The sequence below is a fragment of the Euprymna scolopes genome, chromosome 40 (assembly GCF_053919585.1).
Source record: "Euprymna scolopes isolate OS-2025 chromosome 40, ASM5391958v1, whole genome shotgun sequence".
In the NCBI taxonomy this organism is placed as follows: domain Eukaryota; kingdom Metazoa; phylum Mollusca; class Cephalopoda; order Sepiida; family Sepiolidae; genus Euprymna; species Euprymna scolopes.
The window spans coordinates 1,981,768-2,101,767 of record NC_136521.1 but is presented as its reverse complement, the minus strand read 5'-3'; the positions used below and the strand labels follow the sequence as shown (position 1 = coordinate 2,101,767).

Here is a 120,000-nt window from a genome sequence, read left to right as displayed (position 1 = left end):
TACACTAATAAAAATTATGTAAACCTTCGGATCGTTGCTAAAACACAATTTCTTTCTCGCCCTAAAAATGAAAAATATTGTATTCCTTAAAAAATCAAACTAAAGTGTCCTCTAGACAGATACTTAAAGCATTGAAAAAATAAATATTTTTAAGAAATCTTAAGCCATAAATTAAAGTCAGAAAGTCCCCAGAAAGCAAGTTTTATCCAACTAGAGAAGAAACAAAAATCACGTGATCAATGGAAAGAATACAACTCAAGCGGCCTCCAGAGCGCTCATGAAAGCACTATTTAAAATGGAGGGGGTCTCAAGAGCTCGACTAAAAAGAAGTTTCTCTTATTTCTAAGACGTGTACTAGTTTTAAGAATATCGCAAACACTCGATTAATTAATCCCACCAAACCGGAAATAGATATAATTAGTGAACAATCTGCTTCTGTAGTACCATTTTCTAAGATTTCTAGCGAAAAAATCTGACGCATTTAATTATCGTACCATTATTCTTCGGACGCTTTTCCCCAAAATATTTGAGTCCCTAATTAATCCCGATCTAGTCCATCACCTTACAATTGTTAAACTCCTGACCGACCATTAATATGGATTTAGGCAAGACTGTTCCACAGCAGATATCTTAAGTGTAATCTCTGAACGTATATACCATTCACTGGACAAAGCAGGGGATGGTAGAGCGGAAAACCTGATATATTTAAATCCTCTAAGGAAAATCAGATCATATGGTATCAATGGAAGAATACATAACGTAATTAAATTCTTCTTAAGTAAGAGAAATATCTGGGTTGTCCTCGACACTCGTGCATCTAAACAATATGATATAAATGGGGTCTATCATTGGACCTTTGTTATTCTTATTCATAAATAACCTCCTCATAAAATTGTCTCTGAGATCAGTATATTTGCTGATGACACCACCCTCAATAACAAACACGAGGGGGGAACACATGACCACATATCTAAGGAAATGGCAGAAACAGTAGAGGAAGATATGCTGCCAACGGGTAAGCTTGTTTCTTTTCAATAATTACAAAAAACCCTCTACCACCAATAGCAATGGCCAAAAACACATCACCTGAAAGTAATTTCTATAAACTTCTTGGCCTAACGTTTATAGGGAACATGAGTTGGAACCAATACTTTGAGAGCATTGCTAAGAGTGATGCGAAGAAAGTGGGCTCTCTCTACCGTGTTAGAAGGCTACTTTCGCCTGAAATTATCCTGTACGCAATAAGGCCACAATTCGCCCATGTAGGGAGTACTGTTGTCGCATTTGGAATGGTGCATCTGCTACTAGAAAGGAATTCACGCTTATGACGATGTTTATTAATTTTTACATTTCGTCCTACAGCTGTTCAACCTTAGGATAACTAGTCATAGGAAAATCAGATTGCATGAAAAACATCTCATTATCCTGTCGCTGAAGAGAAAGCATAGCTAGTCTATGAGAAAAAAACCTTGCTATTCAGAAATAAATGCAGAAATAGAATTATTAACAAAGGAACCTACACCATTTGGGCAAGAAGTCTTACTCTTGAAATTGCAAAGACAATGGCCAGATGGAACCGATTCAATGAACGTGTCCTTAATTTGACTTGCAGACGAGCCAAGAATATCCCATTTTATGCGTGCACTTTCAACAAGCGTAAAATGAAAATCTTGGTTGAGGTCGCTTATATATTGGAAGCTTCAGGTGCACATACCAAGTTGTTTTGCGTTGACTTTTTCTGGGTGGCATTCCAGGCATATATATATATATATATATATATATATATATATATATATATATATATAAACACTAAATCTAAATACACTAATAAAAATGATGTAAACCTTCAGATAGTTGCTAAAACAAAATTTCTTTCTCACCTTAATAATTAAAAATATTGTTTTCCTGAGCAGTGAAAAAATAAAACTAAAGTGTCCTCTATGCCGCTACTTAAAGCATCGCAAAAAAATCTTTTTAAGAAATCTTAAGCCATAAATAAAAGTCAGAAAGTCCCCAGAAAGCAAGTTTTATTCAACTACAGAAGTAAAAAAAAATATTCACGTGATCAATGAAAACAATAGAACTCAAGCCGCCCTCAGAGCGCTCATGAGAGCACTAATTATAATTGGGGGGTCTCAAGAGCTCGACTTAAAAGACGTTTATGCTATTTCTTATATATATATATATATATATATACATTTATATACATATATACACACACACATATATATATAAAATATATAACGCAATTAAGCTTAATTGCCAGATATATTTTATAACTTACTACCTAGTTCTACCTACGTATTGAGCACTGTTTAATAAATACTTAAAGTGTTCGCGTAAATTTATACATCCGTATATTAATTTATATGATTAAATGAAGTAGCTATATATATATATATATATATATATATATATATATTTATATATGTGTGTGTGTATATGTATATAAATGTACATATATATACATATATATATATACATATATAAATATAACACGGAAATTACATAATTGTAATCGATAATTATGTAATTTCCGTGTTATATTTTTATGTTATTGCTCTGTTTACCACATTGAGCTCTCATACCCGGATTTCCTCCTGGAATTACTCCATTATAACACTATATATATATATATATATATATATATATATATATATATATATATATATATATATATACCCAAGTCTAGCTTAGCAAAAGGAAGGTAGCGATTAGACTACTTATCACAATATTCTGTGGATCTATATAAAAAACAACTTGTCAAACTTTGTGACATATTTCCATTCTATGGATGTTAGGCGCGAAAGAACACCCCATAATTTTATTATACCATATTGCTTCAAACTGAAACATAGATATCAGAGTATACTTACGCAGATAGATTTGGAAAGTCTTTATTAAAGTTTATGCCTATTTCCATTCTATGAAGGATAGCCGCGAACGCAGACCTCACAATTTTATTATACCATCCCTATTTAAGTTAAAACATACTTATCAAAGTATTATTATGTACATCTGCATAAAAAAACATTTGTAAACGTTTATTTTTAATTTTTTTGATTTTTTATTTCCATACTTTGTGGAGCAGGCGCGTATGCTGACCCCACAATTTTAATGAATCATCATTATGCCAGATCAAACATACCCATTCCTGTGTCTCTATATATCTTCTATCATTATATTTGATCAGGTTTCCATAATAGTCAACAATATGGGAACCTATTCGTGAAAGCTTAATATTATACTAGTAAAAGAACCCGTCATTGACTGGGTTCAAAAACAGCCTACAGAAAATGGACTCTGATTTATTAAAGTATGATAGGTTATGAAAATGAAGGGTTGTAAAGACATAGCTTCGAATTTGGGGGTACCAAAATCAAAGCAAAATATGATGAAAGTAAAAATAAAATAGATAAACCCCATAATTTATTATACCATACCTGTTTACACTGAAACACTTATCACAATATTCTGTGGATCTATATTATAAAACCTTGTTAAACTTTGTGGCATATTTCCATTCTATGAAGGTCAGGCGCGAACGAACACCCCATAATTATAGTATACCATATTTCTTCAAACTTAAACATAATAATCAAAGTATACTTACGCAGATAGATATGAAAAGTATTTATTAAAGTTTGTGCCTATTTCCATTCTATGGAGGCTAGGCGCAAACGTAGACCCCACAATTTTATTATACTATCCCTATTTAAGTAAAAACATACTTATCAAAGTATTCTCATATACATCTATATCAAAAACACTTGTAAACGTTTTTTTTAAATTTTTTAAAGATTTTATTTCCATACTTTGTGGACCAGGCGCGAACGCAGACCCCACAATTTCAATGAACCACCGTTCTGTCAGATCAAACATCCCCATTCCTGTGTCTCGATACGTCTATCATTATATGTAAGATATCTCACTACTGATGCAATTCTCTTTCTATATAAAAGCCAAGTACGTCCAAGGTTGAGATACTGCTGCCATATCTGGGCAGGAGCTGCTAAAACAGAATATCCTGCCTTGACTGAGTAGAAAATAGATTCATGGTTAAGTGGGGGATGCTCTTTTCTCTCCCACAGAAGAGACGCTGGGAGCCTATATTTGTTTTATCGTTATTTCCTTGGCAGGTCCTCCTCCGAGCTCTAATCTCTGGACCCCGCCCGCCAATCATTCACGAAAAACACCCGTCTAGCTGAAACCACTGTCAAAAATGTTCCCCACTCTTTATCTGTGCCTAAATCAAAACGTAGATTCCATGAAACAAAGCTTCTTTCTTAGAACTGCACATTTGTGGAACTCTGTTCCGTCTGCCTACTTCCCACCTGAATACAACTTGGATGTCTTCAAGTTCAAGGTAAACACATTCCTGATAAACCGCCTCCTTAAGTAGACACTTTTATTTAATCCCCACACTAACGTACTGTACATGCAATAACTCTTAACCCTGAGTGGTTTCCGGGCCTTGATAAGTGGTGACCACCTTGTAGAAAAAGAATTTATAACACACACACACACCCACACACACACACATATATATATATATATATATATATATATATATATATATATATATATAAAGTGATGTGTAGAAAGCGGCACAATGCATAGGTACCGGAAAGACACAAACTGAAACAGGTGAGAAAGTTTCATTAATACACCTTACAAATACAGGTGTACATATCCATACAACTCATATACACATTGTATTTATATTTGCACTGTGATCACCTGGGAAAGCCGGTCTGATGGTATATCCGTCTTATACAATATTTCGAGAAAGATCTCTTTGTCAGATATTTATTTGACTTTGGTTCAAAAGCGCTGCTGTAAACATAACAGTCTCGCAGCAAATAATGAAATGTATGCATATGTACACCTATATTTGTATATTGTATTAATAAAACGTTCTTACCTGTTTCCGCTTGTGTCTTTCTGTTACCTCTACATTCACCGGCTTCTACACATTTCATTTAACTACATACTATACAATGCTTCAAGCTAACTACATCCACCTCATATATATATATATATATATATATATATATATATATAAAAGATTATTATAAATATTATTATATTATTATAACACACACACGCACACACATACACACATATATATATATAATATAACACACACACACACACACACACATATATATATATATATGATAAAAAATATTCCACTGATTTCGGCTTTTGGATTATTTTGGACCATCTTCCAATTACGCGATCTCCTTGGATTTTACTTGTGCGAATGGACATGTAACAAACTTTCTCGGATTTACATTTTTGGATTTTACTTTCATTGGATAATTTACCTTTCACTAGACTATCCATTCACGTGAAATCACATTTTTCTTCACCCTATTCCCTATGCTTCTCTTTTTTTATCAAGTAAGGTATTTGACTGACTTGCAGTTTCATCCAATACTTTTGTATGCAAAATCCGATCCCGCATTTTGCTAATTCATACCAGGTGATTAGAAGGACAGTATTTCTTCGAAACTCCGCGGATTAAGGATTACCCAATAATTTACTGTTTCCTTTTCAAATTAAATATGTGTTTTACTCCTTTTGAAAGTGCTTTTAACATGTTTTATTACCTATTTGCTCTTATATATATATATATATATATATATATATATATATATATATGCATGCATGGGTCTCGTGTAGAGTGATTCTTAGAAAAGCGGAAATTTATCAACTGATATCACATTTTTTTTAAATAATAACTTTTATAATATTTTTGTGCAAAATAGTTATACGTTCAGAGATGCTAACTTTGATATTATTGCACGAGTAAAGATTTTTTAAACACGTTTTCTACAGTTACAAAAATATCTTGGTTGCTAAAACAATTATCCTCTCCATTTTTTTTTTCGTACATGTTTCGAATTGAGTAAATATAATTGCATTCACAATGACGGTGCGATTGTTCTTTTCGCCGGAAGTGAACTTCTCTTTTGTTTCATTAATGACAAGTTGTAAATAAAAGATTATCTCTAAATTGGAACAAAAAGTGGAAAAAGAACAGTTGGGAAAGTGCAAAGGTAATTAAGCCCAACGAGCAGTAAAGCTCAAATAAGCGTCCTTGAACAGGTGAGCGTCGTCTACCTGCTAATTAGTAAAGCAAATTGATTTATCTGAGAGTATATATACGAGGCTTCTTTGAGTCTTAAACGTCAGAAAAGACGTACAGTCACTCGAAGAACAACTACACGTTCTCTTTTTTGTAGTCATCAAGCCGAAAACAACTCCACCATGCCTAACTACACCCTGCATTATTTCAATGGCCGCGGACGTGCCGAAATCCTTCGTATGATGATGGCCATGGCTGGCGTCAAATACATGGACAAGAGATATGAATTCTCCGACTGGGATCGTTGCAGGAATGGTAAGGAATTTTATTCAACAGTTTTATTTAATTGTACAGATCGGTGACCAAATAGCAAGTACACGAACAATCCTGAATATTTTGGGGGATACAGTTTTACTTAGGTTTTATTTTCGGTAAATAATTTAGAGATATACTGTATAATAAATTAACTATTTTTACTGAATCAACACCTATCTTCAAAACTGGCGCAAAAAGCTATTTGTATTAGTAGTGCTGGAAAACAAAACAGCTGAATAAAACAAGCGACACGACAATATTAAAACTCTATCTACAATCATTAAGCTATTCATCTTAGTTTTCTATGAATATTTTTTATTGCATTTTCACCCATAACAAGACACATCGCGACTTTGATGTAGGGGGCTACAATCAGGGACATAAGCTACAGGGATACTATGTGGGGAGTTGAGAAGCAAGCATTTCTATGTATGTATATATGTATGTATGTATGTATCTCTCAATCTATCTGTCTGCCTCGACTATGATGTGAAAGGAACCTAATGTGTCTCTGTGCAAGGTCTTCTCCAAAACGGCTTGGCCAATTTTCATGAAATTTCACGCGAATTACTTATATGTCTGCCAGTGTTATTTGGTCGGTTCTGTATCGGAATGTCTTCGATAAGTATCGATAATAAAAAAAGCAGGCGATTCAAGCCAAAGTTAACACCTTACGCAATCTAACATCAGAAGTGCATTTGAAAAGTCTCATTATTAGACAGCTGAAAGGTTCGATATATAACATCAACAATACTTCTTTGATCTGACAGAGGAGCGCTCGAAGGGAATGTTTCTGTTTAAAGCACAATTACACCAGGATACTTGAGTTTTTATTTAAAAATTAAAATAAATCTATTATGACTCCACACCCCAAAAGGTCAGGCATATAACTTTTACAGGAGATTTTATATGACAGAAGCGCGTTCAAAACAAATGTTTGTGTTTAGAGAACAATAGAAGCATGATACTTCACTTTGCATTTAAATTTATTCTTAAATAAGAGAAGAATCCCGGTTGTCCTCGACGATCGTACATCTAAACAATATGATATAAATGCGGGTGTACCTCAGCGGTCTATCCTTGAACCTTAATTATTCCTAATATTCATAAATGTACTCCCTGATAAAATTGTCTCTGAGATCGGTATATTTGCTGATGACACCACGCTCTATAACATTCACGAGGGGAAAACGAATGGACACATATCTAAGTAAATAGCAGAAACACTAGAGAAATACTTCCCATCTCTGGTGGAATTCAGACAAAAATGAATTGTCACATTCAGTGCTGCAAGGACTTAGCTTTTTTCCTTCAATAATTTCAAGAACAACCACCAATAGCTATGGCTAAAGATACATTACCTGAAAGTATTTCTTTCAAATTTAACATTCACAGGAAATATGAGTAGAAACAAATATATTGTGAACATTGCTAGAGCCGCTGTAAGGTAGGCGGACTCTCTCTATACCGTGTGAAAAAGTTAATTACACCTGGAAGTATCATGTACCTCTAGAAAGGCCACCATTCGCCCATGTATAGAGTATTGTGGTCACATTTTGGCTGGTGCATCTGCTACTAGTCTCTTGCTCCTTGACAGAGTTTAAAAGAGACTCGCCAATCTGATAGGTTCTGAACTGTCATCTAGACTTAAACCTCCGTCTGATGGACGAAATGTTGCATTCTTCTTCCAGTTCTACGAGTATTTTAATAGTGGAGGCTCTGACGAACTACCCTCTTTTATACCCTTTCGACGTACCCCAACAAACCCGACAAGCAGCAAACTCCGACCCCATACACAGTAGAGATCCCTTGATATAAAAAGCCGTCTTCTCTTATAAATTTTCCCCAGATCTGCTAGACTTTGTAACTTCCTCTCGGGTTCCCGTTTTCCAAACTCTACAGACATGCAGAAGTTCAAGTTGATTGTGAACAGACATTTTGGTGCTCACACCTCTTTGTAGTTTCTTTGAAACTTATTGTCCCCGATGGTAGCCCGCTACATTAAATTGCACTTTGCTTTGTGTAGGGTTAAAAATGGAATAATAAAAAAAGACATAATAAATCACAACGTGTTTATATAATTAGTAGTAGGCTCTCTACAGTGCAATGTAAACTACAATGTATTATGGACAAGCTTCCTTGAGGTGCACTGTGATGGGCCCTTAATTAGAGTAGGCAACTAATTGATTTAATTGCAAATTGCCGATTTCACTGATTATGATGACAATAAAAAATGCGAGTGCTAAATATCCATTGATCATCATTCAATCCCTGACAACGTAAGGCACCCTGCTTGTATCTTAATAAATAAATTATTTAAAGAAACTCGCTTATTCTAAATTTAAACGACATCTTGGCATAGTGCAACCGTTTTTACCAAAATAATGTATTCATACGAATTAGTCAAACAGCACGTTAAGTACAAACGACATTAAATTCAAACAAATAAAGAATATTAAATAGGTGTCCTTCTCCGATTTGGCATGACTTATCCATTGGAACCAAACTCTGTGACTATAAATAAGAAGTTTCCTTACATCTTGTCGTCAGAGACTTAGAGACTTGAACCGAAACAGTTCGTTCTCGTTTTGGAAGTTCACAAACTGTATGATGTTGGCCAAAGCTGGTTTCGAATATATGAACAAAAGGATATGAATTCTCTGACTGGAACCGTTGCAGGAATGATGTGCCATTTTTTTTACACGGTGCTCACCGCTTATCAAAGCCCGGAAGCCACTCAGGGATAAGGGTTATTGCAAGTACAGTACGTTAGTGTGGAGATTTATTTAAGTGTTTACTTGAGGTGGCGGTTCATTAGGAATTTGTTACGTGGACTTGAAGACATCCAGGTTGTAGTCAGATGGGAAGCAGGCAGACGGAAGAGAGTTCCACAGGCGTGAAGTTCTAAGAAAGAAGCTTTGTTCATGGAATCTACGTTTTGATTTAGGCACAGATAAAGAGTGGGGGGAATTTTTGACAGTGGATTCAGCTAGACGGGTGTTTTTCGTGAAAGATTGGCGAGGGGGGACCAGAGATTGGAGTTCAAACGAGCACCTTCCATGTAAATAACGATAAAACAAGGATAGGCTCGCAACGTCTCTTCTGTGGGAGAGAGGTTGCAGGGAAGAGAAAAGGGCTTCCCCCACGAAGCCACGAAGTCTATTTTGTACTCTGTCAAGGCAGGATTAGCCATTGTTTATATCTTTCATCTCTTTATCCTATGTTGCATTTATTAATAGTTTATAAACATTCTTGAATGCGTGGCAGTGCCTCAGTAACAAAATATTCAGGTCGCATGCTTTTCATAAATTCAAATAATGAACTCAAATTTCAAAATCCAAAGATGATAAAACTAAAGTTCAGATTTTCATTACATCTTTTACATTATGTTTTACTGGTTGTCTTTTCTTCCTGTTTTGGATAGAGATAGGACAGTTTAACTCATGCGCAGTCGAATTGGCACGACCCCTTGCATGGTACACCTCACACCAAATAATCTGACTAGAATATATACATACAAAAGTTATAATTATCGGTTTAAATATCAGACTGTATTAAAGAAAGCTTTATATAAAATTACACTTGGAATTTCTGAACAAAAATGTGACCATGTTGCTAACCGTGTTTCCTAGAATATATCTGCTACATTTTCTTTTAACCCCTTCACTTGTCTTGAAGGTGATTGTGTTATTACACCCACGCATACACACACGCACACTCGCATAAGCACACATACACACAAACAGACACACACACTGACATATATATATATATATATATATATATATATATATATATACTAATACAAGCACACATATATGTAATAATTCTATAAACTGAATGTGTGTATACCTTTATTAAATAAATAAATATTAGATATTTTCCAATATCTAGTATTTGTGAATTCATTTTCCACCCTTATTGTCTCCTATAAAAGCTCCGTTGAAATTTGTTTATATATATATATATATATATATATATATATATATATATATATATATATATATAGAGAGAGAGAGAGAGAGAGAGAGAGAGATTTGGAATGACTTTTGGTAAATTAAAAATTGATGAAAAATTTATTATTGGACAAGCGATACAAAGGGAATAATTTATTTACTGAAGATCGTTTGCTTGTTTTGATTTTCGCTTTTAACTTTGCAGTCGGAGAAGAGTATTATTTTCTTTCCTGTTTTTCTATGTTTAGTATGGCTTTCTTCGCCGCATGAACATGTTTTCTTTACAACAGTATAGTAGCAGTAGGAACTGGAACCGAAAGAGGAGCCGATAATCTTGTCTATAACGGAATAAATATTGTAAAATGTAGAACTATTGTAAGCTGTGTTCCAACTGTGTTCCAAGGGAAATCGCCCGATATAATGTTATATCACGAGTGAGTGTAGAACATATACGAGTATGTATACATTTTACTTGGCGTCGTTTTTTTTTCATGTGTGCGAGTATATAGATTTAGCTATAGGTTTCTCTACCTTAGAGACACATATGCTCGCTAAAATATATGCCATGTTAAAATAACAAATACAAATTCAGTTTATTTTGTCAACCCGACTACTGGGTTGTGTGGATAGAGAGACGCAGTCGTTCCGTGCATTGGCGAGAACGACGGCGGAGGAATGCCATCACACGTTCCGAATTTGTTTTTAAAGCTAAGTCTGCGTTAATACAAGCTGTATGGCTTGAAGAAGTTTCTTGTGACTAGTAACTAGCTAAACGAAACATGCTAATGAATGTGTAGCAAAATATGACCGCTTATATAAAACAAAAAATGTATCTCTGTCTCTCTGTCTCTCTGTCTGTCTCTCTCTCTCTCTCTATGTGTGTGTGTGTGTGTGTGTTTATATTTATAATTTAAAGTTTCGTTTTATTGATTAACAACTTATGCAAATAATTTAATATTTTGAAATTTCGTCACAAACATCACGGCTATATGACCCGATTTTTATGAAAAGAGACACGACACAAGATGTAAGCACATATTTAGCCGATAATGTTTGTTTAAAAAAATATATTCTATATTATTATTATTATGTTACTTTCATTTAATTTTTTGTAGATTTCCCCTGTCAGTACCTGCCTTGTATGCAGATGGACAATGGTGACATGATGCCCGAAACAATGGCCATTTGCAGGTACTTGGCCCGTGAATACAGTAAGTACCTTATTTTATTTTATAAATCAAGTTTTATATGTCTTTTTCATAAAACTAGCGGAGAGAGGACACCCTGCAATCTCCGGTCGTAGAATACGCTTAAATATGATATTTTTCTTCATCCAGATATAGTATATATTATTATAGAGTCATGATTTCCAAAGTAGAAATAGTGTAATTGGGTGCCATCAGCTAGAATCGAAACCGAAAAGCTAATCTGTAGCAGTCAAAGCTGCTGCGTATACAACGCGACTCTCATGTGAACTTTATAAAAATTAAAAATTGAAATTAAACTAAGATGAATGTACAAAATTAATAACGATTATTTCTTCAATTGTGACCTCATTTTAACATCTAAAAACATTTTACTGGCTAAAAACAGACAGAAAAACGGCCCGTAAAAAATATAATCATTTGAGGTCCTTCGCGCCGCTTTTCAACTTTTAGTTTCGGGAGATAGACATTGAAAATCTGGAGGCAGGCAGACAGACAGACGGACGGATGGACGGACGGACCCACATATAGTCTTTTATATACTAGATAATATTATTTTTAAAAAATGTACCCCTTTTCTGTATGCATATTCAAAAGTTAACCATTTAAAAAAAAAAACGATAAAATGTTATCTCTAATTTTGCTTGTAACCGTATAACACCTTTTTTTTTGTTAAAAAAAGAACCAAAGTTTGGCCAGATTGGCAAACTTGAGTCCTTGTACCGAAAAAATATCCATTAAATAAAACTTTGGTTAGTAAGTCGTTATTTTTTTTGCAATTTTTTTCCTTTTTTTTTGCATTTCCATACACCAAACATGGATATAAATATCACTAAAACATCCGCTGGGTCATAAGTTTCATTTCGGTACCTTACTTGCCTGGGTGGGTTGCCTTTGGGCTTAGATAAACCACGTCATACACACACAGTAATTCAAGCTTGCTAAAGGAAATAATAACTTCCGGTGAATACTGGAAATTATCCAGTAAATAAAACGTCGTTTAGTAAATCGTTATTTATTTATTTATTTATTTATTTTATTTGCATTATTTGCATTTTTTGCGTTTCCCTACACCAAACATGGATATAAATATCACTAAAACATCCGCTGGGTCATACGCTTTATTTCAGTACCTTACTTGCCTGTGTGGGTTGCCTTTAGGCTTAGATAAACCACGTAACACACACACAGACAGACAGTAGGAAAATTTATAAGATATACTTTATTATGCAAAATGTAACTGAAATATAATGACGTCAGACAATTTCCACAAATTTATCGCGAACAATTAAACTACGTCGCATTATTTATTAATAGATTCGCCCTTATAGATATTCATATATTATATATATATTCGCGGTTCGTGTTTGAATTTATTTTAAGGTTAATTAAAATAAGTATATTGTTGTGGGATTTGAAAAACATAATCTTATCCAATAAACTGTTTTGCCATATTAATTTAAATGTTTGAATTGCAAAATTTTAAAAAAAGCTTTAATAATTGATTTTTCTTGTATATTTTTTTCACATTTTATTGCCATTTGAATTTGTTATGTATAGTTTTGTATACCAAGAAGCATATGGACATGTTCAGGTGAAATTTCATCAATGATTGCTTCTATGAAATCATACACAACTACATGGAATTTTTCGTTTGTTTTGCGGGATTTATCCTGAGTGAGAACAGCTTGTCCTGGCTGAATTTTTAACTGTATTCATTTTTGAAAAGCTCAACAAAACAAACGAAATGTTCAGCAGTAAGTCTTCCGCATCCATTTTTCCCCAATGAAAACGAATCTGATTTAAGCCGATGCGAAACAGACTACAGCAACAGAGAGTACATATGTACGCTGACTCTCCACAGGACAGAGTTAGACACCAGGGTCGCTTTTTAAACGTGGGGGAAAGGAACAAAAAAAATTGTCGCAATCGTGAAGAATTTCTCCTCCACTGACAGAAAGCAAGTTATTGAAGTGCAGCATCTGAAGAATAGATGACAATAGAAAATCTTCTGGCAGATAGGAAGACATAGACTGTAGCTGCTAGTTGGATGGAACTGTGGGTCACAATCCTATTAACTTAATCGATGCACATTTCGTGAATTTACTAGCAATGCAACATTGTGGCGATATAACAGAAGCTGGAGTTTGGAAAACAGGGCGATACATATTAGGTTAAATTTTAATTTTTTACATTGTGTCAATGCGAGGAATGCATATGGTTCGTACACCAACCATATATTAAAACAATACCTCACGCATGAGGGCGAGATGACTTTATAGCGACATAGAATACCAGTAGAGCTTTAATGATTCTAGCCGACTAAATGGAGCGTACCATCTTTTCAGCTAACTTCGTAACATCTTCTTCGAACATAAGTTGTTCTTAAAAATATATTTCTTCTTGGATTGCAACTATTCTAATTTCTTATTGCAGACTTCTATCCCAAGAGCCCCATGGACATGTTCAGGTGTGACTACATCAGCGATTGCTTCTATGAAATCATGCACGATTACATGAGGTACTTCCACTGGAGAAACGGACGTTTCAGGGTGAGTAAGATATATTCAATTATATTAACTGCTGATATTTTGAAGGTTATAAATTGCTTATGTACTCGTATCGGCTATCACACCGTGGCGTCATTGTCATCTCGATTAATTCACATGTACGACACATGTACGGCAGATGCAGCTTATTTTAAAGAGAGGTTTTATAGCTTGAAGATATTTAAGCTTGAGTTTTTTAACATTTGAATTAACTATACATATTTAACTTACACAAATGAATTTAAGTAACGACTTTTATTTTATCATATTCTATTTGAAACCACTGCCTCCCATTAGTTGATTATAATATTAGAAATGATTTACCCAGCAAGTTCTGAAGTAACCACTCAAATTTAATAGAAAATAATTCAGTTGAAAGGTGAATAACGTTATCTATTGTATTTGTTATCTATATCCATGTCTTCAATTTAATCCTATGATTTTTTTTTAAACTCTACATGATAATGTTTGAAATAACTTAAGGGATTAGTGTTGTGTGGCGGGGGGGAGTTCTATATGGGGTGATGTAAATCGTGTATATATTTCTGAAATCCTATTATGAAATCCTATTATGAAATCCTATTATCCTCTCGTGTATGATTTGATGCAACTTTATATACGTGTGTTCATCTACATCCGTCTGCCGTTGTGATTTTCTAATCTACAGTTCGTAGTTTGTGTGTTTGCTTTGGTTTCGTTATTTTGTTTTACAAAATATAAACGCTTTTCGGGTTATTTAATGCCGAATTCAGTTATTTTGGAAATAGTAATAATGTTGCATCCAGTTGTTTTGTAGAGGGTGTTTATTCTTCAAGCTCTTCGTATCTTCAATCGCTAGTTTTTCGTGTTTAGTTTTGTTGTTTTATGGTGGAATTTATCGTTTTTCTTCCCTCATCTGTAGAACATGAATGAGTTTTGCAATGCGAGAAAGAAAAAGGGTTACAGTATTAATGTTTGGTATATTTTGCGTTAGTCAGATAATTGGGGAAATAGAAAGAGAAATGACAAGAAAGAAAAAGGGGGGAAAAGTGGTTTGTTGTTTTTGTTTTTGGTTTTGCAGAACGTTGTGTTTGTTACGTGCATTTAAATACAGGTCATTAAAGGACACTAATATGCACAAAAAACCTTTACAACACAAAGGACCGATAACACGTATTTGGGGTTTCAACATCTGACTAATCGAAAACATATGTGATCCCACTTTGGTTTTGTTCGACAAAGAAGTTGCAAGGAAAATTCACCCCAATAACGACATAGCCTCGGGTTTAATGTTCGGCATCTTTTTTTTTTTTCAGAGTGTTTTTTTCCTTGAGAAGTTGCAACGCTGTTCTTAGATTTCCACATTTGATCGGTGTTAGACGTGTTCTGAGCCATCACAATCAGTCAACTTTTCACGTTCTCAACACTAACTTATTTCCACGCATCTCAAAAAGACCATCTCCCTCTCTAAATGACGCCATTAATATACGTTAATGATATACGTATCTGATGATTCTACTTATTATTTCTAAGCTGCCAACTAAATTGTTACAACATTTTTAAGTTAACATTCCTGGTAAGGAATATGCGAATAAATTTCTAAATATTTTTATTATTCTAAAACATGATTTTTGCTGACAAAATGTTGGGCTTAAAATAGTCAAAAAAATCGGCGTCAAGCAAGCTTTCAGTGTTTCCCAGTTAATCTCTAACATGGATTACACAATAATCATATTAAACAAATACAAAATAAGCTAATCGACAATTTCATAATGTAACTAGCAGAGGTGTCTGGCGTTGCCCGGTCGAAAAATACGCTAAAATATTATATTTTAATTTATTCACAGTGTCAATTTCCTATCGAATTTTATCTATTATATTTGACTCATTATATAATAGTGCTTACAAAAGTAAAAATATAAATATATACAAGACCTGAGTGAAATCAGTTAGAAACGAAACCGAAACCAAAACTTATGAAGAATTCTTGGTAAATATATTAATTACAAGATTCAAGCAAGCAAGCAAGGACGCATTGATGGCCAATAAATTTCTACGTTTTTCTTTTGTATTATATGGAGTGGTGTGCCCCGTGGTTTTGTGGATGAATATGCTATTTTTAATTAATTTCGTAAAGTGTTTTTCGCTTGTGTACGAGTGTGATCATTATGAATTTATTAATTACTAAATTTTTTCTTTTCTTGTCCACAGTACAACATGAATGACTACGGTTTCGGTGGTGAAGGCAACTGCAGCAACTACGATGTAAGTATTTTATTTATTTCCCAAGAAAAATATAAAATACTTAAAAGTTAAATTTATCGTTGAATACTGTACTTTGGGAGCAACACGAGTTGTCTGCCCTTTTTAAACGGCAAGTTAGAGAGCGAAGACAAAGTCGGGAGCAGGTGAAACGACTTAAGGTTTCTTTTCGCTCTTTCTCTAAGACTTCAGTGGATAGGTACGTGTTTATCGATAGCAGTTGTCTTCACCGATGCGGAACCTCGTTCTGCCTGGGGTACGTTCCAATTACTGTCTATTTTATTCCTTATCTTATTTGATTGGTTAACTTCGTTTTTTCCAATCTTACCTATTTTCTTCCTCTTTTTTCTTTTCGGACAACTTCTGTATTTCCTGCTAATCGATTAATAATTGAGATTTTTAGAGCCTTTTTAAAGAAACCATTATTCCTTGGATTCTGTTGACATTTTAACCTGAAAATCGTGTAGTCGATGTACAAAATCAAAATGCAGAAAGGCGTCCATACACATATCGTTTGCACATACATTATCCTAAATAATAAAAGAAATAATTATATTTTGGGCTAATCAGTAAACATTCTAATTCATTTGAAATGTGTATTTTTTCTTCTCTAAACTACCTAACCATTTTAAAAGACATATTTTCTCCGATACCCCAGTGGAACCCAGTTGATCCGAGTATATGGGCACTGTCGTGGAGTGCTGCACTCTGGGTGTTCATCTCTGCAACATTTCTCTCAACTCGCGCACAGAAACAGTAAAGAAAAAAATACAACTCATCGACGTTATCGTATGTCAATCTGTTTAACCTTATTAACTGAAATATTCTAAAATATCACTGAAAGAGTTTCTAATATGATAAACTAGGCACGGCCAAAAATAAAAGATAAACAAGTAGTTGTTTAAAAAAACGAATTAAAATACATTATTCCTCAGCACTTTTTTTCAGAAAGATAAAAGCTTGAGTTTTATCATATGAAAAGTGGAATATAGTAAAACGTTTTCTAATATTTTTAGTAGAATTTAAAATTTACAATTTTCTGAAAGAACACCATTCATCGCCATTTTTGTCTCGATCGATAAAACATTATATTATTTTCTTAAAAGGTTTTGGAACCAATTAATTGTTTTCATCTAAATAAGATTTAAGATCATTTTTCATCTCAATAAGATTTAATATAATTTTTCGTCTAAATAAGATTTAAGACAAGTTTTCGTCTAAATAAGATTTAAGGTAATTTTTCGTTTAAATAAGATTTAAGATAAATTTTCGTCTAAATAAGATTTAAGATAATTTTTCCTGTAAATAAGATTTAAGATAATTTTTCGTCTAAATAAGATTTAAGATAAATTTTCGTCTAAATAAGATTTAAGATAAATTTTCGTCTAAATAAGATTTAAGATAATGTTTCGTGTAAATAAGATTTAAGATAATGTTTCGTGTAAATAAGATTTAAGATAATTTTTCGTCTAAATAAGATTTAAGATAAATTTTCGTCTAAATAAGATTTAAGATAAATTTTCGTCTAAATAAGATTTAAGATAATTTTTCCTGTAAATAAGATTTAAGATAATTTTTCGTCTAAATAAGATTTAAGATAAATTTTTGTCTAAATAAGATTTAAGATAATTTTTCGTCTAAATAAGATTTAAGATAATTTTTGTCTAAATAAGATTTAAGATACGTATATGCAAAAACATAAGTACCTGAATTTCAAACAGTTCCAACTTTTTATATCACTCTAAAGATTTAGTCAGCGTAATTTGAACGCATTCAGGGGTGTTTTGCAGAGCTTATATTTCAGATAGATTGGTGGGGAGTAAAGCTTCTCCAATCTCAACCAGCCAATCAGGAGTCACCACAACACATTCCCCTCTCTTCTGATTGCCTCCGCTTATACTCGCGTATCAAAGTAAATTTCCATCAGATGTTTTCCCAGGCCGAGCGTTCTTGGGGGTTGACCAAAAGGTTAGTTACTGCTCCCGATTTTAGTCAAATTACTTTTAATACTATTCTACCTGAATTTATTATTTTCTTCGCAAAACAATATTATTATTAAATATTATTATCATCAATATTTTAAATTCGCAACTGAAGCTATATTTCCTCGATGTGGTGGCATTATTGACCAAATAAATCGAGTCAGAAAGGCTACTGGGATAGTTCACATAACAAAAGCTCTCATTTAAATCTATTATAACAGTTATTAACGTAAAATTCGACCACCACCTGTAATTGGGTCACATGAAACACTTCATGGATAAGGACTGTCGTGTGTTTATATAAACAATAAGTGGACAGTTTGATGCCAGTGTGGGAACTCTGCATTCAATTATTCGTGAGGAACTAAAGATTCGGAAGATTTGGAAGAATACACCAGCCCAAAACTCCATCCTTGTCACATAATATTTGACCAAGATAGGCATCAAAGCAGCTCCCCAGTCTTCCATTAGTTCATACTTTGTTCCCATGACTTTTTGTTATTCACTAACATCAAGGAAAACATTAGATGCTGTTGTTATGGGACAATTGAGGAGATAAAAGAAGCTATAACGTGTGTCACTAATACGCTCACACAAAAGGACTTCCATCTGGCCTTCCAGAGATTGTTGGAACAATGCAATAAGTGTATTGCAGCTGGAGAAGATTACTTCGGAAGGGACTAGAGTTTTATATGTGTACTATCAATAAAAGTGTTCATGCAGAAAAAAGTCTGGAGGGCTGCTCGTAGCTTATTACATTAGGGGAAAGGTTTTTAGCAAAGTAATGTTCATAGTCAATCATAAAGTTTGCTATTAAGAACAATGATTGAAAACCTAAAATGTTTACATTTATTTTAAAAGAAGCCACAATTAAAGAAAGATAATGTAGTAAGATTCAATGAAGCAAAATAGGATCGCAGTCCTAACATCCAAGGCAATTAAATAAAATTTATAACTACCTTTAAATATTATTTTCATTCTATATTTATTTTAACCGGACATTTTATGCTGATTGTATTTCATAGATTAATCATTAGACAACAGGAATAGATGACGGCAAATCAATACGTTTATGTATTACCTGATATTTATTTATGCTTCTATTTTTACCAGAACTATTTGGACTGGAATATTGAAATATTGAAGTATTTTTTTGTTTTTTGTGTGCATTTAATTCGGTTACAAATTATCAATAAAACTGTTCACACAGAAGAAAAGTCTGGAAGGCTCGTCGTAGCGTATTACATTAGAGGGAACGGTTTTCAGCAAAATAATATTCATAGTCAGTCTAAAATTTTCTAATAAGGACAGAGATTGAGGATCTAAAATGTTTGCAGCCACAATGCCACGACTCAAAACGATAATTTAGTTATATTCAATGAAAAAAAATAGAGGCACAGTCGTAAAATCCAAGGCAATTAAAGTAAATTTATTACTGTTTTTAAACATTATTTTTATTCTATCATTTTTTTAACCGGAGATTTTATGCTAATTATATTTCATAAATAAACCATAATATAGCAGGAGTGTGCCGAATGAATACGTTTTGTATTGCCTGATATTGTTTATGGTTCTATTTTTACCAGAACAATATGGACTGGAATATTGAAATATTGCTTTTTTGTGCATTTAATTCGGCTAGAAAAATATTTTGTTGAAAAAAAAAAAAGAGAACAGAATTGGGACATGCCAATATGTAATTAATTAAGATACTAACAATAACCTTTTATAATCATCGGCATAACGTTAACAGGGAACATGAGTTGGAACAAATATATTGTGAGCATTGCCAAGACCGCTGCAAAGAAGGTAGGCTATGTCCAGTGTACTAGAAAACTACTAACGCCTGAAAGTATCTTGTACCTCTATAACGCCACCATTCGCCCATGTATGAATTATTGTTGTCACATTTGGGCTGGTGCATCATCTACGAGTCTCTCACGCCTGGAGCGGGTTCGAAAGAGAGTCACCAACCTGATAGGTCCTTAAGTGTCATCTAGGCTTCAACCTCTGTTCCCTCGACGAAATATTGCATCTTTCTGTCTTGTTCACCAAGTATTTTAATTGTGAATGCTTTAATTGTGAATGCTTGTGCCCTCTCGACTTAAATTTCTCAGACAGACCCGACGAGCAACTAAACCCCACCCTTACACAGTAAAGATCCCTATATGTAAGTAAGCTTTCTACTCCAATTGTTTCTTCCACAGAACCGATAAACTTTGAGACGCCCATCTGAGTCCCTGCTTCCCCAACTGTACTGACTGCAAAAGTTCAACTGTAATATGAATACATCTTGCTGCCCAACTCCCTGCATAGTACCCCTGTAACTTATGCCCCTGATAGTAGCCCTACATCAAAGTGGCAATATGCCTTGCTTGGGGTGAAAATGTAATAAAATAAGAAATAAGAAATAATAGTTGTGGTTAAATTTAATGATTAAAGTACAACGAGTTACAATGAAAAAATAGAACTGAAATTTTTCATTATTTTTCTATGTTTTATCAGAACTACATGAACTGGAGATATATGAACACGTTCAACCGTGTCATGCCCTTCATGGAGAGAACCTTGTCCATGCGCGATGGTGGAAACAAATTCTTTATGGGTGACCAGGTAAGTTTGGATTGTTTGTACAGAATATATGTGATTAAGGATATAATTAACAAATAATGCGTAATAGTGGAAACCACATTTTTATGTATGGCCAGGTGAGTTTTAATAAACAAGCTTCAAAATAAGATTTTTTATTGAAAGCGCCCGAGACAAAGCGTATATCCACTTAATGTAATGATCTAACAAAAAATAACTATGATTATAAGAAATGGATGTTTTGTTTTGAAAAGATCACGGTTAAAATTGGGGTCAAAGCAATCAGTAAGAAAAACATACGGTTTTTGGAAAGATGCTACTGAAATAGGAAGCTGTATTATAATGAAGTATCACACCTGCGTATTGATGAAGACTACTAGACCAACTAGTCAACAAGCTGGAACAAAAGAAGCAGGACATATATCAGATAATTCTGAACAACATAATAGAATTTACAGAAAAACTAAAACTAGCAACATCACGTCTTTGAGAGAAAGTCTGCAGCAAATAATATACAGTTAAATTAAATTACAGACAGGCTTTCGGATTTTATCAGACACTTTCAGATGCGGACAGAGATGAAATAATTTCGGGAAATCATCCCCACGTAGTTAAATGGTACTCTATAAATCTATCATGAAGATTTATACGAATGTCGCAATCTTTAAGGAAAAAGAAAGCTGGATGATGAGAATGTACCTACTGACAATGGTTCAAGGACAATATGAAGTACTCCTTCAAACGGTTCGGTTTGTATTCTAAGTCATGGGAAAACTAAAACAAGACAGGTGTTCCTGGCGTGCCGCAACTCACAAATGGGCCACAATTGCTTAACTTGCACGCAATGAAGAATGCAAGAGAAAACGTGACATTTGAAAAGACAAAGCAGTCAATGATTTTGTTTTTACACAGTGATCACCACTTATCAAGGCCCGGAAGCCACTCAGGGATAAGGGTTATTGCAAGTACATTACGTTAGTGTGGAGATTTGATGAAGTGTTTACTTAAGGGGGCGGTTCATTAGGAATTTGTTAACATTGGACTTGAAGACATCCAAGTTGTAGTCCGGTGGGAAGCAGGCAGACGGAACAGAGTTCCACAGGCGTGCAGTTCTAAGAAAGAAGCTTTGTTCATGGAATCCGCGTTTTGATTTAGGCACAGATATAGAGTGGGGGAAATTTTTCACAGTGGATTCAGCTAGACGGGTGTTTTTCGTGAAAGATTGGCGAGTGGGGGGCCAGAGATTGGAGTTCAGACGAGCACCTGCCGTGGGAATAACGATAAAACAAGGATAGGCTCGCAACGTCTCTTCTGTGGGAGAGAGGTTGCAGGGTAGAGATTTAGCACCAGAATTATCGCACAGATGTCTAACATACGGGAAATACTTCAGAGCTGGAATCGGTCAAACAAGTCATGTTCCAACCCACAGAACAATGGCATGCGGTGGGCCATCATCATCATCATCATCATCATCATCATCATCATCATCATCATCATCCTTACTGACCCAAACATTTGGTAGGCTCAAGAGAGGTGATGTTGAACTAATATACATGCAAGCTTCGAGTCAATAACTAGTAAAAATGTGAAGGCCATACATGCGAAGGTTAAAATGATTATAGTTCATGAAGGAAACAAGTTAAACGATTAAAATTTAAATACATTTTGATTTGTCCAAATTTCATATACAGGGTGGTCAAAAAGTCAGGTAACATGTTAAAGGTAGAAAAAACAATATGATCCATTATAATATCTATTCGTTTAATATTATTTGTTTAAATATTTGAGTGTAATATATAAACTTACCCCTCCTGATTTCTGGCTTTGGGGCTATGTAAAGGATAGCGTTTATGGCAAGAAGCCTGATACACTAGCGTCTTTAAAGTTATTTATTGAAGAGGAGATTGCGCGGATATCAGCTGACATGATTACACGTGTTACACAATCAGTGGTTAATCGCTTCCAGCGATTGATAGAGAGAAATGGACGACAGTTAACAAGATAAACATATTTCATGTTTTTTTCATTTTATATTTCAATGTATGGTACTTAAATATACGTGTATTGCTAATATCGTTTTTCTTTAAAATGTTACCTGACTTTTTGACCACCCTGTATATTATTATACAATCGGGATTTCGAAAGTAAAAAAATATATATTTCGGTGCCATCAACTAGAATCGAAACCATGTATCATTGAAAACTGGTTACGTTACCACTGCCTCAACATAACACGAATATGGATTGATTAAAAATTAAAAATTAAAAACGAACTAAGATGAATGTACAAAATGTATTACAAGTTTTGACCCCTTAAACCAATTTTAACCGGCTAAATACCTATTAATCGGCTAAATGGCCATAAAAAAACGTTCCGTAAAAAAATCTAGTCATTTGACGCCCCTAGCGCCGCTCTGCGATATTTAGTTCCAGCGGAGATGGAGTTTGAAAATATGGAGAGAGACAGACGGACATATAGCCTTTTATATATTAAATCATTTTAACAAAGCCGCGTTTCTGTTTATTTGTTTACAATTTAATTAATATGTACAAAAGAAACACTGTTTATACAATTTGATCACAGCATAATTTCTCAATGTGGAAATTCTACAGCGGCATCTTTCAAAGGTAATATTATTGCTACTAGGAATTCTGTGGACGTTTAGCGTGAATGGAGACACCGTGATATCATTGCAGCCTTTTATTTTTTTAAACTGCAAAAGTATTTATCTAAGCAATTAATTAACGTAGTGTCAGAATATATTTGGTTATTATGGTTTATGTCCAATACCCTTATAGGAATCTGTGAAATATTGTCATTGTATGGACCACGGCGCAAACGGAAACCGCACGATATCATTATACCATCTTTAGACAGTACAGATACTGCCCTTGAACCATTGTCAGAAGACCATAAGGTGTATTTTAGTTACACGTACAGTCCAAAAGCGACATATTAAAAGAGAAATAAAAACTCACATTTTTCCAAACGTACCATTTAAAGGGGATATTATTTATTTATTTTTTTACATTGGGTCGTTGGTGATCGGGAAATCCTATTTATTAAAAAGGAAGGTAAAAGGGGATAACATTCTATGAAATTTAATTGTCTGATTTCCAGCTGACTACAATCTGATTGTCTTCAAGTCCAATGTAAACAAGTTCTTGATGAACCATCCCCATAAGTAATCCAATTTTAAAAATTCCTACTAATTGTGTTTACTGCGCTATAATAAAATTGACTAATGTATACCAATTAATCCTTATCCTCGACTTGCATACGGGCCTTGATAAGTAATGATTCCTGAGTAAAAAAATGTATCGATATACTAATAATTTAATAATACTAGTATGTTTGAACCTTCTACCCTTCTTTTTAATAAGTAGGATCTCCCTATCGAACAGTTTATAATATGGAAACCGTGACACACGTACTTACGTTAAATGTACTAACGTATTAATGTATATACTTTTTGTTAAAAAAAAAGAATCTGCATTCGCATTCATCTTTTTCGCTCTGTTATCCTCATCTTCATACTTGTTATTTCCCCACGTTTGACCCTTTGACCTTCTTTGGGCGATTTACTGCGATGGGATAGGATTGCTGAATCTTGTAACTGTATACTTCCGTAATTACTGTCTTCCTTAATTGTTCTCTCACCGCATTTTGGACCGATTATTCTTCGTGCTTCCTTGTGTAAGCTTGAAACACCTATCTTTAGTAGAGACTCAATGCCTCTATCCATTGCGCTATGAACTCCGAAGGCAGTAATACGTTGAGATACGGTTAAAAGATTCAACATTTCTATCTCTTGCGGTTAATTACATGGAGATGTCCAGAGGATGAGTTAGTCGAAACATGGTTAAAAAAAGTTATAAAAAAGGATTAATACAAAAATTATGAACACTCCTCTCTAAAGGTTTTAAAAGATAAAAATAAAAATAGTGCATTTAATATAACAATAAGTTAATCTATAGTCAATGAGCAACCACATTTGCATATTACATTTAAAAATCTATATTTTAATTGATTGTTTTAATAAAATCTATTTAATTGTTCTGTTTAGACATATTACTTAAACTTGGTTTATTTCATTTATTTTTAATCAGCATGTGTGGCCGGCGTTGCCCGGGTGTTTGGAGGTGTGTGTTAAGCAAAAAACAAAATTGGTAGTAGGCAGCAAGACTCAAACCCGTATCGTGAAGGGGTAAAAGAACGCGAAAAACCAACAATACTGGAAGTGGCGAAGATTTTAATTATAGCTAGTCAATTGAAAAGAGGGGATGATTTTCGAAAATATCGGCGAGAAAAACGACCCCTCCTTGTAGAAAATTTCAAAGTTGAGGATGAAGAAATTAATGTTGTTAGCGAATTGTTCTGTATTTGTAATCCGAAGGGTCAAGCTTCAAAACGATACTGATCTCGTAGAAAATCCGACGTCTCTGTCGAATATTTTAGGGAAACATACAAACATACATTTAAACAGACAGGTGAAAATTATATTATAAATGCAATTGCATTTGTATTATTAATAGTAGAATACAGTTGGTATAAAACCTTTAGTAAACTTATTTATTTAAGCTGTCAGAGTTATTTCCCCTTTAAGCTTTGAAAGTAAATTTCCGTTTTATGTTCATAGACGAAGATGGACGTTTTACGCTTTTCGAAATAAGTTCGGATATTTGGTGCATTGTCTAATCCCTCCACCGGGCAATCTGTTTCAATCGGGCAAAACCGTAAATGTACTCCTAGAATAAAGTATAAAACAGAAAAATTGGATGGAAAATAACTTATAGAGTAGAAAGGGATAATAAGTCAGATGTTAATGCATAGTTATAGATTCTTCTTCTAAAAAAATTCATTAAAATGCGAAATTCAATGATTCATTATTTTTTCTCTTGCAGATGATGTGGTGCGACATGATGTTCTATTGTTGCATGGAGAACATGTACAGGGAAATCCAGAGCATGTTCAGTAACTATCCCAAATTGATGGCTCTCTACAACCGATTTGCCAGCCACCCCAAGATCTGCAGTTACCTGAAGAGCCGTTGCAACACCAACTGGTAGACATCCATACAAAATAGTCGATGTAAGGAAATGCAATAATCACTCGTGGTTAAAATAATCGGTGTGTAACATACCCGTATTTTTTTCATTGAATAAATGTTCACATATATAAATATAATTGGTGTTTTGTTCGTTTACTTCATTATTTATGTATATATATATATATATATATATATATATATATATATATATATATATTCTTTTTATTATATTTTCACCCCAAACAAGGCACGTTGCCATTTCTGTGTAGGGGGCTACTATCAGGGTCAGCAACTACTGGGACACTATGTTGGGATTTGGGCAGCAAGATGTCGGTTCACGTTACACTTGAACTTCTGCATGTCAGTACAGTTAGGGAAGCAGGGACCTGGAATGGAATTACAGAGTCTAGCGGTTCTGGGGAAGAAACTACTGGAGTAGAAATATCTTTTGCATCTAGGGATCTCTACTGTGTGGGGGTGGGATTTAGCTGCCAGTCGGGTTTGTCGAGGATGTCTACGTCGTGGGGGCACAAGTTTCTGCAGTTCGTCACAGCATTCACCATAAAATACTTATAGAACAGACAGAGGGATGCAACGTTTCGTTGACGGAACAGAGGCTGAAACTTAGATGCCAGTTCAGGGCCTATCAGATGGGCGACTCTCTTTTGAACCTTGTCTAGCAGCAGATGAACCAGCCCAAATGTGACAACAATAATCCATACATGGGCGAATGGTGGCCTTATAGAGGTACAGGATACTTTCAGGTGTCAGTAGTTTTCTAGAACGGTAGAGAGAGCCTACCTTTTTCGCAGCGGCCCTGGCAATGTTTTCAATATAATTGTTCCAACTCATGAGTCCTGTGAACGTTAGGCCAAGCACTTTGAAAGATGTACTCTCAGACAGGGAGTAACTGGTCATTGCTTTTGGTGGCAGAGAAGGTTTCTTGTAATTATTTAAGGAAACCAGTTTAGTCTTGGCAGCATTGAATGTGACCATCCATTTATGTCGCCATTCCACTACAGATTGGATGCCATCCTCTAGTGTTTTTGCCATTTTTTTAGATATGTGTTTATTTGTTTTCCTGTCATGCCTGTTATAGAGTGTGGTGTTATCAGCATATTTACCCATCTCAGAGGCAGTTTTGTCGGGGAGGTCATTAATAAATATTAGGAACAATAGAGGTCCAAGGATAGACCCCTGAGGCACCCCCGCATTTATATCACACTGTTTATATGTGCGACCGTCGAGGACAACCTGGATTTTTCTCTTATCTAAGAAGGATTTAATTACGTTAAGTATTCTACATGTGATAGGGTATTATTTAATTTTCTTGAGGAGACCCTATATATATATATATATATATATATATATATATATATATACATATATATACATATATATATATACTTAAAACACAGTAGTGTTTTAATATATGGTTACGTGGCAGTTTTAGCCATTTAGAACTACTTTAAAGCTTCACCGCTTACTCATGTTTGGACCAAATTCCAAAAATTATTACAATTTATATATCACCTTCCTAGCTATATTGGGGGAAAAATGTTAAATTTTTGTTCAATAAAACCGAAGTTATGATGAATTTACTGGTGTCTAAAATCGTAAAAAAAAAGTAAGCACGTAGATTCAGCGAATACTGTTGCTACCAATTCACCGCTCTCGCGAAAAGAAAAGTAGCAAGTAAAACAGACAGAATTAAAAAATGAAAGGGACATAATTGGGGGGATTTTATTGAAAACAGATGAGTGTCTCACATTAGTATTACATATATGTTTGTTATATTTCTGGGAGCAAAAAAAATAAAAAATAAAAAAATAAGAGTGAAGTTAATCCAAGAAAAGTGAATTTACAGGAAGCATGAAAAAATTATGGATTAAAATAGAAAAATGTGAGCATGTAAAGTAATATGGTTAAGTTTAAACATGGAAAATAAAGGACTAGTTGTTAAAAATCGAAAAGAAAAAGGCGAGATATTCTAGACAAAAAATATAAGTTTGTAACTTAAAATATTGCAGCATTAAGAATTGACTATGTAATGTTATTAATCGAATTAAAAAAGATTCTTGATGCTAAGTTATGAATTTATTTATATTTTGGACTAGAATATCTCGTCCTTTTCTATTCCAGGTTCAACAACGATATTGTTCTCTTGTAATATATATATATATATATATATATATATATATATATATATATATATATATATGTGAATATATATATATATTATTATTTTTATTATAAATTATATTTTAAAAATAATATATATATATATATATATATATATATATATATATATATATATGCCGCTCCCCATTTAGGGGGTACCAAATTGGTCAAAGGGAAAATTATTCCCAACTCGCATTTAGGTAAAAATGCACTTTCGTATGAATAATTGAATTCGTTCAATGAGTATCGCTAACAAAAACAAATAAAAACATATATATATATATATATATATACATATATATATATATACTTATATATATGTGTACATATATATATATATAAATGACGATCAAAGGATATTCTCTGTTTATTTAGTAATTTCACTTCATTTTGCTTATTTTTTCCAACATTATACGTTTGTATATATCAATTAACGAAATCTACAGTAGCGTTTTAAAAAATAAATAAACGCGCGTGTGTGTGTGTGTGTGCGTGCGTGTGTGTGTGAGTGGGTGTAGGTGGGTGCGTCCGTGCAGACAATCCAGACAACCTAGACCCACAATAAATCTATAAGTCCAAGGTCTTCGAAAAGACATTCTACTTCGCACCCACTTAGCTTATCACCTACATCTGCTTTTTAATCGCCAGCTGTATATGTAAACACGTCCATAAACGTAAGTGCGCGTATCTTGTGTATATATGGGCACGTGAAGAAGCATATGCTGTAGTACGCTAGTGTATATACATGTATGTTCACATTTACGAGTATGTTCGTAGTAAGCGTGGGTGTCCAATTCAAAGTTTTATGAAAGACTTAGTTTTGAACAGAGGCCACACAAGTTGCTGACCATTCCAAATGCTTGAAGGGTCATATTCAAATAGATGTTAACCTTAATGGCTATACCGTACCCCCTCCCGCTGCAAGAAAATAGATTGAAATCCTTAATTTTAAATGAAGAATGAGAATGAACTACTTATAAAATAATGCTAAAATTTATTTACTGATTGAATAAGTTTTAAACAAAAACTTTTCTTAAATCACATAAATATGTTCGCCGATATTTTTGTAAATAAACAAAGCAAATTACAGATACGAAACAAACATAGAGTCGCAACGATTTAACTTGGTTAAGGGTGCGATGCAGACAAAACACTTTCGCCTGTTGTCTTTTCCTTATAAGGGAAAGTGTTTCCATAACGTTTTATTTTAACGTGCTTTTTATTCAATAAGTATGAGGAAAGGCTGTTCTTGAGAAAATTTTCAAGCCACATAAAGTTTGGATTTGTCCGAATAGTTTTGAAACAATTGTAACTAACGATGAAATACACTATTTGTTGCTATCAACCCATTCTTTGAGGTCTTGGTTTTTGTTAAAACAATATATATTGTTAAAACAATATATATATATATATATATATTATATTATATATATACATATATATTACACACATATATATATATACATATATATTACACACACACACACACATATATATAAATATATATATAATTATATACAATTGTCTTTACAGTACACTGTTCAATAATGTCCGACTCCAGTGAATCTATGTAGATTTTATTTCTCTATTCGATATAGCGGTGAGGTTGTCGTGGAAAGAGAGGGGTGTGTGGCGTATCTTTACAAGTTGTTCTGTCTCAAACTCTCAAGCTCAATTTTCTCGCTAATTGTCGTTTTTCGACTGTGCATTCCATTATAATATTCAGGGATGGGGTGAAACCGCGGTTGTTCTCTGGATGATTCATACCAAACAATGTCACCCCAGGGAAAAGTCCCCGCTAGGAGTGCACCTTTGGATCTGCAAACGTTCTTATGACCCTAAGCCGAAGCACTGCTGTATATGTAAACACGTCCATAAACGTTGGTGCGCATATCCTGTGTATGGATGGGTACGTGAAGAAGCATATGTTGTAGTGCGCGAGTGTATATACATGTATATTCGCATATACGTGTATGTTCGGTAGTAAGCGTGGGTGTCCAATTCAAAGTTTTATGAAATACTTAGTTTTGAATAGAGGCCACACAAGTTGCTGCCCATTCCAAGTCAAAAATACTGGAGGGTCATATTCAAATAGATGTTTACCTTAATGATTATACCCGTACCCTCTCCCGCTGCTAGAAAATAGATTGAGATCCTTAATTTTAAATGAAGAATGAGAGTGAACTACTTATAAAATAATGCTAAAATTTCTTTCCTAATTGAATAAGTTTTAAATAAAAACTTTTCTTAAATCACATAAATATGTTCGCCGATATTTTTGTAAATAAACAAGGCAAATTACAGATACGAAACTAACACAGACTCGCAACGATTTAAATTGTTTAAGTTGACTAGTCCGGATTAATAAATAATTAAAATTAAATAAAGAAATAAAGAAATTTAATTTAAGAAATCAATGAATATATTATTAAAACATATTAAATGAACATAGGTAATTGGTGGTAACATTGTATGGTATTTCGTTTGAAATTTTTTTTAATGGAAATACGAAAATAGCTAAATATACAAATGTTTAAAAAATACTTTGCAAGGGTGCGATACAGGCAAAATACTTTCGCCTGTTGTCTTTTCCTTATTAGGGAAATTGTTTCCATAACGTTTTATTTTAACGTGCTTTTTATTCAATAAGTATGAGGAAAGGCTGTTCTTGAGAAAATTTTCAAGCGACATAAAGTTTGGATTTGTCCGAATAGTCTTGAAACAATTGTAACTAACGATGAAATACACTATTTGTTGCTATCAACCCATTCTTTGAGGTCTTGGATTTTGTTAAAACAATATATATTGTTAAAACAATATATATTGTTAAAACAATATATATTGTTAAAACAATATATATATATTATATATATATACATCTATATTATTACACACACATATATATATATACATATATATTACACACACACACACATATATATATATATATATATATATATATAAATATATATTTATATATATATAATTACTCGGGTTTTTATATTCAAAAGTAATGGACTAATGAATTCAACGAGGTTGTTAGATAGTGCTCAATAAAAAGAGCTGATAATACTTGTTTATTGTTATATAAACATGCTCATATCCCGCTGCTACAAATAGCCACTTGTTTCAATCAAACAACAGATATCATCAGGCAGCGACTTGACTATTCAAAAGTTCAATGATTATTCATGATGATATCTGTTGTTTGATTGAAACAAGTGGCTATTTGTAGCAGCGGGATATGAGCATGTTTATATAACAATAAACAAGTATATATATAATTATATACAATTGTCTTTACAGTACAATGTTCAATAATGTCCGACTCTACTGAGTCTATGTAGATTTTATTTCTCTATTCGATATAGCGGTGAGGTTGTCGTGGAAAGAGAGGGGCGTGTGGCGTATCTCTACAACTTGTTCTGTCTCAAACTCTCAAGCTCAACTTTCTCGCTAATTGTCGTTTTTCGCCTGTGCAGTCCATTATAATATTCAGGGATGGGGTGAAACCGGGGTTGTTCTCTGGATAATTCATGCCAAACAATGTCACCTCAGGGAAAAGTCCCCGCTAGGAGTGCACCTTTGGATCTGCAAACGTTCTTATGACCTTAAGCCGAAGCACTGCACTTGAATTATAAACGTAATCTCTCCAGAACTCTCAGTAATTACAGGTTTCGAGTGCAAATTTCAAAAATGACATTGTTTGTCGACTTCCATTTACATTAGATATATAAATATTTTCCTATATTATTTATTTTCTTTTTTTTATATCTTATTGTCTATTGGTTTTTATAAATTTTTACTAACATTTGTATTCTTTCGTATTTTATTTGTAAATAAAATTTTACCGACGATTTACATAAAATGTTAAGATGTCAACTGTCATACCTCCATAATGTAACTCCAAATTGAAAAGTAAGGTCAAGATCGCGTGCAAATATAATAGATGAATAAGTTGGTCCACAATTATAGCTTAATGGTTCATTGTATCATATTAGCTTTTTAAATGGTTATCACGTGTTCCTTTTTACATCGTGTGCTACTCCGTAAAATATTGACTACAAACAATATATTTCTTCCCGAAGAAATCCGGCTGCATATAACTCTGAAAACAAAAATCTGTTGCAAATTTATAGCTAGATCATAAACATTCGCACAGAAATCTCTCTCTTTATATATATATATATATATATATATATATATATATATATATATATATATATATATATATATATATATATATATATATATATATATATATATGGTCATGGTTATCGGAGATGTATTGAAACTCAGTATATTACATACACATCTCTTTCCCTCTCTCTCTGTATATATATATATATATATATATATATATATATATACATATATATATATATATATATATATATATATATATATATATATATATATATATATCGAAGATCTATTGCAACATAAACAAGATGGTATTGTTTTTTATTGTTATCATCTCTATGATATTATGATTTCACAAATTCCGCTCTGGACCGCAAGTTTACAATAACAGAAGCTGCATACTAATTTATTATGTCTTGATCATTCGCCACTATCTTATATAACTTTATAACGTCATTTTAGACACATGCTACATTCTTTCCTAGGAGAAACATTATCACCATCGCTTCAACTACAGAGGAAGGAGCCCCTGCTTTCCTCTATAAATATTTAGTCCTCCCATTGCCGATACTTACATTGCACCTGTCGTAACTGATTATATACAAAAACACAATCTTACCTTCATCCGATTAAAAATAATAATTAATACTTCCTCCGTAATATCAGTCCCATCTGATTGGATTAAACCAGCCAATTCTACTCTTCCAGAAAACACTTCTATATACATAAACGAATAGCCAGGAAATTTTTCAAGATGGCGGCGACTTCTACATAATACTGATAAAATATTTCTAAGTATCAAATTTTAAACCGTTCGTCAACGGAAGATTAAATGATGTTAACCTTAAAATCAACTATGATTAATAAGGCTTCCACCGTGCTTCTTATCGTGTCAGCCGCTTCCAATTCTTAGATGGTGCAACTTTTTGTTGTTTATTGCATTTGTTTACAGTGAATGACATTTTATAAACTTTATCGTTGTACTTTATCCATAATCTTTTACCCACAAGTTTGAATTATATAAAAACCATCCTACTTTTTTATTTTTCCATCATCATATATTATAGATATAAACTATGTAGATATAGACTATATATATATATATAGTCTATATCTACGTAGTCTATATCTATGTAGTATATATCTACGTAGTTTATATCTATATAGTCTATATCTACGTAGTTTATATATAGAATATATAGATATAGACTACATAGATATAGACTACATATATATAGACTACGTAGATAAAGACTATATAGATATAGACCACATACAGACTATATACATATAGACTATATAGACATAGACTACATAGATATATACTACATAGATATAAACTACATAGATATAGACTATGTAGATATAGACTACATAGATATAGACTACATAGATATAGACTACATAGATATAGTCTACATAGATATAGACTACATAGATATAGACTACATAGATATAGACTACATATAGACTATATAGATATAGACTATATAGACATAAACTACGTAGATATAAACTACGTAGATAAAGACTACATAGATATAGACTACATAGATATAGACTACGTAGATATAGACTATATAGATACAGACTACATATAGACTATATAGATATAGACTATATAGACATACACTACGTAGATATAGACTACATAGATATAGACTACATAGATATAAACTACATAGATATAGACTACATAGATATAGACTATATAGATAGACTACATAGATATAGACTATATAGATATAAACTACGTAGATATAGACTATATAGACATAGACTACATAGATATAGACTACATAGATATAAACTACATAGATATAGACTGCATAGATATAGACTATATAGATATAGACTATATAGATATAAACTACATAGATATAGACTACATAGATATAGACTATATAGATATAGACTATATAGATATAGACTACATAGATATAGACTATATAGATATAGACCATATAGATATAAACTACATAGATATAGACCACAGAGATATAAACTACATAGATATAGACTACGTAGATATAGACTACATAGATATAGACTATATAGATATAGACTACATAGATATAGACTTCATAGATATAGACTATATAGATATAGACTACATAGATATAGACTACATAGATATAGACCACAGAGATATAAACTACATAGATATAGACTACGTAGATATAGACTACATAGATATAGACTATATAGATATAGACTACATAGATATAGACTACATAGATATAGACTATATAGATATAGACAATATAGATATAGACTACATAGATATAAACTACATAGATATAGACTACATAGATATAAACTACATAGATATAGACTGTATATAGACTATATAGATATAGACTACATAGATATAGACTACATAGATATAGACTATATAGATATAGACAATATAGATATAGACTACAGAGATATAAACTACATAGAAATAGACTACATAGATATAAACTACATAGATATAGACTGTATATAGACTATATAGATATAGACTACATAGATATAGACTATATAGATATAGACTACGTAGATATAGACTGCATAGATATAGACTATATAGATATAGACTACGTAGATATAGACTACATAGATATAGACTACATAGATATAGACTGCATAGATATAGACTATATAGATATAGACTACGTAGATATAGACTACATAGATATAGACGACATAGATATAGACTACATAGATATAGACTATATAGATATATACTACATAGATATAAACTACATAGATATAGGCTACATAGATATAGACTGCATAGATATAGACTGCATAGATATAGACTATATAGATATAGACTACACAGATATAAACTACGTAGAAATAGACTATATATAGACTATATAGATATAGACTACATAGATATAGACTACGTAGATATAGACTACATAGATATAGACTACATAGATATAGACTACGTAGATATAGGCTACATAGATATAGACTACATAGATTTAGACTACGTAAATATAGACTATATAGATATAGACTACATAGATATAGACTACGTAGATATAGATTATGTAGATATAGACAACATAGATATAGACTACATAGATATAGACTACGTAGATATAGATTATGTAGATATAGACTACATAGATATATACTACGTAGATATAGGCTACATAGATATAGACTACATAGATATAGACTACATAGATATAGACTATATAGATATAGACTACATGGATATAGACTACATAGATATAGATTATTTAGATATAGACTACGTTGATATAGACTACGTAGCTATAAACTACATAGATATAGACTACGTAGCTATAAACTGCATTTTAAGCCCATTTTTAGGTGCAATTTTGGGGTGTCGACTGGTTGCGATGGTAGGTCTTAAATTTATAGGGAAAATAAATACCCCTTCCTCTATTGATGTTGCGATTTTTATGGCGTTTCTCCTAGGATGTAATGTAGCATTTTATTATCACGAATGACTGTGTTTGAAAAATTGTACGAATACTACATAAAATAGTGGCAATTAGTTTAGCTATATGGAATTTAGATGTGACATATGTTGTTGCAAACCTCTTAGACTTTTTTCCAGAGAGGAGAATTCCTTTACTTTATGAATATAGAGATGGATATAAAAACGAAATAGCTTCATAGATGTTTATAATATTCTATTATGCGTCCTTGACAATCGGTACGATAATAATTAAGTTACAATCCTACTAGAGTAATAGTTTGTTAAAGCTCTACGAGGCCTATTATTCTTGGTTTTCCATTCCCTTTGAAAAAGAGGTTATTTTATTGCTAGTCACCTGCGGTGCGTTTACTAGGAAATACCAACGTATCTATTCAGACAATTTGGGTGATGAAATTGTGCTTTGCTTAATCAAATCGCTTTGCAAAACGACCCTGTTTTTTTAACTAGCTTCTTGGAGAGGAAACACAAACTTATTTTTCCTAACGTTTAGATATGTTATAACCTTATAAATATGTCTTCATCCTGTTTTGTCCTGAATGGTTAAAGAATTTGAATTAATTTATAAATGTATATTTAATTCACGTTTATATTATAATCCGTCGATTGTTATGAAAAAATATGCTTGGAAATTTCGTTATGTATTTTCTATTCACGGTCCCCTCTAACAAAGCATATCGCCACTTGGACGTAACGGCCTAATATTTAGGATCATGCGTAGGAAAGATTAACAAGATGCCAGTTTACGTTACATTTAAACTTCGACGTATAACTACAGTCAGGGAAGCAAGTAAGAGAAAAAGAAACCCCAACGTCTAGCTTCTTGAGTTATTAAAGTAGAAAGCTTTCTGGAATTTAGGGACCTCAACAGTGAAGGAATGTGATTTTTTTGCTAGAATCGACCCCTGCGACACTCACACATATATTATTGTTGTGGTGGCAACCACTTATTTGCATATGCGAATAACATAACACTATAAATGGCAAGCCTAGGTTGGCCTTGGTGTGTCTTACTCCAATGCCACCAGAAGTGGCGCCGAAGAGCGTACATGTCCTCCCACCAAGACTCTCTGACTCGACACCGTCATTTGTACATATTGTAAATATACCTTTTCTTTAATACACTTACTATTGCGTTATCTTGTTGTTTGCGTCTTCATTGTATTTCCTTACTAATTATTGTTCAACCTTGCAACCACAACAGTTGGCGACGAGATATGAAGCGTCAAATATAACAGTTTGACGAAGAACTATTTAAAAAAAAAAGTACAACGCAAAGGTTGACCATTTTTTTTTAAGGAATGCAAAGTGTTGACGAGCAAACGGATTTTACGCTAAAGAGAAGTTTCAACTCAAGTGAAAAAAAAAACTCTAACGTGGCAAAAGCGACAATTTACGCCGTTTTCTGGGAATCCGACTTGCAAACGAATGTAAAAGTGAATTTTTGTTTTGTCGCTACACGAAAAATCTTATTAAAGGACCAACTTGCAAACGAAAAGCGAACTTTGTTCTGTCGCAAAAACGACAGGTCAGACCCGTATTTCGAAAAGCAAGGAAGTAACCTACGGAAAAAGTTCACCAGTAGATTCTAATTACTGTTCTCCGTAAACAAAACAACAACTAAAGGACTTTTTAATTAATGTTTTGGTTGACGTCGGTACTAAAAGGAAATACCACAGCTAAAACTAAAATTCAAGGAAAGGATTTTTTTTTCTTGAGAGAGGACATATTATTGAAATGGCAGCAGGAACAAGAAGAAAATCAGAAAATGGCACAATTAAAGCAGAAGAAACTACAATTGGAACAGGAAGAAAGGCATAAGAAACTACAATTAGAATATTAAGAAAGACAAGAGGAACGTTTTGCTAAAACACTGGAACTACTAAAGAGTAATCGAGAAAATGTCGATAGTGTTAATTTCTCCCATACAACTATTTTTAATAGCATGGACACATTTCATTATGTGCCTGAGGAAGAGAAGAATTTTGAAGCATACTACACAAGATACGAGGATGTTTTTCAACTGGACTGTAAAAATTGGCCAAATAGTCAGAAAGTGAGCCTCTTACTCAGAAAATTGGGTACATCAGAACACAGCAAATTCGTAGATTACATATTACCTAAAAAAACTGCGGAATTAGAGTTCATGGAAGCTGTAAAATTACTAAAAGAATTATTTAATCCAAATATATCCCTTTTTCATAAAAGATGGCTGTGCATGAATCTAAGAAAGATGGACAACCAAGATTATTTGACATGCGCATCAGTTGTCAATAAAAACTGCGATAATTTTAAGCTTGCAGAACTAACGGTAGAAGATTTTAAATGTCTAATCTTCGCTCAAGGGTTTGTTTCCACGAAAAATGCAGAAATACGCAGACGAGTGTTGTCTAAGCTGGAATCTGAGCAAGATTTAACCCTCCAGAAACTAGCAGAGGACTGTGAAAGGGCCATTACACTAAAAAAGGATTAAAAAAATATAGAAGAATCCGGAGTGGCATATGTAAGAAAAGTTAGAAAACCATACGCACCAACCAAGAACTTTACAAAGAAAAGCAATGGAACGGGATATTCCAAAGATAATTACCATAAATATAGTACACAATATAACAAGCCTCTTCCTAGATATAACTGTAAGAGATGTGCAGAAAAGCATTGGGAATCAGATTGTCCTTATAAGAAGAAAAAATGCTACATTTGTAAGAAGGTGGGACACAAAAGCGATTGCTGCAGATATAAAGATTACACCAGAAAGAGAGTACAGCAAACAAAATCAAATACAAAATTAGACAAAGATCGGTGAAAATACGTAAAAGTGGAAATATTTAAAACATCAATAAAGCTACAACTCGACTCCGGCTCCGATGTTTCTATAATAAACCTGAATACGTGGAAAAAGTTGGGAAAACGGCCATGATGAAAACTAGTAAAGCAGCCCGGACGGTAACTGGTGGTGGTATAAAATTTGAAGGAGAAGTTGTCCTCCCGATAAAATTGAAAGGGATTTCGAAGAAATTAAAAATATTCGTACTAAAAAATAGTAAAAATCTGTTTGGAATAGATTTAATTGAGAAATTCGGACTATGGGATAAGCCAATCAATACATTCTGTAAAAAATTAGAATGTTCTGCAACAACAGTAAATATAAAAGACGATTTAAAAGAATTATTTCCTGAGGCATTCACGACTAACTTAGGTCGCTGCAATAAATTCAAGGCCTCGTTTGAACTTAAAGAAAACGCCAGCCCAATTTTTAGAAAAAAGCGAAATGTTCCGTTCGCTGGGTTGGAAAAGATTGATAAAGAATTAAATAGATTGGAACAGACGGGAATTCTATCAAAAATAAAACACAGCGAGTGGGCAGCCCCCACCGTATATGTAAAGAAAAAGATATTGAAATCTGTGTGACTTCAAATCTTGGGAGGGGGGTGTTGTGGTGGCAACCACTTATTTGCATATGCGAATAACATAACACTATAAATGGCAAGCCTAGGTTGGCCTTGGTGTGTCTTACTCAAATGCCACCAGAAGTGACGCCGAAGAGCGTACATGTCCTCCCACCAAGACTCTCTGACTCGACACCGTCATTTGTACATATTGTAAATATACCTTTTCTTTAATACACTTATTATTGCGTTATCTTGTTGTTTGCGTCTTCATTGTATTTCCTTACTAATTATTGTTCAACCTTGCAACCACAACAATTATAATCTCTTCTTGTAAAGGCATTTGTGTTCCTGTCAAGGTTGTTTATATTCTAAAATATTCCTCACATTGTTGGTGCGATGAAAAGACAATTACAGCATTTTAGTCGCATTTTAGGCAGTTTAAAAGAAGATGCCATTAGAGGATAAGAAATATGAATTAAAACAAGTTTAAAGAACAAAAAAGCGTTTAACTGTTTGTAAAAGTAATAACTCCCATACTTTTTACTAAAACAGATAAAGAGTTATATAGACAAGAGGTGTACTATTAATATAGGCGACGTTTTATGGTTTAGAATTTATTTTCCCACATAGGAAAATACCATCATTAATGCATTTTTGCCAGCCATAAAGAATCGCTGCCTATAAATGTTCTAAGCGCACATTGTCGTTAGAATGTCGTTCCAAAAGTACTGATTCCTATAGTTATACTAAAAAAAGTATAAGAGATACAAAAACGGGAATATTACAATTGAAACAAGCGACCTTTTGTACTCGAAAATTTATTTTTCTACACACTCACCACTATTCTGAATGCACATTTGCCAGGAGTTCTATAAAGCATTTCTTCTGACGTACATCCATGACAGGGGGTGTTTTCCTAGAGATTTACACCGTCATAGGAGAGATGGAATGTTTAAATGATGAATGCCAATCCTCTGATTAATTCTGGCAGAACAAAAATAGGATGCGTTACATGCATGAGAAAAGGATACAACTGTTATTATATGCCTACATTCTTCCTTCTCTGTAAACATTTCTATCAATCGCTAAACACTATCAGAATTTCTCCCACTTTAATATTACTTCCTACTTTGTCATCTCGCATTTAGGATTACCATTCTTACAACCACACTAATGTATGTATAAATGCTGATTCTTAATGACTCAGCATGCATTCTTGTTAACGTTTTTATCTTGACGAAATATTGAATGAATCATGCGTTCGTGTTTATTTCATTTTTGTGTGCGTTTGTTTTTACTACGTACGGGCAAAATGAATACCGATGCTCAAATGTATAAACATATTGACCCCTCCCTTTACTTTAAAATTCACCAAAAATCAGAAAATTAACCAATTTTAGTGAAATTTTCAGTATTTATGAAATAATGATGGCGGAATATAATCAACTAATTATTTTTATTTTAATCTAAGTGGAAATGTATTGTTTTGTTTGAACAAAAATACCTTTACTAAAGTAACAGTTTTCAGTAGTAAATAAAAAACGCAAAAATGTATTTTTGGTTTTTTATATAAATGAAGCATCGTAATTTGTAACAAAAATAAAAAAATATTACAGCAACATTACGAAAAAAGCCCTAAAGTGCGTATTAATGAATTCGATATAACTCAAAGAAAAATGAATTTCTCGAACTACCATTGAATTAAGCATTGTTTATTTAATATTTTCACACAAAATAATTATAATAGCAAAAATATTTCTACTTTTTTTTTTTTAATTACAGATTTCGCATAATTTTTATATGCAAGATTTTAATACTTCCCTTGCTAGCAAGACTGTGAAACTTTCGGCGTAACATAAGTTTTATATAATCCCGAACAATAATTAAAAAAAAAATTAAAACAGGAGCATAAAAAATAATTACATTAAAAAATGATATAACTTGATACAAACGTTCAGAATAGGAATGTATGGATGTACGTCTGGGGGAAAAATAAATCTGACACCTTTACCGCCTTTTACTATAACGACTTCATTTTGAAACAGCGTTTTGATTGGATGAAATTTTGGGCTTCCCTATATATTGGTGTTTACAAACTTTTATTGGTTGCGTTTTGGCGAATGGCATAATTACTTGCTTTTTGAGGGCTAATTAAGCTGTATTTTGTATAAACAAGGTGTTTTTTTAATTTAATTCAATATCTAAGCGCTTTACTTTACTAATTATCTTTGAAATAGACAAAGAAAACTAATATTTATCTTTTAAAGGATTTTTCCAATGAATTTATTTAACTTCAAAATATAGCTTAATTGGTTAGCTCGCCGTGAAAACATTTTGATAACTTTTTTTCAAGTGTACAAATATTTTTTCCTTTAGGAAATTAACTTTAGTCTCTAATCATTAAAATACAATCAAAAAGTAGTTGGTAATCTACAAAAAAATTATGATAAATCGGCTTTCAAAACTAAGTACCCCTATTTTTGCCCACTCATTTTTGCCCGTAACTAGAAATATGTAAGAGAAAGCAAACATCTCCGTGTCAGGTAGAGGACAATTCCAAGCCTCTTTTTCCACCTTTCTCGGGGATACGTGCTTAACGTTACATCAAACACTTTTCATTAATCTATATAATTATAAAGCTCAAATGATCTTGTAACGATGTATATAACCCATTTTCCGGTTTATGACATACGGTTGCGCATGCGCGCCTGACCTGCGCACTAAAATATTAACGTTATTATTTCGAAATTATTATTTAACATGGGAAAAGTTGGGTTTAAAATAACTTCAACGTAATACAGAAATGAACGATGTAAAAAATAAAAAAGCAGACACTATTAACAATTGTTTATTTGGATAATTTAAACGCGAAAAAAAAAGAACACTTGGGACGCTGAAATATTAACGTTATTGTTTCGAAATTATTATTTAACATGGGAAGAGTGGCGTTTAAAATAACTTAAACGTAATACAGAAATAAACGATATAAAAAAGCAGATATATCAAATTTTGAATTTAACTATAATAAGTATTATGGTACCTGTTTAATGCGCATTTACCTATAAGTATGGCCAACCACTTATAATTCAGTAACTGTAAACTTTTTTGTTAAAAAATAATCAATTATAATAAACAGAACGACTCATAGAAATCTATCTAGATTCTTTTTTCATTTTAATATACTTTCATAGAAATGTTTCCGTTATGTCAAAAAAAAAACTCTTTTCGTTACGTCACGTTTCACGCTCATACATCAATTCCATAGTTAATACAACATACTGACCCAACGGGTCACGAGTAGACTAATTATACATAACTCCAGTCTCTCTTCCCCTCCCCCTTTGTCTCTCCCTCACCGGTCATCTCTCTTCCAAAATCGTCGCTCATTATATCCCACGTTTTGTCATGTGTTCATGACGTCATTTATTTATCAGGGACAAATTTACTTGTCACCGTGTTCCGTGTTCTTATGGACCGATTTACTATGCCTCCCCACGTCGTTTTTTAACGCGGAGAAAATGTACAAAAATAAAAAAATGTCTCAGTCGTGAAGGACTGATCCTCCACTGAAAAAAAACAAGAAATTGAAGTGCATCATCTAATACTACTAAACTTTGATCTTGGCCAAAAGACCAAGTGTAACTCTCGTTTTTGCTGCGACGTTATTTTATTCATGTTTTTTTTATTTCATTTTTTATTTTCCTTTCTTCTTCTTTGCGCCTAAATCTCCAATATACACCCTTAGTGTTCTTGTACTTATTTTTAATTTATACAAAACTAGCATGGGTGCCCGGCGTTGCGCGGGTGTTTAGAGTTGTATATTGAGCAAAAAAAAAAAGAAAAAAAAAAAAAAGAACGAGGACAGACGTGATGTGTCAAGTGCCACGTGTTCCAGTTTGCGTAAGCATCGTGTTGAGTTGGATTGGAGACAAAGAAGAAGACAGGTTGGCTAAAAACACATCAAATGCCGTAAAGGACCAAGTTCTCTCGGATTCTCTCTCTTTTCTGATCTTGACCACGTGGTACAATGGGGAAAGAGCTGGCTGTTACTTTTAATGTATCTAAAACCAAGCTTCATCATCAACGCTCTGATCCCCATCTGGCATCAACTGAAATGAATCACTTTCGCTGTGGGAGGCTCCATGTTTCGAAAAGCTTCTTGGCTTGACTTTTACTTCTGATCTGAAATGGAACACGTACATCAAGTCTGTTGCCAAGGTCGCTGGTAAAATTGTGAGGCCCTTCTACCGCTCTAGTAGATATCTCACTGCTGATAAAATTCTCTATCTATATAAAAGCCAAGTACGTCAAAGGATGGAGTATTGTTGCCTCGTCTGGGTAGGAGCTGTTAGTAGCAGCTTATCCTGCCTTGACAGAGTACAAAATAGACTTCATAGCTTAGTGGGGGTGCCCTTTTCTCTTCCATGCAATCTCTTTCCCTCAGAAGAGACGTTGCAAGCTTGTCTCTGATTTATCGTTATTTCCATGGAAGTGCACCTTAAGGCTCCAATATCTGGTCCCCTTTTGCCAATCTTTTACGAAAAACACTCGTCTATCTGAAACCATTGTCAATAATTTTCCCCACTTTTTATCTGTGCCTAAACATAAACGTAGATTACATGAACAAAGCTTCTTTCTTAGAACTGCACGCCTGTGGAACTCTCTTCCGTTTGCCTGTTTACTATCTGACTACAATTTGGTTGTTTTCAAGTCAAACATAAACAAATTCTTGATGAACCGTCCCTTTAAGTAATCCAATTTATCAAATTCCCTCCAGTAACGATTACTATATCATCCCACTGACTACTGTTCATACAGTTACTCGTATCCTCGAGTGACCTCCGGTCCTTAATAAGTGGTGACCCCCATGTAAAAAGAAAAACGAGAGGGGCGTTTTGAAATATATACAGTAGAACCCCCCCAACCAAGAATCGTCCTTCCCTTCCTCCTGCTATGACGAATACTTGAGCGTGAATAAATATATAAAATCTCACCTCGCCTTGGGTCCTTTCTTAAATTTGTCCATTTAAACAGATTCCAGCTCCTCAAGGACGGTTGACGAATCTCCCGAAAAAAACAAAAAAAAAACAAATAGCAAATACAGGTATGTCGTCGTGTTATATTATGTGTATTATAGGCTATGACATGCAAGCACTCACCAACTCCTAGATGAGTCACGGGTCGCTAAAATAGACATTAAGGATCTGAGGACAACAATCCGTTACACAACAAACAACGTACAAGATACGTACATATGGTCGGTTATGATAATAACACAACAGACATTTGTTAGTGTCACGTACACTACATCTAAGCCACTACCATTCAACTACATACAGCATACGTAAATTTGGTAGCGTATATATTCGGTCATATAGACACATGTTTTATGGTCGTATATATAACGATTGTAAAACCTTTTACTTGTGTAATCTAACGTTTATGTATTTATGTGTCTATTGATTGTGGGTTATGTGTATGTGTTTATGACAGCGTTTGAATTAGTAGTCTAAAAATGTTCGTTGTGTTTATCTACCGTTCGTTTTGGGTGTATAAGTGTTCATGTATGCGAAAGTCCTTAGTGTTTGTGATCGTCTAGTCCTTATTTCGTGATCTAGCCGATACGTGTATGAAATATATTTAGCAAGACATATAACAAGCACAGACAATGCAAGGATACAAAACACAGTTCTGTGTAGATTTATATCAGATCAATATGGAAACATAGCTTGCCCACCTTTGAGTCTTGTTTTGAGAGGTCTTAGAAAGATAAAATGTAAGATTCATCTCACGGAAACGACCAACGGTCTCGGATGTATTTTCAGCAATTTTTATTTCCAGGATGTTTCCCCACTCGGAAGATTGGATGCTTGTCCTATGTCCTGCATTATATCGACATTGCCCAGATTGATTTTTCGGAGTTAATGGTAATTACGACCGGTCGCCTGCTCCTCTCTAAAATCTCTCCCTACTACCTTACTAGACTCTACATGTGTATAAAAAAAAACTCTCTTTGTAATTACGTCATCAATACAAGTTATCTAAAAAATCAGATGACCTGATGTTTTGTCACGTATTAATCTATTAATTTTTATTGAGCAGGGCAGACGGTTTAACAGGTCGCCCCCTTCATTGGGGAGGGGGGGCTGCCGGGTCTCAGAATGGACGCCTAGAATTAACCACCCAATCAAAGATATTCACTTTCCGTTCCTCTGCGATCGACACGTGGAAAGTAAATAAAAACTTTATAAAATAACGTTCTTGGAAGTGAATGAATATTTGTCCAAACAGGTTCCACCAAGAACAAGATGAATTTCACGTGGACAAGATCAAAGACGCATGAAGTTAAGGTATGTCCAAAATACATGTATCACACAAACACACACACACTGACAGACACATATGAAGATTTAGACGGCCATAGCATTGGAACATTAATAGGCACCAACAACACAACTAAAGGTTCAGATAGTGGAGAATCACCAACCACAGACATTTAGTGACACGTATACACATCAGGATGAACCCTTCGTCACTAGTACATATCTGTTGTATGGTGACGTCATTCACTGTTACACAACATACCCCTTTATGGTCAATGATACAACATACAGATTTTTTGGTACTAAACGATATAACAGACTAACAAGTAAGGGAAAAGCGTTACTTGTCTCCCGGTCGTGGCAGTCCACAATATATTGTAGTTTCCATTACATTTATTTTGCTAGGATGGTATTCTATTTTTACAAATATTACAACGACCATAACAATCGTCGACTAGCAATACCTTCGGCATTGCCCTGTGTTATCTAACACGTGTGTCTGTGAGTCCCGTGGCTATAGACTCGAAATCAGCTAGGCCGATTTTTCTTTAATTTCACAGGAATAATTTTATGTGTCTGACAGTTTTTGTAGATAGGTTTTGTGTCGGAATGTTTTTTTTTAATTACATTTTCACATCCAACAAGGCATATTGCCACTTTGATGCATGGGGCTACTATCAAGGACATAAACTACAGAGGTACTATGTAGGGAGTTGAGCAGCAAGATGTCGTTGAACTTCTGCATGTAAGTACAGTTGGAGAAGCAGGGGCCCAGAAGGGAGTTCCAAAGTCTAGGAATTCTGGGTAAGAAACTACTATAGTAGAAAGCTCTCTTATATATAGGGATCTCTATTGTGTAAAGGTGGGGTTTAGCTGTCTGTCGGGTTTGTAAGGGTATTTACGTTGAGGGGGTACAAGTGCTTGCAGTTCGTCAGGGCATTCACGATTAAAATACTTGTAGAACAGGCAGAGGGATGCAACATTTCGTCGATTGCCAGGTACTCAGACAAGTATCGATAATCTTTAATCGAAATAATCCGATGCAAGAAGGAACTACCAGTTTAACCCTAACCCACCTAAACACCACAAGCGCATTGGAGAAGTTTTATTACCACACGTCAAAAGGCCAAGCATATAAAACAAACAAAGGTTCTTTAATATGACAAGAGCGCATTCAAAATGGATGTTTCTATTGAAAGCACAATTTCATCATGATTCTTGACTTTTCTTTTTAAGCTTAAATTGAATCCATTATCACAGCACAAGCAGTAATGCCAGGCGTATAAAATCAACAGTCGGCACATTGATATGACAAGAGCGCTTTAGAAATTAATATTTCTGTTTAAAGCACAATTGAATCATTGTACTGTATTTTGCGCACGTTTGGGGAAGCAGGCAATCGGAAGGAAGTTCTAAAGTCTAGCAATTCTGGATAAGAAACTGCTGGAGTAGAAATTTCTCTTACATCTAAGGATCGCTGCTGTTTAAGGGTGGGATTTAGCTACTTGTTAGGTTAGTCGTGGCTATAAATTTAAATTTAACCCATTATCACAGCACAAGCAGTAATTCCAGGCGTATAAAATCAACAGTAGGTACATTGATATGACAAGAGCGCTTTCGAAATGAATATTTCTGTTTAGAAGACAATTGAATCGCGATACCTTACTTTTGTGCACTTTAAAATTTAATACAAGTAGTATATATAAAAATAATTTTATGAGATCAACAGTAGGTTTTCTACAGTGCAATGTAGATTACAATGTATTGTGAACTTTGCAGGAGGCGTGTAAAGCTTCTTCCATGTGCATCCCGATCGATCCCTAATCAGTGCCGGCAATCAATAGATTTGATTGAAAAACTGCCAGCTTCATCAATTTCGATGACAATAAAAATAGTGGGGTATAAAACATTCACTGATCATCATTCAATCCCGGAAAATATCTGGCTATCATGTTAGTACTTTATATTTCATTTATAATGTTTTTCAAAATATGTGCCTTTGTTTACTTTCAAAAATGTTTATGCTTGTTATATTGTGATATTAAATATCTCGAAAATAATTTAATTTTAACCGAAAACAATTTTTTTCTTTTAGTTGGTTGGTTGGTTGTTTTTGTTTTACGGCATATCAACCCTTTTCGGGTTATATAATGCCGAATTCAAAGATTGTGAAGAAAATTTTTTTAATACAAATATTTTTTTTCAGGTCGGTTTCTATTTAACCCATAGTTGGGACTCTAACACGTACTACCACTCTGGGTCAGAGTCGACCTGGGAGCAATGGTAATTAAAGGGTGGCTCCACACTCCCCAAAACCCACAAGCCGGGGCCTCACCACTGGATATAGATTAAGGTCATATCCAGGACCCCTATTGAGGGACTTTTATCCTTTGGAGGGGGGCAGTCGGCGTATTCTAATGCCCCACCGACAGGGCCGTTTCTTTTAGTAATCGAAAATGTACATAAATGTATTCAAAATGGCGACGATTACTTTAATAGTAACCGGAAGTCGAGGTTCTTTTTCGTTCTATAAAATTTGGATCGAAAATAAAAACTATGGATTGAAAGAAAAAAGTTCAAACAAAATAAAACGAAAATTAGTTTAAAAGTCTACCAATTCTTACACCATCAGCCCAATTATTTGATTTGCATGCATTCTTACAGTTGGGAAAGTGCAAAGGTAATTATGACCGTTCAGTCAAAAAGACTGAATAGATGTCCTTGGACAGGTAAGCGTCGTTTATCTGCTAATTAGCGCTAATAATTTGATTTACCTGAGAGTATAAATATACGGTTGCTTTCTGTCTCAGTCGTCAGAGAAGACTTGCAGTCACTCAAACCACAACAGTTCGTTATCCTTTTTGGTAGTGCACAAGCCGAAAACTATTCCATCATGCCTAACTACACCCTCCATTACTTCAATGGCCGCGGACGTGCCGAGATCCTTCGTATGATGATGGCCATGGCTGGTGTCAAATACATGGACAAGAGATACGAATTCTCCGACTGGGATCGTTGCAGGAATGGTAAGAAATTGTAATAATCTTTCATTGTTCTAAATTCCTTTTCATGAATAACTTAAATGGCCGATAAATAATCGAGCTATCTCAAATAACGTTTTATTTAAAATCGACTAATAGCATTTTCTGTCAATTGAAACTAAAAGTTTAGACCCCTTGCCCCCCCCCGCAAAAAAAAAACTGAAATTAAAAATAAAAATGTTTCCGATTTTTACATCATCTGCGCCATTCGTTTTTTTTTTGTTGTTTTTTTTTTGTGTTTTGCATTTGTACAGTTAAGAAAGTGCAAACGTAATCAGGTCTGCCCAGCGGACCAATCTGAATAGCTGTCAGTTAACCTGATAATGTCGTGTACCTGTTAAAATGTGCTAATTAATTTATTATAATGAGAGTTTAAATGCACGTTTGATTTCTCTCTCGGTCGTGGATTTTTTTTTTGTTTTACTTAACAAAAAACAGCCCGAAAGCTACTAGAGGATACACCTTGAGGCCTCAAATGATTGGGTCTTTTACAGACCTTTTTATGGCGTTTTAGTCAGTAAAAAAGTGTCCAAGGGGCCAAAAATGGGTAGAACTTTTAAAAAAATCGTTATATATTTTGTACATATATCTTACTTTACTTTTAACCAATTTATGTGCGTTTCAAAATTGAAAACAAAAATCGTTAGCATATTTAGACATCCATCTTAGTTTATTTTCAATTGTTAATATTTAATCCGCCAGTATGGTGTCACGATTGCTCAATGATAACGTCACACGCTTTGAATCCTAGAGTTTTGCTTTCGGTTTCGATTTTAGCTCATGGCACTCAAATACCTTTATTTCTTACTTTTGAAACCACGACCCGATAATAATACAGAGTGACCCAAAAAAACGGGCCCAACTCTGATTAGAAACGTGTACACGGGGCCCGTTTTTTGGGGGTCAGACTGTATATATATACGAAATCTGGACCAATTAAAACATCAGATTACAGCGCATTTTACGACCGGGTAAAGCTGGACATCCTATCCTCCGATAATCTATTTTATAAATTTCAGTACGTCTGTCCGTCTGTCTGTTTTTCTCTACATTTTTAATATCTATGACGAAACTAAAAGTCGCACAGGTGCGCTGGGAGGCCAAAATTATTGGATTTTTTTTAGGGATCGTTCATTTATGGGTATTTAGCAGGTTAAAATAGTTTTTAAGCGGTAAAAAATGGAACCGAATTAAAAAAAACAAACTTTTTATACATTTCGTACAAATATATTATTTACTTTTAATCCGCTCATGGGCGTGCCACATTGGTACAGTGGAAACATCGCCAGTTTTTAATGCGTAAATTTTGTTTCGGTTTCGATTCTAGCTGATGGCACCCAACTGCTTTTATTTATTTATTTATATTTTGAATTAGGAAATTACGACTATAAGAATATGTACAAAATCAGGATAAATGAAAATATCATATTTAAGCGTATTTTACGACTGGCCCACTATATATTTCTTTTATGGCTTCACTTATATTTTCGGCGACGCTTCCATTGTTTTCCCTGATTACATTTACACAATGATACATTTTCGTATTGACTCTTGTTAATCAACCAGCATTACAAAGGTAGGTCCTGTATATAACTTTAAACTATATCCGATGGTGAGGCGAAAGCTTGCGGACTTTGGGGAGTGTGGAGTCACCCCTTAATTGCCATTGCTCCCAGGTCCACTCTGACCCGGAGTGGTAGTACCTGTTAAGGTCCCAACTATGGGTTAAATAGAAACTGACTGGAAAAAATATATATACGTATTCTATTAAAAACCTTTTCTTCACAATCACTGGATTCGGTATAAATGACCTAAAAAGGGTTGATATGCCGTAAAACAAAAACAACCAACCAACTAATACAGTTAAAGGTAGAGTCAATGCAGTGAAATAGTTACCCCACTTTCTCTCCTATATCTCTGTATAGTAGCTAAATAAAGGTTATGTTACTCTTGATTATGACAGATTCATCAATAATTTTTTGTAGATATTTTGTATTAAATTGTTATAATACATAGTCAACATATATTTAAAATAGTGATCTTTTCTTGCAGATTTCCCCTGTAACTACCTGCCCTGTATGCAGATGGACAATGGTGACATGATGCCTGAGACCATGGCCATTTGCAGGCACTTGGCTCGTGAATACAGTAAGTATCGACTAGATGCGTTAGATACAAATGTACCTACACATTATTTTAAATAGAAAGTATATATTTTGCTGATAAAAAAAGATTCTCAACAGATTTGTGTTTAAAATTTAGCCAATAGATCTAAAAATCCATTGACAGAATTTTTGAGTCTCGCTCTCTCGCTCTGTCTTTCTCTCTCTTACTTTCTCTCTCTATGTGTATATGTGTATATCTATCTATCTATCTATCTATCTATCTATCTATCTATGTATGTATCTCTCTCTCTCTCTCTCTCTATATATATATATATATATATATATATAAAAGTGAACGTTGTTGTCTGTCTGTCTGTCTGTCTGTCTGTGTACATTTCCCTACGCAATAACTCTGTCAATTTTTAGTCTATAGACTCGACATTTGAAATACCGGGTACTGAGATTTGGGAAAATCTATATGATGGGTGTCAGCCAGAAATTTTGCTGTTAAGGGGTCAAATTTCAACGATTTGACCTTTAAGAACTCTACCTAACTCCTCCGACAATTTTGGGTCTAGACACTTGAAATTTTAGATATAGGTTCCTTGAACCTGGATCTAACTTAATAAAGTGATTTGAGCCCGAAACTATAAATTTTAAGGGGTCATAATAGGGGTCAAATTAAAAAAAAAATTACTCTTTTTTTTTTTTTGCTCAGCATACACCTCCAAACACCCGGGCAACGCCGGGCTGAAATGCTAGTATATATATATATATATATATATATATATATATATATATATATATATACTGTTCAATAAAAGTAACTGTGTGTGTGAGTTCTTCTCTCATAGGTTCCTAAACGGCTGAACCTATCTTTTGCAAATTTCACACAAAGCTAAATCATATGTCTGGCAGTGTTCTTAGATATTTTTATCTACAGCCATTCATCCGATAAGTATCATCGTTCGAGAAAATCCGATCTTAAAACTAACTTTTCACTCTTATAAATAAAACAGAATAATATTCCCAGGAAATGTTTTACGTTACACCGGCCGAGGGAGATAATATCATCTTAGCAAATCACTTCTTAAAAAAAAACAAAAACAAATAACAAAAAAAAAACAGATTTATTTTTGTTTGGATATATAGCTTGTGGTATGTTGTTCACCTTATATATCGGATAATCCCGTGTTCAAGCCCGATGTACCTCACCAGTTTATTTGATTTTTTTTCTTATTAATGACTTCAATTTAGGAAAAACGAAGAGGTAAAATTAAAAACTGCTGGAAATCATTTCTTCGTTTGCATATTTTAAAACTAAAAATTAATAAAAAGTGACTTTTTATCGGACATTCATCGTTAAGCCTAAATATCGGCTGCGACGGTATTGTACAAAAACACAGACAGAATTTGATGAACGACATTATCATTTTTATTTTTTAATTTAATTTTTTTTTTGCGAATTAGTGAAGCAGGAAATTATTCCACGTAATATATAATTGTTGTGGTTGCAAGGTTGAACAATAATTAGTAAGGAAATACAATGAAGACGCAAACAACAAGATAGCGCAATAATAAGTGTATTAAGGAAAAGGTATATTTACAATATGTACAAATGACGGTGTCGAGTCAGAGAGTCTTAGTGGGAGGACATGTACGCTCTTCGGCGTCACTTCTGGTGGCATTTGAGTAAGACACACCAAGGCCAACCTAGGCTTGCCATTTATAGTGTTATGTTATTCGCATATGCAAATAAGTGGTTGCCACCACAACAAGAATACCAAATAAGGATTGATACTATACTAATTCATACAGAATCTGCCTAAATTAAAATATCATGTTTAAGCGTACTGTACGACGGCGAATGCCAGGTTTCCATCTGCTATATATATATATATATATATATATATATATATATATATATATATATATATATATATATATATATTAAAATCAAAGGGAGGAAGTGGTTACCTGATATACGCAATGGTAAGCTTCAATCTAATATATATAACAGCATTTATATATAAATAATTTAATCCCAACCGAATAAAAAAGCTCAATACGCAATAGAAAGTAGAGTTCATTATAAGAGGAAAAAAAACTGTAAGTTGAACTTTACAATAAAAATTTATTGTTCGACTTAATACTACAAAAAAATAAAACAATTTACAAAGTCCTTATTCCGCGGAGTTTTAACGAATGCTATTTGTATTATTATTCTCATCAGATGACATAAAGACATCAGCAAATTATATTTGTAGCAATGCTTGAATTTGCCATTTATGGCATTAAGTGAAACCGTAATTTATTGTAGTTATAAATTGCGGAGAAAAGAAGTGAAAAAAAAAATGTTGTATATGGAAAAAAAAAATAAAAATAAAAACAAACAGCGCATCATCTCTCTTTCTCTATCTCTCTCTCTCTCTCTCTCTCTATATATATATATATATATATATATATATATATATATCATCATCATCATCATGAGCCGCATCTTCCGCATGAATGCGACACCACATGCCTTATTTTTCGTCATTTCTTCGGATCCAACGCAAGTTTGTTGATGGACGCCCAACTGTTGAGAGGTGTCCAATAAAAAAAAAAACATTTTTCTCCGCCTTTTCCTTGGTTTAATTTTGTCTCCTTTGCCTTCTCACATACTCCCAAAGCATAACTTTGACAGGCCAGTGATTAACTGTTTGACATGGCCAAAAAGCTTAAGGTTTTTACTTTTGATTTTATTAATGATAGAGGGCGTAGGGAGTAGTTTCGGAGAGATCATATATATTGTTTGTTTGTTTTTTGATAAGACGACACCTCTTAATGCAACGCATTACGTGATTTTGGATGATGACTAACTTTATCTGTTTGTCAACTGTTTCACGAATGTGCATGCGCGGCCGTGAAATATAACGGTTTCTTTATGTTAAGAATAAATAGGTATGAAATTCTTTTTGTAAACACCGTGTCAAGCTGGACTAATTGTTATCGTACTTGATTAATTACCTTTTGGTTTTTCATTTGGTCTCAGCTCGAATGTTTTTTTTACTTACAAGAAATGAAATGTGTAGAAAATAAATAATATTCGCATGCGCCTGCCTCAGTTGCTGTATGAGTTAAAATATATTCTAACGCATTATATGACCGGGCAACGTCGGGTCGCCTGCTAATATCTCGTAAACAGAAAGTTGCCAGTTCTTTTACGATCACTGAAATTAAAAGATCTGGAGTTTAAACCACTAATGGAATATCTTCCTCAAATCTGTTGTTACATTTGCGAACAAAAAATGGCTGGATGTTTCTATGTCTCTCCAAAATACTTAATTTCGGATACAATCCTCTCTTTTATAAAGAGCCATTGACGATCTAAGATGTAATACTCTTTAAATATCTGAAGACATACGGCGCGGAACCCTTTTTCTTGCCTTTGTAAAGTAATCTTACCTGTCGACACTCGGGACCCACACGTTGTATGCTGACAGTCACAAGAAAATAAAGTAAAAGAAAAGAACGTCACTTATTTTTTTTCAATGTAACAACAGCCATTTATTAGAGGTACTTTCCAAAATAACGCATTTTTTCTTGTTGAAAATTCTTTTCGTACTCCAATATGCGTAACAAGACACTCCCGTTTAAAACCCGTGGTAATCTGTCTTTGTCAAGCCATGTTTAGGTCGCGTCTTTTCCTATTGCTCTCGGACTACGTGTGTAATACGTCTGTATCCGCCTGTATCCTCTGAGAAACGTATTTCTATTTTTTCGTAATATGTTTCTATTTTATTCCCTTGCTGTGACGTCGCCTCGGACACGGTACAGTCATTTGCATATAATTGTCTTCAGCGCATCCGCGCTCTGTTATAACTGTTCACAGTACACGATCCAATTCATAATATATATATATATTATTTAATTATTGGAATTCTTTGGAGTAATTTGTTTATTTTACTTTATTTGCGAACTATTATAATGATTGTCTAGTTGTTGTTTCATGACGTTTCGGGGGCTGTGGCGCAGTGGATAGAGACGTTTCTAGGTGAGCATTGTCTGAAAGTAACGGTTTCAATCCTACATAAAGCCAGCCGGACGATTAGATGAACAAAACTTGCTGAGATGACAACTATGGAAGGCAGTAATTGCTGAGGATACTGTTGGAAGCTTAAACATTCCTATCCCATCGCGGTTTACCACCCGACGAAGGCCAGAGGAATAGTTGGCCGAAACGTCGTTAAGCAACAACTAGAAGATGAATATAGTCCGCAAATAAATAAAATATTCGAAATGTATATTTTCTCTTCCAATAGTTCACTTTTCGACAGTGGACAGATAGCGTTGGTTCCGCAGTTTACGGTTAATTCTCTAGCAATTTTCGTCAGAATCTCATGGCTGGTTTAATAAGTAACAAGAAAAGCCGGCACGCAAGCTAACAAAAGAGTTCAAACCGCGGAGACCCCCCTTTTCATGTTAAGAATACTTTCTATTTGATTTAATGAATTTAACACTTTTATTGAGACTTGCCGTCGATCGACAGCTGATTCGATACTCACTTCGGCATATGCTGACTATTTACGTAATTTGTCAGAGAATGCCGACGCAAAGTTTCCAGAAATATACTCGTAAACTTCATGATTATCATCTTGCCTACCATTTCTCTAATAAATCGTGATGTATGTGATTGACTGACTTCCGATTACTAGTTTTCCGTCACTTAAACATTCATACCAAGAACTTTTCTAACTACAACCATGTAAAGAAGTTCCTTTCTATCTAATATTACTTTAATAAAAAATATAACTCTCCAATTTCATATCGACAGATTTCTACCCCAAGAGTCCCATGGACATGTTCAGATGTGACTACATCAGCGATTGCTTCTATGAAATCATGCACGATTACATGAGGTACTTCCACTGGAGGAATGGACGTTTCAGGGTAAGTTTCATGAATATATCTTATTTACATAACGATAATCACATGTACTTTATATATATATATATATATATATATATATATATATATATAAATATATATATATATATATATACTAGCAAAAGTGCCAGTCGTTGACTGGGTTCAAAAAAGCCTACAGAAAATGGACTCTGATTTATGAAAGTATGATAGGTTATCAAAAGGAAGGGTTGTAAATTTGGGTTGAATTTGGGGGTATCAAAACCAAAGAAAAATATGATGAAAGTAAAAATAAAATAGATAAGCCCCATAATTTATTATAGCATAATTGTTCACAGTGAAACACTTATCACAATATTCTGTGGATCTATATTAAAATACCTTCTTAAACTTTGTGACATATTTCCATTCTATGGAGGTCAGGTGCAAACGAACACCCCATAATTTTATTATACCATATTTCTTCAAACTGAAACAGAATTTTCGAAGTATACTTACGCAGATAGATAGTAAAAGTCTTTATTAAGATGTGTGCCTATTTCCATTCTATGGAGGCCAGGCCTAACGCAGACCCCACAATTTTATTATAGAATCCCTATTTTAGTTAAAACATACTTATCAAAGTATTCTTAGGTACATATATAGCAAAAACACTTGTAAACGTTTTTTTTTTTATTTTGAATTTTTTTATTTCCATATTTTGAGAACCAGGCGCGAACACAGACGCCACAATTTTTATGAACCACCGTTCTGCCAGATCAAACATACCCATTCCTGTGTCTAGATACATCTTCTGTCATTATATGTGATCAGTTTTCTATAATACTTAACCATATAGGAGCCTATTCGTGACCAGACACACACACACATTCAGCTTTCTTTATAGATATATATGTATATATATGTATATATATATATATATATATATACATATAAATACATACACATATATATGTATATATATATATATATATATATATATATATATATATATATATAATGTAATACGCATCAAGTGCGCTTGAAAACAAAATTATAACGCAATTTTTCGAAAACAAACTAATGTTTTACTTATTTGAAATTTATGATTTAAATATTTTTCGGAGTCAAACTTAATTCTCAATATCTTGTTTTGTTTCTTTCTTGCCATATTGTAAGGCTGAAGAAAGAAAATCTGCAGCAAGAGCTCTCTGCGGTTGTATTTGGAAATGTCCGGAACGGTGCGTTGGCTACGCGAGATTAACGCCAAGGTTGAGAGTTCCGTTATGGAAGCATTGATTTATTTTGAATAAAATAAAATTCGCATTCAGTGCGCTTGAAAGCCAAATTAAAACACAATTTTACGAAAATGAAACAATATTTTACTTTTTCCAATTTTATTTGTTTTCTTTCTCTGATTTTACAACATGGCAAGAAAGAAGAAAGAAAATAAAAGAAACAAACAAAATACAAAAAAAGAGAGTTTGACCTCGAAATATATTTAAATTATAAGTTTCAAATAAGTAAAATATTTGTTTATTTTCGTAAAATTGCGTTATAATTTGGCTTTCAAGCGAACTGGATGCGTATTTTTATTTTATTTTATCTCAAAGTAAATCAACTCTTCTACCGGGGAACTAAGATCCCTGATATATATATATATATATATATATATATATATATATATATATATATATATATATATATATACACGTTTTATTTTTTATCACTGTATCTTTTTGTGCAATTATATTATTGTTTCAGCTGCTTGGCCGTTTTTTGGCCGTCTGTAGCATCCTCAGACTTTTAATGTAAAAGTCTGAGGATGCTACAGACGGCAAAAAAAACGGCCAAGTAGCTGAAACAATAATGTAACTTAACAGAAAGATACGGTAATAAAAATGAAACGCATATCTGCTCTACAACGGTATTGACTACTTTCTTCAGTTTTTATTAATTACCATTTCCACTAAATATATATAAGAGATAGCGGCTGATTACAGCGAGGTCAAAATCTCCCTGGAAAAACCAAATAAACCGTCAGAAACGTACGTAAACGATTTCAATGACTTAAAAACGTTATTACAATGATCCAAACATAATTCTCAATGAAAAACCAAGACACGGAATAATATAATAATGTTAAAAAATACACATCGTTTGTGACTACTCCCTTATTTAAATATATATATATATATATATATATATATATATATATATATATATATATATATATATTAGCAGGGGTATCTAACGTTGCCCGGAACTGAATGATGATCAAAGAACGTTTCACACTCCGATACTTTTACTGTAACTGCAATCAATGAAATCGACAATTTTTCAATAAAATCGATTGATTACTCCCTTTTTGTAAAGAAAACTGTTCAATACGTTCAACAAGAGTAAAAAATAATTATGAAAGAATTAATTATCTATATATAATTACAGTAATACATTTAACGTGCCTACGTGTGTCACGGTTTCCAGACTATAAATTATTCGATCGAGAAATCCTATTCATTAAAAAAGTATATAGAAGATGATGATATACTAACAACATTAAATTGGTCTATAGAGACGCTAATTTAATGTTCGGAGGATGTATTGACCTTTATCTTTTATATTAATAAAAACGATACCCCTATAATCAAAGACGCAATGTTAAAAATAAATAAATATATAAACTAAGTCGCTTTCGAACCGTGCGTGAAACTAAAATATTACTTTTTGGTCGTCTGGCGAAGACACCAGGGTAGTATCTATTCTATCTAAAGATGGTATAATAATATCGTGGGGTTTCCGTTTGCGCCAGGCGTCCATATAATGGATATATATCACAGACTCCTATAAAGATATTAAAGATAAACAGTAATACTTAGATATATTCAGACACTACATTAACCAGATTATTTAGATAAATACGTTTACAGTTTAAACAAAAGGGCTACAATAATATTGTGGGGTATCCATTCACGCTGAACGACCACAGAATGCCCGGCAGTCATATATTACATATGAAAGACGCCGTTGTGAAATTTCCACGGGTCCTGCTAGTCTTAATAGTTATGCTATCAAGCAGTTAATTTTATTTTTATATAAAAAAGGAACTTGTGTGTGCGGGGGTGTGTGAGTACGTTACATGCGGACTCCATGACAGCTGCACTGATTTCCATGAAAATTTACAAAAATGTACTAGGCATGTTCTTAGGTAAGTTTTGTAATCGAATGTATCAGATAAGTATCGATAATCAATGATCGAAATAATTCTATGAAAGAAGTAACAGGCGATTTTGACTAAAGTTAACAGCTTAAATCGTATAACATCATAAGTGAATTTGAGAAGTTTTATTACAAAACTAGTGGAAAGTTCCAGCATATAAAACCAACCGTAAATTCTTGGAGATGAGAGAACTGCGTTGGCAATGAATGGTTTTATTTACAGCACCATTGAACTATGATACTTGACTATTTCATTTTGAACTTAATTTAACCTACTATTACTGCACAAACGGAAACACCAACCATATATATTTAACAGAAACTTCTTAGATATGATCGGGTCCCGTTCGAAATGAACGTTTCTATTTAGAGCACTACTAAACTCTGATACTTGACCGTTGCATTTTAAATTTTAGTTCCAACAGTTATACATAAAAAATAATTTTATAAAATAAACAGAAGTTCTCTACAGTGCAATGTATAGTAAAATATATTTGGAATTATGTAACTGCGGGTAGGCCTGTGAAGCTTCGTCTCTGTTCACCTAATGGGCCCCCAACTTGAGCAGGATATCAATCGATTTGAGTTAAAAATGGGTGAGTTCACTAATTTCGATGTCAATAACGATATGCGAGTGTAAAACATTAACTGATCATCAATCAATCCCGTGCAATGCCAGGTTTCCCTTCGAGTCTTAAATAAAGGTAATAGACGAATTATTATAATGTTGTTAAAAAAATTATTAACATATGTTTTTCTTTCTCTTTTCTAGTACAACATGAATGACTACGGTTTCGGTGGTGAAAGCAATTGCAGTAATTATGACGTAAGTATTTTTTTTATTTATAGAACTATGCACATAATTTTCCTATTCACCTGCCTCCCCACGAGAGCAGAGTTAGACAAAAGGTCGATTTTTAATGCGAGGAAAATCCATCTCCCCACCAAAAGAGGCACTCTGGATACATACAAAAATAAAAGTCCTCTCAGTCATGAAGGGTCTCTCCATAACTGACAGAGGACAGAGAAAGTGTAGTGTAGCATCAGAACAGATACTACGCTTTGTTCCTGGCCAAAAAGCCAAGCACATTGGTATATATATATATTGATGTGTTCAGAAAAAAATTCAGTAAATAAGCCTCCTATTTTTAAACTATAAAAGTTAAAGAGCTACGACGCCGGGAGTGGTTTCGAGTACAATTATGCTTACGATATGCAACCTTTTATGCGCCGGAAGTTATTTGTCTACATATTCATCACTCTCCACAGTTCACTCTTGCCATGTATTTAACGACGAATTCCTGCTTGTAACGCACGTCGATGGCTGCGATATTTTTTAGTTTCACTTCTTCAATGGTTGTAATAGTTAGATGAAACTTTCAGTTTATGAATGCATACGTTTTTTTTTTTTACACAGTGATCACCACTTATCAAGGCCCGGAAGCCACTCACGGATAAGGGTTATTGCAAGTATATTACGTTAGTGTGACGATTTGATGAAGTGTTTACTTAAGGGGGCGGTTCAATAGAATTTGTTAACGTTGGACTTTAAGACATTCAAGTTGTAGTCCGCTGGGAAGCAGGCAAACGGAACAGAGTTCCACAGGCGTGCAGTTCTAGGAAGGAAGCTTTGTTCATGGAATCCGCGTTTTGATTTAGGCACAGATATAGAGCGGGGGGAATTTTTGACAGTGGATTCAGCTAGACGGGTGTTTTTCGTGAAATATTGGCGAGGGGGGACCAGAGATTGGAGTTCAGACGAGCACCTGCCATGGAAATAACGATAAAACAAGGATAGGCTCGCAACGTTTCTTCTGTGGGAGAGAGGTTGCAGGGTAGAGAAAAGGGCATCCCCCACTAAGCCACGAAGTTTATTTTGTACTCTGTCAAGGCAGGATAGGCTGTTTCTAGCAGCTCCTGCCCAGATATGGCAACAGTATTCCATCCTTGGACGTACTTGGCTTTTATATAGATAGAGAATTGCATCAGTAGTGAGATATCTTCTGGAGCGGTAGAAGGATCCGACCATCTTTCCAGCGACCTTGGCAACAGACTTGATGTACGTGTTCCATTTCAGATCAGGAGTAAAGGTCAAACCCGGAAGCTTGTCAAAACACGGGGTCTCATCCAGACGAGAGCCATCTATCACAATTGATGCAAGATGGGGATCAGAGCGTTGATGATGTAAGGATAGGAGATTGGTTTTAGATGCATTAAAGTTAACCAGCCACGTCACATATAACATGTAACATAGTGGGGTACGAACTCGTCATATATTATACAGTTGTACTAAATCGACACATGCTACGCTGTCACTAAACAGACACATGTTATATAATCGATATAAACAGACATATCTCACGTAGTGGGATGGTGTTCATATTAATGCCGTATGATTGAGGGTAACGTGTTCCTAATGTCTATAGTGGGCTTTTTCACTATCTGAATCATCTATTCTTATATATAGTCTTATTTATAGTATTCCGAGTTTTACTGTGTTTATATAATTCGGTAATATAATTTGGTAATTTTAAGCCAAAAATAGATGACTTAAACTGTAACCTACAAAATTATCATATTTCATAATTGAGCATTCACATATTGTTTTAACAAAATCAAGACATCAAGGAATAGATTGATTTTTTACACGGTGGTCACCACTTATCAAGGCCCGGAAGCCACTCAGGGATAAGGGTTATTGTAAGCACAGTACGTTAGTGTGGAGATTTGATGAAGTGTTTACTTAAGGGGGCGGTTCATTAGGAATTTGTTTACATTGGACTTGAAGACATCCAAGTTGTAGTCAGGTGGGAAGCAGGCAGACAGAACAGAGTAACAAATAGTGTAGTTCATTGTTAGTTACAATTGTTTCAAGACTATTCGGACAAATTCAAACATGTCGTTTGAAAATTCTCACAAGAACAGTCTTTCTTCAGACTTATTGAATAAAAAAAACACTTTTACAATAAAACATTATAGAAAACATTTCCTTTATAAGGAACAGAAACTATTTTACGTCTATCGCATTCTTGCAAAGTATTTTTTAAAGATCATATATTTACCCATTTTCGTGTCTCTATTCCAAAAAAAAAATAGTTTACATCTCCTCGCTGACTTCACCAGTTAGATAGATAGATAAATATATGGATAGATAGATAGATAATTTTTATTGTACTAAATGAACTATATCACACACGTTTAATGATCGAAACGATGTAATTTGCAATCCTCCTCGCTTCATTGGGACAAGATAAAAATAAAAATGGAATTACATTTAGAACGCCTTAGTAAGAATAGGAGTCGTTTTATCCCCTTGGTTTTAGTTGTTCTTTTATTTATTCACTAGCGGGGGTACCCGGCGTTGCCCGAGTGTTTGTTTCCGGGACGGGGGGGGGAGTTTTAAAAAATGTTATGGTAGGTAAGTAGGAAGGATCAAACCCGGAGTAATGAGTAAAAGTAGGAAAATAAAGTGTGAAAAAAAAAAAACATCTGCAACGTTAACAGTTCGGCCACCAAGAAAAGTCCATTCCAGTTGTTTAGAAAAAAAAAAAAAAAAAACGACTACGGTAGGTCGGCGCGAACGTAAAAATATAATGTGAATTGTCCAGCACGCTAACCACTACGCCACAGAGCACTGCAGCTTAGTTTAGTGATTTTAAATAACTTCACATGAAAGAACTACGAAGCCAAACCGGTGTTCTCTTCTCAACTGTTCCTTGTGAACGATCTCCAAACGGTGTTAAGTAGTGGCAGGGGGAGGAGGAATTTATTAGAGAGAAAATATTTTACCACTTCAATTGATCTTAACCGATTTTGGCCGTGACTTCTCAGCAGAAAAAAGTATAGAAATCTAAGATTATCGAGGAATTTGAGAAATAATAAGCCTATAACACACCTCAGATATTGTTCTGCCGTTTGTGCATATTATATTTGCATGAAATATCTTGGTTTTTTATCCTATTAATGTCAAAATCAGACGGGAAAAAATGAGTTCATTTTATTTATATAGAGAAGAAGAGAAGAGAAGAGAAGAGAGAAGAGATAGAATAGAAAAGATGATTCACTTCTCGTTTATTTCTATTTTATTTGGCGAAAAGAATTCTAATTTCAATGGAATTGTTTTTCTGAAAGAAGGTCGCAATGAAATTTATAATCAATGTTTGAAGAATTACGATTTACCCGCGTTATGTAGTCTAATAAAATTGTTGTGCTTTTTTTTCTTTTCACAGAACTACATGAACTGGAGATATATGAACACGTTCAACCGTGTCATGCCCTTCATGGAAAGGACTCTGAGCATGCGCAATGGCGGAAACCAATTTTTCATGGGCGATCAGGTGAGTTGGAACATTTTTTCTGGATAATACGGGATTCGAAAAATTATTGGCAGGAAGGATATTACATGCATTTATGACTCACATATAAATGAATTTGGCTTCTTTTATAAGAGTATTAGTAGTAGTAGTCGTATTATTATTATTATTATTATTAGTAGTAGTAGTAGTAGTAAAGTATATAACCTATTATCAGATGTCACTGTAAAGAGTGCGGGTCATAGAAGAATTTTGGCAACAGTTCTAATTGCTCGAATCTCAAATGAAAACAATGTTTTCTTTTTATTCCATTTTCACGCCAAACTAGGTAGAGTTCCACTTTCATGTAGGGGGCTACTTCCTGGGACATAAGTTGCAGGGGTACTATGCAGGGAGTTGAACAGCTAGATGTCTATTCACATTACATTTGAACTTCTGCATGCCACTACAGTTGGGAAAGCAGGAACTTGGAAGCGAGTTCCAAAGTTTAGCAGTTCTGAAGAAGAAACTCAGAGTAGAACGCTTATCTACATATAGGGATCTCTATTATGTCGAGGTGAAATTTTGCTGCTTGTCGGGTTTGTCGGGGTTATTTACGTTGAGAGAGTAGAGGTGCTTGTAGTTCGCCGTAGCATTCATCATTAAAATACATGTAAAGCAGCCTGTGGAATGCAACATTTCGGCGACGAATCAATTATTATTTGTATTCAGTTGGAGTTTTAACACAGGTCATTATTAAAGATTACTCATTGATTAACACCGGAAGTGTTCACTCGAGTCTAGGTAACGACAAGTTTTTCTAGATTTATAGTACTCTCGAACTATATAGATTAAGTTCAATTTTACATAAATCATGTGCCTTATTTTCCTCGTTTTCGATTCATGTTTGTTTTAAGTTTTTTCTAATGTAAAAATTACATTCATTATCTACAGTTTGACTCTGCTACAGATCTTGCTTGTTAGCGGCTCAGGCATGACGTCATTTTTCAGTACGTCGGTCCTGTGCGAGGGAACCAATCATATCTACAGTAAAGAGTTCTAAGGAGACTAAAAATATTGGGAGGCTCAATTCCATATACTCATCTGTTACTTATTTTCACGCCATCTAGCTTACCTGCTTTTTTTTCCAGATGATGTGGATCGACATGTTGTCCTATTGTTGCATGGAGAAAATTTCCCTTTTGCGTTACTGCTGATATGTTTTCCTTAAAATAGAATAGGTTCAGTTTCGGTATAAATCGTGTTTCATTTTTGGTCCCCCGACAATTAACCTTGTCCGTTCGTCCGTTCGTCTGTCCGCACTTTTCTCAATAACTATGCCTTGGACTTTTTTTTAAATGTGGCACAAATATTAAACATGATGTGAGTATAAAAAAGGTAACAGAACGGATTTCCAGGGAAAACTCCGGTTGCCTCCCCCTAGGGATGCGTTTCGTGTTAAAATGGCTAAAATTGACATTTTGTGCTTATTAAAAAAAAAAAAAATGGTACCTTGGATTTTTATAAAACTTTCTGAAAAGTTGTAACTAACTCGTTTTTATACAATCTTGTTTGTTAATAATTCACGAAAACTCTTGGGTGTGCCCGATGCGGCTCTTTTAGGGGCTATGAAAACACTCAATTTTGGGGCCTATTTTACCATATTTGTCCAAAATGTTCTGTTTATGACTATTTAGCAGTTTACAGTGGTGCTGAACTGAAATTTAAATATGTTAAGACCTTGGGGTTAAATGAAGTGAGTGGGCAATGATGGACTTCATTTCTTGTTTTGCATGGTGCAGGACTCAAATTTACATATGTTAAGCCGTAAAACCGCACCGTTTCTTCATTTTCACCAGGATTTGATATCCTTAGGGATTTTTTAGGCTAAATAGGTTGGTATAGGCAAATTCTGAACTTAGTTATTTTTATGCCTCGTTCACTGTGCACTTACGGAGGAACATACATGCTTCACTTGTTTTTTTTTTTCGTTTTGCAATAACAGTTCTTACGTTATTGTAAGTTAGCTCTCATTCATTATTGACAGCTGGACTATTAAACACATCTTACTTGCAAGGATCTAAACATGACGTTTTCTTTTTCAGTAAACAGGCCTTAATCTATATTTATGTCGGTTGTGAGGTAGGGCACCAATTCTATTTACGATAAAATAGCTCGTAGGAGATTTAAAATGTTTCGAGGCTCAATTCCATATCCATATTTGATACTTTAATTTACAATCTCATGCTTGCCTGTCTTATTTTTCCAGATGATGTGGTGCGACATGATGTTCTATTGTTGCATGGAGAACATGTACAAAGAAATCCAGAGCATGTTCAGCAACTATCCCAAATTGATGGCTCTCTACAACCGATTTGCCAGCCACCCTAAGATCTGCAGTTACCTGAAGAGCCGTTGCAACTCCACCTGGTAGACATCAAATTCCAGAGAAGAGAACATTTTAATACTATTCAATACAAAGAAATACATAAAACAAGCACAAGATTATAGTAATTTCTGATATGTTTTAATATGTTTCACATTGAATAAATATATTCTGTATACATACAAGTCATTTGTGTTTCTCTTTTCTTAACTATATAGCGGAACCTGGAGAAATTACACAATCTACTCATTCACATGTAATATATTGATGTTGGCATTCTGTAGATGTTCAGTGTAAATGGAGATGCTCTGATATTATTGTAGCTCTTTTGTAAAAACTGCAAAGATTTATCCAAGTAAACATCGGCGCCCGGCGTAGTCTGGTCGTAATGTACGCTTAAATATGATATTTGAATTCTTGCAGATTTCTCGGGGATATGTATATGTCGAGGGAACACAAGTGAAACTACTTCTTCAGGGCACATTAAAATATGAATTATCTATATTATTTAGCTATCTATCTCATGGACTCTTCCGTCGATACGACGTATGAGGTTCCGACAACACATTTTTAAATGCATTTATGTCTTATCCTCTGATGACTTTTTGTTTAGCAGGAAACCTGCAAACGAGGTAACATAAGAAACGTAAGTACAGATTGGCAGCTACTGATAGCTGTGCCGCTACCAATCGTTGTTCTCTTTCTCTCTGTTCTTTCAAATTAGGCTATCATATTGAATTTTTCGGATTCCTTCAAAACGCCGCGAATCTCCCTTCCTTACGACCACTCGCTTCTTTTTCAAGATTCCGATACGTTTACTGCAGACAGATTACTTTTCAATTTGTCCTTGTTCCTAAGTCAAGGCCGCCCAACATGTCTTTTCCCATCTTCCAGCTTACTGAATATCCCAATGTTTGGTATTCTGTTTTCAGGCATCCTCAAGACGTGACTAGTCCACCACAACTGTGGTTGGATAATGAATGGTTCGAGCCAGATATTTTGCATTTTATGATTAATCTAGCATTTGAAACCTTGTCGCGATTGGCCACAAATCAAGCGTAGAAAGATCCACTATGATTAACTTTAATACCGAAGTAGGGAGACAACTTAACATAATTTATATCAAGATCATTCACTTTAATCTATACTCAAGTGGATTTATCCTTACGCCACCAACTTGCTTTCGAGTAGGCGAACGCTGATATAATACCTCAGTAGTTTGTATGCTTATTGTCAGTCCAAAGGCCCCATATGCAGCTGAAAATCGATAGCGAAGAGCCTGCCTTTCCTCGAAGGATTTTGCCACCAGAGCAGCGTTGTCGGCAAAAAGCAAATCGCGAATAACTTCGGTTCGGAGAAGAGTTTTAGTTTTGAACCGTCGATGGTTAAACAATCCACCGGATGACCGAAATTGAAACTTGACACAAGTGTCACTCTCACTAAATGTATGTTTTAGCATAAGTGAGAAGACAAGCGCAAAGAGAACCGGTGCCATTACACACCACTGTTTGGTCCCATTTATAACACTGAAGGCCTCTGACATCATGTATTCAGAGACAACATTAGCCTTCATCTCCTCATGAAGAGAAAAGAAATAATCACGTTTTGCATGCTCTCGGGGATACGAAGCTTTTTTCAGACCCGACAAAGAGCGCGACGATTATCCGTATCAAAGGCTTTCGTCGGTCAAAAAATACCATATACAATTCCTGTTTTATCTCCCGAACCCTTTCTGCCACATGATGGAGTGTAATTATCATGTCAACTGTGCCGCGGCTCGACCGAAAACCGCACTGGGACTACGATGATGATTCTGTCTAGAATGAGTCTTGCCAGAATCCTTCCAGTAATCGAAAGTAGAGATATTCCACGATGGTGTTCACAAATATTATCGACTCCTTTATTTTTGTAGAGGTATTTGATGCAAACCTCTTTGTAGTTCTATGCAACTTGACCTGCCTTCCACATCTTCACAAAAAGAGCATGAACTGTTTTCATCAAAATGTTTCCACCATATTTGATTAATCTCTCTCACTCCCTCTCTTTATTTCTCTCTCTCTCTCATATATATATATATATATATATATATATATATATATATATATATATATATATATATATATATATATATTGGTTATAAAGATGGGTGCAGGATGGATAGGATTGAATTATTCATTTTTAATTTTGATTTTCTTATTTTATATTTAATTCATTTAGTCAGTTATTTGTTAAACTAAATAGATCTATATAGCTATAAAAGTGATATTGCCTGTGTGTACATTTAGCTACCAAACTACTCTGTCACTTTTCAGTCTACAGGATCAGGATTGGACATAAAGGGTATTGAGATTTGGGAATACCTTTTAATTCGTTTTCGATCAGTAATTTGCCTGACAAGGGGGTCAAAGTTAAACGATTTGACCTTTGAAAACTCTTCCAAATTCCTCCACCAATTTTGAGTCTGAACTCCTGAAATTTTAGATGTAGGTTACTTGAAAATGGATACAAACTTTTACTTTAATTCGAGCCTAAAACAATTAATTTTTAAGGTCTCAAAAATTACCGCTGTGTCTTTACCAAATTACTTAGCCAATTTTTGGTCTAAACATTTTGAATCTTACATAAAGTGTATTCATACATAGGTAAGCTTTTTTAATCCGTGTTTGTCCGAACATTTAGCTGCCAAGGGTTAAAATTGAAAAATATTTTACCTTTGCGATCTCTAGCAAACTTTTCAGTTAATTTTGCATCTAAATACTTGAAATCTTACATACAGGGTATTCAGACATGCAGCAAGCTTTTTAATCGGTTTTGCGGGTAAAATTCGGCTGCCCAGAGGTCAAAGTTGAAAGAATTGAAGTTTGAAGACTATACCAAACTACTTCGCCAGTTTTGGGTCTAAACACTTGCATTTTTTGGTATAGGTAACTTGGACACAAGTCCAACTTATTAATATATATATATATATGCAAATAAAGTTATGAACGATACATAGGACCCGAGCAAACTCGGGCTGAACTGCTGGTATAATATAAATACGAAAATTAAAATTAAAAATAAATAATTCACCCCTACCTCTTCTGCGCCCACTTTATAACCAATATAAAATAAACAAAATAAAATAAGTATAAATACGTGAAACCTCAATAAAGAAAAGAAGTACAACATTAAGAAGCACTACTGATGACGATCGTATGTCTTGATAGAAAGCGCTCGTGGAAAATATGACAGAACAACTACTAGTCGGCATAATGTTAACCTTCCAGACGAAATAAAAGTCGCGACAAAATCGGGAAAAGAAGAGTTCAGTTATGACATGCTGAATACTGACTTGCTGCCAAAATATACAAATACATACATAGTGTATATATATATATATATATATATATATATATATATGTGTGTGTGTGTGTGTGTGTGTGTGTGTGTGTGTGTGTGTAAATATACGTATTATTACAAACTTGAAATTTGTATAAGCAATATCGCCTGAAGAGATCTCTACTTATTTGTAACTAGTTTTGTGACGTCACAGACCTGAGGGAGCGATTTGCTCCCCATTGTGGAAGTTGAGACCCCCTAGGCCCTGAGGGAGGCTGGATAAATATGCTAAGATATGCTAAGATTGTCTGTTGAACGTTAATTGAATCCCGGACAGCGGCGGGTGACCTATAATATTTACTTGAGAAAAACAGACATAAATTTTATTGTTTGAAAACTAAGAGACCGGAAATGTCAGATTAATTTGGAAATGAAGCCGTACTTATGCTGGCTTGAAGAACACCTGTTCAGACAATGACTATCTTAATGACGTGTGAAGTTGTGTGAAAAAGGATTTCATTTTTGGCCTCAAATTTCAGAACTGCGGACGAGTTGCTAAATTGCACACACGCAGAATGCTTGAGGAATTCCTCTCGTGACGTGTTGAATTTCGGTTGGTCTGGCAAATCGCATACATAACCCGTCCCTGCATTTTAAAACAAGCGCCTAGATAGTTAGAAAAGATTGAGGCCGATTTTCGAGAAGAAATAAGCTCTCAGAACCTGCGCCAGACCACCCCTCTTCATCGTAACCGCCACCCATGGGACGAAGATAGATTTGTGAGACTTAAAATGTTTTGGTGAACTGAACGGTTCACATATGTAAAAAAAATCTGTAACTTTTGTGAAATTAATTTTTCGTAGTTAGAAAACGCTGACTTGTCTGGGTTTTTTTCCGGCGTGCATGCAAAGGGGCTTTAAGTTTTTCTTTTCAGCAGAATTCAACACATAGATGCAGAGAACCATGGTGAAGCTCTCCCGGTTGACATCACGACATTTCTGATGAGGTTAGAGGTCAGTTGCTGACCTGACCACGGGAGACCGATAGAAACATGCTCCTGGATGCGTAGCGACATATTAATGTTTATGTAAAACAATTAAAGAGTACACACACAAACACACGCGCCTATATACGTGTGTGTGTATGTGTGTGTGTGTGTGTGTGTGTGTGTACGTGTAAAATCTGACTTTGCGTTACTGAAACAGGTAATATATTTTGATGTATTGGACATTCAATAAATAAAATAAATTATGTGCAGATACAAGGTGCATTATTTCATTATCTAACTATCTATCCATCTGTTTATTCATTTATTATTTTATACTCTGTCTGTCTCAATGTTTATGTGCGTGTGCTTAAAATTTGACATTTTTTTACAAAGATGTCACCATAAGCGTTAATGAGTGTACAGTAGTTAATAGGAAAATGACGTAGTTATCATTAGTAGTAGAAATTTGGTAAAATTGTTTACGTTCGGATTGAAGACGACCATATTGTAGTCAGTTGGAAAGCAGGAAACCGAAACAGGGTTTCAGAGGCGTGAAGTTCATAAAAAGAAGCTTTGTTAATGGAATCAACGTATAGGTTTAAACACACACAAAGTTGGGGAAATTATTTATGGTGGTTTCAGCTAGACGAGTGTTTTTCGTGAAAGTCAGGCCAGGCGGGGGTTAAATTTGAGCTCAGACGAGTACTTACTATGAAAATAAGGATAAAGCAGAGAAAGAGGTTGCAGGGAAGAGAAAAAAGAATCCCCCACGAAGTCCATTTTGGACTCTGGATTTGCTTTATCGAACCAGCCGTTTACCATTGAATTCTCACGGCCATGATACATTGGATTTCTCTTAGATCCCGGGGGCAATAAGCCCCTCAAGTTTTGTACTAAATCCGTCGATCTTCGGTTCGTTTTCTTTCTCTTTGTCTGCTTTGTCCGTCAATCCTCCTTGATCCTTCACGATTATTTTGTGTGATATTTGGCGAGTTGATGCCATGTTTTTAATTTATTTTTTCAGAGGAATACGGGAAGATGACGACAGAATTTAAAGACTTCTGTTATTATATCTTGCCTCGGTATTTTTTTTTATAACTTATTTAAACACAAATACAATATTGTAACTTTCGGTAAGAATAAATATTTTTCTCCATCAAATTTTTATTCATTTATTTTTTTCTATGTGCTTAAATGATACCCCTGTTTTTTAGGTATACAGGTCTGATTACTAAGGCGGGATGGTTCGCGTCGAGGTGGGGTAAGTGATAATCTGACGGAACGGGTCATTCAGCATTTTATTATTTTAATTGGAGTGGTAAACTTTTTGTGAGCAAGTACACAGTGACCAACCGAAACCGAAGTACATTCAAAGTCAGGGTCCGTCACTAAGAGTAAATAAATAAGTACACTGAGAAACTGAGAAAGCATATATTCAAAACTCTTATAAATCCTTCAAACTGTTTTATAAAGGATTTTGGAGATCATGCACACACACAAATTCCAGGTAAACAGTGAACAAACGGCTTTGACAAATATATTGACCGCTGATGGAACAAAGAAAATGCCATGTCGGACTTGTTCACACATATTGATCTCTGATGGAACAAAGAAAATACTATGTCGGGCTTGTTCACATATATTGTGCTCTCGTGGAAAAATGAATGAATTTATCAAAAACACAGAATATGAAAGACGGAGAGAGACGTGCGGTCGTTACCTTATACCCTTGCTCAATAGTCCGACAACAACTGCGGGAAAATAATTACTAAATAAAAGTTTTGTTATTAGACCGTCAATGTCTTTAACGGTTAAACAACTGGAACAAGCAAGAATGTGTATCTTTATTTAGAAGGATATATATTTCGTAGAAATAGTTGTAAACGATTTTGTACTAGCCGGATGGAGAGTCCAGTTTTGCACAGACGAAAAATATGCTTAAATATGATGTTTTAATTTGTCCAGATCCTGTATATATTATTACAGAGTCGTGATTTTAAAAGTGAAAATATTTGGGTTCCATCAGCTAAATCAGAGACTGTAGCATTCAAAGACGGTGTTGTTACCACTGTACCAAGGTGACATAGAAGGCTTCCTTCAGTCTTGAAAGACTATGGATACCCACTGTAAAGGTGCCTGCGCGTGAAATTTGTGTGGCAAGAGTTGCGCAATCTCTAACCAAGCCTCTCCTGAGTCGACATTGTTGCATACCAGTGGCAAGTTGAGGTACAAGACGACTGGAAACAATGCCGAGATGAGCGGAGAGCCCATACAGCGCCTAAAATTCCCAAATGGTCGCCCATCTGGTATTAGCCAAGCTCAACGTTGCTTAACTTCGGTGACATGCATATAAACTGAAATAAACTAATTAAAAATTAAAAGTTAACTAACATGAACGTAAAAAATGTATACCGATTTATTCAATTTTTTACTCGTTTTTGATGCCTTAAAACTATTTAACTGACTTCAGACCAATAAAAGAACAATCCGTTAAATATCAAAGCATTTGAGGCACCTAGCGACTTTCTTCGATATTTAATTACATATGAGATAGAGTTTGAAAATTTGGAGACAGGCAGACATATGGGCGTTTATCTTTTTTATTACATCACTATAAGGATATCAGATAATTTATAACGTTTCTAAAAAGAAAAGGGAAATATTTCCTAAAAATCAGATCGTATTTCTCTAACAAGTAGAATATTATAAAATTTCTGAAAGTTAAAATGTAATACAATGTTTAAATATCATAGGATTATAACTTTTTGATATGATTTTAAAAGTTGTAAAAATTAAAAAAGAAATATTTTCTAAAAATAATGGTTATATAATTTATAAAAGATGTGAGATTATGTGATTTTCATAAAATTTATTTAGATGGCAGATAAAAGTTGATTATCTTAACAAATAAACATATATAAACACAAGAGGAAAGAACCTGGCTTTACCTGGGCGGAGACTATGCTAATGTTACATAGTGTTATCATCGAGGGGCACCATTTACGTTTGGTGTATAACATAAAAGGATTCCGTGTGCGTATGATTGTCTCTAATATAATTGGTTGTGTGTTTGATTATCATAAAGGGAATCGTGTGTGTGACATGTATTTTCAGAACCTACCTCTGATTCTTCGATGTTGGACCATCTGGAAATTTCTCATCCTGGAGGGAGACTTGATACCTGCTTGACGAAGATTTATCACTCCAAGACGATGAATGGGTTTTATAGTTTTTATTTCACTTTCCCCAGAGGTCCTGCAGAAGGTGGAAGTGAAATCGGCCTGTGTGGGTTCTTCTTCTACACAGGTCAGCGTTCGTCTCCCCCCTCCCCAGTGAAGAGGGGGAGACAACGGGAAGCCGTCCGTCTTCTTCAAAGCCCAAATCAAATCTCACAGATCTAGCCAACCTGACCACGTCACTCATATGTAATCTGGTCAATTGACCTTCGGTTCTGGTAAACGTGTCAACACTCCACGTTTACTCACCTCTCCCTCTCTCTCTCTTTCTCTCTCTCTCTCTCTGTAACACTAAAATATGTTTTAATTGGTCCAGATTGCGTACATATTATTATAGTCATGATTTCAACAGTTATATATAAGCTAGAATCCAAATTAAAACTGTAACATGCAAAGCTGGTGACGTTACTACTGTGCCAACGTGACACACATATAAACTAATATAAAATAAAAACATAAAAATAATAATCTTACATGAACGTACACAATGTATCATTATTATTTTTTTTAAATTTTTACCCATTTTTTGCTCCCTTTGTAACTATTTTAAACGGCTTCAGACCAACGGCACAACGCCCCGTAAAAATTCAATCATTTGAGGCTTCTAGCGCTGCTCTAGGACCTGTAGTTTCGGAAGATAGAGATTTTGAAAATATTGAGAAAAACTAACAGACAGAGAGATGTTTATATATTAGATTACATCACATTAAGAAAATCATAAAATTTATATCACTTTTAAAAATAAAAGGAAGATATTTTTAAAAATTAGAATATTATATTTTTCTAACATATAGAACATTATATAATTTTAGACATTATAATATTTTACAATGTCTATGTATTAGAAAACAATGAACTTGTTAAAAGATGTTTTAAATTGTCTTAATGAGAAAAGTAAATAAATTTTAAATATAAAGGTTATATTTTTTATAAAAGATATAATATTATATGATTTTTATATTTTTATAAAAGATAAAAGATTATATGATTGTTATAAAATTTATTTCAACGACATAAAAATATATAAAAATTAGAATTGCATTATTTATGAGAATTATTCGACTGTAGAATATAACAAGAAAAACAAGAAAATTATTTAATTTCTAAATATTTATAAATTGTATGTAATATTACACCATTAACCTTCTGTTATTTTTCCAAATGTATTAAGCGATTTTCAAATGAATGTTATATATTTTTAATAACAAAATTTATTTATAAGTGCAACACAGAATAGAATAATTATCCACGATTAATCAAAAAGACGATTTTACTCAGAAGTTGGATGGACGTAGGCGGCGTGAAAAAATCATATATATATATATATATATATATATATGTATATATATATATATATTACACAGAAATCACCATTATCAAGGCCAAGAAGCCACTCGAAGATAAATGTTAATGGGTATGCATTATTCAAGTTGATTATAGCGTAGTAAACATGAGTAGTCGAGGATTTTATAAATTTGATTACTTAGGGGGACGGTCCAGCAAGAACCTGTTTACGTGAGACTTGAAGACAATCGGATTGCAGTCAGCTGGAAAGCTGGCAATCGGAAGTGAGTTCCAGAGGCGTGGACTTCTAAGAAAGAAAATTTGTTCATGGAATCTATATATATATATATATATATATATATATATAAAAGTGAATGTGTCTGTGGGTATGTCTGTGTACATTTAACTAAGAAAAACTCTGTCAATTTTAAGCCTACATATTCGAAATTTGATATACAGGGTACTGAGATTTGGAATATCCGATGTGATTGGTTTTCAAACAGAAATTTGTCGATTAAGGGGTCAACGTTTTACGATTTGACCTTTAAGAACTCTACCAAACTCCTCCGGGAATTTTGGGTCTAAACACTTGACATTTTAGATATTGGTTCCTAGGACATGGATCTAATTTATAACTTAATTGGAGCACAAAACAATAAATATTAAGGGGTCATAATAGGGGTCAAATTAAAAAAAAATACCGTTTTTTTTTTGTTTTTTTGCTCAGCATAAACCTACAAATACCCGGGCAACGCCGGACACCCATTGCTAGCATATATATATATATATATATATATATATATATATATATATATATATATATATATATACAGGGTGACAAAAAAACGGGCTCCAAATCTAATTATGCCCTTTTTTCTAGTGTTTTGTTCGAATGAAATTAAACTTTGGTCATAACTAGTTTATTATATTCAAAACATAAGATCAAAACACAAAGGTCTTTGCCCTTTATTTCCTCGTTCTACAGCATATATTCTAGATGGCTTCCATTAAGCTTTTGTTGTTGTTGGATCACCTGTATATATATATATATATATATATATATATATATATATATATATATATATATATATATATATATATTCAAACGCTTTACCTTCCACGAATAATCAATCAGGCGTCTTTTCCGATGCACTTCCAATATCGGAAGTAACATCGATTGAAACGTTCTGAAAATCACAGTCAAATAATACGAATAACCAATATATATATATATATATATATATATATATATATATATATATATATATATATATAAAGCCAAGTACGTCCAAGGATGGAATACTGTTGCCATATCTAAGCAGGAGCTGCTAAAAACAGCCTATCCTGCATTGACAGAGTACAAAATAGACTTCGTGGCTTAATGGGGGATGCCCTTTTCTCTACCCTGCAACCTCTCTCCCACAGAAGAGACTTTGGGAACCTATCCTTGTTTTATCGTAATTTCCATGGCAGGTGCTCGTCTGAACTCCAGTCTCTGGTCCCCCCCTCGCCAATCTTTCACGAAAAACACCCGTCTAGCTTAATTCACTGTGAAAAATTTTCCCCCACTCTATATCTGTGCCTATAATCAAAACGCGGATTCCATGAACAAAGCTTCTTTCTTTGAACTGCACGCCTGTGGAACTCTGTTTCATCTGCCTGCGTCCCACCGGACTACAACTTGGATTTGTTCAAGTCCAACGTTAACAAATTCCTAATGAACCACCCCTAATTTAAACACTTCATCAAATCTCTACACTAACGTAATGTACTTGCAATAACCCTTATCCCTGAGTGGCTTCCGGGCCTTGATAAGTGGTGATCACTGTAAAAAAAATATTCATCTAAAACATTCAGAAACGTAATAAAATCATTATCATAATTTTTTTTAGTGTTATTTCTATTTATTTCAACATTATTATATATTATATTTTATAGTTTTCTTATTTCATTTAGATTCTTACTGTTTGGGTAAGATATTCTATTATAAACTGTTCAAATCATATTCTAAAATTATTTGCTGATGAAGTAACTGTCTGTGGCAACATATCTAAGAGTGCAAAGTCTTCATTTTCGAATCCAATGCGAACATATAATTGTAATCGTTGTTGGGTACTAATCGCCCTTATTTCAGAGCTCAGTGGAATCAACCAGTCCTATGAATGCCCTGAATAGACTAGATGGAGACATTCATGCCATGATTAATTGCATACTACGAACACGTTCATCTCATACCACGTTAGTGGCTCCTGTATTCTTTATGATAAATGCATATTATATTCATACACTTTACACTACCGTGTTTCTTTCATTAGTAACCTCTAGAACTGATATATAACAACTGGCTGACGAGGATGCTTCCAAAACTTCAAAAACAACAATTGGTTAAAACAACTGGATTACGAATATTCAGGTAAGGACTAACTCTAAAAACGGCCATTGGAAAACAACATTTGACGACCAAAAGGATTAGAGAAAAAAGAACACACGCGAAACTATGAAATCATTTTTTCGTACACTCGGGGGAAATTCGAAACTTCAAAAGTATTTCTTTTTCAAAAGTTCAATGAAGAACGGAAAAAAAACTATTTCGTCAAAGCTGTGGAAAAACAACATTCGAGCGTAAACATTCATAAACAAGGGATGAATAGGATTTCGAAAAAAAACAATAATGTATGCTGAAAAAAAAGATTTTACAAAGACTTCGTCAAAAGCCTTATCTTGCTTAAAAAATCTACAAAAAATGTAATAATGAGTTGAAACAGAACTCAACAAAACAATTGCGTTGAGAATGATTACTATTTTTCAGTAAGTTAAAATAACTTTTCCATCTCTATACATACAATTAATATTAGGAAAAAAAACTTTGTCGTTCTGAAAAACATGTTTCGCTAATGCGTCTTATGGCTAAAAGATATAAGCCTGGAAAAAGGGAAAAAACTCACGCAAATGCAACAAGTAAATTATAGTATATTTTATTTTATTGGCTAAAGTGAGTATTCGCACAAATTAAAAAGAAACGTAGGATTTTAATCCGATTAAAATACACTTTTCACTTGTCAACGCACTGCGCGAAAAAGAAAAAGAAGAAAAAAACGATTTCGCCAAGCACGACAAATAAAGTGTTAACGAGTGAATATATTTTTTTCACACAGAAATCGAAAAAATAGCCAATGTTAAATGAATGCTATAAACTCACTTTCGCAGATAAATAACTAATTCTTTTAAAAGAAAAAAGAGGAAAAATGTGTAAGATCAACCAAGAATGGAACCCAGTAACTACATGTTACGAAAATTGAAAAAAAAAAACGTAAACGCAATCTACTGCTTTCCGTCGAATTATTTTCTCAGGAAATTACCACCCGGTCAAATAAATATATTACAGAAATATTCATTAAATAACCAGGTATGAATTTTGTAAAGTTTTTTTTCCCATGATAGGATAAAATAAAAGAATGAATTGTGTTGTTTCTGAAAAAAAAAAGAAGTAATTTTGTCATATTAAAAAAATGACGATTTTGAAGAAAATTTTGGAATGGTGAAATTCCAGCAAAGTCAACGATTAGAACTTAAAAAAAGTTATGAGAAAGACAACTGATAATACAGAAAAAAGGAAGAGAATCAGTTATATTTAATGAAATACTTCGAGGAAAAACCAAAATTAAACAACAATTACCATATGCGGAACCCTGCAGTTTTAGTATGTCACTATCTACTTACTTAATATACAAACGTGACCACTTACCTGTGTTTTCCTGTTGCACACTTGACATTTACTAATGTGTGGGGCGTGCAATAAGTAATGCCCCTGATCCACTTCACATAGCAGTAGAGCAAGGAAACATGGCAGAGTTATTTGTCTTTCTCTACATAGGAACCACCCAGAATTATGCATTTCTCCCATCGCTTGATGGAGCTTTGGAGACCGTTTTTGTAGAACACCCCAGGTTGATCCTCCAACCGCGACGCGACTTCAGAAATAAAGGTTGCATAATCTTGGAAACGCTTTCCTTTCAACAGGGAAGAGAAAAGAAGGAAATGAACGAACACATATTTAAAAAGCAGTTTGATTTAATGAAATACTTCGAGGAAAAAACAGGAAAGAGAAAAGAAAGTAAAGAACGGGCAAACATTGGTATTGCAATAATTACATTTAGAGCAACAAAACCAGTCAGATAAAAAATGGATTCGATAATGCAAGTTTTAAAGAATAAGGATAGCGGAGAAGAAACCAGCACGGTCTTTTCCCAAAATGCGATCTGGTCAGCTTTTGATACATTTCACAATACTCCTGAAGATTACCTAACGTTTGAGGCATACTTCAGAAGATTTGAGTTTTATGTGCATAAAACTAAGTTATCTATATGCATGCATGTTGGTATTTTTCCCTCTAATTCGAAAGTCCGGCCACCGCACCCAGTCTTCATCGGGAATAAGTACACATATTATTACTCTACTGATCTTTCACATTTCGTAATTTGATCGAAAACCTTTACACCTACCATTATCTTTGTAATTCCTATTACAAAAATTATATTTTCTTCCTTCGAAAATTCCCTCATTGCTTATTGTCTGAGATGTGACCAAAGAAATTATTCTGGAATACAATATTATTACATAAACAAACACGCCTGACATTTACTAATTCGCCTACTCTCTCCCCCCCCTCTCTCTCTCTCTTTCTATGCAACCGTTAAGAAATAAATTAATCCAAATACAATATTTGACTACTATTATCCAAAATCTAATTACATACGTAGGCACACATTAACTATTCAAAACATCCACTACATCACAAAAAATGTCCTGGAGACAAAAATACATTAAATTTACGTTAAACCGTGTTTACTTTTTACGCTTTCCGAACTGCGATTTTTTCTTTTATTTTTAAATATTTTTAGTTTTTCTTCATAACACCGACAGATTTATCTACCCCTCCAAAATTAAACAACAATTACCATATGCGAAACCCTGAAGTTTTTGCATGTCCACTATCTACTTACTTAATATACAAACGTCGCACCTTCCCTGTGTTTACCTGTTGCACACTTGACATTTACTAATATTAGGGGCGTGCAATAAGTAATGCCCCTGACCCACTTCTCATAGCAGTAAAGCAAGGAAACTTGGCACAGTTATTAGTATTTCTCTACATAGAAACAACCCGGAGTTATGCATTTCTCCCATCGTTTGATGCAGCTCTAGAGATCGTTTATGTAGAACACCCCAGGTTGGCCCTCCAACCGCGACGTGACTTCAGAAATCAAGGCTGCATCGTTTTGGAAACGCTTTCCTTTACAAATCAAATTCATGGCTGGGAAAAGGGTGAAAGTCAGAGGGTTCAAGGTCAGGAGAGTAAAGGCATGAGGGAAGGATTTCATAACAACACGCCCGTGCTTCTGATCTGGCGACATGCAAATTGTGGACCGGAGCGTTGTCCTGCAGGAAGTGGGTACATTTGCTGATCTTGCCCCGCCTCATGATTTTGATAGCTTCTCTTAATTTCCTCAAAAGTGAAGCATAATAGGCTCCTGTAGTTGCGGTATCCTTTGCCAGGAAATCTGTCATCCCTACTGCGCCCTGGGCCCAGAAGACTGTGAGCATGACCTTGCCAGCGGAGGGCTTCACCCTTGCCTTCTTTGGAGTTGGTGAGTCCAAGTGCGTCCACTGCATTGCCTGGGCTTTAGTCTCTTGATCCTTGTGATGGACCCAGGTTTAATCCTGTGTAATCAGTCTTTTGAAAAACTTTGACCCATCTTCTTGGCAAATCACCAAATTCAGCCTCGAGCACTGGACGCGTTCTCGCTTTTGGAATGGTGTGAGCAACCTGGGAATACATCTGGCAGACACCGTATGCATATGCAAATGATCATGAATGATAGTTTCCACAGACCCTGTACTAATCTTGACATCTTGGGCTATTTCGCGAATAGTAATAGTAAATTGCAGCCTCAACTTGACGGACAGATGCCTCATCAATGGCAGAAGGGGAGCGACCAAGTCTGGGAGCTGTTTCCACAGACTTCCTGCCATGTTTGAATTCACGATGCTAGCGTTTTACAAGGTCATATGATGGGGCATTTTCACCATGAGTTTCTTTTATTTCATGTTTCAAGTTTCCTGTGGTGTGCGTCCTTTCAAATACAAAAAGCGGATGACTGCTCGACATTTAACAGGCTCCATTTCACACCTGACTCAGTTCAAACACCTGTAAAACAGAACCCCCAATTAGTTCAGAGCTATAATTTGCCACATCACCGTTAGAGACATAAATGTTTGCACATGCAAAATTTAAGCCTGATCAGACAACGAGAAGTGGGGCAGGGACATTGCTTATTGCGCACCCCTCGTACGGCTGCGTTCTCTACACAACACAATCGTTAGAAAAGACATTAATTAAAATACAACCATATTAAACACCCATTATCAGAAATTCTAGTACTTACATATGCGCGCATTAACTATTCAAAACTTCACCAACCCTCAGAAATTACCATGAAAACTAAATACATTTACGTTAAACAGTGCGTACTTTTACGCAATCTGTGTGATGTTTTCCTTCTACTGTGATTTATTACTGGTAGTTCCCTTTTCCTTTTATAATATTTTTGTTTACACCAAACAGTGCTGAATATACTCCTCTCCTCCCTCCAATAAACAAAAATGTTCCTGCATGCACGCTATATACGTATTCTACAAACGCGAACCATTTTTGTGTCTTTACCTTTTACGATTAGAGAGCGGTGATGCATCCCTTCTACTTTGCTTTGTGACGGGAAATTACATTTTTGAATGTTTTTAGTATTTTTAATAACACCAAAAATTTTTACACCAGCCCTCATAAAATACCAAACTCTGAACCCCATATTTGATGCATGTACGGTATATACTTTCTTATTCTACAAACGGTACTCCTCCTTTCTATATTTGCTTTTACACGAGTTGTACATTTTTTCTTTGAAGAAAAGATAATCTTTTATCTAAACTCCAACTTACAACTTTCCTTAAAAACGACGAATTTAATATTGTTTTCCTTTACGCTGATTAAAAGCGTCTTAATTATATTTACGGATATAACTACTTTACGAGATATAACGCCCTCTCCACGCTGTTATTCTCTAACCAAAAAATAAACATACCCAGTTTTATGGCTGTAGGTTAAAAACTAATTTACTTTGCATAAGAGGCAGCTTGTTTGATAAATGTTTGCATTTACCCCAGTTATTATTTTAATTTTTTTAAATATAGATTTTTATATTAGCTCCAACTACATACTTTTCTTTAAAATGAAAACTTTTATAGGTTTCCTACTATGCTGATGTAAATATCTCATTTTTATTGGGCGGCACAAATTGTTTCCGAAATATACTGGCAACCAGATTAGTACGCACGAACAGACCGAGACTGCAGTAACATAATTTTTGCGTTGGTTCAGAGTATATTCGCGTGGGAATCCTGACAGCAATTATCAAATTTACATTTCGGGCAATAGTTTTGGACAACCCCACCGCCAACTCACAAAATAGTATGCCTATTCCAAAAACCGTTCTTAACATAAAGAGGTTGGCGGTGTCAATTTCGAACGCTGTTCTTAGCATGAGGAATATGAGGAATGGGTAACAACAACAAGCGTACTTGAATTTTTTTTACGCGTAAAGAATGCTACCACCGGGCAACGCTGGATAACGGTCCTGCTAGTATATAATAAAATAATTTCAATGCAGAAATATGGAGAACTAAAAAAGACATCAAGTCTTACTTACGTACTTTTTAATTTTAATTTTAATATTTTAATTTTCACTATTTGTTTAAAACAAAATTAATAATTTATTTCTCTATTTTCCTTTTCATCCTGCCAAGATAAGAAATATTTTCTATCGGATCATTATATATTAATGAGCAAGCGCAAGATATTAATTAATCGTTATTTGTTCATTTTGACAATTCTAAAACTTTGAATATAAAAGAAATGTTCAACAGAACAACTCTTAAAGAATGTTTAAATAAATGCTATTATCACAAAGTTGGCACACTACGCATAGTGACAAACAAAAACAATTGGGAGAAAAAGAGAATATTAAATAAAAAAAACTGCATTGTAAGTCATATGAGTCAGACTATAATTATTCTGCAGTATTACCACTTTCAGAGTTCGTGAAGTGCGAAAGAAATTAACTTGCAGCAAATGGCGAAAATTGAATTCAAGTTCTTTCAGAAGTTCGCGACTGCCAAATCATCGGAACTAACAACTTAATTAACACAAGAGTATAAATACAGACTCGGTTTGAGTGCTGGACATCAGAGAAGACTTAAAGTCATCCAAACCACAACTGTTCATTCTCCCTTGGTACTACAGGAACCGGTAACCACTCCACCATGCCTAACTACACCCTCCATTACTTCAATGGCCGCGGACGTGCCGAGATCCTTCGTATGATGATGGCCATGGCTGGCGTCAAATACATGGATAAGAGATATGAATTCTCCGACTGGGATCGTTGCAGGAATGGTAAGAATGATCTTTAATAGATTATTGGCAATAACTGTAAGAATGATCGCGATAAGGGCCGGATATAAACCGCTTTTTGCGATTATATTTTACTCTTTGTGTATACTAGTGCTTTTTTGTTTTAGAACTCTATGTTTGGTAAATATTACAACATAACACTCACACACACATGTATATATAATCAAAGATGAGAAATAATCGTTATTTATAACTTTATTATATCATCATACCAATTAAAAATAGTTAACGAGAAAATTAAGAAAACTCCTTTTAAATCATAGCATTTCAAAGACAAATGGCTCTCATCAGAAGACGAAGATAGCAAGAATTATACAAAATGGAAATAGAGTAAACAGGCTTAACAAGTAAATATATATATATATATATATATATATATATATATATATATATATATATATATATTATTCCTTAATTGGAATTCATTTTTTTTAATAGTCCGAAATAAAAATACATTAATAGGCTTAACAAGGTTTAGACATGAAATGGGAATGAAGTAAAGGATAATATGGTAAATAGTAAGTAAATGCAGGTATAACATATTAAGGCAAAACAAAAGCAAAACAAAAGCGTGATATATATATATATATATATATATATATATAAAATGAACTCATTTTTTCCCGTCTGATTTTGACATTAATACGATAAAAAACCAAGATATTTCATGCAAATATAATATGCACAAACGGCAGAACAATATCTGAGGTTTGTTATAGGCTTATTATTTCTCAAATTCCTCGATAATCTTAGATTTCTATACTTTTTCTGCTGAGAAGTCACGGCCAAAATCGGTTAAGATCAATGGAAGTGGTAAAATATTTTCTCTCTAATAAATTCCTCCTCCACCTGCCACCACTTAACACCGTTTGGGGATCGTTCACAAGGAACAGTTGAGAAAAGAACACCGGTTTGGCTTCGTAGTTCTTTCATGTAAAGTTATTTAAAATCACTAAACTAAGCTGCAGTGCCCTGTGGCGTAGTGGTTAGCGTGCTGGACAATTCACATTATATTTTCACGTTCGCGCCGACCTACCGTAGCCTTTTTTTTTCCTAAACAACTGGAATGGACTTTTCTGGGTGGCCGAACTGTTAAAGTTGCAGATGTTTTTTTTTTTTTTTTTTCACACTTTATTTTCCTAGTTTTACTCATGACTCCGGGTTTGATCCTTCCTACTTACCTACCATAACATTTTTAAACCTCCCCCCCGTCCCGGAAACAAACACTCGGGCAACGCCAGGTACCCCCGCTAGTATATATATATATTCATCCACATCGAGTACCGGTTCTTGTATGATAGCTCATCAGTGGGGCTAGACAACCATGATAGGCAATGCTCAAATATTGTCCAAACGCCTAAGATCCATTTGTTCACACAAATCCACACACATTACTCTGTCTCTATCACAGCTCATTAGTGCGGCTAGACAAGCAATTACCTAAAGCCAGGTATAAAACTCAAGTGACTAAACAACAGTCGGCCCTTTCCAATTTATTTTTTATGGCTCTTCTTTAATCGTTCCCATTATTTAATATTGTCCTATATATATATATATACACACACACACACATATATATATATATATATATATATATATATATATATATATAAGCAGGGTAAGCCAGCGATGGAAGATGCCATTGTGTTTTTCTGTCCATTTTATTTCTGAAGTCTGCTCAGCTTGAGATCAACTTTTCTTTGAACTGCTGCCCTATCTGAAAAAAAAATCCATTATTTCAACTGCTTTAAAAGCTTTCCAGCCGAACTATTTATATTACACTAGATTTAATTTTGGATTTCATTCTCTCTAATGAATTAGTTTCGCCTTTCGGATTACCTTAAGAGAATCTTTATGCAAGCTGAAATGTTATGCACGGTTTGTTATTATTATCTTTTTACATTTTCCACATTTTTTCATTCGTTGTTTTAAAGGACATGTACATATTTGCAATTTATGACTATAATAAACTGCGGTTTCACTTAATTCCATAACCATTCTAGCCTTGCTACAAATATAATTTTCTGATTTCTTTCTGTCCTCTGATAAGAAGAATAGCAAGAATAGAATTATTTGAAACTCCGCGGAATAAAGACTTTGTAAATTGTTTTCTGAAGTATTCAGTCGAACAATAAATTTTTATTGTAAATTTCAACTTTTTAATTTTCTTTCTCTTATAATAAGCTTTGCTCTCTATTGCGTGTTGAGCTTTTTTATTCTGTTGGGATTAAATTATTTATATATAAATACTGGTATTTATATTAGATTGCAGTTTACGATTGCGTATTTCAGGTAAACACTACAACTCCTTTTATTTCATAATATAAATACACACACACACACACACATATATATATATATATATATATATATACGGACGGATGTTTATTTAAATAGACATTCGGAGAGATTAGTTGCGGGCACCGCTTCCGTGATCAAGGGGTAGAACTGCCGACCTGTCATCACGACGGTTCTAGGTTCGATCATCGGCTTGGGATAGGTGCTAGTCTAGCGGCACTGATGAGTTGTCATACAACGAAACAGGACTGTATGTCGATGACTACAAATATATTATATATATATATATATATATATATATATATATATATATATATATATATATTGTTATCACAAGGTAATTGCACCACGCTCCTCAGTTTATACAAAATATTAATATCGAGTAGTACGCTTATGATTATATATTATTATTATTATTATTATTATTATTTACAAAAACGAGGCTTCAAAGGGAAACCACTCGAATACGTTTGTCCAAAGTTTGTTATATTCCACTTTCAAACCCACAGTTAAGCTTTTAAAATTGTTTTTATTTTTTTTTTCTAAAGACTACGTCCGAACTATTCAGTAAGGAACCAGAAAAATATATAAACAATTGACTCATGAAACTTTTTATATTGACATAATTTGAATATCCTTTTTGTTTCAGATTTCCCTTGTAATTACCTCCCCTGTCTTGAGATGGACGGTGGCATGAGGATGCCCGAGACGATGGCCATTTGCAGGTATTTGGCCCGTGAATACAGTAAGTACATAATTTTATTGCAGTTCTTTTTATTTAAATAATTTATATAACAAACGTAAACAAGTGTTACAGATTGCTTGTGCAGAATAAATAAATGACTGCCGTTAAAACTGCGTTTCTCGAATTGCTTTACGTCTCGCTGATTGGTTGTATATAGTAGAACGCAGCCTTATAAATAATAGATACGGAAACATGTATTTTGTTTTATATTACGTACATACCTATGTAGTAGTTTTGGCTATGACTGAATGAACGATGACCTAAGGGAATATGATCTATTATTTTGGCTGTGGGTGGGGGTGAAGGGGTCTGACTTTATGTGGAAGGAAGACGCATTCTTAGAAATGTAATAGGTTGTTTTATTTCGAATTAAAATTGCTAACTGACCATATTATATTAAAGTTATTATCATAAAACACTGTAATTCCCCTGCAAACGCATAATTTCGTGGCCAGAATATTTGTTCGTGTTAATTTGATTCATCGGATGTCTGTTTTCATCTTGAGTGTAATATTCACAAAGTTTTGGTCGATATAACCTACAACATTCTCCAAGTGCATCTTGTCGAACTCGGGAATTTGGGCGGAATTTCGAGCGAAACACTTTATTTACTTCACGGGGGCAGTATGCTATTGTTCCGTCAGCAAAGACTGGATAGAGATCCTGAGTAATTCGCAATTTTATTTTTCGGTCACTTACACTGCAGATTGATCTTTCAACTTTCAGGAGAATATCGCTTTTTACAAGTGACTTTCCCACGTACTCTTACCACGAGTCCTTGAGCAATTCCAGAATTCCCGAGTTCGACAGAAACATTTTTAAAGTCGACAAGATACACCTGAAGAAGCTTGGAGATTACATCGACCGAAACGTTGTGAAGATTACACTAAAGATGAGAACAGTAGTCTGATGTAACCAAATATTAAGAATAACCAATCCTCATCTCAAAAAATCAGAAAGGATATTTTTTGTGGTATTCTTATTTCACTCCAACCATACACAGTATCACTTGGACGTAAAGAGCTAGTATTTGGGACCAAATTAATATTGATATTATGTAGGGATTTCTGTAGGAATATTTTTGTTCACATTATACTTGAATTTCTGCATGTCAATACTGCGAGAGAAGCAGAAACCTGAGAGGTAACATTAATGCGAAGAAAGAAACTATTTGAATAGAAAACATTCCAGCCTCTAGGGTTCTCTGCTGTGTACGAGTGAGATTATACTGCTACTCGAGTTAATCGGACGTACAAACGTCGGCGGTGTACAAATGTTTTGCGTTCGTCGAAGCACATCCTATCAGCACACTTTTAAAAAGGCAGATGAATGGAATATTTTTTCGAGGTAGCAGATAGTGCTATTTGATTAATAGGGCTTGAATAGAAGTTTATCGGACATGTAGAGATCTCTGTAATGTAGAGAGTTTGCTGTTTGTCAGGTTAGTCGGTTGTTTGGTCGAGAAATGTGGCGGGCTGTCTTATTTCGAGGAAAATCGCGAACAAACTGAGCTATGCAAACCCCTTACAATCATCATCCTTTTTAGGTGATTTTGCTGTTATTTCACCGTAAAATAAGGTATGCTTCTAACTGAACATAAGGGTTACTATTTGGGACCATATTAACAATGCTACTTTGTACTGAATTATTTTGCAGGTGTTTTCAACCAGAAATATGTTTAGTTTTGACAAACAATAATATTAATTATGTATAGTGTAAAAGTTTGAATTTTTTGCTTGTCGGGTTAATCAAGGATATTTACAGTGGGTTTAATAACTATCCGATACAAAGCAAAAAAGTTGATTTATTTTTATTACAAGCAAACAATAACAATAAACAAGATCTATTCTAATGTATTTTTGTATGAAAAATACACATCTCGTATAAAAAATCATACAAGAATACACTTTGCTGTTGTTTTTTGTGTAATGAAATAAATCAATTTTCTGTATTGTATCGGTGTCCTAGTGACATATGGCGGAGTGGTCCTAGACGTTGTATCAAAGTTTACAGTTACACAAAGGTGCTGAGTTCAATCCTGAACGAAGGCAGTGAAAAAGTAACATTCAAAACAGAGAATACACAACTATGTCCCAGAGCCTAGCTGGAGTCCGAACGCGGTACTCCCGTAATTATAATAAAGGGTGTGGGTCGAGACTCCTAACAAAAGGTTCCCCAGTTCGATACAAAACATCTGATGAAGGCCGGAGGGCAAAACGGCCGAAACGTTGTGACTCTTAGAACCAAGATGAGTAAGTTAGTCCGACAATCTCAATCAATGAAAATACCTCATCTCAAAAATACAGACAAGTGCTACTAATTGCACTCACTGTACGTCGAGAAATAGACGGACTGTTTTCAATTGTCCCTTGCGTATCCCTAGCTTGCAACTTCACTGTCAGGACATTAATCTTATTGTTTTGTCACCTAAACTAAAACAGAATGCCGCTTTAATATAACGGCTATTTGTGGACCACTTTTGCATAGATTATATGTTCTGAATTTAGCAACAAGATGTCTACTCACATATTGTCACATAGATTATATGTTCTGAATTTAGCAACAAGATGTCTACTCACATATTGTCACATAGATTATATGTTCTGAATTTAGCAACAAGATGTCTACTCACATATTGTCACATAGATTATATGTTCTGAATTTAGCAACAAGATGTCTACTCACATATTGTCACATAGATTATATGTTCTGAATTTAGCAACAAGATGTCTACTCACATATTGTCACATAGATTATATGTTCTGAATTTAGCAACAAGATGTCTACTCACATATTGTCACATAGATTATATGTTCTGAATTTAGCAACAAGATGTCTACTCACATATTGTCACATAGATTATATGTTCTGAATTTAGCAACAAGATGTCTACTCACATATTGTCACATAGATTATATGTTCTGAATTTAGCAACAAGATGTCTACTCACATATTGTCACATAGATTATATGTTCTGAATTTAGCAACAAGATGTCTACTCACATATTGTCACATAGATTATATGTTCTGAATTTAGCTACAAGATGTCTACTCACATATTGTCACATAGATTATATGTTCTGAATTTAGCTACAAGATGTCTACTCACATATTGTCACATAGATTATATGTTCTGAATTTAGCTACAAGATGTCTACTCACATATTGTCACATAGATTATATGTTCTGAATTTAGCTACAAGATGTCTACTCACATATTGTCACATAGATTATATGTTCTGAATTTAGCAACAAGATGTCTACTCACATATTGTCACATAGATTATATGTTCTGAATTTAGCAACAAGATGTCTACTCACATATTGTCACATAGATTATATGTTCTGAATTTAGCAACAAGATGTCTACTCACATATTGTCACATAGATTATATGTTCTGAATTTAGCAACAAGATGTCTACTCACATATTGTCACATAGATTATATGTTCTGAATTTAGCTACAAGATGTCTACTCACATATTGTCACATAGATTATATGTTCTGAATTTAGCTACAAGATGTCTACTCACATATTGTCACATAGATTATATGTTCTGAATTTAGCAACAAGATATCTACTCACATATTGTCACATAGATTATATGTTCTGAATTTAGCAACAAGATATCTACTCACATATTGTCACATAGATTATATGTTCTGAATTTAGCAACAAGATATCTACTCACATATTGTCACATAGATTATATGTTCTGAATTTAGCAACAAGATATCTACTCACATATTGTCACATAGATTATATGTTCTGAATTTAGCAACAAGATGTCTACTCACATATTGTCACATAGATTATATGTTCTGAATTTAGCAACAAGATGTCTACTCACATATTGTCACATAGATTATATGTTCTGAATTTAGCAATAAGATGTCTACTCACATATTGTCACATAGATTATATGTTCTGAATTTAGCAATAAGATGTCTACTCACATATTGTCACATAGATTATATGTTCTGAATTTAGCAACAAGATGTCTACTCACATATTGTCACATAGATTATATGTTCTGAATTTAGCAACAAGATGTCTACTCACATATTGTCACATAGATTATATGTTCTGAATTTAGCAACAAGATGTCTACTCACATATTGTCACATAGATTATATGTTCTGAATTTAGCAACAAGATGTCTACTCACATATTGTCACATAGATTATATGTTCTGAATTTAGCAACAAGATGTCTACTCACATATTGTCACATAGATTATATGTTCTGAATTTAGCAACAAGATGTCTACTCACATATTGTCACATAGATTATATGTTCTGAATTTAGCAACAATATGTCTACTCACATATTGTCACATAGATTATATGTTCTGAATTTAGCAACAAGATGTCTACTCACATATTGTCACATAGATTATATGTTCTGAATTTAGCAACAAGATGTCTACTCACATATTGTCACATAGATTATATGTTCTGAATTTAGCTACAAGATGTCTACTCACATATTGTCACATAGATTATATGTTCTGAATTTAGCAACAAGATGTCTACTCACATATTGTCACATAGATTATATGTTCTGAATTTAGCTACAAGATGTCTACTCACATATTGTCACATAGATTATATGTTCTGAATTTAGCAACAAGATGTCTACTCACACATTGTCACATAGATTATATGTTCTGAATTTAGCAACAAGATGTCTACTCACATATTGTCACATAGATTATATGTTCTGAATTTAGCTACAAGATGTCTACTCACATATTGTCACATAGATTATATGTTCTGAATTTAGCTACAAGATGTCTACTCACATATTGTCACATAGATTATATGTTCTGAATTTAGCTACAAGATGTCTACTCACATATTGTCACATAGATTATATGTTCTGAATTTAGCTACAAGATGTCTACTCACATATTGTCACATAGATTATATGTTCTGAATTTAGCTACAAGATGTCTACTCACATATTGTCACATAGATTATATGTTCTGAATTTAGCTACAAGATGTCTACTCACATATTGTCACATAGATTATATGTTCTGAATTTAGCTACAAGATGTCTACTCACATATTGTCACATAGATTATATGTTCTGAATTTAGCAACAAGATGTCTACTCACATATTGTCACATAGATTATATGTTCTGAATTTAGCTACAAGATGTCTACTCACATATTGTCACATAGATTATATGTTCTGAATTTAGCAACAAGATGTCTACTCACATATTGTCACATAGATTATATGTTTCTGAATTTAGCAACAAGATGTCTACTCACATATTGTCACATAGATTATATGTTCTGAATTTAGCAACAAGATGTCTACTCACATATTGTCACATAGATTATATGTTCTGAATTTAGCAACAAGATGTCTACTCACATATTGTCACATAGATTATATGTTCTGAATTTAGCTACAAGATGTCTACTCACATATTGTCACATAGATTATATGTTCTGAATTTAGCTACAAGATGTCTACTCACATATTGTCACATAGATTATATGTTCTGAATTTAGCTACAAGATGTCTACTCACATATTGTCACATAGATTATATGTTCTGAATTTAGCTACAAGATGTCTACTCACATATTGTCACATAGATTATATGTTCTGAATTTAGCTACAAGATGTCTACTCACATATTGTCACATAGATTATATGTTCTGAATTTAGCTACAAGATGTCTACTCACATATTGTCACATAGATTATATGTTCTGAATTTAGCAACAATATGTCTACTCACATATTGTCACATAGATTATATGTTCTGAATTTAGCTACAAGATGTCTACTCACATATTGTCACATAGATTATATGTTCTGAATTTAGCAACAAGATGTCTACTCACATATTGTCACATAGATTATATGTTCTGAATTTAGCAACAAGATGTCTACTCACATATTGTCACATAGATTATATGTTCTGAATTTAGCAACAATATGTCTACTCACATATTGTCACATAGATTATATGTTCTGAATTTAGCAACAAGATGTCTACTCACATATTGTCACATAGATTATATGTTCTGAATTTAGCAACAATATGTCTACTCACATATTGTCACATAGATTATATGTTCTGAATTTAGCAACAAGATGTCTACTCACATATTGTCACATAGATTATATGTTCTGAATTTAGCAACAAGATGTCTACTCACATATTGTCACATAGATTATATGTTCTGAATTTAGCAACAAGATGTCTACTCACATATTGTCACATAGATTATATGTTCTGAATTTAGCAATAAGATGTCTACTCACATATTGTCACATAGATTATATGTTCTGAATTTAGCAACAAGATGTCTACTCACATATTGTCACATAGATTATATGTTCTGAATTTAGCAATAAGATGTCTACTCACATATTGTCACATAGATTATATGTTCTGAATTTAGCAACAAGATGTCTACTCACATATTGTCACATAGATTATATGTTCTGAATTTAGCAATAAGATGTCTACTCACATATTGTCACATAGATTATATGTTCTGAATTTAGCAACAAGATGTCTACTCACATATTGTCACATAGATTATATGTTCTGAATTTAGCAATAAGATGTCTACTCACATATTGTCACATAGATTATATGTTCTGAATTTAGCAACAAGATGTCTACTCACATATTGTCACATAGATTATATGTTCTGAATTTAGCAACAAGATGTCTACTCACATATTGTCACATAGATTATATGTTCTGAATTTAGCAATAAGATGTCTACTCACATATTGTCACATAGATTATATGTTCTGAATTTAGCAACAAGATGTCTACTCACATATTGTCACATAGATTATATGTTCTGAATTTAGCAATAAGATGTCTACTCACATATTGTCACATAGATTATATGTTCTGAATTTAGCAACAAGATATCTACTCATATATTGTCACATAGATTATATGTTCTGAATTTAGCAACAAGATATCTACTCATATATTGTCACATAGATTATATGTTCTGAATTTAGCAACAAGATGTCTACTCACATATTGTCACATAGATTATATGTTCTGAATTTAGCAACAATATGTCTACTCACATATTGTCACATAGATTATATGTTCTGAATTTAGCAACAATATGTCTACTCACATATTGTCACATAGATTATATGTTCTGAATTTAGCAACAATATGTCTACTCACATATTGTCACATAGATTATATGTTCTGAATTTAGCAACAAGATGTCTACTCACATATTGTCACATAGATTATATGTTCTGAATTTAGCAACAATATGTCTACTCACATATTGTCACATAGATTATATGTTCTGAATTTAGCAACAAGATGTCTACTCACATATTGTCACATAGATTATATGTTCTGAATTTAGCAACAATATGTCTACTCACATATTGTCACATAGATTATATGTTCTGAATTTAGCAACAAGATGTCTACTCACATATTGTCACATAGATTATATGTTCTGAATTTAGCAACAAGATGTCTACTCACATATTGTCACATAGATTATATGTTCTGAATTTAGCAACAAGATGTCTACTCACATATTGTCACATAGATTATATGTTCTGAATTTAGCAACAAGATGTCTACTCACATATTGTCACATAGATTATATGTTCTGAATTTAGCAATAAGATGTCTACTCACATATTGTCACATAGATTATATGTTCTGAATTTAGCAACAAGATATCTACTCATATATTGTCACATAGATTATATGTTCTGAATTTAGCAACAAGATATCTACTCATATATTGTCACATAGATTATATGTTCTGAATTTAGCAACAAGATGTCTACTCACATATTGTCACATAGATTATATGTTCTGAATTTAGCAACAATATGTCTACTCACATATTGTCACATAGATTATATGTTCTGAATTTAGCAACAATATGTCTACTCACATATTGTCACATAGATTATATGTTCTGAATTTAGCAACAAGATGTCTACTCACATATTGTCACATAGATTATATGTTCTGAATTTAGCAACAATATGTCTACTCACATATTGTCACATAGATTATATGTTCTGAATTTAGCAACAAGATGTCTACTCACATATTGTCACATAGATTATATGTTCTGAATTTAGCTACAAGATGTCTACTCACATATTGTCACATAGATTATATGTTCTGAATTTAGCAACACGATGTCTTCTCACATATTGTCACATAGATTATATGTTCTGAATTTAGCAACAAGATATCTACTCATATATTGTCACATAGATTATATGTTCTGAATTTAGCAACAAGATGTCTACTCACATATTGTCACATAGATTATATGTTCTGAATTTAGCAACAATATGTCTACTCACATATTGTCACATAGATTATATGTTCTGAATTTAGCAACAAGATGTCTACTCACATATTGTCACATAGATTATATGTTCTGAATTTAGCTACAAGATGTCTACTCACATATTGTCACATAGATTATATGTTCTGAATTTAGCAACAAGATGTCTACTCACATATTGTCACATAGATTATATGTTCTGAATTTAGCAACAAGATGTCTACTCACATATTGTCACATAGATTATATGTTCTGAATTTAGCAACAAGATGTCTACTCACATATTGTCACATAGATTATATGTTCTGAATTTAGCAACAAGATGTCTACTCATATATTGTCACATAGATTATATGTTCTGAATTTAGCAACAAGATGTCTACTCACATATTGTCACATAGATTATATGTTCTGAATTTAGCAACAAGATGTCTACTCACATATTGTCACATAGATTATATGTTCTGAATTTAGCTACAAGATGTCTACTCACATATTGTCACATAGATTATATGTTCTGAATTTAGCTACAAGATGTCTACTCACATATTGTCACATAGATTATATGTTCTGAATTTAGCTACAAGATGTCTACTCACATATTGTCACATAGATTATATGTTCTGAATTTAGCAACAAGATGTCTACTCACATATTGTCACATAGATTATATGTTCTGAATTTAGCAACAAGATGTCTACTCACATATTGTCACATAGATTATATGTTCTGAATTTAGCAACAAGATGTCTACTCACATATTGTCACATAGATTATATGTTCTGAATTTAGCAACAAGATGTCTACTCACATATTGTCACATAGATTATATGTTCTGAATTTAGCAACAAGATGTCTACTCACATATTGTCACATAGATTATATGTTCTGAATTTAGCAACAAGATGTCTACTCACATATTGTCACATAGATTATATGTTCTGAATTTAGCAACAAGATGTCTACTCACATATTGTCACATAGATTATATGTTCTGAATTTAGCAACAAGATGTCTACTCACATATTGTCACATAGATTATATGTTCTGAATTTAGCAACAAGATGTCTACTCACATATTGTCACATAGATTATATGTTCTGAATTTAGCAACAAGATGTCTACTCACATATTGTCACATAGATTATATGTTCTGAATTTAGCAACAAGATGTCTACTCACATATTGTCACATAGATTATATGTTCTGAATTTAGCAACAAGATGTCTACTCACATATTGTCACATAGATTATATGTTCTGAATTTAACAACAAGATGTCTACTCACATATTGTCACATAGATTATATGTTCTGAATTTAGCAACAAGATGTCTACTCACATATTGTCACATAGATTATATGTTCTGAATTTAGCAACAAGATGTCTACTCACATATTGTCACATAGATTATATGTTCTGAATTTAGCAACAAGATGTCTACTCACATATTGTCACATAGATTATATGTTCTGAATTTAGCAACAAGATGTCTACTCACATATTGTCACATAGATTATATGTTCTGAATTTAGCAACAAGATGTCTACTCACATATTGTCACATAGATTATATGTTCTGAATTTAGCAACAAGATGTCTACTCACATATTGTCACATAGATTATATGTTCTGAATTTAGCTACAAGATGTCTACTCACATATTGTCACATAGATTATATGTTCTGAATTTAGCAACAAGATGTCTACTCACATATTGTCACATAGATTATATGTTCTGAATTTAGCAACAAGATATCTACTCACATATTGTCACATAGATTATATGTTCTGAATTTAGCAACAAGATGTCTACTCACATATTGTCACATAGATTATATGTTCTGAATTTATCAACAAGATATCTACTCACATATTGTCACATAGATTATATGTTCTGAATTTAGCTACAAGATGTCTACTCACATATTGTCACATAGATTATATGTTCTGAATTTAGCTACAAGATGTCTACTCACATATTGTCACATAGATTATATGTTCTGAATTTAGCAACAAGATATCTACTCACATATTGTCACATAGATTATATGTTCTGAATTTAGCTACAAGATGTCTACTCACATATTGTCACATAGATTATATGTTCTGAATTTAGCTACAAGATGTCTACTCACATATTGTCACATAGATTATATGTTCTGAATTTAGCAACAAGATGTCTACTCACATATTGTCACATAGATTATATGTTCTGAATTTAGCAACAAGATATCTACTCACATATTGTCACATAGATTATATGTTCTGAATTTAGCTACAAGATGTCTACTCACATATTGTCACATAGATTATATGTTCTGAATTTAGCTACAAGATGTCTACTCACATATTGTCACATAGATTATATGTTCTGAATTTAGCAACAAGATGTCTACTCACATATTGTCTTTTAACTATCCATTATGTAAATGCTAGACTTCAGTTAACGATTATTTTAGTTTAGACTATCAATCTTGTTACGTTGATTTCTTCCGGCCAAGTGCATTTCGGTTTCAAATACTTTTGTGGATTTAGGTTTTAGTGCATAAGGCAATGCTATTTTTCATGAATTGTTGCATTCATCTGCCTGTTTTACAAGTATTTTAATAGTGGATGATCCGATGGACTACAAGCCCTTTTGCCTCTTCGATGGAAATACACCGACAAACCCGACAATCAGCAAAATCCCACCCCTACACAGTCGAAATCCTTAGATGTAAGAAAGACTTCTACTCTACTAGTTTATATCCAAGAACTGCTAGACTTTGAATTCCCTTCCTGGTTTCTGCATCCCTGATTGCACTGACGTGCAGAACTTTAAATGTAATGTAAACAGACATTTAGCTGCTCAACTCCCCACACAGTATCCCTACAAATTTTGTCCAGATTGTAGACCACGACATCAAAGTGACACTGTGCCTTGTTTGGGGTGAAAAGGCAATAAAAAAATCTGACAGTCTACATGAAGAAACTGTGAGTTTGCTGAAACAGCAAATCATTTTTAAAAGTGCATATCTATATTACAAACTATTACAGTGATATAAAGGGGGGATACAGAGAGAAATAAATCTGGTCTCTTTGTTGATTTAATGAGCACGACTATTAGAATTTTCTTGAATGTTTTAATTTTACTCAATCCCAGAAATAATAAACATTTTGGAAAATTGTATGTAAGTAATGGGAAAAAACTGACTGATAGAAACAATCGTTGACTGACTCATTTTTATTATAAAAATGAAAACATTTATAAATATATAAGTGGTAAACGCGTGCCTATGAACTGCTTACACACATTATCACTATCATTAATTGATTTATGTGTATGGTAAATACAAATTTATTTAATTCATATTTATTTTTTTTAATATTTATTGAAAGGAATCATTCATAGTTGCGACTTATTTGATATTTTTTACAGATTTCTACCCCAAGAGCCCCATGGACATGTTCAGGTGTGACTACATCAGCGACTGCTTCTATGAAATCATGCACGATTACATGAGGTACTTCCACTGGAGGAACGGACGCTTCAGGGTAAGTTTTTTTTAATATTTTTAAATATGATGTATTATACATTGCATTGCATCCAGGATTAACGTCAAGGGTTTGCATTCCATATAGAAACGTTGATTTACTTTGAATAAAATAAAATACGCATCAAATGCGCTTGAAACCGAATCACAATGTAATATTAGGAAATAAACAAATATTTTATTTGTTTGAAATTTGATTTGGTTCCAAGCGCATTTGATGCGTATTTTATTATATTCAAATTAAATCAATGTTTCTATATGGCACTCGCACCCTTGACGTAATTCTCGCGTTACCTACACACTATTCCAACATTTCAAAATACAACGGCTCAGACACAACGTGCGGTTCTTTACAAACAGATTTTCTTTCTCCAAATTTACAACTTTGCAAGGAAGAAAGAAAACAACACACTGGGTATGGAATATAGCTCCGAAATATATTTGTTATAAATTTCAAACAAGTAAAATATTTGTTTATTTCCAAATATTACGTTGTAATTTGGCTTTCAAGCGCATTTGATGTGTTTTTATTTTATACATCCAGGATTGTTTTGAAATTTGCCCCGTTTACATAGGCTACTGTAATTTAATAGCAAGTTTCTTTCCGAGTGTGGCAATTTTTTAAATTTAATTCAGAAGTGAAATATATTAATTTCTCTGTGATCAAATCTTAATTAAACGCACGCATTGAATATACATTATATATAGAAATTTAAACAAGTTTGCTTGAAGCATCATTTAATGTGTATATAAAATATATTTAAGATTATAAGAGGCAATACAATACCGATATGTAACAGATAGACTCAAACTGAAGAAACATAAGATATATTTTACGGTGTTTAGTCTAGATAAATAACGGTCAGCGTTAGTATCAATATACTTATCGTAGACCGAAATAGATTATATTGTTAAATTATGTTGTATTTATTCATAATTGTGTGCCAAAATGTTCGGCGAATGTATATAAGAAACACTGTACATTTTGGGCATATAAAAAAAGTGTAAATGTTATTCTTGTAATAATACTTCCATAATATGTTATGCAGTGAGGGAAGGAGAGATAGTGTGTGTGTGTGTGTGTGTGTGTGTGTGTGTGTGTGTGTGTGTGTGTGTGTGTGTGGTGGAGTGTTGTGAGTGACGTCAAAATGATAAGTCGATCGGCTCGGTATCCTTCACTCTGTCTGACTGAATTGTTCCTTGGGTGGCATTTGTTTTTATTTAAAAATTTTTTAGATAGGAGTTTCGTTTTTCCATCGCGCATTCTTCTGGTCCTTATTAAATTAGTCCGATGCCAACTTTAAATATGACTGTTTTAATAAATTGTCAGTTGAAGAATGTTGGTTTCAAAATTGCTGCACACATCTTTCAATTGTTACAACTTTTGATAACATTTCTTTATTTGAAGACTTGTCAACAATATTTGCGTGTGTGTATCTACATACATATGCGTGTGTTCACCTAGCAATAATTCCAACGTTGGTCAGAATACTATTCAACAATATGTGGGCTCTATTTTTTAAAACCTGGAATTTGTTAAAGAGTATTATAAACCATAGGAACTTAAACTTTGTTGTTCAACATAGGAATCCGAAATTTGTTGCACACTCGTAATTTAATCATGAAACCATACTTTTTTTTTACTTAAAGAGTCACCACTTATAAATACCCAGGTCTCTCACTAGACTAAGGCCTAATACGTTTTAATTAGATGGTGAGGCAATTATTGGAGAGGAAGACACAACTACTGTAATAATTAAATGAAATTTTCAAACATAGTATTAGAAATTATTGTGTACCATAAAAAAGTTTCAAAATACGATTCTCGGACAACGTAGGCTTTGTACAATTTGCATTTTATAAAACAGAATTATTATAAACGTATATCATAATTTTATGTTCTTTCTTTACAAATCTATTATTCCAATGTTATTTCTTTTCTTTTCTAGTACAACATGAACGACTATGGTTTCGGTGGAGAAGGAAACTGCAGCAACTACGATGTAAGTTTTTTTAAGCATGTGATAACTATTTAAACAGTATAAAAGTGCCATTTTGTAAACCTAAACGAGGAAAAATAACGATCACCTAATCCTGATTTGCATAGTCATTTCTCCCTGTAAATACTTTCTGTTTATCGATGGCATGTTTGTTGAACTTCGAAAAAGATACGTGCTGCTAAGAAATATATATACCCTGTATTTTCGAGCCATTTTGTAAATTAAAACGGAGGCGCTTTCATTAAAAAAAAAACTGTGTTTATTAAATATTTTGTCCTGCCAGTGATCGCAGAACGTATTGAGCAACTATTTTCTTTGTAGTTTGTGTTTATCGGACTTCTTGCTTTTATGAACAAATTTTTCTTTGTAAAATCAGAGGTCAATATGTGTGTTCAACTTCCGACCGTGTTTTTCTTTTTACTCAGTAGTCAATATGTGTGTAAAAGTCCGACCTTATTTCTTTTGGTTTCATTGAAAGCCAATACGTGTGTAAAAGTACGACCTGTTTTTTCTTTGTTCTATGCTAACATGCGATTTGTGTGTGGGGACGATCTCCATGTTCCGTTATCAAACACACGTGCACAAAGTTTTAGGCATTAACGTCGAGTGGTATTTGTTTATTTTTCGCCGTTTTATAATATGTGGGGACAGTTTTTTGATCGGCTCATTAGTAGTAGACGTGAGCCTAAATCGAATTCACACTCACTTGACTTAAACTTCTCCATAAATGTTTCTGAAAGACTATTTGACACAAAATATATACCCAAACGATCACTATATGATCTAAAGATAACCATCAATATCTAAAAGAGACGTATCAGAGTTGTTGACAATTTTGACAATAAAAAATATACGAGCTTTTAACATTCACTTTTTGTCTGTTTTAATTCAGTTTACTTCTTTTTCTTAAATGTCTTTTATCATGTATATATATATATATATATATATATATATATATATATATATATAAAGTGATAATATATGCAATAGGACTCTTGTCAGGTATATTCAACATTAAAATAATTGATAGTTGGGAGTTCATGGGATTTTTATCCGTTTGCCAATTATTTTACGAAGACGCATGCGCGGTGGTAAAACATCATGGCTACTATATGTAAGGAATAAGTCGTTTTCTTTTTTTTATGTAAAGAGTAAGACGTTTTCGCTTCTTTTCATTGAGAAAGCTGACAATAGGAGATGTGTACTGAGTTTCCTCAAGGTTTTTTTTTTTTAGAAAATAGCTTTAAAAGGGAGAGAGATAGAAAGTAGAAAGACCGACGGACTAATGTAATCTTATCTAATTAGTTACTTCTTAAACTTGACTTGAAAACTTAACAAAATGACGCAGACACAGAAACACTTTGTAAATGACGTGTTAAGCTGGTCCAATAGTGATGGAACATGACATAATGCCTTTAGGTTTTGGTTTCGATCTCAGATAGCGTATTTTTCTATTTAGAAGAAGTGAACTGTTTAGAAAAAAAAAGCATACTTGCATGCACATCTCCCACTTTCTGTATCCATTAAAATATAATTTTTATGTGTGATTTACGACTGGGCAACGCCGGGCCACCTGCTAGTCTATATATTTATAAAAGTGAGCATGTGTATGGAAGGATACTTTTCAACCAATATACTCAAATTGTAACTTCGTATATAGGGTATTCAGATATGTGGAAGACCTTGATAAGTTACTGTCAGGTGATTTCAAAACAAAAAGTAAAGTATTTGTGTGCCGTCAGCTAGAATTGAAACCGAAACTATAGCATTCAAAGATGGTGACGTTACCGCTATACCAACGTGACACGCAGATATACTGATTAAACATTAAACATTAAAAATAAACTAAAATTAATATACAAAAATGTATAACGATGATTTAAATTGTGCCTCATTTTTACCTCTTGAAATAATATAACTGACTAAAGATCCATAAAAGGTCGGTCCATAGAAACCCCTTTGATTTGAGGCCACTAGCGCCGCTCTGCGACTTTTAGTTTCGGATGAGATACAGTTTGAAAATATGGAGACAGACAGAGAGAGAGAGAGAGAGAGAGAGAGAGATTTATCAATTAGACTTGAAATATTTTATTATTCTAAAATATTTTTTTTGTAATGAAAACATTCCGTCAGAATTTTATTTAATTGATAACATAGACCCTTGCCTGCTTTCGCTTCAAAATATGTAAACCAACGCTTTCCAGTATATCAATATAAAATATATCCATACAATTGTTTCTGGTAAACGAACACCCTGATGGTTTCGGATTAATAATTAGTTGTTGCTTTTTTTTTTTTTTTTTTTTTTTTTTTGTGTGTGTGTGTGTGTGTGTGTGTGTGTGCGTGCGTGCGTGGCGGAGAGGAAATCATTGTATGAGATAGCGCACTTTAAAACATGTCAACGATTTTAAGGATATTGCAAGGAATTTTGTAAAACCAATTATAATCTGAATATGATCGCATTCCTTTACGGTACTTACACCATGGAAGGGATATATGAACCATAATGATGTCATCGGTAAAATGAAATATCAATAGAAATGATTAATGCATTCTTTTTCTTTTGCAGAACTACATGAAGTGGAGATACATGAACACCTTCAACCGCGTGATGCCCTTCATGGAGAGGACCCTGAGCATGCGCAATGGTGGCAGTCATTATTTCATGGGTGATCAGGTAAGTCTGAACACTGCCGTAGAAGTTGCAGGATCCATTATAAATGCTACATTTCATACATAGAAAATAGTCCAACTGTTTCCAAAATGTGTTATCACAACATACTGATGCTGCTTAATTTTAATTAAGTGAAATAGTTACTTTTACAATCCGATGACAATTTCAAATTACCTTATCAAACACACACACATACACAAACACACGCACAAACAAATATAAACATATATACGCACACACACACATACACACACACACATATATATATATACATATATATAATGTAAATGTATGTGTGTATATATGAATAAATGCGGATGATGGAACAATAGTAAAATTCTAAACAATGAATACTGGTATATTCCACAATTAATTTTGTTTTTTGTATGCATATACCATGCTAGAAGGGTGGAGAGTCGCTAATCTGATAGGCCCTGAACTGGCATCTAATCTTCAGCCTCTGTCCCATCGACGAAACGTTGCATCCCTCTGCTTGTTCTACAAGTATTTTAATGGTGAATGTTCTGAAGAACTGCATACACTTGTGCCCCCACGACGTAGACACCATCCACAAACCCGACAGGAACCTAAATCCCCCCACACACAGTAGAGATCCCTAGATGTAAAAGATCTTTCTACTCCAGTAGTCTCTTCCCCAGAACCGCTAGACTTTGGAATTCCATTCCAGGCCCCTGCTTCCATAACTGTACTGACATGCAGTTCAAGTGTAACGTGAATCGACATATTGCTGCCTAAATCCCAACATAGTGCCCCAACAGTTGCTTCCCCTGATAGTAGCCCCCTACACCAAAGTGGCAATGAGCCTTGTTTGGGGTGAAAATGTAATAATATATATATATATATATATATATGTATTTTATATATATACATGTATATATGTATATATATACATATATATATATATATATATATATATATATATATATATATATATATATATATATATATATATATATACGAAACACGCCTCAGTGGATGATTATACGTTCAAAACAATATATATGCCAAATAAGTAAATAGACAATATCACTAGCCGTCTCAGCATACAATTTAATCACATTTGGATCCCCCTAATTACAAATTCACAGGAGAAAAAGGAGAAATAACAAAACATATACCCAGCCCAGGGGCGGTAACTTCACAAAAAACTCTTTTTCCCTTGAAGTTTTCTCCCTTGCATGTTGTGTGTTGTGTTTTTTTTTTGTTTAATAAAAATACACGTGCATATCGATCCTCTGTTTCGTAAAACACAATTTTTCTATTAATATTCATAATTAGTATAGATATCCCGAAAAATTGAGTCTCAGGAAACCCTAAAAAAATGTGAGTAACCTCTGAAGATTAAACTTTCTTTATGATCTACGAACTCACGCTCAAACGGGCGAATTCTTGCAATACAGGACTAAACCTTATTTTCTTAGTAGAGTAAAGAAAGCATGTATTCAACACCCAAAGAAGGTCGCAGGATACAGCGACTGAAACGTTGTGCTAATAATAACACCCAAGATAAGGATAACTGTCCGATTAATCAAAATAATACAAACTGTATAGAAGTTAGTTCACAATTTTCTATATAATTGCATGTAATGTTAATCTATTAAACTTTAAACCCGTTTTATCGTTTTTTTTCCAGATGATGTGGTGCGACATGATGTTCTATTGTTGCATGGAAAACATGTACAGGGAGAACCAGAACATGTTCAGTAGCTACCCTAAACTGATGGGTCTCTACAACCGCTTCGCCAGCAACCCCAAGATCTGCAGTTACCTGAAGAGCCGTTGCAACACCAACTGGTAGACATCCAATGACGAAGAAGATATTAACTGTTGGAGGATCTTTGAATGAATGGCATGAAAAGAATCCATATTCCATCAATGAAGGCAAAAAGAATTAAATGATTCCCGTTAATAGTATATACTATTTATTCATTTTTGATTAAATAAAATATATGTTTAATGCATGATGTATATCTGGCGTTTTTTATTAATCATATTTTGAAACATTAGTTTGCATGTGTTGATATGTAAAATATGGCGGACGAGCGCTTGGTTGCTATATGCAAATAGCAAGCCGGGTTTGAGGTGACGTCACCGAAAGGAAAAAGAAAAAAGACTGTAAACAAGAGAGAGCACATTAGAGAAGACAAACATGTTAGAGACGTGAGTGACGTTGCTACTGTAGCGAGAAGTCGGGCGTTGCGGGACAAGGAGGAAAAATAGCATTGTTACAATAAAAAAATGAGTCATTGTACTATGTTCCTTACGATGTACTCTGCTATAACGAGATCGGTCCGAATAAAATTAACAGTAAGTTCTTTGATGTGATATGGTCGCGTTCGAAATAAATGTTTGTGCTAAAAGCATAATTGAAGCATTTCGCATTGTGGGGGTCGATATAGATGTACTGAGTGTATATACGTTTGCATATGCGTGTCACCGTCATCTTTATGACGCGTGTATTTACCTGTGTTCTTTTATGACCGTCTAGCGTTGTAATCATCTGATCGTTGTGTGCATATACATTTAATTACGGTTTATGACAGAACAAGAAAATACATAAATAACTTTAAAATACAAAGGACGAATAACAATTAGCTGGGGTTGTATCATCGGACCAAATCGGGAAGAAATTTGTTCCATCGTTGATATCGTTTGACGGAAAGCTGCAATGGAAACTTTTCCCAAGAAAATGCAGAGCTCGGGTTTTATTATTTTCAGCAACTTTCTTTCCGATGTTTCCCAAATTGCTAATCTGCTGCTGCCCCTAAACTAACGCATTTTGACGCCCCCTCTACTAGGAGCCATCACCGCCTGACTTAACCCGCTCTCTCCCTCACTTAAAAGTTAAAACGCCGCCTGCATCTTCTCGCTTCCCATCTCTAACTCCAAATCATCGTATCGTTTCACTAAATTCTAACTAAAGTCGACGTCACTTTATAATGGCCTCTACGTAAAAGTCCACGGATTTTAGAGGTCAATCTATTTTTAAATTATTGTTTAGCATAAATAATTTCTCTGTAAATATTTGTTTTGCTGACATAATATACTATTTTTACAAATACTACAACACTCTATAATCGACTATTATATCTATATCTATCTATATGTTATTACAACGACCTATAGTCGACTATTATATCTATATCTTTAATCATATCTACAATCGATTATTATAATCTATATATATATATAGATCGACTATATATAATCTATAATCGCCTATTATAACCCTCTCTCTCTCTCTCTATATATATATATATATATATATATATATATATATATATCGACTATATATAATCTATAGTCGACTATATATATATATATATATATATATATATAATCGATTATTCTATCTATATCAATCTTGTATAAATATTACAAGGATCTATAATCGATTATTCTATCTATATCTATCAAATATTACAACGATTATAATACTCGAGTATTAAAATTTGTATTTTAAATGCAAGTCATTATATATAAAAATAATTTCATAAATGCAACACTTGGTCATCTTCAGTGCAATGTAGACTACAACATATTGTTAATTAAGTCACTACGAATGGATTAAGTTTCCACTGGGTGCATCGTGATTTGTCCACAATTAAATCAGACGATCAATCGATTTTATCGATTATCATGAAAAAGGAAACCTGGGTGTGTGAAATATTCGTTAATTATCATGGAAACCGGCCAACGACGGGTCACCTTGCTAGTTTGCAATATAAAGTGAAGGAATTAAATAGAAAGAAAATAAATATAATATCTGATCGGGCGTCTTCTCAGACCAGCCAGTTTCCAATTAGAATCCAAAATAAACCTTTATTACTTGTTTAGGAAGTAAGTGTCGTCCAGTGGTTAACTACACAGGATGATATACTGACTGTCCCAAGATCTAATCCAGTTCGCTCAACAAAAATCACTTTAACTTAGGACGGTGGAAATTTCACGCTGTCACTCCGGTAAGTTACTGGCGTAATTCTAGAAGTAAATGTCAATGGAAAAATATCGGAGAAACCAATGTCAACAATAGAATCTTCGGATTTTTATGATAATGAAGATTGTTACTAATTAGCTTGACAGTTATGCTAAACTATCGCTATTCTTTTATATTGTTTATTGTCAAATCCTTACGGAGTTCTTTTAGTAAGTTGTTTTGTATTAAAGTATATCAACATTTGTCCAAACATAAGTAACCGTTTAACTAAGCGTACTGTATAGAATTGGGGACGTAAATCGATGGTAACATTTCATGCTGGTCCACTTAAATAATTACAAGACGCCTCTTCAACCGCCAGTATCTATGGCAAATAACAGTCTACCTGATAATTCTCCTTTCAAACTCCTCGGCTTACCATTCACGGGCAACATGAATGGAACAAATACATTGAGGACATTGCAAAGGCTGCTGCAAAGAAGGTGAGTACAAGCTATCGTGCTAGAAGACTACTCACACCATAAAGAATCATGTATATCTACAAAACCACTTTTCGTCTATGCATGGAGTACTGTTGCCACATATGGGTTATTAAATTTACCACAACCCTCTCTCTTTTAAAAAGGGTCCAAAAATATCTTCAATATAATAGGCCCCACTTTGTCTAATTTGCTATATCCCCTGTCCCATCACCTCAATGTTTTATCCATGTGCATGTTTTACAAGTATTTTAATGCAGTGTTCTCTGAGGAACTCGTTGCAATTGTGCCCCTCGCCGCACACATCCTCGACGAGTCCGCTTAGCAACAAAATCATACCCCTTCATTTTAAGGTAACTAGATACCAAAAAGCGTTTAAATCTAATAATTTCTTCCCGCGAAACGCTAGACTTCGGAATTGTTACATGGAAGTACTGTCCCCTGTTCCATGTGAATAACAAGAATATTAGATATGTTAAAGTGAGATAAGGATAAGCCTAGAATCGAACCCTGTAGGCAAAGTTAAGAAATGGAATGTTAGAAATTTAGTCCATTGTAAAATTTTATTAGAATAGCTAAATATTGTTAGTATAGTCTTTAAAAATCAGAATATTAAATATATCAATAAAAGAATGAACAATAACAGTTTTAAATATATTGTTAAAAAATAGGTTAGGTTAAAAAATAGGCTAGGAGAGGATTCTTTTGTTTGCAGAAGTGTGTTTGGACAAACAGCAACGTGAAATTAGCCACGTTAGAAAAACGCACTTCTGACGTTATAGACAAAGGGAAATTCTCCATATAGTTCTATGGGTTCGGATTTTAGAGTCAGTCAGTCAGTCAGTAAGTTAGCCAGTTAGTCAGAGAGAGTTGATCAACCAAGAGTTGACATAGTCAGAGGAGAGTGCCCTTAGAGGCGAACGGGGTAGAAGATTTACCATGTAGATAGAAGTGAATTCCTGACGCCATTCGACCGGTCGATCCGATACATAAAGAAGTCAGCATCATGTTTTGTAAGTGCTGTCTAGTGTCGTCATTCAATTACAACAGAAAAAGGTAATGCGTTTATCATCAATTATAACGACCTCTTGTGTAAACCCTTCCAAGTATTATGAGTTGTCCATATACGATTCTATGAGTTCGAATTTTAGTCAGTTGATAAGAGTCAGTTGATCAGCCAAGAGTCGACGTAGTCAGTTGGAGAGGAGAGTCCCTTGGAGGCGAAGGGATGATGATTATACATATAGATCCAAGCCGAATTCTTGACTTCATCGACCAGCCAATCAGATGAATAAAGAAGTCATCATACTGTTGTAACTGTTGACTTGTGTCATCCTTCATCACGAACGAAAGGTAATTGTGTTTATCATCTTATAATGAATATTTTGTAACCTTTCGAATGTTATGTGTCCTCCCCATCATAAGTGAAGTATCTCCCTCTCCTCTAATATGTGTTAAAAGAACTATATATAAATGTCTTCTCCCCCTCATCATCAGAATTGTTACCCTCATTATAAATGTACCCGTTATATATGAGCCGCGTCATCTCTTTAATATGTGCCCCTATGCAACAGAATTTTATTCCTTCTATCAGCTTCCGTAACAGTACTGGACTGGAGAAGTTTAAATATAACGTGAATCAACATCTTAATCATTCCTAGGCATTGTTTCAAATAGTAGCTCCTTACGTCCAAGTAGCGATATGACTTGTTATGGGTGAACGTGAGTAAAAAGAAAAGAATGCTAAGGAAATTTTATTAAGTTTAATATAATTTGCACTTGACCCATTGAATAATTTTTCAATCAGCATTTAATGTTTCATTTAGTGTCAGGTTCGTTTGACTTGCTGGGGTATTCTTCTCTTTTAACCTACATATACAGGGTGACCCAAAAAACGGGCCCAAAATCTAATTAGGCCGCGTTTCTTAGTGTTTTGTCTGAATGAAATAAAACTAACTAGTTTAATATATTCAAAACATCACATCAAAACTCCAGGGTATTTGGCTCTTTTTTCTCCGTTCTACAGCGTATGTTCTAGATGGCCTCCATTTAGCTTTTGTTTTGATTTTTTAGTCACCCTGTATATTGTATCCTGCAGTTTTAGCTTAGTCTCTCTGTTCTTAAACTGTATTTTCCACTTTTCTGACAATTTCTTCAAATGCACATGTTTAAATTCTCTATGAAACTAAAATCTTAAGTTGAAATAAGAAACATATTTCGTGGAGGTTTCTATAAACAAATCTCCCGTAGATGACGAGAAAAATCAAGATGATAATTTAAAACATCGACAAACAAGAGGAATTTAAGACAGACAAGAATACCCGTACAAAGCAAAAGAATATATTAGTGTAACAAAACACGTGTGAAAATATTAGCAGGTATTAGCATCAGCGGCAGCCGTTTGAGCACTATGCACATTTGCAAGTGTTCGCGGGCTTGAGGAAAAAGAAAAAAAAAGACAACACGTGGTCGGAGAGAAGCAAAGTCCGTGCCGTAGATGAACGTGTAAAATCGCAGGCGTGAAATGGCTGGCTGCGTCCAGCGGTAGATAAGGAGATACTTTTAAGCTTGTATCGAGACGGCAGGGTGTTGTTAGTCTCATGGCTGAAAATTAACAGTTAGAAAAAACAAGAAGGAGACATTGTTTGGAAAATAATGGTAAATAGCGGGACCTGTGGATTATCCACAAAGGGCTAATTCGTTTGTAATATATTGATGCTGGCATTCTGTGTCCCAGTCGTAAGGTACGCTTAAATATGATATTTTAATTATTGCATATTTTGTATATATTATTACAGAGTGAATGTTCTATTTATTTATATATGATAAAGTTGCGATTTCAAAAATAACGAAATATATCCATATGACTTGAATCGAAACCGAAACCAAAACTTCTGAAAATTATTTATCACAAGAAAAAGAAGTCCATCACAAATAATCGACAGTCACTCGGATGCAAGCGTGACACATAAAATGAATAAGACACACGCTATCTAATTAATATATAAATAAGTGGATTTTGCTCAAACAGAAGAGAAAAGTAGAGTCGGGTTTCTTTACTTTTGTTTTGTTCTTGCTTTTTTTGGCTTTTTTTTTTACATTAGATTAGATAAAAGTAGAACAAACATTGCGCTGCCTTTCACATCTGAACAAGGACAACGTGGGTGGCCATTTAGGTTGATTCTGCTGCTGTTTTTTTTTTGTCTGATTAATTGATTAATATGGAAAGTTTATTTCGGTGTAACCATCATCGTCATCATCATCATCATCATCATCATCATCATCATCATTGTGGTTGCACTCTCACACGATCTGACTTTATCATTCATTACACATCACAGGTGCACTGTGATCCATTTATTAGTTGATTGAATGAAGGGCTGCGCAATCTCTCCACTGATCCACATCTTAATTTAGGCGTCCATCAAAAGATATCTCTGATGATTTCATATTAAACCCTCCAGAAAATGTGTGTTACTTCGTTTCTTAGATTATAACTGAAACCTGAGGAACATGTCTATAAAGTTTTTCACTAGACATTTTGCCCAGTTGTGGGCGGAGGAAATCATTTTCGAGCCAATTTTCCGATATTTGTCATCCGATGGGTCAAGCTTCAAAATGATACTTATATCGTGAAAATTCGTCGCATCTGTCGAAAGTTTTTGCGAGATATACCTACATACATACGTTTAAAGAGACAGATGGTATATATATATATATATATATATATATATATATATATATATATATATATATATAATTTAAAGCTAGGTTTATTGATGGTGTCTTTTAAATTTAATAAAAACCCTTCAAAATTTGCTGACGAGCAGACCTTACTTATTATAAAACTATATGTAATTATTGTATGTAACTTGATGTCTACCACAATAAAAAACATTGTTTTCCGAAACGATCGTACAGATAATTGATTTTGTTGTTGTTCCTTCTTATGAAACGGATTTTTAATTTAATTATAATTTGATTTTTAAATTTTAAATCATCAATCACATTACTTAATATATATACATATATATATGTGTGTATATATATATATATATGATGAAAATAATGGAAATAGTATTCCGACAAAATAGAGAAATAAACATGAAGAAACCGTATTATGTGTTCATCAAAGTTTCGTCTTTATTTCGAGACTTCCTCTGGATGAATGAGATTAAGAAACAAAAAATTCCAGTACAAAATATTTGAAAATGTTTCACGTGAACAGTGTGATGCAGTTCTATTTCAGAAAAACGGTAAAAGACGTTGTAAATTCAAAAAGGAGGGGGGAGCGTTGGCGCTGTTAGAAAGAAAGAAATTTCAGTGACGTCATATAGTCGTTAATGTAACTTTAAAAATAGGAACGCAGTTAATATTCTCACGGGAAAAAATATATATCTGTTGAAATTCAAATATAGGTTTGTGACAGAAATGAAATTAGTGTTTTTTATGTGTTTTTATGTAATTTTTTGATTGCGATTATGTGTTAATTATTACAGGGGGTGTCTGAATGGTGTGAGAGGTTAACCGCTGTCTACAGTTAAATAATGTTCTTTTAATAAAAGTTTACTTATTAATGGCGCTTAGTTATAAAAACCTGCACGTTGTTTAATTGTGCTTGAAATTGCGATAAGTGCAGAATCAAGAAGTATCCGGCGCGGGTTATTTGAAATAAATTTAACTACTTTTGCTTGTTTAAAGTCAAAGGTGTGAGTATGCTGCAATGAATGAGAGAATAATACACTCAGAGAATTGCTATTTTTTATATCTCTTTTATGTTCACTGAGCCTTTTTTTCAATTTACGTTGAGTTTCACCAACGTATTTATGATGGCAATTATGACAAGGAATAGTGTATATACCTCCATTGGAAACTGGTTTGTTATGGAGATGTTTCGTAGTTTTTAATATATGTCTTATGGTTAGTGATGTGGTTTGTACGATAGGAATTTCTAGTTTGTTTAGTGTGTTACATATTATTGTATTATTGGTGTGTGTAGGTAAAAGTCTTTTTTCCGTTTTTCTGAAATAGAACTGCATCACACTGTGGACGTGAAACATTTTCAAATATTTTGTACTGGTATTTTTTGTTTCTTAATCTCATTCATCTAGAGGAAATCTCGAAATAAAGACAAAACGTTGATAAACACATAATACGGTTTGTTCCTTTATATATATATATATATATATATATAGTATGTTATAAAATAGGATTCTTCAGGCTTATGCGACATAAACCTAAAGAATCCTAGAGTGGATGAAACGCGAAATATTTAATGTAGCTTAATCGCCGTATGCATTTTATAACTTACTAACTAGCTGTACCTACGTATTGAGCACTGTTGAAGTAATACTTAAAGTTTACGCTTCAATGCATGCTTTCGTATATTAATGTATGTGAGTAAATGAAGTAGTTATATATACTGATGATTGCGTAAGTATGAAACTTTTGTGTCGCTGGGTATAATTTAATAATTATTTAATTATGATAATAATTATATATATATATATGTATTTCTTTTAAAAAAACGACGTTATTTGTTGATTTATTGTATTTTTTTATCCTTTCAAACTTCTGAATAAAGGTCTTCACTTCTGACTGGAACTGGCTCGTGTAATCTCCATATTCATAATAAGTCAGACTATATTTACAATCGTCCTGGAAAGATCGGCAGGGATAGATTAAACTATTTACAAACATTTTAGAATGTTATTATTGCTAACGTTTATTTTAAAGTGTTTTATTTTTAAAAATAATACATGTAGTATTTCAAGTTTCAGTTTAGTATTGATCTCTTTAAGAATATGTGTGGTGCCAACTAAAATCTTCCTAAATTCTGACAAAAGACTGTAATGTTTAGTAGTCAGCTAGTTAAATATAGCACGGTTTTAGTAGCGATGCATGGTTATTTTCTTCGACAAAGTGATGGTAGTCACACCCATGTACACACTTCATCTTTATTGGCGGAGACAGTTTTTCAATAGGCATTTGAATTCATAAACTTACTAACCCGTGATAACTTAGTCTCCTTTTGCCAAACAATTTCGGAACGTGAATTGAACAATATTAAAAGAATGTTAATTAATAAGAGGTTTCTCGACTGTGTTATTGATGAAAAGATTAGGAAATTAAAAAAATATTAATCGAAATAATACGAAAACCAGACCTATATCGATTACACATAAAAAAGTCTATCAAAATAAAATGCAGTATAATAAAGAGTAAAAAAGCATTAAAATATTATTAATAAAAATGTGAAAACCATTAACTCTAACAAAAATAAAATTAACCATTTTCTATAATAAATTTACAACCTGTAACCTTATTATAACTAATCTCATATCCTGGGCTGAGTTGCGTGATAGGAAAAAATTAGTTTAACAATCTGACTAATCAATCAGTTTTGGGGGAGATAGAGTTTTAAAATATGGAGACAGACAGACATATAGCTTTTTTATTTAAGATATATATATATACATATATACATACATATATATATATGTATATATATATATATATATAATAAAAAATTACAATTAAATTTACCAAGATGATCCAAGATGGTAAAATTAAAGTATATTATAAATATTAAAGAATTAATATTTATAAAATTATCTCAGCCAGATGTAAAAGCTCGATCAAACCAAATAGGAAATAGAACTTATAATATGAGCAAACAATTAATAAAATATGTTAAAAAACACTTTGAAATGAGTTAAAAACATATTTAATCTGAAAAGGAAACACTAGATAAATGGATATTCCTTAATCCGCGGAGTTTCGAAGAAATACTTTCCTTCTCATCAGAGGTTAGGAATTAGCAAAATGCGGGATCGGATTTTGCACGCAAAAGTATTTGATGAAACAACAGGTAAGTCAAAGATCTTACTTGAAAACAAAAAAAGTGAAGCAGAGGGAATATCGTGAAGAAAAAGGTGATTACACATGAATGGATAGTCTGGTGGAAAATAAAAAATCCAGTGATGGTAAAATCCAAATGTAAAACTTCAAGAAAGTTAAATACTTTTGCGTGCAAAATCCAATCCCGCATTTTGCTAATTCCTACCCTTTCTAGAAAATGTTCCAATAAAAATAATTTAGTTTCTGAATGTTTGTAGATGCGGATGGGTTATTCGTAGTATTTGGACTGTGGCGCGGCGGTTAGGGTACTTGGAAAAACCAATTTTAAAAGTGATATTCTTCAGAAAGTTTAAGATTCAATTCTCAGTGTTGTCGATCGAAAAATACAACAGCAGAATTATTTAGGACTTTTATCTAATCATTGCAAAGGAGACAATAGCATATTACACTCGCGAAGTAAATAAACGGTTCCATTCGAAATTCACTCCAAATTCCCGAGTTTGACGGAAACATTCTGAGTTTGTAAAGATAGATTTGAAGAAAGTCGGAGGTTACATCGAGAGAAACGTTGTAGAAAATAGCACTCAAGATAAGGATATTAGTCCAATAAATAGAAATAATACGAAAAATCTTTAAATGAGTAACGAGTATCCTTGAGTGGGTTTTGAGCCTTGATACTGGTAACAGATTTGTGAAAACGTACATTTAATTTGTATTAAAAATTGGATATTTTGCATTCCAAGTCTTCGAAGATAATATCAATGTTTGAGTTTTTTGGGGTTTTTTTTTTCGTTTGCTTTGTTAAAAATAAAATGACTATTTCGAAAACCCAACCTTGAGATGTGCTCATGTCTCGTGCTTGCTAAACGCAGCAGTGGGCATGCCAAGAGATAGCAATTACATTGGCACTAGTGCTTCAACAGTTCCAGATTTAAGTGAATCACTTCAACGTGAAAAACAAGTAACTGCATATTTTCTTGCTTTTCTGATTGATGTCCGTAGAAATCAGTCAGGAGACGCAAATAATTAAATGATTTTAATCAGCAGTTTAGTAGATATTACTCTTTTTAACATCAGAATAAAACCTACTTGAATTTAAAAAAAAAAATAAATAAATAATGAGGAAGATAACTATTATTCCAGCTATTAAATTAGTCCTGCATTTCTGACTACCAAACGACAAAAGTTAGTAAAGTACAATTAGAGTTAAGCGCCATCAACTGAGGAATATTGAATAGACGTCCTTGGACAGGTTAGTGTCCGCCTATTAATTGGTACTAACAATCTGATAAGGCTAAGAGTATAAATACGCGGTCGGTTTGTGTTTCGGTCGTCAGAGAAGACTTACAGTCATTCGAAGAACACCTGCTCGTTCTCTTGTTTTTAGTGCTCAAACCGAAAACCACTCCATCATGCCTAACTACACCCTCCATTACTTCAATGGCCGCGGACGCGCCGAGATCCTTCGTATGATGATGGCCATGGCTGGCGTCAAATACATGGACAAGAGATACGAATTTTCCGACTGGGATCGTTGCAGGAATGGTAAGGAACTTTCAACCAACTATTTTGAACACAACATTTTACATTAAGTTTTATCTCCTATTATATATAATGAATTCTTTGGAATATATTAGCCGCTTATTTATCCCTTACCTGTCTGTCTTGCTATCTGTCTCTCCCCCTTATATATATATATATATATATATATATATATATATATATGTATATATATATATATCATCTGTCTCTTTTAACGTATGTATGTAGGTATATCTCGCAAAAAGATTCGACAGATGCGACAAATTTTCACGATATAAGTATCATTTTGAAGCTTGGCCCATCGGATGACAAATACCGGAGAATTAGCCCCAAAATTATTTCCTTCGCCCACAACTGGGCAATTTTCTGCAGGGAATGGTCACTTTTTTCGCGGATATTTTCGAAATTCATCCCTTCCTAGATTTAAAACTACGTCACTTCCGGTTTTGCGATGGGCGCAACAGTAAATGCGTCACGGTTTTTACACGTTTTTTCCTCCTTCCCGTCCGGGCTCGAGACTGTTTGCCTACTACCGCCCTTTTATTGCCCAACAGAACCTCCAAATACCCAGGGCATCCCCGGGCACCCAGGCTAATATATATGTATACATATATATATATATATATATATATATATATATATATATATATATAGTATGTAGTATTTCGTGATCTAAGCAACACAATATATTATCTCCCCTGCAAACTTATCCCTTTTATTATTTGTGTAATGTTGTTATTTTTCTTCATTACACAGATTTCTTTTTTCATTAATATTTTTTCTACCTTGTCATTTTTCCAAGTGTTTGGATATGTTACTATTTGAGATGTGGCAATTACGTAGGCACGAATTCTTTCACTTGCATTATTTTTTTTTGTCGTTTGTATAATATATTATACAAACGTCCGGCGAATTTAAAAATTTAATGTTCCGCCATCTTCGGTAAACACATATGGGACATTTTTAGTCAGTCAGTTAGAACTCATATGACAGCAATACTCCATACATGGGCGAATGGTTGCCTTATAGAGGTACAGGATACTTTCGGGTGTTAGTAGTTTTCTAGCACGGTAGAGAGAGCCCACCTTCCTTGCAGCGGCCCTGACAATGCCTTCAATGTAATATACTTTCTTACTTTCAATACGTCTGTTCTACTTTACTTCTGTGTTGTAGTTATTTATTCCATGGATTCATTCGACTTTTATCAACATGAGGGTTAATGAATTTTCACAGGACTTTTCTAACCTCCTTTTAAGCACGTTGAATAAAAACGAATTGAGCTAAACATAGCTGACATTTGAATTAACAAATTTCTTCTCAAATTCATAATTACTTAGTGTAAAAATAAACCATGCACATACAAATATATGAACACTAGCAGGGAGACCGACCTTGCCCGGGATTGAATAATTATCAACGGATATTTCACACTCCTATATTTTTATCGTCATCGAAATCAGTCGAATCGTCCGGGAGAAAGATTCACATGCCTCCATGCAGTAACTTAGTCCATAATATATGTTATTCTACATTGCACTCTAGAAGAGCTACTGTTTCTTGTATAAAACTATTTTATATAAACTTCTTTCCAGTTAAGGAAAAAAAATACATTAAGGAATTTGCCATGCAAAATAAAAACAAAAAAAAAGCACGCAAATTTTCAAAGCTTATAAAATTCTTTGCAGTTAATGATAAAAATTTAGAAATTTACTTGCGGAGTTTGAACCTACGGATCATGTTATGCAAAAAAAAAGCACGGTATCAACTTACCTGAAGTAGAATTTTCACGGCCCGTTGTTCTATCATTGTTGCTAAGCGACGACATGGAAAAAATGGCTTTAAGGATGGTAGAGGAATTAAAATAACAGTTTCGGTCATCGATTATCGGTAATCATCGGGGGGGGGATTCTGAGACAAAACTTAACTAAGATCACTCCCAGACTTATACCATAACGTTATGTAAATTTTAAAGAAAATCTGTTCAGCTGTTTCGGAGTATATAAGGAACGAACTAACATACACAGACTAAGTTGCATTTATATAATTGTAGAGAGAGATATAAACATAATTTTTTCATAGAATTTCTCCAGACAAGATAGGAAGCTATTTTACGTAAAGAACTACGAATTATTACTAGAAAGTCAAACGCTAAACCATGATCAGTATTATATTATCAGATTGCGGCAACATTATACAGTATAATCACGCTGACACAGATTGGTTCCCGTTAGATCACCTAAGTTACGCAACGTTTATCCTCGTAGTATTAAAATAGGTGACCATTTAGGAAGGCCAGATCTTATATGCACTCTCTGTTTATCTCGGCATTGCTTCCAGTCGTCCTGAAGTTCTTAACGTTGGAATATAGCAGGGCCGATTCAGGAGAGGCGTGGTTAATTATTGCGAACTCCTTGCATCACAATTACACGCGCAGCTAATCTTACAATAGGTATCTATTGAATTTCAAGACTGTACGGGGACAATACTCACTCCTGGCCAAGATCAAAGTGTAGTATCTGTTCTTAAGATGCTGCAAGCTATGACATGCTATGACTAGCAAAGACCAGATGTGGGGGCAACCCCACATGCCTGACCATTAACCAGCTCCCATTTCCCACCTCTCGGGAGCTGGTCCCTTTTTCCCTTCCCCCTCCCTTCACTCCTCACATTAAAAATTGGCCTTGTGCCTAATTTGCTCGGTGGGGGAGCAAATAAATACCATCTGTTCTTAAGATGCTGCACTTCCATCTCTTGTTCTCTTTCGGTGGAGGAGAAATCCTTCACGACTGAGACAATTTTTAATTTTGTACCTTTTCTCCACGTTAAAAAAACGCCCCTGGTGTCTAACTCTGTCCCGTGGGGAGGCATTGTAAATAGGTACTCAGAAAGCACCCCCCCTATTAAGGCACATTGATAATGGAATCTGATGGCTAAGACTGTGACAAAGAAATATTCTTCTCATTTTTTGGACTCTCGGTTATATATCCAACAAAATTAGACAAACTTAATCGACCGAGAACCACATCAGTCTTTATAAAAACATATAAGACATCAGCGGATATAAACACAAGAGTCACAACAATGGAAATAATATGCTGTTGTCACAGTCCTAGTGATGACTATCGGACAAAATAAGCAAGAATTACGCACATTTTCTACAAATAAAATATGAGTGTTTAAATGGAAATGTATTATTATTGTTTATTTTCCAGATTTCCCCTGTAGCTACCTGCCCTGTATGCAAATGGACAATGGTGACATGATGCCCGAAACAATGTCCATCTGCAGGTACTTGGCCCGTGAACACAGTAAGTCGTTTATACCATTTAAATTCAAATTTCTAGATTAAAAGTGCGTTAACAATAATTCATACACTATTTGAAATGATTTTCTTTTCATTACGAATTACAAATTTTACATTTTTGTTTGGATTTTCATGTAAATCTTTATTTCTAAATTACTACTGGTTATCTATGTTTATAGATTTCTACCCTAATAATCCCATGGACATGTTCAGATGCGACTACATCAGCGATTGTTTCTATGAAATCATGCACGATTACATGCGGTACTACCACTGGAAGAACGGAAACTTCAGGGTGAGTGGATTATTTAAAAATATAATCAACCGTTAGATGTCCAACTTTCAACGTTTTGCTTGTTTGCTATATCAGAATTCACTTTAATGTTTTGACGCTATGAGACTAAATGTATTCTGAGGATATATTCTGAAAAATGGTGACGTAGAGGGCAACTAATATCAGAAATTTATTTCACCTATTATTCCGTAAAGAAATTACTACATTCAATAATAACAACAAAACCAGATTAAAATTTACTAGTGAACCATTAATAGATAAGGAAACGTGGACGTTCGCCAATAATCGAGGTAACAATATTACAATGAGCTAATACACGAAGATATTTAGACAATTTGACTAGATTTCTACTCCAAGAGCCCCATGGATATGTTCAGGTGTGACTACATCAGCGATTGCTTATATGAAATCATGCCCGATTACATGAGGTATTACCACTGGAAGAACGGAAACTTTAAGTAATTTTCACATCTATATATTTCGGCGTATTGCTTATTTTCTATTTCGGATTTATGTTCTAGTTGCTCTTTTGATACTGTAGGATAAAAAGTATTTTGAAGTTGTCTTCTGAAAAATGGTGACTCTGCTAATGGCCTGTATGAAACCCTTGGTTTTACCTAAAATAATAAAACGAAATTATTCTAGTGCTACTTTAATTGATCCCTGAGTGGCCTTCAGACCTTGATAAGTGGTGAACCCCATGTAAAAAAAAGAGATGATTATTTCAACTTTTTATTCATATCTCGTACGGCATAACCGCGTTAACACATAGTTTCTCGCCATGTCACCGAAGTTAAGCAAGTTTTAGATTAGTCGGTACCAGATGGGAGACGAATTGGGAAATACAGGTGCTGTATAGTGTTGTAGGGAGGAAGAACTTCCGCCATCATAAATATTAAGGTGCCTCTGTCCTTCTGCTATATAGAGGGAAACATTTGGGCAAAGTAATGTACGCACTTAGCTCGCCGATCAGAGTACTTAAAATAACAACAGGCAGATGATAGATAAACTGTTGGTTCACCATTAGTCCACTTACGGAGTATTGTTGTCACATTTGGGCTGCTGTATCTGCTACTAGTATCTCAATCATGTACAGGGTTCAAAAGAGAATCGTCAACCTGATAGGTCCTAAACTATCATCTAAGATTAATCCTCTGTCTCACCGACGAAATGTTGCACAGCTCCGCCAGTTCTACAAG

General features: G+C 33.7%; 4 protein-coding genes across 4 annotated transcripts in view; all 4 read left to right on the top strand.

Moving 5' to 3' along the window:
- The first annotated feature begins 6,221 nt into the window (after nucleotides 1-6,221).
- Nucleotides 6,222-26,001, top strand: LOC145265273 (S-crystallin SL20-1-like). The gene is made up of 6 exons (XM_080121053.1): nucleotides 6,222-6,409; nucleotides 11,481-11,576; nucleotides 14,007-14,122; nucleotides 16,310-16,363; nucleotides 20,848-20,955; nucleotides 25,837-26,001. The coding sequence occupies exons 1-6, from the start codon at nucleotides 6,277-6,279 to the stop codon at nucleotides 25,999-26,001; spliced, it is 672 nt and encodes a 223-aa protein (XP_079977179.1). The 5' UTR covers nucleotides 6,222-6,276.
- A 22,376-nt stretch (nucleotides 26,002-48,377) lies between these two features.
- LOC145265272 (S-crystallin SL20-1-like) lies at nucleotides 48,378-66,479 on the top strand. The gene is made up of 7 exons (XM_080121052.1): nucleotides 48,378-48,510; nucleotides 50,578-50,673; nucleotides 55,450-55,565; nucleotides 59,512-59,565; nucleotides 62,969-63,076; nucleotides 65,301-65,461; nucleotides 66,350-66,479. The coding sequence occupies exons 1-7, from the start codon at nucleotides 48,378-48,380 to the stop codon at nucleotides 66,477-66,479; spliced, it is 798 nt and encodes a 265-aa protein (XP_079977178.1).
- Nucleotides 66,480-82,619: 16,140 nt separating this feature from the next.
- On the top strand, nucleotides 82,620-104,181 carry LOC145265271 (S-crystallin SL20-1-like). Its single transcript, XM_080121051.1, has 6 exons — nucleotides 82,620-82,752; nucleotides 85,718-85,813; nucleotides 97,574-97,689; nucleotides 99,638-99,691; nucleotides 102,258-102,365; nucleotides 104,017-104,181. The coding sequence occupies exons 1-6, from the start codon at nucleotides 82,620-82,622 to the stop codon at nucleotides 104,179-104,181; spliced, it is 672 nt and encodes a 223-aa protein (XP_079977177.1).
- Nucleotides 104,182-114,985: 10,804 nt separating this feature from the next.
- The window catches only part of LOC145265686 (S-crystallin SL20-1-like), a 12,616-nt gene continuing 7,601 nt past the window's right edge, over nucleotides 114,986-120,000 (top strand). The window contains exons 1-3 of the mRNA XM_080121745.1: nucleotides 114,986-115,205; nucleotides 118,415-118,510; nucleotides 118,686-118,801. Of these exons, the coding sequence (XP_079977871.1) occupies nucleotides 115,073-115,205; nucleotides 118,415-118,510; nucleotides 118,686-118,801 (345 nt within the window). The 5' untranslated portion in view covers nucleotides 114,986-115,072. The remainder of the gene's footprint in view (nucleotides 115,206-118,414; nucleotides 118,511-118,685; nucleotides 118,802-120,000) is intronic.

Coding starts and splice junctions, on each gene's coding strand:
- LOC145265273 (XM_080121053.1), top strand. CDS start 6,277: ATGCCTAACTACACCCTGCATTATTTCAATGGCCGCGGACGTGCCGAA. Junction 6,410..11,480: donor CTGGGATCGTTGCAGGAATG/GTAAGGAATTTT, acceptor AATTTTTTGTAG/ATTTCCCCTGTCAGTACCTG. Junction 16,364..20,847: donor GCAACTGCAGCAACTACGAT/GTAAGTATTTTA, acceptor ATGTTTTATCAG/AACTACATGAACTGGAGATA.
- LOC145265272 (XM_080121052.1), top strand. CDS start 48,378: ATGCCTAACTACACCCTCCATTACTTCAATGGCCGCGGACGTGCCGAG. Junction 48,511..50,577: donor CTGGGATCGTTGCAGGAATG/GTAAGAAATTGT, acceptor CTTTTCTTGCAG/ATTTCCCCTGTAACTACCTG. Junction 55,566..59,511: donor GGAGGAATGGACGTTTCAGG/GTAAGTTTCATG, acceptor TCTCTTTTCTAG/TACAACATGAATGACTACGG.
- LOC145265271 (XM_080121051.1), top strand. CDS start 82,620: ATGCCTAACTACACCCTCCATTACTTCAATGGCCGCGGACGTGCCGAG. Junction 85,814..97,573: donor GTATTTGGCCCGTGAATACA/GTAAGTACATAA, acceptor TATTTTTTACAG/ATTTCTACCCCAAGAGCCCC. Junction 102,366..104,016: donor ATTATTTCATGGGTGATCAG/GTAAGTCTGAAC, acceptor TTTTTTTTCCAG/ATGATGTGGTGCGACATGAT.